General features: G+C 42.7%; 8 protein-coding genes and 1 long non-coding RNA gene across 13 annotated transcripts in view; 7 read left to right on the forward strand and 2 right to left on the reverse strand.

The window, feature by feature from the left end:
- Positions 1-17,283: 17,283 nt before the first annotated feature.
- gchfr (GTP cyclohydrolase I feedback regulator) lies at positions 17,284-19,455 on the forward strand. Its single transcript, XM_080042945.1, has 3 exons — positions 17,284-17,407; positions 17,978-18,072; positions 18,777-19,455. The coding sequence occupies exons 1-3, from the start codon at positions 17,372-17,374 to the stop codon at positions 18,904-18,906; spliced, it is 261 nt and encodes an 86-aa protein (XP_079899071.1). The 5' UTR covers positions 17,284-17,371; the 3' UTR covers positions 18,907-19,455.
- A 3,482-nt stretch (positions 19,456-22,937) lies between these two features.
- Positions 22,938-58,206, reverse strand: dnajc17 (DnaJ (Hsp40) homolog, subfamily C, member 17). The gene is made up of 11 exons (XM_080041934.1): positions 58,015-58,206; positions 51,362-51,431; positions 49,713-49,771; positions 49,522-49,609; positions 49,299-49,375; positions 48,560-48,668; positions 47,066-47,115; positions 45,090-45,167; positions 43,117-43,197; positions 42,292-42,411; positions 22,938-23,202 (listed from the first exon to the last, which is right to left on the reverse strand). The coding sequence occupies exons 1-11, from the start codon at positions 58,093-58,095 to the stop codon at positions 23,089-23,091; spliced, it is 927 nt and encodes a 308-aa protein (XP_079898060.1). The 5' UTR covers positions 58,096-58,206; the 3' UTR covers positions 22,938-23,088.
- Positions 30,858-36,446, forward strand: LOC307261395 (cdc42 effector protein 2). The gene is made up of 3 exons (XM_080041935.1): positions 30,858-31,226; positions 31,335-31,494; positions 34,062-36,446. Exon 3 carries the CDS (start codon positions 34,187-34,189, stop codon positions 34,775-34,777), a length of 591 nt encoding a protein of 196 aa, XP_079898061.1. The 5' UTR covers positions 30,858-31,226; positions 31,335-31,494; positions 34,062-34,186; the 3' UTR covers positions 34,778-36,446.
- A 9,621-nt stretch (positions 58,207-67,827) lies between the features above and the next one.
- Positions 67,828-85,302, forward strand: LOC307261368 (inverted formin-2). Of its 5 annotated transcripts, XM_080041895.1 has the most exons (23): positions 67,828-68,043; positions 72,837-73,241; positions 75,113-75,228; positions 75,996-76,155; positions 77,238-77,271; positions 77,568-77,709; positions 77,922-78,054; positions 78,270-78,839; positions 79,540-79,685; positions 79,813-79,874; positions 79,959-80,061; positions 80,193-80,278; positions 80,391-80,491; positions 80,590-80,660; positions 81,091-81,198; positions 81,301-81,371; positions 81,665-81,785; positions 81,876-82,040; positions 82,275-82,377; positions 82,484-82,636; positions 82,996-83,718; positions 83,958-84,011; positions 84,759-85,302. In XM_080041895.1, exons 2-22 carry the CDS (start codon positions 72,845-72,847, stop codon positions 84,008-84,010), a joined length of 3,618 nt encoding a protein of 1,205 aa, XP_079898021.1. In that variant the 5' UTR covers positions 67,828-68,043; positions 72,837-72,844; the 3' UTR covers position 84,011; positions 84,759-85,302. The 5 variants fall into 5 exon arrangements, with proteins under 5 accessions (XP_079898021.1, XP_079898022.1, XP_079898019.1 ...); XM_080041896.1 differs by lacking the exon at positions 83,958-84,011; XM_080041893.1 differs by lacking the exon at positions 84,759-85,302 and having other exon boundaries at positions 82,996-84,741.
- A 334-nt stretch (positions 85,303-85,636) lies between these two features.
- On the forward strand, positions 85,637-90,533 carry adss1 (adenylosuccinate synthase 1). The gene is made up of 13 exons (XM_080042894.1): positions 85,637-85,867; positions 86,816-86,918; positions 87,012-87,074; positions 87,167-87,217; positions 87,327-87,393; positions 87,527-87,634; positions 87,726-87,807; positions 87,904-88,030; positions 88,123-88,277; positions 89,427-89,551; positions 89,718-89,815; positions 89,940-90,089; positions 90,367-90,533. Exons 1-13 carry the CDS (start codon positions 85,679-85,681, stop codon positions 90,417-90,419), a joined length of 1,371 nt encoding a protein of 456 aa, XP_079899020.1. The 5' UTR covers positions 85,637-85,678; the 3' UTR covers positions 90,420-90,533.
- Positions 90,534-91,115: 582 nt separating this feature from the next.
- On the forward strand, positions 91,116-98,153 carry siva1 (SIVA1, apoptosis-inducing factor). Its single transcript, XM_080042076.1, has 4 exons — positions 91,116-91,295; positions 91,630-91,803; positions 97,116-97,269; positions 97,932-98,153. The coding sequence occupies exons 1-4, from the start codon at positions 91,175-91,177 to the stop codon at positions 97,978-97,980; spliced, it is 498 nt and encodes a 165-aa protein (XP_079898202.1). The 5' UTR covers positions 91,116-91,174; the 3' UTR covers positions 97,981-98,153.
- Positions 98,154-106,660: 8,507 nt separating this feature from the next.
- Positions 106,661-109,758, reverse strand: zbtb42 (zinc finger and BTB domain containing 42). The gene is made up of 2 exons (XM_080042118.1): positions 109,682-109,758; positions 106,661-108,370 (listed from the first exon to the last, which is right to left on the reverse strand). The coding sequence occupies exon 2, from the start codon at positions 108,354-108,356 to the stop codon at positions 106,749-106,751; it is 1,608 nt and encodes a 535-aa protein (XP_079898244.1). The 5' UTR covers positions 108,357-108,370; positions 109,682-109,758; the 3' UTR covers positions 106,661-106,748.
- Positions 109,759-115,852: 6,094 nt separating this feature from the next.
- On the forward strand, positions 115,853-121,617 carry LOC307261726. Its single transcript, XR_013845224.1, has 3 exons — positions 115,853-115,973; positions 118,013-118,117; positions 121,482-121,617. It is a non-coding gene; the product is annotated as an uncharacterized lncRNA (long non-coding RNA).
- An 8,442-nt stretch (positions 121,618-130,059) lies between these two features.
- akt1 (v-akt murine thymoma viral oncogene homolog 1) overlaps positions 130,060-137,316 on the forward strand; it is a gene marked incomplete at its 5' end in the record, with an annotated part of 15,674 nt that continues 8,417 nt past the window's right edge. The window contains one exon of the mRNA XM_080042706.1: positions 130,060-130,185. Coding sequence (XP_079898832.1) covers positions 130,060-130,185 — 126 coding nt within the window. The remainder of the gene's footprint in view (positions 130,186-137,316) is intronic.

Consider the following 137,316-nt stretch of genomic DNA (forward strand, 5'->3'; position numbering starts at 1 on the left):
GACTCTTGGGAATTTATCTCACTAGCCATCAGCTGGTTTGCAGGACAACACATCCGGTGGACCCTTGTGCGGGACTCCGAGTGTGGGGGACAAAAGGGGGCCCCTCGGGACAGAACGAGCGGTCCTGGAAGGCGACTTGAGCTGGAGCGGAGGTGCGGATCATAAAGAATAACAGAGTGGGGATGAAGGGTGCTTATGGAAATGCTGGGGCTAACACAAGGTTCCGGAGACACGGTTTACTCAGCCTGCCAGCATTAGAGGAAGTTGGCCGGTCGGCTCCTCTCCTCCTCTAGCGCAAGGACCTGATCGAGCTCGGGATCTGAGATGTCAAAGTCTTGGGTTGGCAATAGATTAGACTTGCCAAGAACAGCATGATTGATCTACATACAGGTACCTCACATACAACATGCATTTGAATGGAGAAAGCTGTTTAATAGAGTGTAAAAAAGCCATGAAATGAAATCGATGACAACAAATACGTATTACGGCATTAAATCTTTTGGTGTGTGATCTCATAGCATTATGTAATACGGCGGTGCCCGTGCCAGACACTCAGACAGAGTGCGCGGGAGACATTCAGGTGCATGCCGCTGAGCACGCAGCTCTCCTCTTTTCCTGCCATACTTGGAAATAGTTGGTTGGGTTTGCTCAACTTGATTACCCCAGTAACAATCCCAGGCCAACCCTTTCAAAGACTCTGGGTAGTGAAATGTTTTTGAAATAATTATAGCTTTCATGTTTACAATAAAACAAAATCAGGAACTTCAACAGTTTAAATCACTAAGCTCCCTGGCATCAGTACAGTAGCTCCCGGTGATTACATAATTCAGTTTAGGCAGAGAAGGAGTTAAACGCATCTGCAGTGAGCTACCTCTGTTTGAACCATGGAGGCTGTGGGACCTCTTAACATGGGGCTACAGCTCAGCTTTCAAATACAATTACATGTTTGTGCATATTGTTCCCCACTCGCCCAAATTCCTACCCGGTAAAATCCCTTCCAAATCATCTGAGCCTGACTTCCTGAGACGAAGATAAATGACTTGATTCGAAAACATAATAACATGATCGAGGTTTAATTACCATTTTCCTCAGAGCGGGAAATAGAAAAACGGAAAGAAAGGTATTTGGTGACAGCGCGAAACATTACACCCAGGCACACAGTCCAAGAAGCTGCTTGACCACGAGGGGAAATAATTGACAGGAAATTTACGATCAAATGTGTTGGCTTTTGCGTGTACGACGAACAGTGTATAGCTCTGTATCCAAGGCCCGAAAAACCTCCTGAGGAGAGTGCTCTCATCCGGTTTCATGTGCACTTTTGTTCAATAGGTGTAGCTTAAATCAGCAAAAGGGCATTTGGTGACTCAAAGGAAGGGGAGCTCTGGAATGAATGATCACCCACTGACTCAGACTGCTGCGCATGCACGCATACAAGTGGCTTTGGTTTTGTCGGCCAGGGCCTTTTACTGTCACTAGAAGACACTAGAAGCCAGAAAATCGTCCAAAACCCCTCAGCTCAGCTCACCCTACCCTACCCTCCCTCCCTCCCTCCCTCCCACACACGCCAAGAACCCATCGCAGTAGGCAGAGCTGGGGAGACAGGAGTCTGGGTGCTGGCTCCAATTCTCCAAACTGGGATCACATAGCAGAGGAGAACCCATTAAGCGCGTCCTGGACTTTGGCTGACTCCCCAGCAGCAAAGGCCCCTCATCATAACCCCCCCTCCAAACCCCCTTTTCTTTGCTTTTTACCCCCTCCCACGCACACTCCCACCCCCCGCCAGCTCAGGGTGCCAGGAACTAAGATGTATTGGCCCTCTGCAGAGAACCGCCTCCAAGGTAGCACTTCTGTCCAAAAATAAGACATTCTGCTCTTTCTCTCCCTCTCTCTCTCTCGCCTTCTCTCCATCCCGCTCCCCCCCCCCCCGCATCACGTCTCAGCAACACAAGTCCCTCCGCATCACAGTGGTCAAAGCACTGCCAGGAGCTGTGGCCAACAGCTACACTCTTCTCCGCCCACCCCCTCGGGTTCTGAGAAAAATGTACTTTGCCCAAGAAAATGTATGTAGATAGGGGCCTGCCAGCCTAAGAGGCCATGTGTGTTCTAGTTTGGTTACTATGAACACACTGGAGCATGCCACTTGTTGCGCTTATTGTTGTTAGGTTGAAAATTGGTAATTACATATAGAGTATCTGGAGTTTTCCATGTTTGAGAATAGGTATAGATCCAATCCAAGTTTTCACTTTTAAAAGAAAAAAGAAAAAAATACCAGCTTATATCTTAAGCACAGTTCAAAGACATGGGTAAAGCAAACAAAGAAACTGGCATGCAGACATGCTGTGAGGTGGAGTTGCACACACACACACACACACACACACACACACACACACACACACACACACACACACATTCAGTAGTGTGGGACATGTTATTGACTGATGCTCATGATGTAACCTCAGGCACTAATCATAACTGCAACAATGAAATGCTCTAAAGTAATCCTTACCCTCACTTTAACCCGAGCGTAATTATAACTGTGTTCCAAAACCCCTCATCCCTCAGGAGCCCCATTTTAAAAATAATGACAGGACCTTTCTAATTTTAGGAGGATTTACTGTAAGTTCTATTCTTTTGGGAGAAATGTGATCATCACACAGATTGAAAAAGAAGAAAAACAACCCATACATGTCATCATAATCCTGAGCATTTGTTGTGAGAGAAATCTGGATGTCCTGCAACCCCAATATATCATGTTTTTGCCTTTAAATGGTCTTAAAAATCAACTCCAACCTATAATTAATTCGGCATCACGCTTATAATGTCCGCAAATGTTACGGACTTTTACAGCTAGTGAGTAAGTTCCTAGTAAAATATCTAAAGACACTTATATATGGTACAACTTCCATGCAGCCAGGACAAACCGAAAAGGAAATCGCTACCAGCTCCAGCTTACTGACATGTATTTGACATCTGTCTTTGCACTTGTGGTAGGTCACCAATATCAGGGCTGACTAACTTTGAGTGTATTGAAGCGTGAATGTTCACTGACGTAATGGATACATCTATATTTTTGGTCCGGTGCAAACATGTGGACATTTGAGTGCGAAGGGACGGCTGCCTCCCGAGTGGACCAGCTGAGAAAACACTCCTCCTACACACTCCGCAACATAACTCCTAACCACTAAAAAAACAAAACAAATTCCATCGCTCAAATCCCGTGGCACCCATTTGGTTTGGCCCAGAGCTGACATCACACCTACTCCTTATTTCGTAACATATTGTAAGGGAAGAGTTTAGCATGCAGTAACTCACGGACTGATTTATGACGAGTCATAAATGATAGTGCAGATTCTGAAACGGCATGTCAGCTTTTCAGTGAGAAAAGGATGGACGTCTGGTGATATGACGGGAAAAGGCATACTTAATGCCGCAGTTCAGTCACATCCAATTCCATCATGTCATGAGCGGATGACATGGGAAAAATACACTGTGGTGTTATACAGAACAACCAAGGCAGGTTTTTGAAAACTCCAAACGTAACTGAGGCTTTTTAATGTCAAACTTGTTGCGCTGCCCTCAAGCAGCCAAAACAAATAAAATAAAGTTAATTATAGTGGTACACAGTCAAGTCACATTCAATCAAGATTATTTCCTAGAAAGTTTCATTACAATAAGAAAACAAACAAATGTTTGGTAACACTTTACAAAAAGGGTACTTTCATTAACTGTTAGTAAATGCTTAATTGAGGCTTAATAAGCATTTACTATGCATTACCTAACTGTTAATAAATGCTTAGTAAATGTTTAATAAACTTAAACTAAGTTAACTAACTGTTAATGCTGAACTAAGAATCAGTTAACGAAGCATTAACTAACCGTAAATAACTAAGCATTAACACTTACTTAATGCTTAATAGGCTTTAACTACACATTAACTAATACTTAATAACATTAACTTAGCATTAACTAACAGTTAATTAAGGTACCCTTATTGTAAAGTGTTACCAAATGTTTTTACTAATTACTTGAATCATGTTGAAGGAACACATGAACTTCACATACATTGATGCACTGTAAGCTAGCAAAAATTGTGCCTGGTTTATAGACCAACTTAGCTACAAAAAAGGGATTTTGTGCTATCATTTGCAGGCAAAGCAAATAAATTAGGCCAGAATAGACATGAGATGCACACGTGTGAGCACAATCATAACCTTAGGCTTAGTAAGTCCCAATGAAACTGAGTGTTAACATACAAGTTCAAGCAGAAGCATAGTGCTAAGTGTACACCAAGATATGTCTGTCATTTAAAACAAAGGAACCAATTGCATAGAAATGTTAAATAGGTTTGGTAATGAAAAAGGTCCAGCTCTGAAATTTGGGTCCCAAGCATAAAAAAGTGAAACTTTGGAGTATCAACTGACAAACGCTTTATGTAGCAGCTAAATGTGAAATGAAATGTTCTCAAAAACTTTCATTAAACCTCACACAATGTTCCGCACATACTATAGCTGAAGTCAAATAACTGAGATGATAAGAGTGGATTGAATTATAACAAATAAATTATTTTCACACTCATCTAACTCAAGGAAATCTACGTAGTGTCAGAAGCTCAGCTACAATCTGAACCAACATATTGCAATCATCCCGAAGAGAGCAACATGTGTTAATCACTACTAACACTGGTCCTTAGCATTCATCCCATAATGCATCTGTTTTCCTAATGGGCTGTGGTGACTTGTGGATGACCATGTCCCTACTCATAAAGCTTGTGTGGTCACACAGTGGTTGTAATAGCATGACAGGGATGTTAACCATTATCCCATTGGGCTTATTAAAAAAAAAACAGGCATGATTTGATGATTTGAGCTTTATGAAACACTCCATCATCTTCTCCAAGACACACGCATTAAGTTCAAGAAGTACAGGCTAATTAGTATCAAAGTCTAAACACTTCCTTCAACATCTCTCGACACATTGTAAATAAAAATGAACAAAATAATGACACAAGTCTTACAGTAACTACAAAAACTGGAGACAGTATAGCAATGGCAAATACTGCAGACTTAACAGCGATTAAATTCAGTTATTAAAAAAATAAGGCTTCAAATGCCCAGGGAAGTATTTTGGGATTGTTTATTTTTTCACAGTACAATATTTAGATTTGAGTCAATTCAGCCTATTTAAGAAAAGCTTAGAGGCTAAATGACAGGGATGCAGTACAGCAGAGCTGGAGAGAGAAAGAGCAACACATTTACGTGACTCACCCTAGCTGCATCCTGACCTTACAGACAGCAATCAGGGCAAGACAAGGCCAGTGCCTTTAACCTGGGAGCTCAAACAGCATAATGGGCGGCCAATAAAACAAGTTTGACAGTTACATTTTCGGTTAAAACGTTGTTAGAAAATATCAAGGTACAATTACATAATTTCCAAGCAAACCAGCAACATCTGATATCCATCATGGCTTGATCAGTCGGGTACAGATAATGCAGTGTTTTGCAGAAAAGTTCTTTCTTTCTTGAGAAGGCACCAGAAATGGAGGATTTAACAAAGAGCAGGCTAAAAAGAGAAGAATCTAAATAACTGGTCAAATGGAAAGCCAGGAGAGTGTGGAGTGTAAGTTGAGCCAGCGGTACCATCCTTCGCTCAACAAATTTCTTGGAATTGCACTCATTAATGCTGTGATTGGAAACAAGGCTGACATTTGTTTAGCACAAAGAGTGTTAATTTGTCAGAGGGCTAATTAGATGTAAGTAGGCCTTGTTGCTCAGCATGCCAACTATAACACACATGGGAAAGGGCACACTCACACTGTGGAAATGACTGAGCTGGATTGATGGAATTCCATAAAGGCCATGGGCATTTATCACTGGATGTAGAAAACAGCTGAACACTAGCCTAGCGTGATGCCAACACTAGAATCATTGCAGCCAAAACTGTTGATTGAGTAGGCTGGGCTTTGTGGAACAGGATGAGGAAGTATCTCACTTAAAAAGGGCAAGGGAAAGAAAAAAAACCTTGAGGCATATTCCATTTTGGCAGGTCCTCCTCACCTCGGTAATATAAGAATGGTGAACCAGCAGGACAAATATGCCTGGTTTTCAAGAATCTGGCAGCAAGTCTAACAAGGAGTTTGCTAGCATTTTATTTGCAATTGAACTGAAATTCAGCATCCCTTGGATTCCAACCGCTCTGCGCCGCTACATACCATCTGATGTGGTGAAATAGCTTGCGATGAAACTATTGTGCGTGATTATCTGACATTAGCTTGTGTTCTATGGGGCAATTTGAGGCATAACAAAGCAGAACCATATCGTTCGAAAATTGCTTTATCTAAGTAAGGGGGAGCAGCAACTCTTACCCAATTGCCTGGATAAGCTTGTGACATCTCTTTCAGATGAGCGTTGGGAGGAAACAGATAAAGCTTTCCATGTGGCATGCTCCTTTTCTGGCTCATTCCTTTGCCCGGCTGCCAGAGACCTCGGTTTAATGGAGTGCTACAAGTAGAGGGACGTGAGGGAGTAAATGGAGGAACTTCAGTGGGGAACGCGCAACAGGCATGAAGAAAAATAGTCCTACCACCAAAATGACCGTGATGACTGGGGGGACAGAATGTGTACTAAGCTGGGCCAGCGGCCAAGCCAAACATGCTGGAGGGGGGCAAAGGGGAAGCCATAGCCAGGAAAGCAGAGGGGAGTTCAAATAAAGTATATGGAGGGTGGACAGGACAAGGCGAGACAAATGCCATTACATCGCAGAAAAACCTGACAAGCTAGGAGGGAACCTGGGAGTTGTAGGCTCATTTCCTCTGAGGACGGGATCAGGGTCTGGTTGCAAGGCGATACGGAGCCACCTGCTTAATGGTGCTTAACATGCGCACACACAAACATGCCGCACACACGAAAAAAACATACCGTACACTGTGCAGGGCATGCAGAATTCTCTGTCACTGCCTTCCCCTGTTTTTCTCTCACGTACACACAACACGCACACACACGGTGACCTTCTGGGTGATGGGTTTTCTGCACAGCGGTATGTACAGCCAAGTCACACAGCTTGAGAAGCAGGGAGGTCCAGAAGCCCAGAGGGAGATGGTACGTGACAGAGAGCAGGATGTGTATGAACGTGTGTGTGTGTGTGTGTGTGTGTGTGTGTGTGTGTGTGTGTGTGTGTGTGTGTGTGTGTGTGTGTGTGTGTGTGTGTGTGTGTGTCTTGACGGAGGAGCCAAAGTGGATATTTAGTGAACGCTCTCGAAAAAGTCTGTGTGTGCTTCTTGAAGGTATATTATAAATAAATAATATAATATACATATATAACGAGTGGCAGTGTTTTGACAATTATGAGGTTTGTTTTTTGTGTAAGAGATACGGGAAAAGAAAGACGGCATAATAAGAGAAGAGGGCACAACATCTCATGTCCTTATGTTCATTTGGCTTAAACCATTTTAATCAAGTTTGTGGCTTTGTGGAAAGAGTAGCTGCCTGTAAAGTAAGGAATACAACAAGAGACACACAACATCAGGCCTGTCTGTGTTGGTTTGTGTGCGTGTCTGACCAGTTGCATGCACACGTGTATATAAACTGTGCCTGGCTCCAGCACAGAGACGAGACGGGCCCACAAGCTTCATGCTGCATCGATTCATCGCTCCCAAACTCTGAAAGTGATTTTCTCACCGTATCTCCGAGGAAATGATTCATTAGGCTGTGGCCCAGTTGGGAACCGCTCTGATATTGGAATAAGGAGCAGCCTCTCACCCCAGGGGCCGGTTGCATTTTGGAGAGTGTGTCGAGACGAAGGGGAAGATGGGAAGCAGCCCGAGAAGGCCATGATGACGGGAAGAGGTGGGGTTTTATTTTAACATGGCAAAGGATGGATGTTAGCATACATTGGAAAGGCAGAGCTAGCGTAGGAAGGTTGGAATGAAGGAGACATGGGAGGAGATTGAGGGACCGAAATGGGAGGAGGAGGAGTGGGGGGTGGGTGCTCTGTGGCTTCGAGTCAACCGTACAACGGCTCACAGACAAGCTCCTCTTTCCTGGAACACCACGGGAGCACTCAGCAAGAAAGAAAAATAATACCATGTACTAATCTTTCCGAGGTCATCTTGCACATATCTTTGTGTTTTAGTGTCCTGTCTCAGCACTGCAGCACTCTGGGAGAGAAATGTCAGAGAAGTATGCGGCACACAGATGAGTATACTGTGGCCTGGTTTAGGATGAAAACAAAAAAATACCAAACGATACAATGTCTGTGCAGTCAAACATTGCATTGACAGCTTTTCTTTAAAAAAAATTCCCCTCTTGTAGGATTATGTCACTGTCACAAATCAATCAGATATCAACTGGTTTTATTTTACACGGTGTAGAACATTTACACATTTAGAAAGTAAATTTAAATGACTGATTAAACGCAGGAAAAATCCATAGCGTGGCGTGTTGACTAGATGTTACTAATCATCAGAATTCCGGATTTCATGCTTCCATTTAAAGTTGGAAGTCTTAAGTTTCCTTTGAAAATTTCCGACCTCTTCCGTCTGTGATCCCCAGCGCCTGGGCGTGGAAGGAACACCCAGGCAATGTTGAACAGCTGCGCTTCTTAGCTAAGATAATGCATTATTTCGATAAATAACCAATTAAAAGCTCTAGTGCGCAACTTCTGTCGTCTCCATGAGGAATTCTGAGTAGTTATAACAACACTGTCGGCGCATCTACATGAGGTAAGCATTTGTTGATCACGCATGGATTTTTATCCTTGTGCTGTACGTCCAAGTTCTATCTTAGCAGTAGAATCAACAACTGAAACATTTCGCGATTTTTCGGAGCTCCTGCACCAGTGTCGGGGCCACACCATTTTATAAATGCTGAGAAATACAGAGACAGTTTTGTGGAGCTGATAGGCTTAATCAACTTTGTGTCAACTTGTTTAGTGATGGCTTGAATGTAACCAAAATTAATTTCTATTAAAAAGTTACGCAATATAGCTTTAATGACTATGAATAGTTTTCAGTGTTTTGCCACAGACTTCGCAAAACGATGCATTTCAGTGGCTTAAAACCACTGCTTTTCTCAAAATGCTTTGCCCTGCAAACCACTTTGTCTTTTTTGAGGTTTTTGTGTGAGAGATCAACTATTTATTGATATTACATACAATGGTACTTGTATAATGTATTTTTTTAAACACCCTACAACAAAGTTTAGTTTAGTTTAGTTACTTTATTAGTCAATGGTTACATTGAAATTTGTCTTTCCGCATCTCCCCTCTCAAGTTACCACACTCCAGAGGGGGTCAGAGCGCAGGGTCAGCCGTAGTACAGCGCCCCTGGAGCAGTTTTGGGTTAAAGGTTCAGTAAGCGGAATGGTCAGTTTAGTTAACTTCCTGTCAGTGACTGTAGTTAGCAGTCCCCTCCTTCGTCCCTGCGTCACCACATTAATGCACTGCGGTCTTCAAGCAGCGAGTTATCTAGCATCATCTCAGATCCATAAGGGTGATAAAACATGATAAAAACCATCAAAACAGACATTGGGAAGGATTTTACCTGCTCCGCCATTTTAGGCGCATACATATTAACCCATCTGTCGCTATGCACATGCACCGGCAGTGAGACGGGTGCCGGTTTGTAGCGTTCTCTCTTCTGATTGGTTATAACTTATTAGTAGTGGGATCCCCGAAAAGTTTATTTGACGATTACATGCAGAGCGAGTGACTGAGAGATTGGCTTTATGAAACGCGCACACAACTGTATATAAGTGATCATTGTATGAATAAAGAGCGATTTAACACTTATATTAACATATATAAATAGCTTACTTCACCTTTAAGTGTCTTGCTCAAGGACACAATGGTAAAGATGGTGGGCACCTTAGACGCAATACCAGCCACTACTAGTTTTACAATTAACACCCTCCTGTCCGGTGCCGGGGAACGAACCGGCGACCTCATGGTTACTAGTGGGCCACCTTTCCTCTAGTCTAGGCCATTCTACCACAGCTGGAGCAAAAGGAAAAAAACTCCAAAAACAATATGACCAAAAGCATGAAAAAAAAACACTAGATTTATACAATTGCCTGAAACCGCTTTACAGCTCTGGGAAGCCATGTCGAGGAAACTTCCCCTCGTTCAACATGTTCCAACAGTCCAGAGTCCATACAATTTACTGTTCTTGACTTGAAAGCCAAATTTAACAAACTTGGGATAGAAGTCTCCCAAAATCTCCAAGCTCGTAATTCCTAACTCCCAATCTATGGGAATAGATGAGTTCCAAGAGCAACATGGCGGAATGCAGAGCTCCATCTGGGACATCCCGACATCCTAAAGTGACCCACCGGCGTGAGTGCTGATAGGAGATAAGGAGGCTCTGACTTATTTGGAATGCAATTTGGTCTATGCTGAAAAGAGGAGTGTTGGAGATTACCCAGGCTTTTCCTAGAAGCCGTTAGAGGAAGGAGTAACAGTGAAAACAAAGACAAGAACGAGCAAAGATAAGATAGGGAGCTCTGAATTATTGTGGTGAGCCTCATTACTCAACCACCCACTCGGTTTAATATAGCGTGTGAGATAGAGTGATAGAAAGAAATCGAGTGAAAAAGCAAAGATGAACAAATATCAAAGAGCATGTGTGTGTGTGTGTGTGTGTGTGTGTGTGTGTGTGTGTGTGTGTGTGTGTGTGTGTGTGTGTGTGTGTGTGTGTGTGTGTGTGTGTGGGTGTGTGTGTGTGTGTGTCTATTATGGGGGGGAGGGGTGTAGCAGGGTGGGTGTCTGTGTCTCCCCCCGTGACCTTCTGCTTTTGCTCATTGAAAAACTTTCAATAAAGCAGCCACTTATGAATTAGATAAGTGTCAGTGATCTATCGGTCTGGGAACACAGCAACCATCCCCCGACCGCACTACATTTAAGAATGTGCCTTTCTGCCCTCAACTTCATCTATCATCTTGTAAAACCAGAACGTTTCCCCTTCCCACCGACTTACTCACGACAGTCACGCCAGCCTCAGCGTACCTCAGAACCCTCGAAAACGTGTTCAATGGTCAGATTCCGGATGCATTCCCTTCATGGATTGAGACCCAAGATGGCAATTTACTTGTTATCTGTCAGAACAAGGCAATAGAATCACAGTGCCAGATGGTGATTTAGTGTTGTCGTGTGTTGAAGTGGTGTTTTGCAGTGATTCTGATGACAGTTTGTCTCTTAATATAGCTTGTTTGCACTGACACGCCTGGGGTCTGTACTTCAATTTGTATGCATCACCTGTACTTCCAATCATTTCACAGCCAAAAACAAAACCCAGATTCTGTTATGAAAGATGCAGAGCATGGGGACAGCAAGGGAACCCCAGAAGACATATGGCCTTGATCAGAGCCAGTACTACCATGACATCATTTTCACATAATTGACTCTCATCGTTTGTCGCTCTCTTTTTCTGCCTTTGAAGTTGCTTGCACGTGATTATTCTGTTGACTGTGGGCTGCGATATTAAAGACCACTATACGTCTGGATATTCTGTTCATACTGTTCCACACAGACCGGATATTTAGCAGACAGTCCACATTTCAAGGCCCCCCTGATTTATTAATGGAAAATCATGTTGCGCTTTGAATGGGACAATGTAGCGTCTGCTTCGGTTGCCGACACACAATCGTGAAGGATTGAAGAGGCCCAATAAATCACAAGCGCCTCAGCCCCTTACATCAGGGTGGGTTAACTTAAGTGTTGGATAGCAAAGTAACCTAACAGTAAGCGGGTAAAGAAAAAATATCAATATCTACCGCTATGCTAGGCAGCTGCTTTTCGAAATGTCACATTAACATGTCAAGCAGCACAATACAGCTGTTAAGACGTTTCAGTGTGAACCAGTGGAACTTCTCAGAGCTTCCTGCACAATACAGGGCAACTGCCACGGCAGCCATTGTGCAGTCTTACTGTTGTTGTTATGCGTTAAACAAAGTCAAGCTGTCCCTTCGCTCCTGCCAAGCCCGCTGTCCTAGTTGTTTTTCTAGGAGCAGCCATTTCTCGTGTAGTGAAGTTGCGGTGATACACTGGGCAGATTACCTCTGCAAGACTTGTCCATAAACAACAACCACATGCTGCAACATATAATAAAAAACATGATAATAACTGCAGGCCTGATGGGAATGATGATGTGACTCAGTCCTCGCGGTATGCATCCATGCTGTCATTCTTCTCTCTCTGGTCCAATTACACTTCTCTTACAGACTTTTCATCCATCTCTCTGTCTGTATATATTATATGAATGTGTCTTCAGTGACATTGACAAGATGTGATAGACAATAAAGCGGCTGTTCTGTCGAGTTTAACAATGCACTCAGATTCTGCATTTTGACGTTAACACACCCTTTTGCTAAAAGTGCTTTCTACAGCATGGTAATTAATCGGGGGGAAGTGTATTAAACTACTGTAAATGTACTCAATTAAAGCTGGTAAACTTTCAAGGCAAATGTTCACCTAGTGTTCTTGTTATTTCATCTAATTCCAATCAAGCAAATGTTTGATTACAGGGGCAAATGGCAATAAACTACTTTATGATGTGGTAATGAGAGGAAGTAAATCTTAAGGAAAGAGCTGAAAGTGTTGGTCAGGCTGGGGTCTTTAAAAGGGGATAGTTCAGAATGTTAGAGTCTACCTCATTTCGCAACCTGAATTTCCTGGAGTCCTTTCAGTCAACAAAAAAACTAAAATTCTTCACTATAAGTTTCTGAAAAAGAAAAAATGAAAAAAAGTTAGGCTGAACCCTTGAGCAAAAAAGTTCACAACGTGATGTTCATTAATCCTGTTGTGAAAGTGATTTTTACATGGATGCACCTGATTTTTCATGGGTTTGCTAATTATTTCCTTTTTCCCCCTGTCTAACTGCATTTAAGTAGTTATATTTAGACTCAGTAAATGCACATTACTGTGGTCAAACTCGGTCGGATGCAAGACAGACAAGGCTGAGGAATGCAGCCTACAATAGCTATATGGCTGAAAGGTTCAAGCCCTATTCCATCTTGTCTCTGTTCCTGCATGTTTATTATGCATCATGTTGTTTCCTGTAACTAATAGCCCAATCTGTCCCATTTGCGGTAGCCCGTGGGGAACTTCTCCTCCTACAAAATCAAGCTCAGGATCGAGGCGATGAGAGAAAAGACGCAGTGTGTGAGAGCGTGTCGTTCCAAATTTCTGATGACATTATTCTTAATCACGGGGAGAAAGTCTCCCCAAACAAACCTTTCCAATATGCGAAACCACTGAAACCACATCCTGGTGTTTCTCAACAAAATGTTAACCTGTCGACAGCGGCATACGTACAGCTATGATGTGTTGCGTAATTCCTAAAGCCAGCGGTATCATCTATCAGTGAAAAAAAGTGCGGAGAGAGGTGAGGTAAGGTGAAAATAACAAAGGAGGAGGAAGGGAGAATTTAACCTTGCTAAGGCTGCTGGGTAATATCTCTGCAGCTCGGAGACACTTTATGTAAGCTGCTGGGTTTAATCTGGAAAACAGCAAGGGAAAGGAGGTCAAAGATGTCTCTGCTTCCAGAGGAGGGACTGTGAAGCTTCTCAGAGGAGAGCTACGCACAACTGCACAGGCAGATGCAGACACACACCAGTGCAAAAGCGCAAGTAGCCTACGAAAGTCTCAACAAGAAGAAAAAAAAACATGTCCCAACAATACAGCGATTCATCACAATTAAGCAGATATAAACCTATACGGAGTGTAACCCTAACACCCAATCGATCAGAGAGAGCCGCCTGCTGCCTCTGCTCTCCCACAGTTTACATCTCTCGGCTGAATATTGGAATATCACTTCAACATACATCTACAGTAAATCATCACATAAACACGCTGCCTGCTCCTGTGTAATTTATTCCAATTCAGTTCCCACTCGGTGATTTAAAGAGATTGCTTCAGCAGCGGAGCTATCCCGTGCAGCTCCTCACCCACACGTATTCACACCGAGTGTAAATCTGTCCGACACATCGATCATCTATCACACACAACGCTCCATGCTGTGTGTGGGAAGTCTGAGGCATTGGACTTCAGACATAAGGATTACGTAACGTTTATTTTACCAAGAGCGAATTGGTTTGCTGCGTTTCTGTTTTGGTATATACAGTAGCTTGTCCTCTATGGATTACTCTTAAAGAATGGACATCTTTTCATTTTTCCTATAGGTGCCACTTTTTTCATTTCTAGTTACACACATTTAAGGGAAGGCTATTTTACATTCTGACACTCAAATTCCGCTCCTGAACCTGTTGCATATGTATAATTCTTCAGTATTTGCAGGTGATATTGATTTGTTTAAAAAGGTGGAGTCAGCGATTCTCGGGAACGCTTGTTGGGAAAATCACTTTTTGTCAACATCCGTGAATATCTCCTCACAATCCGCTACCTGTCTGTATTGTGTGTGCACAGAAAAACAATCCGGTCTTCATAAACAGCAAAGACGCTCTAAACTGGTATGTAAATAAAGCTTATGTAAACAAAGGGGCCCACTTCAGCTATAGCAACATGCCCGTTATAAGAGCATATACCAGTACGGACAGGTCGCTGATCGTAAACAGACTGTCACTGATTTTGACAACAAGCGTTCTCCAGAATCGCTGTCTCCACCTTTAGAGGGCTCTGCACAGTAGAGCCATGCGAGCTAAACAGCTATAAGAAACTGTTACCGCCACAGGGCCATCACACGTTGGCTGAGAAGGTGAAGGCAAAGGCCTCGTCAAAAGATCAAGCGGTTTCCTGTGGACCCACCGGGGACGAGCTCCATTGTCACCACAGGTCAAAGGAGAGGTGACCCTGCACTCCAGTAACAAGCAGCAGATGAGCCAGCAGCAGGGGAGACACCGCGGGGAGTCCAGGAAACGACTCGGCAGGGAACGTGTTTGGAGGGAGTGTTCTTTTTTTTGGCAACTGGGTAGGGGGGGGGGGGGGGGGAGGGGGTCCTCTGGTTTATTTTAGGGGGCTTCGGTGACAACCCTGCTGATTTTCCTGTTTTTCTTTCCTGAAGTATATAGGTCTCCTGTTAAAAAGGTGGAGTCAAGGTTGATTCTCTGATTTTGTCAAAAGTTATTTTGACAACAACCATTCTCCAGAATCGCTGACTCCGTTGAATGGGGATGAAAAAAACAGGAGAAAAGACACATACACCAAGAAAACCCTTTCTGTTTTCTCGCTGCAAAGGATCCAGACGGACGCTCATTCATCTCACAAACCACGAGAGCCAAAACATTAATATGCCAAACAACAAGTTGCTCTTTTTCAAAGAGGCAAAACGCGGTGACAGTCTGTATTCATTTAAATCAGGGGTTCTCAAACTTTTGATAGCTGAGTGCCAATTTAGGAACCCAACCTTGGACCGGGGGCCGCCGAATGGCCAGTGTCTTTGCATTTTTAAAGTTTACAAGTACTGCATCCAATAATGTGTAATTAACACATTTTAATTAATAAATGAAGGGCTAGATTTCATTCTGTATTGCATTCAAATATTTATTCTACTTTATTGTTCAAAACTTTCTGCACATTGAAAACGTATCACCTTTTGGAGTGTTTTTTTGTAGGACTCACTACTCATGATGCAGCAGCAGTGTTAACTATTATGACACTATACATTGGAAATAAACCGGGTGGGCTATCAGCAGTCAACTAGGCAGATAGTTCCATGGCTATCAGCAGCTAGTTAACGTTAGCTTGTTAGCTAAACTTTAGGCAAAATAGTTAGAAACCAGATAATGTTAGCATCCATCCTCAGACACTTGACCTAATCTAATTCACCTTGAAGGTGAGAAAGTGCATCGTATTGGGCTTGACAAGCTCACTATCTAACAACTTACATTGGGACCACTACACTGCCTGCTGCACTGCGGGAGGCTGACCAGCCGTCTGCATCGAGAGGCAGAGGCCAGCCGAACTTCGCAAGTTTAAGATGGTACGGTCCACTGTAGGGGTGTTATTATTAATAATTGGGGAATGCATATAAACAATTAGGAGGGATATTTAAGTATTTCGACCCCTGTACTGTTTTTACTGTTACGGGGGACGCATCCCCTCCGTCTGTTTCAATAAAAAAAATTAAAAAAAATTAATAATTCATAATTCAATGCGGGCCGCCAGATATGTTTCCGCGGGCCGCCATTGGCCCGCGGGCCGCACTTTGAGAACCACTGTGCACAACAATTTGAGAGTGTTTGACCAATGTGGAAGATGCTGTGAGAGAAAATCAAGGAGAAAAGCAACACAAACTGCATGACAATGATGTAAGAAGCCAGTAGGTGACAATCTTCTCAACAGTTCTCACCAACCACCTGCGTCCTCCTGAATAAAAGGAGCTATGGATTAAAGGCCCTGATCTTTTCAAGGAGACGGTGATGAAACCGTCATGGCAGCATCCAGGGGCTCTCACAAGAGCTGCAGAGCTGTATCAAATGTAGCAGCAATATATGATAAAAAGGTCAACTAAGAAAAAAGAAATTTAATGGTAGACCACTGAGAATAGGCTGAACATTAATTGCGGTAATGGGCATTTATTCGAACTGATCATGACATGCATAAGCCTATAATACTGAATGTCAAAGAATCACCAGGCTCCTCTGGCATCAGTGGGACATTACATTCATATTGCTGATTGTATCAGAGTCCTCGCCCATTGTTCCTGGTGTCTTTCATTTCCCTCTCTCGGGTCACAAGACTGATCAAATTATTGTTGCTGCTCCAAGGAGGAAATTGATAAATATCTGGGGAGGAAATTAGAGTCCCAGACAGTGTTGGTTCTATGTAATACATGCATGCACACTAATATGCATAACATATTAAGTACAAATGAATCCCTGTGGACTCATGGACAGAGTGGGCTCAAATTGCAGTGCTCCAAAAATTTGTATTTCTTTTCACACAAAATAGAAAAAAAATGTGGCCTGGATTAAAAGGAAAATGCTTAATGCATTGGGAAAGCTGTTCAGTCATTATGTAGACTCATGCCTTGTGGGTCTTGCTAAACAAATGACTTAACATATGAAGGTGACATTTTCCCAGCCACAGAATGCTGTGAAATCATAGGGGACTTCTGTACTGAGGATGTATAATTGCGAAGGAGAAATACTAGAGTAGCCTATTCATGCACTTGGCCAACGTTTCTCGTGTCAACAAACTACCGATCACATCAGTTGAGCAATACTTTTTTTATGCACCGTGCAGGCGACGCTGTGGACAGATGCTGAGGGGAAGAGCTTTGATTGGTCGGCGGCGGTGGGTGTTTCCGCATTCAGCTGAAGCGCAAGTTTTCGGAGAGGGGACCGTCACGTCCGTGAAGAAGAAATCCCGCCTGAGCCATTCACTCCCAGAGGAATAGCGGTCTGTCCAGCGCCAGGGAGCAGGGATGCCTTACATGTTCATCAGCACGCAGATCCGGCTGGTGCGTATCATGATCCCGATTCCCGCATCTGTATAAATGACTTCTGTCACGCTGTTGGAGGAGACGCGATGGAGATTCAGGCATTGTATTGTAGTATTAGGCAGCGCATGCATGCTACAAATCAATCGGGATCGTCAATTGCAAATTATATTTACGCAGTGGGCTGTAGTAGGCTATTGTGCATGCTGGAAAACAACAAACAGTCAAGGCTACAAGCAGAGCAAGCAGCGTGCGTATGGTTGTGTTTTTTTTCCTCGTATTTTTTTTGCCATGTTAAAATTAAAAACACATGTTGCCCAGTTGTCGGCCTCTTTTTGCGCATGTTCATTCTGTTGACTGCACGTCTCGAAGCAGCCTAATTCTATAGCCTCTGAGTATTGGATGATCTATTTATAGGCTGCTAGAGATTATGATCCGCACCTGCCACAGACAGGGCTACAGGTGTAGCCGGTGATACAGCCAGAGATCTAAACAAACAACAGACCTTGTTTTGGCTAAGCAATCATTTGTTACTCAATCTGAAGCAAACTAGAAGCCATATAGTTAATATGATTGAATGTCTTCTTGCAGGAGACTGGACCAACAAACGTGGGAGACGAATACTCTGATCCAGCTGTCATGAATTACCTGGGAGCAAGGAAAACAACAATGCTGGGAAACAATTTGTGAGTACTGAAAATGGGGACTTGTTATTTTAGTGAGTGGATGTGTAGGCTAAAGGAAATGTGGTAGGTTAACTGATCAGACCAAGGAAAAACCTTAAACGGTTTGTAGGCATAGGGCGGTCAAGGATATCTGCCACAAAAGCACCAAGGCTGGATGAATGTCTGTCCTGATTTAATCATTTTTGCAGATCCGTCTTTATAAACATTTTGCAAACCATGAATAGAAAAACTGTCATGGCATCGCTCCAATGCAGGGCTCCACACACGCACACATGCAGGATCGCCTCCCAGGTGTACTGCAAATGTGCTCACACCGGGCAATTTTATGTATCCATATTTAGGCACTTAACACTGGTGTTTCTTTCATTTTGGCTTTTAACGTGTACATATTGACAACAGAGCTTAGATCAAGTCACGTGGAGGAGTGGGGGGGGGGGGGAGAAAAAACTCAGATGTGGACGAGCAAGGCCGCTGCTTTGCAGATTTACAATAAACCATTCAAGCTGATGGAATACAGATCAGGGAAGTGTTGTCATTGGCAATCTGATTCAAATGCTGCTGGGAAATGAACCAAGGTGTGGAAGGAAGTGAACAAGTACTTGAACAATTAACAGCATTCTACTTTCCAAGCAAAGTTTACTGAAAGAAAGCAAAATCCCACATGTGTGGAAAGTCAAAATGACTTTGTGTTTATGCTCTCTTAGCTCCGAGTACCATGTGGACGACCCGCCTCGCCTGGTGTTGGACAAGCTGGAGAAGATGGGCTTCCGCGTGCTGACAATGACCGGGGTGGGTCAGACGCTGGTGTGGTGCCTCCACAAAGAGATGGACTGATCGGTCATTGAGCCTTTGTACTGTTGACTGTATCAAAATACCAACACAAGCCTTTGAGATGACGAAGGAGTTGTGCTGAAGAATTTCGTCAACTTTTGTTTCACTTCGGGTCTTCGCTAGACACATTGACAGCTTCAAAATCAGCCCTTTGTCAAGTGAGAGTGAGATTAATCCAGACGGCAAGTTTCTGATAACCACAAATGACTTGACAGGTTAGCCAGAACAGAGGAATACCAAACTACATTCCATAGATTTGATAAGACCATTTACCCATATTGTTTGCCATTTACTACAGGGGACCAAGTGTAGGGAGCGAGAGCCAGTTTTACTGTAATAGGCCTTTGTAGCAATATAACATAATACAAAATCAGAGTCCGTTAAATCAGCCTGTGCAAAAGACCTGACCCAGTTCTCCCAATCTGCTGTCTATGCTTTTATACCTACAGCTCTGTCTGAAAAAGTTTTGTATCAGTGTATCATATGCTTATGATTACCGTAAATGATGTAATGATGGGGATTGCTTGTGTACCTAATTAATAAAAGAAAACAATTTGCATCCTAATTGGATTTACCACAGACAAAATGAAACACATGCTTATATGGCCTTCTGATAATCCATTAGAAAGACACTTAGCAATCATCACAAATGAAAAAGGATATTTGCACTCTTAATGTGAGCCTTATACGGATGCTGCACTCATCACTGCTGGCACACTGGACGCAGCAGGAGTCTGTCTGAGAGCCAAAACACGTTGGGTGGTTTTATTACAGCCCCAGGTCTGCCAGCGCATGTCTGGGGCCAGCGCGGGTCACTAACCCGCAAAACCAAGAAACCTTGCCAGCCAGCTCACAGCCAAAACTCGTACCAGTTCACACTTGACTTAGCTTCCACCTCTGCACTAAAGATTGAAAGGTCCTTGTGCTTTTCAGCTCTGTGACCAGATCACAGAGATTCCAGACTGCTGTCAGCTATGTGACAAAGTTTGACTCGGGACAATATAAAAGAAAACAGGGTGGAGGAAGATGGTATGAAGATTCCAAGGCTCTGCTGTAATTGTAAATAGGATAGAGACTAGAGCATCCCATCCTGGTTTCGCATGCAGCACAGGCCACTATGGGCTCAGGGCAGGGTTGGTGCTGAATGTGTTTCCTGTAATTGTATTTCCTCTGTTGTCGTTTGGACAGAGCTTGTGTGTTTCTGGGCTCTCTTTTTTCAGATTGCCGGGATATGAAAAAGGCTACGCATAAACAAAACCATGTGATGAGGGGATTTTGCAGGAGGAGAGGAGCAGATGTCTCCCGACACACCACACCACACCGCTCTGTTCGACAGCTGGACATTGTGTAACAGAGGCAGAGCGAGGCAAGAGAGATGGATGACTGGGTGGGTTGGATGTCGCGGCGCTGCCATGCGGCTCCTAAATGACACAATGCCATAACAACGACGGGAGAAAGCGCAGTCACAGGACACAGGCCCACACATAAAGACATACCATTACGCCACAGACCCCCCTGAGGGACAGGAACATAAGACTACTCTGATGGATAGATGTTCCACAAACAGAGGACCTTATTACAAAACAAGAGTGACCACAGCAGTTTGGCACTGTAATGTCTGACTAAATGTGGGCCACAGAGTGGTAGTGTGTCACTTTAGGGAGCATAAATAAGCAACACAGTCTTCTAGGTATCTGTTATCCTATTGTGAAACAGCTAAACATTTTCGATTAACTTGTTTTTTAAATGCTCAATTCAGGATGGAAGGTAGACTATTTTGAAGAAAGTAGCTTATTAAGTATGTTATTCAGTTTAAGCCGGTCCATGCATACAAAAAATGTAGCCTATTGTTCAATCTTTATAGTTCATCAGTTATCATATGGTGAAAGTCACTAAGGAAAAAATTCAGGAGTTCTTAGCCTACATAAAAGCCTTTCAGTCAGTGACTATAGAAATAGTTCCTCGCTTTTGCAGAAAAAGAAAAAAATGAATTGGCTTATTCGCTGAGAGTCTGATGAGAAGATCGATTCTACTGTCACGTCCATTCAATTTAAAGCTGGAGCCAGACGCGGTTGTATGGTGAGTTACGTTCCAGACAAGTTCTTGGCCGGGACCAGTGACTTCCCGGAGTCTCCGCTAGTTGCCTGGCAACCTGCAGTGACAACAAGACTCTATAAAAGTCACCTCTCCCTGCCAAGAACTAGCTCAGCACCAAAGCCCCCGACAAACTGCTGTGTCGTTTGTTAAAAATAAAAATCTGATTAAACAAACTAGATAAAACATACTAATTAGTGAGGTTTTTCTTACCCTTGGACGAAGTCTGTTTCTCTCGTTTCCTTTCTTTTGATGTTGTATTTTTCATGCTTTTATTGACATTGCAGAGACAGAGATGAAATGGGGCATAGATTGGAATGACATGCAGAGAACGACACGGGCTGGATGCGAACACGCGTCCGCCGCGACGAGGACTGAGCCTCTATGGGGGGGTTCCAACCACTACACCATGAACACCCCCCCTCCCTCTTTTAACTTACCTTTAAAGTATATGTATATTGTATGGAGATGACAAACTATTGTCCAGTCACATATGTACCTCAGAACAATAACCCAGAGGTGAATGAACAGCATTTTTAAGCCTTGAAATGTTGCAGTCCATAAAAGCCTCTTCGGTCTGGAGTAGAGCTTTAGATATACTTTAAACAAAGCCCAGGGGACAATCGTTTACACCATCAAATCTGTAATGGAGGGGCCTTCAGAGTATGTTGATTTCCATCGCGTGAGACCAAAACAATTTCCATAAAAGATTACCTAGTGTTCCTATCTCTGATTACTGGTTTAACATAGGGGGGAAATTATTTCAACGCAGTCACATCACACAGTGTATATTGCTACAACACACAACTTGTGCACAGAGTTCCTGAACAAGTATGCAGGATACAGAAAAGATTAAATTAACGTTTACATTACACTAAGGTGGATACAATAATAGGATAATGTATTTTCCTACCTTACTACACGATCATTTTTCCATTTTGATAAAGGTTGGTGTAGCAGGGCTATTCTGCTCTTTTACAACACAATGAATAAAGACAAGATACTCCCTGGATGTCTTAAATCAACATAACTTTAGTTTTAAGTACATGAGGTTGATGTATTAATTAGACGTAAACATTTTTGGGGATTGTCTAATGAGTATTTAAGAAATGAGTATTGTGTTAGGATATATTGAAATGTATTCATGTTATGAATTGCAAAACATGCGCCAAATTCTCAGAACTATTGAGACATTTGAAAATATGTATCTTTTCATCTCAGTTTATTGCAGAAAGTCAACAGACTGAATTATGTATCCATTAAAGCTATAGTGCGTAACTTTTTCATATGAATGAATGTCGGTAACATTCAAGCCATTGTAAAATTAGTTGACGCAAAGCTGATAAAGCATATCAGATCCACAAAAAATGTGTATTTCTCAGTATGGCAGCATTTACAAACTGGTGTCGCCCCCCCGACACTGGCGCAGGAACTCAAGAAGCGCCCACGAATAATTTCAGTTGTTGATTCAACTGCCACGGAAAAACCTGGACGTACAGCAGAAGGAACAAAAACCATGCACGATCACTGAAGGCTTACCTCATGTAGATGCGTGGACAGTTTTGTTGTAATTTCTCCAAATTACCAATGGGGGTGACCGAAGTTACGCACTGTAGCTTTAATAGACGGAACTGTACATGGACAATAAGTCCAACTGCAATTAAAATATGGATCACCAAGTAATTATCGGACCATCATTGGCATCCAACCACGCATTGATATAATATGTTTAAAGCTGTGAATGTGAGGTACCGATTCATCTCTTCAGCCTGAGTATTTGGATTCCTACCTCTGGGACCACACAGCTTAACAATGAATCCTGCAGGAGCCCTCGCTTCTTCTCTACTCTGTATCTGCCTCAGTCATCCTAAGTACTTAATAAAGGAAAAGACATAACATGCTGGTTAAAACCACAGCTTTGTTTTTCAGTTATTAAAAAGATTTATTTTGTCACATACTGCATTACATAATTAAAAAAAACACACAAAAAGGAAAATCTTAAGAGGCCTTATGAAACTAAAGCCTGAAACAGGTTTATTCATGTAATAGTTGCAGGCAGGTACCGAGCACGGTGCTGCTATGCTACGTCATTCATTCGTCCTCGTCGTCTCTCTGCATTTGTTCTATGAGTTTCTGTCGCTCGGCGGCCTGCCTCATCTTCATCATCACCACGCTCTCATAGTCACGCTCATTGGTCAGGGCGCCCTGTGGGAGAGAGGGACGGATCAAAAAGTTTGACAATATTATTATTATAACGTGGAACAATGTACACAGATTGCAAAAGCACATTCTGTCTTTAGTCTTAATTTTGTGTCATTTCTATCTTTAATACAGGCAAAATCAGGAAATAATAATAATAATAATAATAATAATAATAATAATAATAATAATAATAATAATAATAATAATAATAATAATAATAATAATAATAATAATAATAATAATAATAATAATAATAATAATAATACAGTATTTGATCCCAAGAAATTCTACAGTGTATCAACAAAAATATCTACAAAGCCATAATCGATTAATTCAGAGTCAGAGTTGGGTTTTGGACTTTTCGTTGGACAAAACAACTAACGAGAAGATGATTCATCTATAATGAAAAATATTTGCAACTTTACTTCACAGTATACAAAAAACATCTGTCAGCACATCAGTCTTTTCTGAAAGGTTTCCCCACTTTAAGTCCCTATTTATGGGTCAAGTTTCAAAGCCCCTGGAATCTACATTTCCTACATCGAACCCACTTCCCCGGAACCTTTTCATTAGTCAGTCTGCGTCTGGTAAACAACCCATTTCCTTCAGACTCCTTCACTCATAAATTTGAAGCCTCAGAGAGCAAGCCGGGATAACCCAGGTGACACACCATCAACTGTAGGATGTGTAGTACTCCCCACGGGTAAACTGATCTTGACATTTAAAAATCAGTGGAAGTGCCACTGATTTTAATAATAATCAATATTCTAGGAAAATGTCTGATGAGCTACTACACTGGCAGGGAGTCATCCAAAAGTCACAGTGTCTGTAATATCATGACAACATGACTCAAAGGCAGCACATGGAGCGAATGACACCACTGTCACCGTCAGCTGTCTTGTTTGCTTTCACGACCGGAGCTTGTGTGTGCTCAGCGGCGGAGAGGCGCACTCGGACAGATGAGAGCATCTGAGTTACCATCAGCGTGCCGGCAGGGTGAACACGCGTGAGACGGCAGCCCGCAGAGCAACTATGACAGGGTAATTCCGCTGCCTGAGGTCATTAAACCACCAAAATGAGGGCTTGGATTAGGCCTGGCAGCCACTCCGGCTTCTTACTGCGTGTGTGTGTGTGATTGCTTGCTTGGGCTTGAACGACGACAGCGAGAGATTCTCTTACTGTGGGGGGGGGGGGGGTCTGAGAGAGGGCAGCCACTGGCTAATGGCTAATCAAGCAGGGTGGAGCGGAGGCCAGACGTCACACACGAACACAACACAGACCACTCGCTATCTGTGCTGTCACAAATGCCACACACAGGCCAGCAGCAGCACACACAACCAGGCACAATGAAAGGGAATTGAAAAGAAGTGAGGCAATGATTTTCTTCTTCTTTTTTGAACGCACCAAGGATGATGCTCATATGTGCATACTTATATAACCCGCTCATATGCACTAACAGGGACCATCATGCCTCTTTGAAAAGGGAGAGCGGCCATGTGTCTACAGAGTAAGCCATTGTTTTGCAGGATTATATCCAGGAAGTCTGCCGGGCCAAGGAAGTGTCTCTTTAACAAGACAGTGAGCTGCAGGAGAGAGCGAGTGAGTGAGCGCGAGCATGAAGGAATGGGCGTGAGTGAGTGAGAGCGATTGGGAGAGAGGAGGAGGAGAGGTAGGTCCTTGTCAATGCGCTCGGTGAGCTGAGGCATCTGGAAAACATCACAGGGACTCCAGCACCCATGTGCTGAGAGAAAGAGGGTATGGAGGAAGACGAGCAGAGAGGGTCTGTGAGGGGAATTTATATCCCCACTCCCCCAACCACCCCACCTCAAACGGTGGATTGAGGAAAGCTGCTATTATCATTCCAGTGCTGTGAGCTCAAGCCCTTGTCTGACACGTAACTCTGAAATATCACGCGAACGCCATTAGGTAAATAAAGAACCCTCACATCTTCAAATTAAACAAAACACAAGCAAGTATACAAACAAGCTGGTGAAAACGCTCCCTCTTCTTCAGCACATATAGCTCGACTCTGCACTGCCCTCTACCGGCCACTACGATGAAGTGAATCAGAAGAAAAATATATGAAGTCCGAATTGGTCTGATCTGACCTATTCTCTACCCAGTGTGCCCATGCCAAACTGCGTTAGGTCAAAGATTTGGGGGGATTCTGAGCATTAACAGGTGCTTTATGGGCAGTGTGACGCATTTCTTCTCGGGATGAGGGATGTTTCCTCGCCTCGAGTGTTAACTTACAGTGTACATGTTTGGCCAGTGCATCACTCTGTAACCAAACACTTTTTGCATGCGTGTGTGCGTGTGTTCGCAGGAACACTGGGGGCCCAGGGTTAGTAGGAAACCACAGAACACAAACACTGGGCCCCCGTACAAAGCCGAGAGAGGAGGGCACGAGGCCACCGCAGAGGTAGGATGGTAGTAAAAAGAGACGCACGCACACACGCATATAAACAAGCTGAGGATTAGCTGTGTGACATCAGCACATGGCTAGGCTTCCAAACAGCACACCCCAGCATGACCTCAGGCCAGTAATGACATCATGAATACCACCAGTGCTGTGAGTCAGGGAGTGTTACACACACGTGCACACACACACACACACACATACACACGCTCTCTTTCTCTCTCTCTCTCTCACACACACTCCTTCCCACACACAGCAGGAGGCCTCTCGCAGCGCAGGTGGCCACTGTGTTCCACTGGCACAAGCTGTCAGATCAGCTGCACATTACACAACTTTCTTGATGTGTGTTTATGTGAGATGTGTGTGAGTATGTTAGCATGTGAGCACGAGTGAATGAGTAGGGGAATAAATATGTGTGTGTGTGTGTGTGTGTGTGTGTGTGTGTGTGTGTGTGTGTGTGTGTGTGTGTGTGTGTGTGTGTGTGTGTGTGTGTGTGTGTGTGTGTGTGTGTGTGTGTGTGTGTGTGTGTGTGTGTGTGTGTGTGTGTGTGTGTGTATGCAATAGAGACAGAAGAGTGTTGGCTAGAGCGGCTATAAGATGAGACTGCTTCTATCTACACCAAAACCTTTTTTTACTTGCAAAACGTATTCACATCATTTTAATACTCGTTTCATATTTCAGTGTCCCACCATTCCCTTTATTGGAGCATATACATTCTATTATGCATTGTCAGAGACAGCGCTGTTAATGCCCGCCATTACAATTGAAGTTAATTGAAGTGATGTAGTCCTGTTGGCCAGGAGCACAATTCTTATGCCGATTTAAATCAACACACGAAGGAACAGAGAGAGAGAGAGAGAGAGAGAGAGAGAGAGAGAGAGAGAGAGCGGGAGCGAAATGACAATAAATATTCCTTCTGCAACCTGATAAACAAGGAAGCCATCCAAGTATTTAACTGAACATTAAAAGCTTGAAGTTGTCTTGAGCACCTATCACAGAACATTTGGTTAAATAAAACCTCCTGGCTGACTACTTACTTTAGAAACTAAAACTTAATTGTAGTGACATTAAAGAAATGTAGTACCAATTTTAGTTGGTATACTAGCATTACAATGAGTATTGTCTCTTAATCTTGCAGTTTACAACTCTGAATTACCCATTAACACATCAGATATCTCTAACTAGACAGTCACTGAGCCAATAAGTGTTCTCACAGAGTTAGCTGCCAGGAGAGAAGAAATGTCTTTTACTTAACAAGCCTACTCTGTGGTCCAGGCTAACATTTCTGCCTCCAATGAACTCTGGTGAAGTTAATCAAGGAACTATTTGTCTCGAGCGTGTGTGGTGGCGTAGTCTGTGCTTCTATATGCTGTCTGGGCTATGGAGTGTGTGATTTATGAGATGCGAACACTTATTTAGAGATCATTTGTGTGTGTGCGTGTGCTTATGTGTTGGTGCCCAAGCACTCCTACTAACTCAAACAAACAGGCACAGGGCAGAGGTACTGCACATGCAACACCGGAGCCAAGGTGAAATTCCTCTGCAGACTAAACTCAAGCTTTGTAAATGGTATAGGATTAATCATCATTCATTATAATACTAGGCACACACAACCCCAAAGGTCTGGTCTATTATACTGTTTTTGTTAGTGAAGAACAAACACTACATGGAGATTAAGGCCCAAATCGACTTCCTGTATTTAACCCTTTACATGCGTGTGTCCTGCGAACATCTGGTTTTTGAATGGCTCTGAAAGACAGGCCCTCCTTTTATTTGACAGCAAAAGCCAAGTGTCTGCAAATGTAGACTTAGCGAATACATTGACAGATCTCTGATTGTGACAATTATTATAGATACGCCAGCTGCAGGATTTACCGGCATCCTCAAAACTACACAGGGAAAGAGATTGAGTGTATGTATAATACATACAATCTATTTTAAAAAATCTAATGCAATTGAAAAGAGGCACAAGATTCAGCCCTATTTTCTCTTATCAAAGTCATATCGTTTTTTACATCGGTGACAGAAAAATGCAGATCTTTCACATCACAAAATGTGCGAAGGCAGAAAAAACACTGTGTGCACGTAGCGGCCGTTGCGTGTGGACTGCAGATGTAGCCAATAATATCCAAAGGTAAAGGGAGGAGGGGGGGAGGCAGCCGTGGATGTGAGGTGCAATGTAAGTAGGTGTCAGTACGTGTAGACGAGTTCGCATGTGGTTGTACGTGGTCACGGTATTGGATAGAATAGAAGCCTGTTGGACGGAGACGGAAAGTACCTTTGGAAAGTCTTAAAGTAAAGGAAATAAACAGTGAAAAAGAGAAATGGCAGCAAAGGCCTGAACTCCGGTTGCCCTGGCATTTCTCTTTATGATGGATGAGCTCAGGGATCCTAGAATAGGGAGATGTGGGGGGGTTGGCCTCTTTAATATCCAACAATACACCGTTGTAAAAGCAAAATTATGTCTTTTACATCCGTGCCTTCCGAGAAAAGCCCTCTGATTGCAACCGATTTCCAATTCAAACAAAAGGGGCCACAGGACTGGGTAAGAATGTAGCCTGGACCTTGGAGATGTCAAAAAGAGCTCTGCCATTATGAGGGGAGAAAAAAAAGAGGTTCCAAACAAAAACATTTTAAATGCGTGTGCACTCTGTGTATGTAGGCCTATATTACCAAATATATTTAATATGCAGAACAAACAGCTAGTGGAATGTATCCTGCTATATGTTGTTTATATCAAATTTCCAGTTTTCAAAGTAATCTAAATATCCCAACCATGATTCTATAATTAATAATGAGTCAGTGCCAGGAGATCCAGCAGTACATTCCCAGCCTTGCCTACCCTGACCGCACACAATCACTGTGGAAAAAAAGTGTGTCTGAGTTATACATACTGTATGTACATAACTTTTTTTTTTTTAATACATGAGTTTTCTGTGGGTGCAACAAAGAGATCAAAACAAGTTCAATATTACTCTGCGTAATAGCACAAAATTACCTTTAAATAATGTATATTTTCTTGAGGGGGAAAGTTTGCCCTTTTCTGGAGGAGGACAGGATATTAGAGTTCAATAGTTTGCATGTTACACTCACAGCCTGCTAGAATTCCCATGAAATCTCCCTAAACTCATGTGTAAATGGTTAACAGTGTAGGTGGTGCTGGAAGGCAAAAATAGGCATCAAAAGATATTTTTGTTCAAAACCTAACGTAAATAATAAAGCTCTTAGCTTTATTGTTCTGCATCAATGAACATTGTATCGTGAGAAACTTCTGTTGCAACCCTACCATAATTATCCAGCCTATTCACCTCCTCACTGTGTTGGACCTGACGTCACCTTAGGTTACTGAAAGCTTTGTCATGCTTTAATGAGCCTGCACATGGTATGCGGTGCGGTAACATAACACCTGGACTTTGACTGGTGTCAGATCTGTGTCATGTGGCAGTCATTCAAGTGAGTGTCTGCCGAGTCATAACTTTGAAGACAAAGCGTGACGACAATGGTTAGGATGATGATGACAAATACAAGCTTGGTGTTGTGATGTTCTCACCAGGAATGATTGAAGGAAGTTTTAAAGAATAACTACTACAAAACTGTTGTAGAAAAGAGAAAAACCGATGAAGTGCCCTACCCAATTATAAGCGAGGAATTGACTGTCTGATCTATTGCTTCTCATACTGATGGTTCAGCTTGTAGCTCATCCATGAATAACCCAAAGTTAAGTTTTTCGCCATTGCAAATGTTTTTCATATAAAAGAATGAGACAGTTTCTTGCAGTAAATCTAGTCTAAATGCTGCTGTCTAAGGGCCCAGATACAGCGGAAGCTGTAGAACACACAACAAAGGGCCAGAAGAATATCCACCAAAGCCTCAGTTTGGGCTTCTAGCGCCAGTCAAAGCAATATCTGGAAACACTTTTTATCCTGCAACAACAAAAACACGCAGCATCCCAGATTTCAGGCCCAGCATAGCAGCATCAAACCACACTGTCCGTTATGGTCAGGCCTTAGAAAAAAGGCTTAGACAAAAATCCAGCTAGGGCTAAAAGCATTGGCCCAGAGGCTACATAGCATGTCAACACAACTTACAGAGTGAGCCCAACCTTGGTCAGAAGGCAGGTCTTTTGAGGTCATTCCCAAATGCCGCAGATAACCCTGATTGTCTTCTAGCATGAAAGCAGTTCTGTGGTTGTAGGTGGGAGGAGGAGGGGGCTTCTCAGAAGAGAAATTTTCAAAAAAATTCTGAGTAAATGTTATGATAATTTAATTTGCGTGAGCATTGTGTCTGGTCTTGCAGACTGTTCTGGCGCTGGATGCAGAGCGGGAGAACAAGAGAGGATCAGGCGGCACGCCTATTGTTTATTGGATCAATTTGAAAGGACTGAACTAGACTCTGGACAAAGGGATCCACAGGCGTGTCCTCCTCTCTGCTGGAACATAACGTTCATTATATCAGATCATGGTGGTGATTTTCTTTTAAATATATTCTCTTTACACAGGTTCTAGTAGATTAAATAGCTAAAAAACAATCAAAAGGGCATGAACAACTTGAATAACAGTCACTGCCTGTGTGAGCACAATAAAATGCTTGAGCATTGCCAAATTTAACACAAACAAAGTCCATAGAGCAGAACAAAAGCTTGCTGTTCCGACACAATTTTCATTATGGTATTGCCATAGCATTACAAAGGCAAAGTCAACACTCGGGAGGCGTGAGAACTGGAAACGCAACAAGTTATCTTTCTTGTGCAATCCGGTGTCCCTGTTCATACATGTCTGTGTGCGATAGTGTGCTTTGATTACATAGAGACGCTATAGGCCTCCAATCAGGCAGAAGGGCCTGTGGAGTGGGCTGCTCTCTGGGGCTTTAGGCAAGCCAACAGTAAGCAGGAAATCAGGAAATAAGCAGTGCAGAGGGACAATGACACGGAGATTAGAGATTGGTTAACCCCCCTCCTCCCGAGTGACTGACCTGTTTGCTCACTGACTATGACTTCCTTTTAAACACAAGCACACAATGTACACAACACACACACACACTGTCAAACACAACCTGTTGTCCACTCCCAAACCTATACAAATTCAACCTCACTAAAGCTTCCCCTCTTTCAAACACTTTTTCACCATTCAGCTCTTGAAAGCAGTTGTGCGCCGTAGCTTAGCCCGCATGTTGGTATTTCTCAATATCGCAGGCATCAAATCAGTCTCAGCTCACTCTCTCTCATCATAGGTAATGGGTGCAGCCTGCCGAACAGCAAGACCTACTTTAATACTTGTGTCTAAAAGGCCAATTTACAGCACAACCAGGATGATATCATCTGATGTCTGGCAACCATTTTAAAAAGGTGGGAAGACAGCAAATATAAACTAAGAAAAGACTAAAGTGATGACAAAAAGAGACCAACTGGATGCCTTAACACTCTTCTACGCTGACCTCACCTGGCCTCTCTCTCTTTTATGCAAAGAGGACTTTCACCGGCAACACACCTGGAGAGCCCTGCAATACAAGAGGGAGTTTACACTGGGAAAGGTGAACAAAAAAAAAGGAAAAAAAGGGATCAAATGTCCAAGGACTGACAACACCCACCTAAGCAGCAGCGTAGACAAAGGTAGGAGACACTCTCTGCGGTTAAATGCTACAGCTAAATGTAAAAGTTGACTTGGTTGTGTCAATGGAGAAAGACTATTTTATCTCACTCTGTTTTTTCTGTCTCAAGGCGGTACAACCAGGTCTTCTCTGGAACGGTTGAACAAGCCCCATCATGTCAGGGAAAGAGTTTGTCAGGGTGTGCAGGTAGACGCTGCCTACTCTCCTGACATGTGAGACGTGTGTACAAGTGTGGGATTCAAATAGCCTGTATTTGCTCAGCAAGACAGGTAAGAGCTGAAATAATCAATCTTTGTCTATTCTACTGTGATTTGACTTATTAGACAAACAACTGCATGAAAGAAACAATCTTGAAATCAATTCCTTTGAGCATTGTGGTTAAAGTATTCATCACACATCTGTCTCAAAGATCAATCGTTACTGCAGCATTGAGGGAAGATACTTGAAGAAAGTTTCTTGGCCAATCTGTTTTATTGGGCTTCTTTAATTTTTTACTTGGTCGCGAAGTGTTTCCTGAATACGATCCTCATGGCAGAAATCCTAAGACTCCTCCTTGGCCAAACTGACATGTTTGGAAAGGAATGCTGTTGTGTCCATGCTCTCCAATCTCCCGCTGCTACTAAAGTGCCGGTAAAACCTTTACAGGCCAACAAAACCTGTTTGCTGTAGTGGCTTACAAATTTACAGAGTGAGTGTTCCAAGTCACGAACACAGATCTAATGTGGGCAAAGCTGTTTGGGAGACCGTAAAATCACAGACACTGAGCAGATGATCTAATCGACTTGCCGGTGTTGGTTAACCGAGTTCTGTTTCACTGAGTTCCTGTTGTAATCACTTAAAGATGATTACAGGTCACAGAACGCCAAAAAAATAAAATATTAATTTCATTTTGCCCAAGGTGTTTCCTTTTAAGTTTTGTTGGTGGAAGTGAAACATTAAAGATTATTCAAAATCCCCAAACTAAATTACATAACGGATGACTTACTGTTAAATGTAATTCCTTCAGTACAGTGTGATGTTATTTATGAAAATAACCATATTTAATTTCATTAGATTGCACATCCAGGGACACCATATAGGGGAAGGTGGGGTGATTTGTGCATTTTGGAAGTTGCAAAACCCCTTGTTTCTAGAAAACCGTGGAAGAAATTGGAAATGTGACCACATATTTAAGAAGAGCCATCCATTTGACTCATCCTGTAAAGAAGGGAGACACAAGGAATAAGATATAAGCACATTTAAGCTCAAAAAACTGTGTTTTGCCTTTCAAAGGTAAATTTCCATGATCAAGGTTTTTTGATTATTGTGTCTGAACAATTATAGACACGTTTGAAAACATTTGACACATGTTTTAGTGCTTTGGTATGCTACACTTTGAGTCTATATAGTTAGCACAATGTCAACCCTAAATTGCTGCATCATGCCTATTATCCAAAATTCTGGGGATGGGGTGATTTGTGCGCAAGGGCCTGGGTGAGTTATAAGTAAGTAAGTAAGTAAAATGTGTTTATAAAAGCACATTTATGACAGTTTGCACTGTCCAAAGTGCTGTACATAGTGCATTCAGTAGGTAAACAATGAAGGTAAAATAACAATAACCAAAATAAAAGACGTAAAGCCCATACATCCACATAAACACAGATAGTAGTGCAGAGGTAAGTAAGTAGTGCAGAGGTTAATGGGGAGGAAACACCAGGGTGTACATATGGGTTTTGAGCCTTGATTTAAAGGCAGTAATGTAGGGGGAATCACATTTGTCAGGTGGCAGTTGGTTCCACAAGCACGGAGCAACTAGTGCAAAGTACATTTCTGAGAGTTGTGCCAGTGGCATGGCTGTATACGCTGGTCACCAAAAGAAAGTGATTGTCTACAGTAGCTCAGAAGAGAGTGACATCTCAATTCCACTTAACGACACCACTGATGAGAGTTCAGATGGCCAGAAAGATGATGATGGTGACTTTGTCATTGTGACACAATGACGCACAAATCACCCCACGTAGTGGGGTGATTTGTGCGACAAGACAACTTTTTTTCCGAAAGCTATATTTCTTAAACAGTTTATTCCAGATCCAAAGTTTTTATTGCCAGGGATGCACAACATCCTGAAATATATGTACATATTTGAGTTGGAGACTTAACTGTCAAGGCCTCACTTTAAAATCACTTTGAGTAAAAAGTTGCACAAATCACCCCACCTTCCCCTAACTCTCATTCTGCAGCAACATAACCTAACTGCTTCCCAGCAATTTGTATTTATCACAAAATTATAAACATGTGTTCAAAAGGGAAGTTATCACCGTGACTCCTGTCAGAAGTTACGGTAAAACCTTGCATTCTCCCAAAACAAAATGTGAGGAGATACGACTCGCTTTGATACGGTAATTACCATTTTTGCATTTGTGTTGCTTTTGTTACTGGAAGTCTTAAGTAAGCTAATGGACTTCCTTCAGAGGACTGACAGCAGACCACACCTGAATTTATGGGAAAATCAGGGATTTAAAAAGTAAATATTTAGTAATGAAAGCTTCAAAGCATTGTTGGAACATCCCTCTGTTGCCAAATAATGCTGAATTTCATTAGACCAAGTGGAGCAGGTGCGATCTCTAAACAATCGCTGTCGACAATGAAACAGTCCAATAATCACATCTGGCGCTCAATTACATGACAAGCACAAGCAAAAGCCTGCTCCATATTCTCGCAAGATGAAAGGGGAACCTGAATGATCAAAAATGGATTTAGCATGCAGTGTTGATGCAAATTGCCTTCACAAGAAACTTGGTATCAGACTAACATTTGATAAATTCTAATTTTCATTTTATTTTTTGTTTCGTTTCAGATGGCATTATGCTTTTAGGCTTCATCACTTCCTAAAGATTCGAAGCAAAAGAGGAAATACAAAAGGATAAAGAGACTTTTGAGGACATATAAAACACTAAAGTGTATATCAACAGATCTGCCAAGATGCCGCTGAGAACGTCACTGTACCGAAAGCCATCCTCTGGTCGGTGGGCCAGCAGGAAGCGGCTGTCCGTCAACATGATCAGCCTTCCCCTGGCTGACTTCCGCCACATCTCGCATATTGGCAACAACGCCCACACGGACAGCTTTGGAGACCTGTCCTTCCTTAAAATGGGCCACAATCTGCTTCTGCAAAGCTCCCAGAGCGAACAGAATCTCCTTCTGGCCTGCTCCCCGCCACCCAAGCCCCCGCGTCTGAACCTGGATGAGGCAGAGTGTCCAGAGAGCCCCGACTGGCGCGTAGGCCGTCGGGAGAAAGCATCTCAGAACCGAAAGAAATGCAACTCTATGCCCATTCTGGACAGTGACGAAGGAGACGGAGAGATGGAAAAGGAGGATGTGTACCAAACTGGGAATAATGTTGATTCCGGTCAGACTCGCTGCCCTGGACTTGGGGGCGGAGATTCCACAGACTTCAGGAACACTACAGACGGACAGCAAAACGACGAGGACAGTGGCTTTTCCTTTAGCCTCGACCTGGGCCCTTCAATCCTGGATGATGTTCTCCAGGTGATGGAAAAACTCCACAAATAGACAAGATAGAAGGTCAAAAAAAGGCTATATAATACGTTTGGAATATGGATAAGAGATTCAACTCAAACTGTTCTCTGAGACACACTTCTGAATTTGCAGACAAACCAATCTTCAAGTGATGGTTCATAGTCGCATTGACTGGGGATATCCGATTTTAAAATCCCCGGTTACTAGAACTTTCCGCACCAAATATTTAATGGAGGTGAAGTACTTCACTGAAAAAACTGATACACAAGATGGAAAAGTCTGTCTTATTTCATTATTTCAGTAAAACATGTTGTTTGAATTGTTTGAATCAGACATCACAGCAAATTTCTAAGATAATGAGTTTACTCTTAAGTAGAGCACCAGATATTCTAGTCTCTATAGCACACTGTGGTCCACAGCATTTGTTAAAAATTAAACATAATCTTGTTTGAAAGGTTCGAGGGGGAAAAAAAGACAAATACACAAAGTTAATGTTCTCCTCAGGTTCACCCCTTGCAGAGCTGGATACAAAATTTAAGTTAATAATTGAACTCTGTCTTATTTTTAAAAATTTCAAGCTGGACGTTTTCACTCTTTTCTGCTTCCCTCCTTTGCTATTGTAATCCCCCAAACCACACAGCACAGCACTGAAAGACGGCTGTTAAGACTTAAGAGTTTTGTGTTTAAGAAAAGAAAATCTGCGGCTGGAATCCAAGGTCCTCGAGCTGTGATGTCTTGGCTCTTGGCGTGCTTGCCAATCTATTGTGTGCAGAGGGCAATTTTTCCTCCGCACGCATCCCAGAGGCCCCTCTCTAAGGTAGACCAAGGTACCCCCCATCTCTCATTCCCAACAATGCAGTGAAAACAAACACTTAGCTCTGCTTCCAATAAAAAGCCAGCCAGTAGTGGCAGGTTGGGCTGCAGACCAAGCCTAGGCCACAGGTCCAGGACCTCAGAGAGAAAAAAAAAAAAGCAAGAGCAGGCTGTTTTCTTAGCTGGAAATCAGAGTCTGATGCTTCAGTGAGTGGCGCACGAGAGGGAAAGTGGTAAAGGGTAACGTGATACTTCCACACATGCAGGGGGTGTCGAGGGAGGAGGACCAGAGACATCCATTACTGCCGCAAAAAAGTCCTGATGAGGGTTTAAACACTACCTTCTGACCAAACAGACCCCCGACAAGTGAAAAATACATGTATGTATCTCACATACACTGGCACACAAGTAAAGGGAAACACACACATGCACTTAAATGTTAGCACGTACGGTCATTCGGTCAAGCTGAAATTTTTGTACAGACAATCTTAGGTTCATTTTCCTCAGGTCTGGAGATGAGAGAGTCAGGGACAGGACAGTCTGGGTCTTAGCAGGGGGTTGCCAGGTAAACAAAAAAAACAGAACCAGTCGAATTCCGATGTTCCCCACGGGTCATGGTGCAAAATATACGAACCACAAGCGTCCCGCTTCCAGCAATAGATTCAGGATTCTATGTACGTCCAAACAGAAACAGCCATGTCTGTGGGTACGTCTGCGCTGTATATCTGTTTTGGCATCTCCCATTTTAAAATGTACATCAATGCCACTCTTTCTTGAATATGTCATGACAATAACACATTGTGAAACATTTCTTGTGTTTGAAAGTGTACTGTTTTGTATTTTACAGAAGTAAAGAAATATGTCTATCAAATTCCAAGATTGGTGGTTTTGTGGATATAAATGCTCTTGTCAACGTTTTAAGAGAGCACATATGAGAATGTTTACGCACCCTGATGGAAAGACATTTATTTGGCTTTTTAAGCAGTCAGCAGCCACTGTGGAGGAAATAAGCCGTGTCTGTCACAGTTTCAAGAGAAATCATAGCCTTGGATCATCCAAGGCTACAAGTAGCACAATATTATTTCAAGGTGGTGAGACACACAGGCCGAAATTAGAGAGGTATGTGGAGTCAAGAGTACTGTATTACAGTAAACTGGACTTTGACACAACTGCTGAGTGGTTAACCATTCCCTGCTTCGTTGCACACACCTGTGTCACAAAGAGCTGACCTTTAATGGCTAACCAGGGTGCGTCCGCAGATTCTTATATTCAGACTTCTACATCCAGATAAGCAGGAGAAAGAGCTATTCAGTCACACAGACTTTAGGTTGGACATCGATCCCGTCTGCTACAATGACACCTCAAAGCCTAATTTATTCACAAGAGAAAGAGGAATTGTCGGACACTGGAAGAAAATAACTGCGCTGCTAAGTAAAGGTAAAAAACTTAAAGCTATAATACAAACATTAAAAAAAAAATTAAAAAAACACATATTGGTATTTCATGTAATTCAGCTGAATTCAGCTGAAAACCCATCCTTTTTCATTGTAATATTTAAAAAAATTAACGTCTGCTTCACAGAAGATTTCTTGGATGTTATATGGCTATGTCCTCTTCACATGAGCTCTCAGTGTGAAGAATCAAATAAACTTAAGCTCAACAAGTGTTCAGCAACATGACTGATGTGAGAAGAAAGAGTCTGTAATTGAAGACAAATTATCTTGTCTGCGCTGTGCAAACTGGCCGAGCTGTGAGGTATCCCAATCACATCTGGTACCACTTCTCTCCCTCCAAAAACCTAAACTTGCTGTCATAAGGAATACCAAAAAAAACCTGTCATCTCACTGATGAGTAACTCTTTAGAGTAATTTATTTTGTCAAACTAACTTAAAAAACTTAAAAAATATTTTTCTGGCAATTAAGAGATGTGTCCTCCTACTGTTATTGAATCTCCCAGCATAACTTGATGCTGCTGAAATATGCCGCGTGATTTAACATGGCTTCACACAAAAGAGGGGGATTTGTGAAACTGATATTGTTTATGCCATCTGTATCATGCCAGAACTTATTATCAAGCTATATCCGGCTAAGGCCGAGCCAATCCACAACAGCTATCCCCTCTCATGACACGCATGATGAACCGGGCGTGTTTGGGAGTAACACTAGTATCATTTTGAAATTCTGACCGCACCAGGAAATTGGTTCCGTGTCTAATGAGAATATGCAAAGACACATCTAAATATTTCAAGCTTTCCTAAATCAGTGTATCTTTTCTATAAACTATGCAGTGTTTTGTTCCACGAGGGTCCAGTTTTACATGGGCCATATTCACCAACTTCAACCTCATATATTATGGAGGTATACTACTACCTGTCTCTCTCTACCATATCCATTCAACATTAAAGGTGCACTATGTAACTTATGGCTGCATCAGAGAAGTGAACATATTCTAAGGTATATTCTCATAACTGAATAAACAAACTTTACTCACGGGAAATTTGGATCCCTGAAACACTGTTTTAAGTTACCTGAAAAGTTACTGGTTCACTGCTATTGTTTACAGCAGCAGGGCCCACAGTTTTGTTTACAAACATATACTAATCCTAGGTTTGGTTCCAGGTGCCTCAGAATAATTTTGTTTTGATCTGTGATGATAGAATAATTCAATACTAAGATTTTCAAGTAGAGTAAAAATGTTTTGTAAACTAACTGCAGGCTCTGCAAATGGAAACAAACCGGTCTCTTCTGAAACGGCACCTTTAATATCAGGTACTAACCAATAAGAGTAAGAATATATCCTGTTTTGGGTCTGATAAAAGCAAAACACACATGCTAGCTTGTCTTCCTCCAATTGGTCCGCTATCTCCATTCAGAGAAGGGTCAGGCCGGGGTTGATTATGCCAACAGCGTGGCCACAGACAGTGCATCTCATTCCAGACTCGGGGGGCTATTTTAGGTGAGAGTGCACTTTTCAAGCACTAGCAAACCGGCGGGCTGGAAAAACAATCCAGGAATAGCTGATCTGCTGCATCTGGTTTGTGTCGTGACAAGCCTGCGATGGCTCCCCGGCACTAGATGGAAGAAGCAGGCAGAGAGGGCTCAAATTCAAATCCTTCACAATAGACTACTTTGAATAATATGGTAAGCTAAACTATGCAATAAACCAAGAATCACGACACGGTGATTAATGCCGGCATTACATCAACGGAGACACAAACATTGCGTCCAGGGAAAGACAAAGCAGATGGTTAGACACTGATTCCATATCCCAGACGGTCTGGGAGGTGAGATATGAATCTTTGGTTGGACTCTGTGGAAACCATAAAGTTATGAGTTACATGTGAAAGTATATTTTGATGCAGCAACTATTTACAGCTGCCGTTAAACACTGCACTTAGATGTTTAATGTCTGAGCCCGGCGCGGTTTCTCGTACCACACAGGCCACAATTAATATAAAACAACTGTTTATTATTTATTTATTTTTTCGGGCATCATGGCTCATTCACGAGATTTGCAACTGTGCGCAATACAAGGCTAGGAGAAATCCACTAATGAGAATGACTTCAGCAGCTTCCTTCATGAACCAGCCCATTTCCCAATGTCTCACTATGACAGTTTATTATGTCAAAGGGTAGAGAAACAACTAAGAACAGTCAGGAGATTAAACTAGATCCTTTGCCAAAAGAGGGGTCTGAATCAAGTCAAGGGCATGGGGGGAGCAATTTTACACAGTGTGGAAGATGTGGCCCTTTCCTATTTTGATATGTTTAATATCCATGCTGAGGAAAAACCTGGTGAATGCACTGGGACCCCCGTTAGAAATCAAGCCATGTCGTCTTTCTGGACAAGCAGAACAAAAACAGAGCCAACAGTTCAACAGGCCACTTCTGTGTCTCTCTGCGAGAGCAGTGAAAATCCAACACACCGTGTTATGGTTAGCAATGTTCAAGGTCTCTGAACCCCTGAGGGGGGTCTTCAATGGGAATGTGTTGCCCCCACTCCATTAGGCCCTTCACAAAGGCAAAAAAACAGCAACGACCACTGAATTTGCTGGGTTGGCGCCCAGCAAATTGAATTTCTGAACCAACCAGAAGAAGATCTGGGTCCAGACAAGACGTGCGGGTCACAACCTCAGGAGTGATGAATATGTTTGTGTTCATTTATTGCTTTTCGTGTTTTGTGATATTTGACAGCGCCTGACGAAGAAATCTAATAGATTGTTCCTTTAAAATTAAAGTGTCTGTCTTTCAGTACAGGCTACGCAACAGATCCTTTGCAGAGGTATTTGGATGTGCGTACCCTTCAAATTGGCCCCAAATCAATTTATTTAGCCGAGCAGAGTCTGAAGTCATACGTCTGTGTCTCTGAGCTCCCTGTAGTGAGACTCTGACTCTCTGAGCACTATGTTTGTCTTGATGAGGTTAAAGAAGCAACTCATCACCGAAGCTGTTCCTATGTGATCGCAGCTGGCTGGTGAAGGAGAGCAATGGAGAAGTAGACAACAGCAGAGCTATCTGATTTTTCAATTACAGACCTCCAAGGCTCTGGCTCCTTATAACCTCTATCTCTCGTTCTCCAATGTCCACTGACACCAGGCCAGATGTGGAACAACATTACTAATATCTACACTGGTTAACCAATGATGTCATGTGGGCCGCTTTAGCAAAGAGTATTCTTGTTATAGTAATGTTTTCATTCTCGCATGGACAAAAAAAAATCATAATCAGTTTTGGATATCTGTAAGGCAAACCGGGTTACCATAATAACATTTAAAGAGATTACTGTGACAAGTCCCAGTGTGCAAGCTGAGCCTCACATGCTAGCCTTGACAAGGGGGTCTCAGAGTGTCAGTCGCAGCACTGGGTTGAGAGGTGAACCCCAGTTCAGCAGCAGCTCTGGAGACACAGATAAGTAGACAGTGAGAGTCTACTGATCTGCAATCCCCCCCAGACGAAATAAAATCACAACGCAGGAGGAGTAAAATGGACACTGCAGGGAAAGAAAACATTACTTCATACTAATCTAATGAAAAGAAAGAAAAACTTTGTAGATCCTCAGAGGATATAGGTGAAATGAGATTATCCTTGGACAGGAAGAGAGTTAATGTGCCTTTTGTGTCTGTATGTGTGCTGGCAGCGAAAGAAAATATAAGGCGTGCAAAATCGATTAAAAAAGTCAAGGTTGCAATGTTATAGACTACTGTGATTTTCAAAAGACAATACATCAGAGGGAAAATGTTATACGGTGTTTTTTTCCAAAAGAAGCATTCTTCTACTTCTATTATTTTTATATTATATATATACTAGGGCTGTCAAACGATTAAAATTTTTAATCAGATTAATCACAGGATTCTGTGGATTAATCACGATTAATTTTACCATTCGAAATATGCCCGAAAAATTCGAATTTTCTCTGTATATTGTTGTATGAACGGAAAGATAAATGACAGAAGGTGTATATGTACATTTAAAATTAGTAGGCTATGTTTATTAATTGAAAATACTGAAAATAAATTTAAATCAAACCATAATTCAATTGGTCTATCTCTTTACTATGTCTTTGGGCAAATATAGGATAGGCTATAGAATGGCATTTATTTGGTGAACCTATAGGTTGTGCATTCTTAAATACAACTTGATTACAGTCCGCGGTGTGTGTGTGTGTGTGTGTGTGTGTCTGTGCGTGCGTGCGTGCGTTTGTAGACGCGACCACGTCCTAGGGGACTGTTCATGTGTACCAGATCACACACACCTCTGAAAACTGCAGACGTTTGTGTCTGAACAGAGTGGACAATGTTTCACCTCCTGTTGCTCCCGACATCAACTGCCGGCCGCGGCAGTTGATTTTATATACTATCTATGCCCCCGACACAGACGTGACCGTTAGCAGTTTAAAACTTTAAAACACGACACGGGCTAACGTGCTGCTATGTTTGGCTGCGCGCAGCAACTGATCCTGCGTCAGCCACAACGTTAGATGACTGTAGTACAGAGCCGGTGGGATGTACGGGGCGGATCATTCTGCGCATGCGTTAAATGCGTTAAAAACATTAACGCCGTTAATTCCAGAAATTAATCACCCTGCGTTAACGCGTTAATTTTGACAGCCCTAATATATACACATCTATATATACCTATATATACACCTACATACATACACACACACCAAAAACTCCTTGGATCTACACGAATTACACATGTCACCAAAATGAATGTAAAGAAAAGAGAGAGAAGCCAAAAAGCGAATAATTGCATGCATTGCATTTAAATCATCAAAATATAGAGATTCTCACCTGGCACCAATGTGCATTTAGTCAGTCTAACGTGCCAGGCTACCATTATTACACACTGCTTCTTCTGCGTTGCTATGTGAAGCGCAGCATTCCTGGGGTCTCCCAGGTCCGGCCTGTTAATGAGCGGCCGACCAGGGGCTGTGGGCCGGCTGCCGGGCCAGCGCCTCACCACTCCAAAGCAAATAAACTGAGGTCCATTTAACCAAACACAATGTTCTAGGCCAGGCGAACAGAGTGCAAGCACTGGGGCAATATTTGCAGCACTGAGACGAAAATCAAACCTCAGGAGGTTTACATACCTCTCTTTCTGGGACAGTGTTTAAGCAAAAGTATTATTGTTGGAAGCTGTGAACATGGGAAGATTTTGTAACATAGGGCCAGCACGTTTTCCCTCTTCAAAGAGGGAATTAAAACAATGCATTTTTCAAGTCATACTGGTACCTGCAACGACGCAAAGTGGCCAGGTTGAGGTGCTGGAGCAATAACCTCGGGCTGTCCTTCAAGCCACGAAATCTTCAAGTGATTTTCACTCAGGCCGCTTTCATTCTTGGCCGCCAACTCCTAAAAAAAAATCATAGCAGAAAATCTGTGAGTGAGTGCATCTTCAGATGGTTCCTCTCGCAGTATTTGATAGGGAATTTAAAAAAAAACATTTTCCTTGTCCTGAAATCTGTCTTTTATCTATTTTACACCTGGGTATTTGTGCAGGGACTATTGCGTATAATTTACATTCGAAAAACACATGTCGGCAAGGACAAAGGTGGATTGTAACTAGGCCAACTCCTAGAGCTTGGACCAGGAGATGAGCTGCAGGAAGAGACCTGAACAGAACCTGTGCCCAGATCCCTGTGGACTGGCAGAAATGCACTCTGGACGGAAACCACACAGCCTGGTGAGGGAAACCACAATAAAATACTACGCCATGGCGACAAAGAGCCCGAGGATCCAGACAGAGTGGAACAATGAGGCTGCTCAAATGGTTCCATCCAGTGGTTCCCATCAGCACAGAGATTCACGATGCGGAATGACTTAAAGCACTGGTTTGGGTTTGCACAAACCGTCCTGAGGCTGGGAAGTCTGTGACAGGTGTCACTCTTAGCAATAATCAAACTCAGCAGGTGACCTGAGACTTCAAGGCAAGAGTGTGGTAAGCAAATGTGGTTCTATGCAAATAGAACCACATTTGGAAAATCTTTTTTTTATTTTTTTATGAACAGACAGAATGAGGACACTGATTCAGGGTAGAGTATAGTATAAGGTACTTACAGCTGCCTTCACAGTGGCAAATTCGACCACAGCGCTTCCTCTCTTCTTAGTCGATAAAATCACATTCAAAACATCCCCGTACTGGAGGTAAGAAAAAGGAGAAAAGAAGAGAAGTCAGACGGAGGGAAGAGGAGAGATGCAGAACATTCAAATTAGTATTTCCTTTCACAGCACAACCCGTAACCATGAAAACGCAAAGCATATGCAGACTGAAGAACTCAAAACAGGGGGAGAATATTAACAGACTTAGGATACAAGATGCGTTTGGTTATTAAACCTTATCTGTAATGATAGGCTTCGTATGTTTGGGGCCGGGCCAGTTACACAGCAAAGAACATTCAAGTAACACCGTGTACCAAAGTGTGACCTTTGACTTCTTTAGGGAGACAAGAGGAGGCAATATATCACACATTTACTGTCGCTACTCCTTGTGCAGTGACACAGTTGATAAACAACAAAATATATGGCGCGAAAGTTGAAATGGGAGGTGGCCCTCGATTTCACTTATTGCCACAAACCAGAACAGAGAGAAAAGGCTGGCCTAAAAGAGGAAGTGGGGAGAAGAGCATCTCAGTTATTCCCTGACCTCTGTCCGAGAGAGATGGAGAGACGATGAGGGCGGATAGAAACACATGTCTTTACAGTAATAAGCAGAGAAAAGGGGTTTCTAAATTCCTTTGAGAATCTCATTCTGTGAAAATGCAGCTTTCTGGGAATGGGAAAGTCCAGGAATACTAATGCTTACTAAGGACATCACCGAGCAAGCCAACAGTGACAAAGGAGACTCTCAAAAGGCCTCAGTTTCATAAAATATAAATATTGTAACGTTGTTTTTCCCCACCATTAAACGAATATGTATCATTCTGAGCAGCCAAAGTAAACGCACAAGTATGAAGAAGTATCCACATGCTATACTTGCTTTCCCACACAGCGTTGGCTATTTCTACAAGCCCAAACCAATAACTGTCACTCAATGGAGCTTGCCATCTCAAATAACTATATTTTTTTTTTCCTTAACTGTATTCCCTATGCTTAAGAATTTAAAAAGGAACAACACTTCTTTTCCACAGTCGTTATTATGACACAGCCCTTCTGCCCGGCACCACGTTGATTGGAGTTTGTGCAGAGGAGAAATTTAGACGCCTCTTTCCGGACAGTTTGACGTCAGTGACACTTGCCCTATATCCTCCATTTCAGGCCGGCCTATGCTCCACCGAAATCCCTCGCGATGGATCGTAGCATAAGATGGTTGTGGTTTGCATGAGAAGAGCCCATTTCCAAAAGCCTCCCTTGGCACTACTTAATCACCTGGTAAGAGGGGCCACAAACAATGGCGTGCATGGCTTTAAAAGGGCACTACAACATTGCCCTCAGCACTTTCACTGCAACAAAACTTAATAGGCCTTATTTAAGGGGAAGAATAAAACAATCTGCAGCGCTGATGTCATGCAGACCTCAAATATGGCCGGACTCTGCGGGCAGGTTTGTTACCATGGAGAGCAGGAGTGCTTTGGGACAGCGAGGATAAAGTGTTACATTCAATCACTTATTTGTTTTATTACAAATTATATTATTATGGGGAATATGTCACTTCAAATAGAAATAGCAGATAGCAATATATATCCTCATATAGTGCATTTCCTGAAAATGTTATTGAGAAACAATCCAGATCACATCTGTTATTGGTTAATCCAGTCAATTAAAGACCTTGTATATTAAAGTACTTCATCACATCGATACAAAATCCCTGCAAAGCGGTCCTGCTCATTAATTTACAACATTGCATGCAATGTCCTAATACAGCCTGACATGTATTTAAAAGGGAAAGCTACCGCTGTAGTCTCAAGGTATTATTATATTACCCAACCTTAGTGCAATTCTGTAGTTAAAAAAACAAAAGTCCTGAAGGCAAGCCATTTTAGGCTTATTACACTGTGACACACACTACTCATTTGATTTTTCAGGATGTGTACCTTTTGTAGAAGTCGTAAAAGAATGTCTTGAGAGTAGCCTCCATTCGTCTCGTCATCTTTTTTACACTTCCACTTTAGCTGAAATGAGAAAGAAGACCCAAAGGTCAGGCTTGTATTAGGCATGCAGACTTTCAAGAAACAAAGAAGTGCATAGTCATGTCTGATCATTGAAGTACAATGAATATGAACTCAACCGTCGAGGAGACAAAGCATACCGGGCAGGCTTGGCTCTAAAATTAGCACACAAAGCCGTGGAGCAGAGAATACACTCACCTGGCTCACCTGCCCAACTATAGGTCCACACACAACAACAGACACAATAATGACTAAATAAACCAAAGCAGGTTTATGCTGAAGGAGAGGAGAGACAGTCCTCCACTGGCATGTGTTGAGTCTTTGTTTTTAGGACTGTGGTTAACGTTTCCGCTTGTGTAACAATGTTTCTCTGTCCGTACTTATGTCTTGATACTTGCCATATTGCACTGTGTAAATGCTGTTCTAGAAATTACCGTACAACTACTTTCCGTATAATAAACAGCTTCCATAAAAGATAGCGAGAAAAAATATTTTTACTGCATTGGAGTCCTGTCACTGAACGCTAATGTGAGTTCCCGTACTCCCAAAAGGAGATGTTGTGCAACTTCTTGCATCCATGTTTAAAGAACAGCAGAGTCTAGCCAATATCACACTAATTGCTTGAAGTACTATTATAAATGGCAAGCGCTAAGTGTTGATTCAGATCCAGCATTCTGCTCACTGTCAGACAAACAAGGACTTCAGGGAATTTCCATGTCTACATGGCCTCTTTTACCAACAATTACGGTTAAGAATGTACATTCTCCTTCCCAGAGCCGTCTTCCATTACATGCTGATAACCTTCCTACCCATTAATCTTCCAATAAGATATTTTTGGCGTGATGTGATGTCTACAGTTTTAGCCCAAAACGCAGACACGATGCTGTGTTCTCCTGTTCCTCGTAAATAAATACACAAGTAGGGAAGATATTAGTGGGACTTAACCAAGGGGCTCTTTCTGCTGTTGATGTGCACTTAAACACTGAAAACGAGATACCATAGAATTTAAGTCTAGAGTGAAAATACAATGGCAAACATCACTGATATTTGGCTTAAGGAGGGGTTGGCGTCGGGTTCAATGCAATAGTCTCTAATCCATCATCAGCACAGTTGATCATTTTAAGGAACACCACTTATTTCAGAGTAGCAGAGATTTGTTTAATTAAAAAACTGGGTCAAATCTAGAATACCATAATTTTGATGCAGGTTAAAGATAAAATATAACTTTACCTTGACAGAATTTTAAAATGTTTTAATGAATGTTCTCTGATTCTAGAGACAACACAAAAGAGAAAAATGAATGATAAGAAAGATGGTTTAATAAACTTAACAGTCCCTGAGAAAGGCCTTTTGCGGTGATGTTCCCATGTCCTTCAACATGACCCTGATGGTATGAGTCTCGCGGCCAGTTTGTTTTTCCAACTGAATACACAAATGCCGGGGAACACACTGCTCCACTAGATGGCTATCAAATTGTAAAACCAGATTTAATGTCTAAACACATTAGCTAATATCCCCAGTGTCCGTTTAATATTGTGCAGGATTGGCCGTCTCCTCGAAGGAAATATAATAAGCCCCTCTCTTGGCATAGTTACAGGTCTCCTGACGACGCAGGGCCCACTCTGGAGGAATGGGCGTTAGAACACCATGTGCGCTTGCTTGGTGTATGGTCTCCAAATAATGAATTACGAATGTCTAAGGTTCTATCAAAATCCCTGCAGAGGTTGAGCCTGTACTTTCGCTCAGATGGAGCAGTTCCTCATGACTATGCTGGGACACCAACCATCCTCCTTCTCCTCTTTTTCCATCATGCTGCCTTATTGTCCAAGAACAGCAAAGCTCATCCCCTCTTCCCCAGTCTCATGCACTGACTTTAACAGGCTCAAAGCTAAACGCCTTACCTTCAATTTGGGGGTCACATTACTCTTGGAACATCTCTCCACTCCTGGGTCTGAGAAAACAAAAGATGGGACAGTTCAGTGAAAAGACAAAGAAATCAGGGTTGGGTGGTTTCCAATTTATGACACCTTTAAGCCTTCCCCAAATTCTACCCCGGCACACGGTATTACCGTCGGTTGATACCTATTTCTACTTCAACTGTAGCCTATTTGTTTTAGCTTTGCGCCTAACACTACATTCGACAAGTTAACATTGAACTAATCACAATTAAGTTACCTTCACTGAATACTCTTTATTGAATATATACTTTTTATTAAACAGCGTTTGAACACATCACAATCTAGGTCAATAAAACCTACGTTCCAAACGAAGGAAACAAACAAATTCACTGCATGTATCTTACTTGGTAAGTTTTTTAAGCTGCATTCTTTACTGTCGTATTCTCTTTTTTTTCACACAAATGATCCCTTCTGAGAAGAGGCTGTCACGTGACGCACGTGTACGAGCCTCAATACATGCAGTCTGCGCTATCAGTGCATTTAAATAGCAAGCCCTATTTTGACAGGTTCTTTATTTGACAAGTTAGGCCTACATCATTTACAGGAGTTGTGGCATCACTTTTATAGCATCCTCAAACACAGGCCTTGGTGCTGCTGGACACAGACACACACTCTTAAGGCTTTTATTATAAACATGCTCACATTACACAACAGCTTTTTCATTACGGCAATTAAAGGAATACCGTTGTTTTTGTTTAATGATGCCCCAGGACACTGTATTACCTAGCAACCCTGAAATAAACAATCGTTTTGTGGAGGCAAAAAATATCAGACTCAAGATGGGCGAGGAGGAACTCACGCAGATGTACGGCAATATTAAATTGGCTGTCTGGTTGTAAATGTATGCCTCATGCTCTAGTCTGATGATCCACTGAGTGCCTCTCGAGATGGAACAGACTGATCCAGAGGAGGCCTGACTGCGTGCAAATGGAAGAGTCTCAAAAGATGTGCTGACTATGCATGAGTAATTGTGCAGCCACAAAATGGGGGTATAGTCTGGGGCCAAGAATCAGTTCTTCCCTTGAATATCAACACTTCTATAGTCTTATTTTACAAGACTCTAATTTTTCTCATGTCTCCGGAGCAGAGACACAGAGGCTTTGATGCAAAAAATATCATCTCGGAGGTTAAAAGTTTGATGGATGCGTGTGCGTTACCTTGCCAAGTTGTGGAACTGCCAAAGCAACTAAAATAGACCTCTTCAAAGTTCATTTTAAATTAACATTCAGTTATAGTTTTTTTTAATGCGAGTAATACTTGGTGAACCACAGTGAGCCTGGTCAATGCTGTGGTTGGACCAATGGCATGATGAGTTAGAAAAAAAAAATACTTGGATTCAAACTTGCATTTAACCAGGCAGAACTGGAATGAACTGGCTTGGTTAACCTGGACAGGAGAGAAACTGGACGAGGTTACATTTTGGGAAGGGGGACATACTTCTGTGAGTGCATCTTCCCATCTCTTCTCTTTCTCGCTGGATCTGCTCTCTGACGAGCCTCTGTTCCTCCTCAAGCTGCCTGGATCCCTCCTCTCTCAAACGGGCAATCTGGTTGAAAATGGACACGTACAATACAGAAATGTTCACAGATGGAGTGACAGCAAATTATACATATTCACTCTCCATTGTGCCCTAATGTAATCCATCACCTGTATCCCTCTCCAATTCTAGTACAGCCTTCCAGCTATTACGTGTTCCCAGTTTGCTGACCACCTTATTTCTCTAGCTAAGGCAATAACACCTTGACATGAGAGGCAGAAAATGGAACAGTGCCACCTATTGGTTACTTTCTCCCCACTCAAGGCACATGGCCACATACAGTATGTACATGCATTAAACACATGCTATGACTCACCGTGGAAGCACGCACACCATTTTTTTATTTTTTTTTCATCGTTGGTTTTCTCGACAAAGTGCATAAAGTCATGCAATATCACCTAATGGTTTTACTGATAATTATGATATGGCAGTGAAAGAAAAAAGCCTCTCTGATAGAGCCTTTGTTCCTGACCCAAGTCTTTGGTAGATTTCATCCCAATCAGAAGGATGTAGTTGACGGAAAACAGAATAAGAGCACCTGCGTCTGCGTGTGCTTCAGTTTTCCTGGATTCACTGGAATACATGTCTGAGGGCTGCAGAATGGACGGTGATTTCTACATTCTCTATCAATTCTTTTACCTCTTCTTCAAGCGTTCTGGTGTTTTGCACCTCGTCCTGGCTCTGAGTTTCAGCGTTTCGCTCCCTGGCCTCCAAATCTGTCATAGCAACACACACACACATTATTACATGACAACAGAAACAGATTTAAAATACATAAAGCCAATGCAATAAAAAATAATAATAATAATAATAATAATATTCAAGGGCCTTGAACTCCTTTGAGAATTCCAAAGTGTCTCACCTAGCTTAATTTTCTTCCTCTTGTCATCTAGTTTCCTGGTTCTTTCTTCTGCTTGTTTCTTGGCAGCGATAATCTGATCATAGGCCGCCTGAAAACAGTGTTACACCGCGGGATGAATTGCGTCCGTCTGTTTGTGTATTTGTGTCAGCACCTTCATGAAAAGGTTAGATTAGAAAGTTTAGTGCTTTTACCTTGGCAGCGGCATCAGTTAGCACCTCAAGAGCCTGGGACAACTGGTGGAAGAGCTCCGCTAGAAGAAGAAAGAGGGCAAGACAAGCAAAAAAAAACATTAGGTTTCTATATCCTTGCTTCGGTTTACAATGTTTTACATGTGGAATATAAGCCTTGAAAAAGGCAAAATAATATGGCTACTATTTCAATATATAACACAGATCTTTGCAAATTTGACATAAACATGATATGTTTATGATATAAACACTAGACAGGAGATAGATGATTGGGTGACGTTAATGTGAAGAGCGTGAAGAGAACGTGCCTTCTACAGAGGGCTTATCCCAAGACAGACATTATGTGCTCAGCATGAAATCTTATAGCTGAAGCTGGGGCACGGGGTGAGACAAACTGAGACATTGTACGCTTTAAAAAGGTGCTGTGAGTCTCACGAAAACCTGTTTCTTCCAATGACACAGCTGTACATTCCCACACAAACCCCTCTGCCGCTCCATCTATCTTCCATTAGAGCGCCTCGAGGGGCCACTGCTGCAATCACCGCTACCACGCGAGACTCCCAAACACACACACACACACACACACACACACACAGGGAGAGACCACAATCTACACTCCCCATCATACAAACGCCACACTACTGCACTATGCTAGCCAGGCTTAATCATTCACTTATGGGAGGCCTAACTGGCCGATACTGTTACTCCCCGTGGGGACTGGCAATGCACGTTAACAGGAGGCTCTGGAGATCACGCTGCCAGAAAGGGGCGGTCAGGTTACCTATACGCATATAATGGGCTGGAAGGAAATCCAACTAGGGGGAGACCTGCCATGCCCACCAGCCAGCTCAGAGTGTCACAACATTGGGGGGTTGAGGAGAGGGAGCAAAATAGTGGGGGTATCTTCAGTCAGTGAGGAATCATGACCCCCAAGCCACCTCTTACATACATTACAACTTTCCCCTGAGGGCCAGCAAGACATGCTTGGCTCTCGTGCGATAGAGACAGAGTCTGTCCATGTGCGGGTTCAAGTGTTGAGGCCCTCCAAACCACTTCTTTTCCATTTCTGGGAAACCGACCCCCCTGGTTTTGTATTATCCCTCTCAACCTCCCAACTCTACCAATTTGCCTTTTTTTACTGACATAATCAGACATTGTCTTAACCATCCAGCAACCACATAAACCTCACTTGAAAACATGCCTCACGACCGGTCTTTTGTCCACAACATGCCCTCTTTTTTCCCTCCATCTCCCGACAAAAAAACTACACTGAGATTTTCTAGTCCAATTATTGACATGCTGGTTGGTGACAGGCCGCAGAAGGACTCGTAAAGCCATGGAGTGTGGAAACACTGGTGGTGTTGGTGGTGTATGGCCGGTGCTGCCTGGCTAGAAAGTGGACGGGAGAGACAGCCAATGGTTGTGTGGCTGTGTTTGGCAGGGTATAACCAACAGCTACACCAAAGCATTCATTTTTGGTTGTGAAACTTGACGGCCGCTCGGTCAGATGATTATTTCTTCAGCAAACTATTCAGAGATCACGTAAACCAATTTAAAAAAGTCGTGTTTCATGCTCTACTGTGTGGCTGACAAAAGGTCTGCGGATCAGAATGGAGAGAATAGGGGAAGAGTAAACAAACACATTTACTCACCTGCTTTGGGGTTGTCTGGGTTCTTGTCTGGATGGCATGTCAAGGCTTTCTGTCGATAAGCTTTCTTGATCTAGGGAGAAGAACAGAAGAACCCCTAGAGTTATGTCGAGTGGAAAAACGTTGATTAGGACACAAAAGAGAGCAAATCATCCACTTAAGCACTGATTTTGACCATGTGAACGTTAAAGTTCTTACTCTCAGTACCAATTATCTTTATCCGGTCGTCCTTGGCCCAGAAAACCAAAGTCATGAACGTATTGATGGTACCGACATGAAAGCACTGGGGGTGAAAACGTGGCACGCATTTAAATAAATATCGGGGATTTGTATTGGTTGGATAAAATCAACACCTGAGCCGATCCCTCTGCTTCATGTCCTTTCGACATGTTGTTAATGGAATCTAAGCACCGCGGCACATACTGCACAGTGAATTACCCGCACAAGAATTCCAAACCGTTCTCAGGCCCGTCGCCAGTTTGCAAGATAAATGTGGCCTGAATCGCTGCCCAGTATTAGTCCATCTTTATTCAAACCTTAAAAAAACAAGCTACAATAACATACACAAACAGAGTGCCATTGTCTTTAACAAATCTGAGAAAGCCACCATTAATATCTTAGGCTGGTAGCCAAAACATTTCGGGGGGTTCAGAGAACCAAAGTGGAAAAAGCAAACAATACTTTGGAGCATTGTAATGTCATATGAGGTTTTAGTTATAGCTGATTTTTTTAACTCTGGGTCACTGCTGCTTGGAATGTTAACCATTCATTGGTCCTTCTAGGGACCAGTTAATGACAAGGTGGTTTTCATTAGATCTCTGCTCCTCTGGAGAGAGAAGGGGAGCAGGAAAAACTCTCAGTGGGGGCTGTATGTAGAGTGCAGCGCTGGAGCCTTTCCGCACACACGCTCATATATGTGCATTGCATGCTAAGGATTTGGCACGTACATTCCCTAACAAACATCCATGCACGCACACACCCACCCACACACACACAGCCATACCCTTTCTCACCAGTCTTAATCAGCCATGCCAGTGTTCTGCGTGTTTTCACATACACCCCCTTAGCGCAAATCAATCCATTGCCAGTGCGCTACGGGCCACAGAATTTGGGAGCTCCTTTCTTCATGTCTGGGAAACGTTTGCGTTGGACGCCTTGTCCTCTGGCACATGCAGTGTTTCCCCGTGTGTTCTGTGCACAGTTTTATCTCTACAATGCATGCCAAAACATACAGAGCTGACTTTACTGTGAGGAGAACAAAAGTGAACTCTGAGGGGAACCGAGCAGAACGGTGAAATCAATCAGTGTCCAAGCCTTTTTAACAGAAATGCCAATGGGTCTCCATGGCAACTTTAGACCCATTAGGCAAGAAGCCCATTGTCCGAGGTAATAGCCGCTAAGCCTTGACACGATTATATGAAAGAAACAAGCTTCCGGTGTGAGCCCTCTGGACATTTTCGTGGCTCAAACAGCTTCCAAATGTCACAAGTCCTTTCTTGCAACTCTTACTCAGCAATCAGATTCTTTCTCATTATAGTTCCAGTAGTAAATGAGAACTTAGTTCATTGAAAGGGCTTTGGAGAGACTAGACTTCATTAAGAGATATTTAGTCTGGCTGCTTGGCACACAGAGCTTTCCAACATATCGAGACTGACACACAGTGCAGTGGACTGGCGCCAAACACATATGCTTACTGTTGGCCTGAGCCTACTTCCCCTTTTTACTCTGTATTCTCCTTTTCTTTTCTCTGTGCTGGCTATCATAAGTTAGTCGAATTGTCTCGGAAGGATTTAAGTAAGGTAAACAGGCATGCATGGAAATAAAGACTCAAGTTCAAGTTTAAATGTATGATAATTTATCTATTCAGGTGCACAGTTGAACAAAATTCAGAAAATCTCTTATGAAAGCTGCTGCATTCTAAGCAACAGGTAGGCAGGGATTTGAGTTGGAGAACTCCCTGCATGAGACATTGATCCTTTACCAACCGATAGAGAAAGATAGTCTACTATAAAAGACTATATAAGTGATTGCCAGTGGTATGTCTTTCACTCAAATGTTGTGTATATTTTTGCTGAACATTTTCCAAATGCATTGTTTTAGATTTGTTTTATGAAATATGAAAATGATGATGAAATTGTTGTATAATGGTTCATCAGAGTGACCAAGTGTGCATTTTTGTCAGTGTTACATAATTTGTGTGAAAAGTTTAAGTGTAGGTTGTTTTGTTTTTTTAAAAGGAAAAAAAAAGTGCCTTGATGCTAGCTGTAATGTACGTATACACAAGCAAGCACGTTTCTAAAGGGTGTGTGAACAGTGAAATGTTTTTAACACCATACAAAATAATATACTTCAAACAACAGATGCCTAGATATGTATAAAATATATTTTTTTTAAAGACAAAGTAACAGATTTTGCAAATGTAAGGTAAAGTAGGTGTGATTTGATATGAAGGGGCTTGGAGCGCTTCAATGTCCTTTGTTCACTCTCACTCCACTTCTCATGTTCTTCCTCACCTGCAGCCAGCTGACAAGGTAAACACGTCTTCACATCTGGCATAAACAGAGCAGATGTTTGACAGTGTCTGGCCAGCTGAGCTCTTCGACAAGTACAATCTGTCATCATAGATGCCGTTCTGGTGGCGAGCGGCCATGTTTGTCTCGCTGAGTTCAATTAGGGATCTAGGGCTGCAACTAACGAATATTTTGATAATCGATTACTCTGTCGATTATTTTCTCGATTATTAAATCGATAAGCGGTTTGGTCCGTAAAATGTAAAAAAAAATTTAAAAATATTGATCAGTTTTCCAAAGCCCATGTTGACGTTCTCAAATGTATTGTTATGTCCAAAACACAACAATATTTCAGTTTACTGTCATAATAGGATTAAAGACACCAGAAAATATTCACATTTGAGAAGCTGAAAACAGAATTTGGACATTTTTTATCAAAAGATGTCTCGAAACGATTACTCAATTAGCAAAATATTTGGAGATTACTTTAATAATGGATAAATAATAGATTATTGGATTATTCGTTGCAGCTCTAGATCTAGTTAACAAACATTATTCTCTATAGTCCAGTTAATTATCATACCTCCCATCCTCTTGTGTTTCTCTCTCCATCCCCAAATCCTTTCTTTTTCTTTTTACTCCCTCTAGCATCCTTCACGATATCTTGTCTTCACCGCGCCTCCAGTGCAGTTTATGTAAAATAATACATAATTACTCCCATCGATGCCATAACACACAGCCCTTAATTGATGCTGGAAGCCCCTTGAAGCCCCTTGGTCCTAACAAACTAGAAGCCAACATTTGAAGAGGTTAGCACATGTATGGAAAAAAAAACGCTGATCGAGTGGCATCTTCTTACAGGACTAATCCAGGCAATTACTGTCGCAATAATTCTTGGTGCAGCAGTTCACCGTGACCATTCTAAGGACTGGCTCTTGGATCAAATATGAGTAAGACTTTGTGAAGAGAAAACCATAAGAACTCCTGGGCTAAAACCAACTGCTATCCCTTGTGCTTATACGGATGAGCAAAAATGCAATTCGAATTATATTGTCACATGCCAATTTTCCTCGTCTCATTCACCGAAAAACAGACTGAATTCTCAACTATTTCCCACACTTCAGTTTGTGGAAGGAAGGAGACACCAATAAATCAAGAAAGAGAATCTTGCAGCAGCAGGCCAACAGTAGCCTAATGGTTAGTGCCTGGTGAAAAATACAGACTGTGTGCATCCCTGATCCCTGTCTGCCACAGTTTTATAACTGCATGCCCACATCTTGTCCTCGTTACACCAGTCTTTGGTGCCAATTACAGTTGACAAACTGGTCCTGGTGCAGCCCCAGCACGGCCTGGGTAGGGCCCCTAGCCTGTGTGGCTGATTAGCTGCCTGATCTGCCATGGGCCCATCCTCCTTAATTACAACCCTCTGCTATTTACGGGACATTATCAGCTGCAGGAAAATAATAACAGGCACAACAGGGACAATGAAGGAAAGGGGCAAAGTGGACATGAACGCACAGAGGAAGGTAGAGCCTCAAGTAAAAAGAAAACTTGGATGTAACGGAGAGGAGTTTTTTTTACTTTGTACAACATTTTAAATTTAACTCAAAAACTAACACATTTGTAATTTTCTTTGAATACATCATGTATGATGAGGTTTAAAGCCATAGTGTGTAACATTTTCATATAAATGAACGTTGGTTACATTCAAGCCAAAGCCAAACAAGTCGAAACATAGTTGATTAAAACAACCAAAAAACACTATGTATTTCTCAGTATGGCAGTGTTTACATACTGGTGTCACGGTGACACTGTCACCCCCTGACTCTGGCGCAGGAGCTCATAAAAATCCCTAGAAGCGCCCAAGAAATGTTTCACTGTTGATTATACTGCTAATAAAAGACCTGGACATACAGCAGAAGGAATAAAATCCTTGCACAATCACCAAAGGCTTACCTCATGCAGATGCGCCGACAGTGATGTTTGTGATTAATCAGAATTCCTCATGGGGCAACAGAATGTACGCACTATGGCTTTAATGTGATGTAAAATAATGTAACTGTGGAACACAGATCAAAGCATTGAATATAAATTGCCCCAGCGCTGCTGTATCATGTCGAAAGACCTGAAACACCCGACCACGGGCAGCATCACTGCAAATGTGCCCTAGTGCATCATGGGAAGCAGAAACAGCTGCCCTGATCAAGCAGACACAAAGAGGTAACTCGTCATTGAGAGCAATTTGTTTACAATGCACAATTACAGTATAATGCAATCAACTGTGCTTGGACTTACTGTCTGGAAGTAAATCATCCAGGCATGTAGTTACTGCATCCATTTGCAACCCATCAGGTACACTCCAATTGAAGTAATTGAATAAACCACAAGACTTTTTGTGTGGTCTTGGTTGTTGACGTTGTTTCACCAAGCAATCTGTGGTGAAACACACACTTAGGCAATTATTACCAAAGCCCTGCTGATATGCATAACTCTTTATATGGTGGACTCGCAGCACAACAGCCTCCCTCAGCCCTATAAGGATAAAGCAAATCCCAGTCATTTCATAGTCAATAAATCATAGACACTGACATGCCGGTTTCCACATCGTGTTTCAACCACCAGTCAAGCTCAAAAGAAGGTCAACGGCAAGAGATAACAGAAAGAGATGCTAAATAGAACCAGGAGGAAATTGCAGAATGCAAATCCCTTACGTCAAGGCAATGTTTTACAAGCTGTGGCTAAACCCACATAAACAGGCTCTGGGATGAGCTTCTTCCTCTCTCTCTCTCTCTGTGATAAACAACATGCCTGATAGTGGTGGTGGCACAGCAGGCCAAACAACAGGGATAAGTAGCCCATTTGATGACATGTGTCTTCACACTTGATTGATTTTTGAGCCCCTCCATAATCAATTCACCGCACATACACACACACAGACACACACACACCTCGGTATCTCTCGACCATCAACAGACCTAAAAGAACAAGCCCTCTTCATTCTGGAGTCTCAATTCTACCAAAGTCATGACCACTAACTACTTCCTCCTCCAATATATTCCTCTAGGTGGGGACAAGTCTTTGAAATCCAATTAAGAAAATGTAATTTCCTTTCAGGTCTGTGGATTCCTATATGCTGGAAACGTTCAAGAGAAATGGTCGTACTCGGGAAGGGCTGGCTTCAAGAGGAAACCAATCGCTCTAGGCTGAGAAATGAAGAGAAGAACTGTAAACCTTCGCAGAGTTGATTCATAAATCTATGCATGCCGGCACCCAATGCAATTCAGGCAAAATGATTCTGTTGTTAAAAAGAAAGAAAGAAAATTAAGAAATGCTGTCTATCAAAATTTCTGTTAATATTTTAAATTTAAAATAGATCTAATTGTGGTCATAAAAGCACAAAAAGTGTATGTCAGCAATGTTGTTTTTTTTGGTATTTTTAGAAGTCGAGTAAGTGAAATAAAAAACATATACATTTATTTCACATTCAGATTTTGAACTATAAAAAATATGAAAAAATAGGCTAATTGGCCACCTGTGTGAGAATAAATTTTTAAATTTCATATTGAAGAACAGTGCATAACTTCTCCACAGTGATCATTTGCTGCTTTCCTCTGAATCATTGTTAATGTATATTGCATATTGAATATCTTTGAATTATAGGCCTAATATAATACTAACACAAGCTATGACAGGGCGTGAAACCTGCGTGAAACCGAAGACTTTGCTGATGCAATGTCGCCGCAAAGTGGTAATTTCGATGTATCACACCTTTGCAGTTCAGTCATTAGCTGTCTTTTGCTACTTGGGGTATAATGTTCAGTGCTCGCTTAGCCTACCTCGCGTTTCTTTTAACACAAAAAAGGCTCCTGGTGTAACGTTAACTTTTTATTAAACTATACAACACACACAGCTCCATGGTGACAAGGTACAAGACTCCTGTAGTGCTAGCAGACAGAAATGTCTTCACACACTTATAGAGCCTCTCTTTGTACAAACACTCTGGCTTTAAACATTCAGCCAAAATTCGTATTCTGCTAAAAAACAACTTTAACCTGCCTGTAATGCTTTACCAACAGGGGCGGCTGCCTTAGTAGTAACAGCTTTATTATCTAACTAGCTCAACAGCTAGCTTGCTAACATGCTCACCTCTTTCGATGTAGCAGTGCTTTCAATACCGAGTAAACCATACAGGTCCAACTTTAGGATATCCTTGGCCTTTCCGGACATGTCTGCCAACACAGAACTACAGTACCGACACAGAAAAAACAATAAATGTAAACGCAATGTCAACGTTTGGCTTATACAACGGTTTCTTGTTATTGTACCCGGTGCAGGCAGCATGAGTTTGACGTCTTCGACCTTTCAACTAGGATGTGCACTGCAACCTGGGAAATGTATTTTTTGTTCCGCTTTTCTCTGTAGGCCTAGTTGTAACTTCTTTTAAAACCTTAAACTCATTCCAAGTTAACCTCTTTTTTTGTGTGTATTTGTGGGCTTCTCAAGTGATAAATCAGGCATGTAATGTCTCTGCACACTAATAGGCCTACACAGACACATTGGCCTACAAATTCCTTTTCAAATTTATTTAGGCCTAGGTGTTTAAATGTTTCACATTAGGCCCAGGCTCGCAAAGCCAGACCAAACTACAGCAAGTAGTGTGGCCCAGGCCTATATTCCTTCTAATATTAAAGCCAATCAGCTTTCTCCTTACCTTCTAAATTTGAGCTTTATTTCTAGCCTTAAAGCTGGGATGGAGGATTTGGGGAGAAAATGGCAGTTGGGATAGAGATTCGAATCCAAATACCTCAACCGCTCCACTTGTTCTCTTTGGTCCCTCCCCTATGGTCCCGCCCTGACAAGCTCTACACCAACAAAGTCGTGCCAAAGTGAATGGACAGTCCCAACAGGCAATAAGAACAGAGAATCGGAGACTCGCTCTGATTGGTCAAAGTGTACAGCTCATGTTAATTTTGACCAATCAGAAATCACATACCCCAGCTTTAATTAAATAGGTTGATTTGTAGGTGGAATAATCTGCATTGTGTTTATCAACCATTTATCTATTCCTTCATTGTTGATGTCAACAAATGTGTCAAGTATGTTTCTGTTGATTCTTTATTACAGAATTATTTGTAGGCCTTATTGAGAGAGGACTGTACTTTCAGTTGGGAACATAATGGACTTAATTATTCCTCCAAATAAACACATGCACATTTATCAGAATCAGGATTAGAATCAGAAAAAGTTTATTCCCAGATAGCCTACTGTACGTTCACACATACAATACATTTATTTAGCTGTGGACTGATGGTGCATAACAATGAACATACAGTAAGCATAGAGCAAATCAAATTATATAAAAGATAAAAACATTAAATATGAACAGTGTAAAATATAAAAAGAGATATGTGCCGTTTTTAGTCCTTCAAATCTTTACATTAAACTTATAGAGTTGTGACCTTTTATATTTGAATAATAAAAGTTCCTGCTCAGTTGTAATGCATCAGATTGTAAAGTGTGCCCTCTGTTGGAGAAATTTTGTAACAGCGAAAACACGTGTCTAGAATTGACATCGAGCTGTCAAGGACAATTGAAATATCAGTTTACTTTGTTCATATGTGAGTTATGAAATACCACTGTTTCAATTTTCAGTAGATCTTTATTGATTGGAGGCAAGAGCAAACATCAGCATTTCACAGACACGACCACAGAAAAACACTTATAGTAGGATTAACACTGCAGACAACACAGTGTGTAGATGTTATCACTTACAGCATAGTTCAACTTTGCTCTAGTCTACACAGTCTTGGCCTTCATTACCACATAGCATCTCAACCATTGCAGTTGTAGAAAACCTTGTTCTTTTGTAACCAACTTACCCGGCCTCATCTATAATACCTCAACTGTCTAGCATCTGTTTTGATACAGAGCAGGTCAACCCGGAACTCAAGGTAAACATATTTGACCATGAGTCACTTGTATATAATCTCCCAACTACATAACATATGACAATATTACAAATATATTTGATCACAGGGCTGATTGTTGTTTTTATTTAGGGAAGTCGGGCTCAACCTTTGTTTACATTTGAATCATTGTGTATCCTGCTTTAGTCTCTGGCTTTACTTAATTAAACCTGGCAACACCTTCTATCAGTTGTGAAAAAACATCTTTCGTCAAAAGAAAGGTTCAGTGCTACAATTTACACAATTTATTTTCCATTTCTTATTTGTAACTAGCTTGGGGTCACCAGTAGAATAAATAACACTTTTGATAAAATACTTAAATTAAATAATCACAAAAAGCAAATAACAGAAACAGCTGCTCAGAGCAGAGCCTATAGGGACAACTCAGCCATTACTTTAACAAGATTATCAATTCTTGCAGCACTTCCTGTGGGGGTGGAGTCCATAGTGATGTAGAATCTGGATCATGTCCTGGCTTGTCCTAGAGCAGCTCTTGTTTTCTGTAATCGAATAAGAAAATCAAAGGTTATGAAAAAATTGCAAAAGTGGAATGTAACATAGTGCTTTAACTCAAGTACTGTACTCTACGAGAGAGTCTCTTTCTGCTCCACTTCATCTCAGAATGAAATACTTTTAACTGTACCACTATTATCCGACAGCTTTAGGGTGCCTTCACAAATTAAGATTTTTGTATTAAATCACACATGAAGAGTTTATCAAATATGACGCCTGATTTACTGTTTCATCATACATTAAATTCTGTGTCGACTCAGTCATCCCAACCAGGAACTCTGTCCATTACCCAAATAACAAACCATGGGTTACTAAAGAACTTAACCTTCCTCCTGTGTTAACTCTCTGCTACCATCCATGGTGTTAGCGGGTCGGTTTGGACCCGTGTCTGAAATCAGCTGTAAAAAACACTAAAAACAATTATCTATCATCCTTTTTGTTTCTCATCTCTTGGTTACATTGTTAGGCTTCCTTATCCATGAAAATATTGTTTTTAATATTTTTGGTGTAGGCGACTGGGCCTTTTTTTTGTCAGTATGCGCCTCAATTTCAGTTTAAAAAATGGTAAAATGAACTTTAAGAGAATCATATATATAAATATTTGGTTGTTGTGTTACCTGATTATTACTGAGGGGTATGAGAACACATTTCTTAACACAATTTGTTTTATTTATTTTTTCATATTAATATTATTGACCTTTTTAACATCTATGGTGTTACTGGTCGATTACAACCCATAAATATTTATTTCAGAAAAGAGCAAAAAAACTTTTATTTCAGCATTATACAAACACACAATGAAAACCAGAACAAGTCACAACACAAAATATAGATTTGTAAGGTCAAATAAACAACAACCAATCAACAAATCAAACCAATCGAAATCAATTATAGCTCCAAAACTAGTCAAAAGAAACAGAGTAAAAGTCTCTGTGTGCATGTGTATGTGTGTGTGTGTACAGATGTGTGACAAAAAGCAACACTTTTAGTGTTCTTTGCAGAGATATTTCTTGCAGGTAAAGCACAATCCGTTTATCTTTCTGTCCTTAGTGCTTCGGCAGACCTGACACCTCTTATTTTTAGAATCAGGTGGCCATTTTCACCAAAAACATGATCCAGAACTTGGCTCACTGTATATTTCCTCATTTTTTAATACTGCAAATAGGAGATGTGCACTCTGCAAGTCACTAACTCTATACTGAATTGACCTCACATGTCTGGATATGCCCTTCTGTTTGTTTCGCTTTTATGCAGGTATAAGGGCAAAAAAAGTCAAAATGAGAACCCCCCCAGAGCTCACATGATTGGGAGAGGAGCTGACTGTCACTGTGTTGGCTGACAGTGCACTTATGATTTCAGTTTTGGCTCTAGTTATTGTTTTTTACATCTTATTCTATAACCGGGTCGAAAACGACCCTAACACCACCAGTGTTATAATTTCCACCAGAGCATTTTATAATTAAGTGAAACATTTTTTATTTTTTTTATTTTGTTGAAATAGAGGTTCCTGACAAAGTCAAGAAATTTTGAAGCAATAAACAAAATGTAAGTGGTTCTTTTATGCATTTGAAAACCAAAACGGGTCGGTGGCGACCCTAACACGAGAGGAAGGTTAAATCCGTGATAAATAAGAAAAAGAGGACATTTTACACTGGGGACCTATGGGAGAAAAAAGCTGTCTCCAAGCAAGTGAAAAAGGAGATTAGGAAGGCCAAAATGAAATATAGAGAGAAGGTTGAAAAACTGTATAGTGGGGGCGATCTCAGAGCTGCTTGGAAGGGAATTAAGTCAATGGCATCCATAAATCAGAATTCTTGTGAATCCAGGCAGCTGATAACTGTTAAAGGTGTTGATGTCTGATTTGCCAAATGTTTTTAATGTGTTTTACTCACGTTTTGAATCATCTGATTTCTCTGAGAATATTTCTATGTTGAGGGAATCTCTTGTCCCTCACAATGTCATCGTGATAGCCCGGGAACTAGTAACAACTCTGTTAAGGAAAGTGAATATTAGCAAAGCTGCTGGCCCTGATGCTGTTTGTGGACGCACGCTGCATTACTGTGCTGACCAGCTTAGTGTGGTATTCACTTTACTTTTTAATATGTGTGCTAAGATAGGCCAGATACCTCAGATATGGAAAAGGTCCACTATCATTCCAGTAGCAAAATCAAAAAATCCGAAAGAGCTAAAAGATTTCAGACCTGTAGCACTAACATCCTTGATAATGAACATTTTTGAGAAAATTATTAAGAATGAAATCATGTCTCTGGTTAGTGGAAAACTTGACCCATTACAGTTTGCTTATCAAACTGGAAAAAGTGTAGATGATGCAAAGCTCTTTATTTTAGATACAATGTATAAACATTTAGAAAAGCCTGGATCTCATGTTAAACTGTTATTTGCAGACTTTTCTTCTGCTTTTAATAAGATGCAGCCGCATATTTTAATTGAGAGACTAGCTGCAGAGTTTGAGTTACCCCATCAGATTCTGCTGTTGCTTTTACATTTCTTAACAGACAGGACTCAGAGGGTCTCTGTAAATGGGCACTGTCCCAGGCCATTATTTCCAATACTGGTTCACCCCAAGGGTGTGTACTGTCACCCCTGTTGTTCATTATGTACACAGATAGCTGTAGGTCCTCTCAACCGGGAAGTTATCTAGCTAAATTCTCAGATGACACTGCGTTGCTGTCTCTTTTCCAAGGTCCACACTGCAACCATGGCCTTGCTTTGACATCATTTGTTAAATGGTGTGATGACAACTTCCTAGATCTGAATGTAGAAAAAACAAAGGAATTAGTCATAGATTTTAGGAAAGTGAAGGGAGAGCCTGAACCGAGTGTTATCCATGGGGAGGAAGTCCAACTTGTAGACACCTACAAATATCTAGGCACAGTATTTGATAACCAGCTTAAATTGCATGCAAATACTGAGGTCATTGTGAAAAAGGGACAACAAAGAGTTCACTTGTTGAGAATGCTCAACTCTTTCAGTGTCTCCAAAGTTATTTTGAGAACTTTTTATCAGTCTTTCATTGAGATTCTTTTAACTTTTTCATTTACATGCTGGTTTAACAGTCTGTCAGTAAAGGACCAGAACAGCTTAAATAACATTGTAAAGATCTGTTCAAAGATCACTGGAATCCAGCTGAAGAGCATACGTTCATTGTGGAACAAACATGCCGTCCAGAAAGCCAAATGCATTATGAGTCAGCCTGACCATGTCCTCAGTGAGGAATTCACACTATTGCCCTCCGGGCGGCGCTATCTTTCAATCAGGGCAAGAACAGTGAGGTACTCGCACTCTTTTATTCCTGCAGCCATCAGGTTACTGAATGATCACAAGAGGCAGGAGTAGGTGGAGAGCACCAGTGTAGCTGGGTGGTTGTTCTGACAGGTTGAGTTGAAATGAATGTGAGTTGAATTTGTGTGTTGGACTGCTGTTTGTCTATTTATGTTATTTTCTACCTCGTACTGCTTTTTATAGTATTTATTCAAATGATGTTTTACTGCGAACTGGAACTGTAAACTAAATTGCCCTTCGTGGGATAAATAAAGCTTTTTCTGATTCTGATTCTAAAACTTAAACTACCCAGCAGTTTATACAGTTATAGCTAAAACCAATTTAAAAAATAACTTGTTTAGTGACAGTCTGTCAGAAAATGTCTGGGAAACTATTTTGATAATCATTTAGGTCATGAAAAAAATAAATCATGATTCCAGTTTCACTATTTTGAGGTTTTCACTGAAATAATTTAAATATTTTAAGATTTATAATTTTAGGGTTTTGGACTATTGCTTGGACAAAACATGCACTGTGGAGGCGTCGCTTTGGGATCTGGCTGATTGTTAAAGGCATTTCTCACTAAGAATTTGTAATATCCAAACAATCAATTGATCCATAAAGAAATACATTCGTAGTTGCGGTCTGAAAATAGTTTCAAAATTGCTCCACCTAACTTCAACAATGAAATTAATAATTAATGCATGAGTCATAATAATTTAATGAATCAAAGGTATGACAGTGACAAGGGACATATTTTTAGCAGTATTTTAAGTTTTATTTTAAGTATAGGCCCACATGTTCTTGAGTAGCCTACTCTTACATACTTGTACTTAAGTAACATTTGCAATGCTTCCTCTAATACTGGTTATTTGCAAAGTGTGCAAGAAGAAAACTAAAGATAAGCAAAAACAAGAAGACTAAAGTATTATATTTCTAATTGAAGGTTGTTGTAAACAGCCACCAATGTCTATGTGTACTCATTATCCTTGCTTACATTCCGATAGTTCAGATCCACCAACTAGAAGTTATATTTATGCCATGTACAATTCTCATTTACATTTGTACATAGCCTTTTTATGGGTATGTTTAAAATTGTTTAAACGAGGGGTAACCCTTAGCTCAGTTGGGTAGGGCGTCCCCCCCATGGGCCTCGGCCAGCAGCGGACCTGTGTTCGATTCCAGCCTGCGGTCGTTCTCTGCATGTCACTCCCCTCTCTGCCCCATTTCAACTCTGTCTCTACACTATCAATAAAAAGCATAAAAATGCCAAAAAATAAAAAAATTGTTTAAACGTTTAAAAATTCAGAGTTTTTATTTATTGGTTATCAGGTAAGCCTAATTGAGCTAATCCCATGGATGTATTTTTTTTAATTATTCAGGAGCATCTATCTTTAGGAGCATTACACAAGAATGTTGGTGGAGCAGGACCACACCCGCAAACTACCCTCTCTGCTCGTGGTGAGTTCAAATGAGCTTCAAATGATAGCCTTCTGCATTGGGAACATGAGTAACATTACATTACAAATTATAGATAAAAAAAGACCTTTATAAAATGAGGAAATCTTGTACTTTTCTGGGGAAATATTGTGTTAATATTTTCTTTATACAGTGCTCCTTTTGTTTTGAAGTTCTCATTTGCTCATTGTACCAGACTTTGCACAATATTATTAGTCATTTATGATAAATGTATGTTCTTCACCATTTGGTTGTCTTGGTGTGTCATATCATTTTGACGCATGAAAACAGTTAAGAATCAGCCCTTTTTATTGAGGAAAAACTTTAACCATACCAAGCAAAAGGCTCAGAGAAGGACCATTTATTTGGTCAGGGATTAATAGACGGAAATTGTATTTGTTAGTCTATTTGAATTTAGTGTTGATGCTTAGCAAATACACCCCACGTTAGTCTTTGTATTTTAACATGACAATCCACACATCGGTCGAGTTCGGAGCAACCGTGGCTCAGGTGGTTAAGCGGGTTGGCCAATGATCCAAGGGTTGGTGGTTCGATCCCCGCTCTGCCACCAGTGTCATGGTTGTTGTGTCCTTGGGCAAGACACTTCACCCACCTTGCCTCGTGTGAATGTGTATGACTGCTGTATGTTTGAGGTGGTGGTCGGAGGGGCCGTAGGCGCTGAATGGCAGCCACGCTTCCGTCAGTCTGCCCCAGGGCAGCTGTGGCTACTATGGTAGTTTACCACCACCAGTATGACTGTGTGTGAATGAATGGAACCTGGAACCATGTAAAGCGTCTTTGAGTGCCTTGAAAAGCGCTATATAAATCCAATCCATTATTATTATTATTATTCCATGTGAAGTGGCATCATGTTACAATGGAAGGACCCCCGAAACCAAATCCTGCTTAGGGTCCCCCTAGAAGCCCAGGGCTGGTCCTGCTTTTCCTGTTCCACAAGCTCATTCATAGAGTTGTATACTGCTCACGATGAGTTAATATTTGCTCAGTAGCTTTTGCAGCACAGTTGAAACAAAGCAGTCTCACCCACCATGACTTCCACAGGGACAGGCTTGCTGCTATCCTGCATATTCTTTTTTGTGTTGTAACTTGAGTACCAATGCTGCTGATATCTCAATGGTGCCCTTGTTAGAAGCCCCAGTGTCCTCTTGATAACACATTTTAGCTCAGGGTACCAAATGTAGTGTGACAATACAATTACCCCGTTACTTTCGCTGAGGCAGTTGACACTCTAGCCATCTGAACAGCCTTGAGTCACAGGGGAAATGATAACAGCAGCGCTCCAACAACACACTGCTACAAATCTTCAACAAAGTATCCGGATCCAAACAAAAGTCCCTCCTGTCACCCTGACTGTAAAGACTCGGAATTACTAAATTAAAATGAGTATTGAAGATGTATTTGCATTTTGCAGAACTGTATGCCTAAGCTAAATAAATTTAAAACCATGCTATAGGCTACACATTCTCTGTCTCTTCATTGCAAAGTGCATATCTTCTCTCTCTGCGACACTACAGGATAATATGAATTTGAACTTTTAGTTTTCTTTAGTCACAGGTACATTTTGCATTTCGGTGCTTTTTTAGTCCGAACTGAAGTTTAAAATACCTAGAAATTACTGAGTATTTTCTCAATGCTCTGTTGTAGCACGTAGAATAGGCTACAAATTGGCGTACTATCCCTTATCCATATGGCTATAGTAAATATATGTGGACTCTGATCTAGGCTAAATCTTTTTTTTTTATTTGGATTTTGTTCAAATTAAAATGTGAGCTATTAGGCTATGCTGAGATAAAGGATGAGTAGCCTACATCGTTGAGAGCTAAACCTCTAGCATAATGATACAAATAAAAAAAATATTGGAGGAGCACTTTCCAACTGTTGGCTGTCAGACCTATAGGCGTAATGCACACTGCCTGAAGGCTATAATTCACTGATCAGATAAAACGACATCAACACCCATTTATCTCAATCATTTTGTTGCTGCGAATGGTAATCGTCAGTAGGCTAATTAATGACTGGATCATTAGGGAACCAGAGGTACTTTTCCTCCAGTATCAACAGTCCGAGATGGGCTCCAGCTGATGGGATGGAGTGTGGGAGGAGGTCCCAACCTCTGGCTGCAAACAGCATCACAACAAAGCTTGCAAGCTACAAAACGACAGGCACGTTACAACCGGAATCCAGATGATTGAGCCTTCAAAAGAAAACACCAATAATCACAGAAACCAAGTTTGACCGAGTGTGTTGCTAGTGGTTACCCACGTTGTTATGCATAGGTTGCATTTTTACTAATATGGATGCAATTTGGATACTTTTGTTACTCTCCAAATGGTTTATCCGGAGCCTATTCTGTAGGTACTCCTTTCATAATACGGTAGCTGTTGTGAAAGTGTATGTCATTTCTAGATGTTAAATTCGTGTTTCTGTGAAGATAGCCATGCCAACTGTAGGAGGCTAGCCTAATGTGTTGCTAGGTCAGGAAATGTATTTTCTGTAGGCTATACCACAACTTTGTTCAAACTACTACATTTTAAGAGTGTAGGCCTAAGTAGCCTACTTACAATCTTGAAATGTAGCACCACAAAAGTTTTAAGTTGGACTGGTCATAGGCCTACATGTGTCTACCTATTTTATTCTGGAAGAAAACACCGGATGTGGCAGTGCAGTGGTGTTGCTGTAGCCTACTGAAGCTGCCAGTCTCATAAGTGAGTGAATTGATCAGGAGCCGTGGCGATTTGAATGCGGTGCCATCCGCATACCACATAGGGTTTGCCTTGGACTGCCAGTCAGTGCCGTTTTTTAGGGGTCTGTGTTTCTTTATTATTATTTTTTTGTCAGTTTAAAAGGTTTTTCTGGATGACTCCGAAGCGCTCCCCCACCTGAAACGCACCAGAGGTTGCGATTCTTCAAGTGCATATTTATGGAGTAAAATCAGGTAAGGTAGGCTAATCATATAGTCCGCCTGTAGGCGACCTATAGGCTACAGATGCAACAGTGATATGTGACATGTGCAGTAGGGAAAGAACCTAATTAGAGCCATCATTTTGTTTTTCTGCAGTCTTTTACTCGGTACAGTGAGCTGACCAGTCCCGTTACGTCCGCAGGTAGCCTGGTAGGTGAGGAGAAAAAAAAACCCGCAGCGCAAAGTAAAGATGTTGCTAATCCATGTCCTGTTTTTATTGTTATAATGTGCCTATTATTCAAAATGGGACAGTGCATAACGCAAATTGAAACAGTGTCGATTATTTTCGGGCGTAACATTGATTCTTATCGAGCCTCTCTGGAGATGGTGATCAAGCCTTCTGTTATCTGACCATCCGTAACCCGTCTTGCCTTGGACGGAATGAAAATATAGAAGGCTGTGGTTAAAGAAAAGAAAAAGAAATAAGAACGGATTCCAGTTTTACCGGCTGTGTTTTGGCCACATGGCCCGTCCCTCCTCTCTCGTCAAGTGCAGATGGTAAAATCGATCTGACAATTGCTGAATAGTCTCGGATCAAACAAAGGCAACTTAAAAAGCCTACAGCTGAGCCATGCAGCATTCCAACTCCTTAATGTGCTTGTGGAATTTGAGGGAATGTCGGTGCCTCCCTTTAAAAACAGCAGAGAGGGGAGGAGAGGAGGTTAGGGAAAACCACTCAAGCTGGAATCGGACAACATAAGATATGTTGTTCATGTGTCCGATGGCATCATGTCACTGGTCGAAATACCATCCTTAATTATCTCTTAACTATATCTGACATTTTGTACTCATTTATTATTGCTGACATACACATTTATAGGGATGGGGGGGGGGGGGGAATCATGCACAGGCTTTGCATAATATCTCCAGAGCAAATGAATCAGCTGAGATGTCTCTGTGTGTTGATGCTTGCTGTGCAGAAGCAGTGGGTTGCTGCGTGGGCACACGAGTAGGCTTGTCCTGTGTGCTGTGAATCAGCCTGCAGTTAGTGTTAACATGCGGGAGGGATCTTTGGCAGACAAGGAAAGCCAGTGAGTGTTGCTTGTTATTAGATTGGCGTTCAAGAAAAATAATAATAATAAGCAAATATTTTCCCATGGTCTTTTAAGTCGTCCGGTATGTGACCCGTCATATGTTTGGATATGTGCAGAGAATATCCCTCTGCTGGGGATCAAATCAACATCCTTTTGGAGTGAAACTGAAATTGTGAAAGAGGAACACGCGCTGTCACCCAAGCGGGGTTTATCTTCTTGACGCCAAGTTTCCTGTATCCGGAAAACATGTCCTTTCCTTCCTTTCTGAAAGGTCCCTGAGCCATGCTGGGGGAGAACGCGCGCCCCACACACACACACACACACACACACACACACACACACACACACACACACACACTTTCCTTTGAGTTGTCTTGTAAGTAGGCCTAAGGCTTTTGCAGGAAGTGAATTCATGTAACAACTCATCACCATCACAAATGTTAATTAGTTTGAGAATTCTTCCAATTTCGAGTATCAACTTGCAACTTTTGTTTCTCGCACAGAACAAGAAAAGACAATGTCCCCCTGAATCAGAAGGTGTGGCAAAACAAGGCTTGGCGTAACTCCCATTAGCCTCTCAAAAAACAGAAAGTGGGGGATGGAGGGTTCAATGCATTTCTGTGGCAAACAAACAGAGCCCTTTCAAGACTACTGAGGAGGTCTATTGTTGCACACCATTGTCTGCCTGGTCGCTGCCACGGTAACACTCTCACACTGGCAGCAGCAGGGCTGAAATGCTGCAGTCAGAGCTGTCGCGCGCCTCGCCACAGAGTGTTGGAAAAAGAAAAAAACCTCGATGCACCTCCAGTCCACTGAGTGAATAGAAATCCAATTTGTCGGATCTTTCACGAGTCATTGCTTCTGTGTTTGGAAAAGAAAGAAATCCGAGCCGTTAACAGGCTGCTCGTTTAATTTACTAATCTCCCGACTTGTCGAACCAAACTGAGGGTTCCTGAGAGGGGCCCTAATGTTGTCTAGATTGTGAAATAGAAGACTTGTAAAGGCCAACTGACCTTTTTGCAGAGCATTGTGTTCGGTTGGTGCTCATCACTCAGTGACTCATAAGTATATCTTACCTTTGCCAAGTGTGCAACCAACAACAGCAGGCGGAAGAACCACTAACGGACGGTGTATTTTAAATGCTGGGCAACCTATAATATCAAAAACTCCAGCACAGACAGAATGTATTTTTAGACTTTGAAGGGAAAGTTTTCCCCTTTTTTGGCCTTGATCCCTTATCCTGTTGTTTTTAATTTAGAGTGTGGGAAACGTGCCTAGACTAGTTACATGCATGGCAGCAGATAGGTTTTTTTAAAATAAAGATTGGTGGTTAAGCGGGTTGGGTAAAAGAAGGGCCTGTGCTCTGTGCTCATGCCAGAAAAAAGGGCACTTGTGGCCATCAATGTGTGCATTCACGTCATCAATGTCAGAAACGTTGGCATGATGTTTGTTTATGTGTATTAGCTTTTCATAAGTGTTCCTGGTGCATGTTTTCCAATGTTTATATCCCAGTAATCAGCTTGAAAGTACATTTATTTATATTGTAAACTGTTACACACACTCTACCCCAGACAACCGTACAAGCCTGGCTTTGTGAAATGTATTTGCGAGCTGAAACGCGAGTACTCTTCTCTTTCAAGCAGGATTAGGCAGGAATGTTTGGCTGGTCCGGTGATGATGACTGGACTGCTGACATATCTTTTATTCATCCGCAAAAAATGCAATGCTATCGTTTCCTATTCTGCTTTCCTGTTTTCTGATAAGGCTTTGTTTTGACCTGCTTCCTCTGCTCTGGATAGCAACTGCGTCACCAGCCGCGCACTGTGGGCCAAACCCTTGGATAGCGGTTCAAAACATAAGGCACCATCTTCAGGCCAAGAAAAGCTGAATGTAGTTCTGAAGAATAACTGAAAGCACGTCTCTCGTCCTGTCCACACATTAAAAAGGTGGAGAACGATTGTTGTCAGAATCACTTTTGGTAAAAAATCTGTGAATATCTCCTTACCATCCGCTACCTGTCCGTACCGCGCCGAAAAACATATCTGGTGTTAATACACTGCCTAGGCTGTGTAAAGTGGTAAATTAACAAAAAGGGGATTGTAAACAAAGGGGGCCTGGACACTGCCATTATTTTTTTTTCCACGCACACAGTACAAACAGGTAGCAGATCGTGAGGTGATATTCATGGCTTTTGACAAAGTGAATTTGACAACAAGCCTTCTCCAAAATCACTGACTACACCTTTAAAAAGGGGCACAATTATATGGGTGTGTCGAAGAAATGAAAAATCTCTAATACCTAGGGGGCAAAACCACTTTTAAAAAAAAAAAAAAAAACAGACATGGAGCGTTGTAAAAGGTTGTTCACCAGAAATTATATCCAGGACCTTCCAGGATCCCAACCTGGGTGGACAACCTGGTCAACTAGCTGCTGGAAAGCTACAGCGGGCCGATAGAGCAAATCAGAACCACTGTTTAAGCGAATGGGGGTGGGCTAATAGGGAATTTTTTAAACTTATAGATATCATTATGAAACTTTGTAAGTTGATTACTGACATTAAAACAACAACTTTTTGTATTACAGTATTTTCCAAAAAGTTTGAATAAATATGAAAAATCATCAATATCTTACTAATGTGTAAATTTCTATCTATGGTAAATTTGCATATCTGCAAAGCCCCAAAATCTAGATGTTGGACAAAAGCAGAGTCAATTTGTTTTTAAATTTTGAAAACAAAACAAGTGTCCAACTGCCTGAAGCTTTTCCTAATCACAGTTCAAATTTGATCAATAACCCATAGAAAATGAATTTTTTACACAGTTTTTTTCCAAGGGAATGTCTAGCCGTTTCCTAAAATAGCAGCTGGAGACTCCAAAAGGACACTTTTGGTCCATGGCACATGAAATGTAACTGTGTAAAAAATTCATTTTCTATGGGTTATTGATCAAATTTGAACTGTGATTAGGAAAGGCTTCAGGCAGTTGGACACTTGTTTTGTTTTCAAAATTTAGAAACAAATTGACTTTGTTTTCTTCCAACATCTAGATTTTGGGGCTTTGTAGATATGCAAATTTACGCATCATTAGTAAGATATCGATGATTTTTCATATTTATTTAAACATTTTGGAAAATACTGTAATACAAAAAGTTTTAGTTTTAATGTCAGTAATCAACTGGCAAAGTTTCATAATGATATCTATAAGTTCAAAAAATTCCCCATTAGCCCATCCCCATTCACCCCCATTCACTTAAACAGTGGTTCGGATTTGCTATGTCGGCCCACTGTAGCTTTCCAGCAGCTTGTTGACAAGGTTGTCCACCCAGGTTGTGATCGTGGAAGGTCCTAGATGTCATTTTTGGTGAACAACCTTTTACAACGCTCCATGTCCATAAAATCACTTTGCCCCCTGGGTATATTCTCGTAACTGAATAAACAAACTTTCCTCAAAAGAATGTTGGATCCCTGGAACACTGTTTGAAGTTAGAGCGCTTCCTGAAAAGTTACTGTTTCACTGTTGTTGATGACAGCAGCAGGGCCCACAGTTTGGTTTACAAACATATTCTTGTCTTACATTTGGTTCCAGGTTCCTCAAAATAATTTTCTTTTGAATTAATGTTTTGTAAACCAACTGCAGGCTCTGCAAATGCTATCAAATCCCCTTCCTGTGAAACTGCACAGTGCGCCTTTAACATTGGGAAAAAAAACTCACCATCTCCTTTTCTCCTCCACAGCCGTCAAAATGTCGGGGAAATCGGATTGGAAGAAGAAGTGGGCGTCGGTCAGGGGTCGCCTGGGCTCCTCGCAGGACTCGGACGGCCAGCAGGAGGCCAACCTGGAGAGTGCCGATCCAGAGCTGTGCATCAGGATGCTGCAGGTGCCCAGCGTGGTCAACTACTCCGGGCTGAAGCGTCGTCTGGAGGCCAGCGACCAAACATGGATGGTTCAGTTCCTGGAGCTCAGCGGGTTGGACCTCCTCCTGGAAGCCCTGGACCGGCTCTCGGGACGGGGGTGCTCCAGAATCGCAGACGCCCTGCTGCAGCTCACCTGCGTCAGCTGCGTGCGGGCGGTCATGAACTCCTCTGCGGGGATCCACTTCATCATAGACAACGACGGATACATCCGGAAGCTCTCGCAAGGTTGGTCATACCCTTCATTTTATGTGAGATAGTTGTCACATATACTGCAGTGCTTTATCCATATAAGTGTTCATATGATGATGCTTTCAGATCCAATGAAGAGTAGCTTCACACATAATGAGAGAAAATATTTGGGGTGTATACTTAAAGGGTAACTGCACCCCCTGTTTGAGCTACTGCACGATTTTGAAAAATGCTTTCAGACCATGGATTCTGAATTCCGTTTGAGAACCATTGTTTTAAAACATTCCGACATCAGCCGGCCGACTTTCAGGAGGGAGGGGGCGCGCGGTGTCTGTGAAGGAGGGGGCTAGCTGCTAGTAGCTGTCACTCAGGAAGATCTGAATGACATGACTTCATTGAAATATTGAGTGACACAAAGTCTAACGGCACTATCGCTACACAGTGAGCTCATATGCCACACAGATGGGTCGTCTGAGGTGGAGGACTTTCTTATTCTAAATTGTTGGCGGGTGTTTCTATCGTAGTGTTAGGAGACCGAGTAGCGCAAGTGAACGAGCGGCAGTCTGTGTGTGTCTGTGTGTGAGCGAGGAGAGCGAGCGAGCGAGCGGTAGCGTGTGTCAATCAAGTGAAGTAGCCTAATGAACAAGTCCGGGTCCGTGTGTGTGTGTTATACAGTGTGAGATAATGCAGACACACTGCCGATAGAAGTGAAGTGTGTTAACCCCCAAAATAACATCCTTGGAGGGACAGTATAACAGTAGTAGCTCATGGATCAGCCATGGACCTGTAAAGAGCGTGACCGGCTTTGCGGCGACGTGATGACGTACTACTGTACCAAAAGTACAGTAGTACGTCATTTTTCGAACCCGATGGAAAAAAGTTTTTTTCAAATCTTAGTAAAGTTCTAAAATGATTTACAATACAAAACATTTCTTAAATTGCCGATATTTAACATATTGCAATTTTTTTCAATGTTAACACCAGCACATATGTGTTCCTTAACAACATAGTGATTTAATTCAGCTTCTATCTAAAAAAACAAGTAAAAGGGTGCAGTTACACTTTAACAATTTGGTCAAAATAACCAAATCAACCTGTTCATTCAAAAGAAAGCCATCCCACTTTTAAAAGGTGTAGTCAGCGTTTCTGGAGAAAGTTTGTTGACAAAATCAATGAATATCTCCTCACCATCCGCGCTACCTGTCCTTACGGTATCTGTGCTGAAAATAATCCGATGTTAGTTCACAGCCTAAGCTCTATCAACTGGTATGTAAACAAGGGGTTTGTAAACAAAGGGGGGGGGGGGCACTGTAGCACCTAACATGGCTGTTTACAGAGCATAGGCTGTGTATTAACACTAGTTTTTTTTTCTAGTGTTTTTTTCTAGTGTTTTTTTTCAGTGCACACAGTACGTACAGATAATGGATCATGAGGAGATATGAACTGATTTTGACAACAAATATTCTCCAGAATCGCTGACCTTTAAGCTACATTTTATGTAAAATCTGTAATATTTCGGTCCTAATTGCTGTAAATAACTGATTTTCTGTGACTCACTCTGCTGAGCTGAATCATGTACGCAGCAATACACAGAGATGAATCATTAAGGGTCGCCTACGGACATCCCGGAAAAAAATATGTAGTGTCACACACTGTGTGTTGTGACTATTGGATTTTTCTTACCCCTTTCTGACACACAAACACATGCTTAGTTATCTACAGTACAACACCACCTCTTTAGAGGGCAAAGTTCACGCTGAGTTACCCTGAAAGGCGGTGAAACAAAGCATCATATTCGGGTCTAGACTCAATGCAGAAAGAGTGGATGTATCGTCTTGCTTTAAGAGAAACGGCAAACGGCAAAATATGGAACCTGTATTGATGTGTGTGGTGGTGACGTTCCACAGCTTTGGACACTTCCAACACCATGGTGAAGAAGCAAGTGTTTGAGCTTCTCGCTGCCCTCAGCATGTTCTCCAAAGAAGGCCATCGGCTGTCACTGGACGCCCTGGACCACTACAAGGCAAGTAGAAGAACATGTAGACCAGTCATACATACTCCCCACATTGTTTGTTGTTTTTGTTCAAAATGAAGTAATTGTTTGATATTTGCCTATACCATGATTCTATATCACCACTTTGAGTAATATACATCTCAAGAATGACCTCTAGTGGTGGGTTGCATGTACAAGCATTATAATTCTGTAGATTTAAAAGGCTTCCTTTTGGAACCGCAGTTCATAACTTGTTGATGCCTCGCATAGGCGTAGACAATAGAAGAGTTAAATTTGTCCCCCTCAAAAAAATATGGAAGACAACCCCCTTCTCCCCAAAAAGAGGTAAAAAATAACAGTTTAGGGGTGGAAAAATCCTTAACTATATATTTCCCTACGATTTCAGACACCCCTTGTGGACCGTACTGTCAGAACCAGGCCTACCTTCTGACTAGACACACAACTGTGATATGTTTTGAATGTGCCGAAACTTTTGAACAACACAGGAGAATAAATATTTTAAAGCAACACAGAATGCCTGGGAGGCTTACTTCATTATATTTGGGTCACCTGGAACCTAAATGTTGTCTTTTCCTTTACAGAAGTAAAGACACACCACCGTAGATTTTATGCAGAAAAGGCACAAATTGGTGCAGAAAAATATACAAGAATTCAGTAAATTAAGTGTTTGACGCTCAGAAATGTTCAAGGTCCCTCGCTGATAAGGCCCCCACATCCCCAGTGTTGAAACAAAACCTACGCCCATGGATGACTGACTTTGATTTCCCCCAAAACAGGGCGTGAAGACGCGGCAGTATCGCTTCAGCGTGATGATCAACGAGCTGCAGGCCACAGATAATGTGCCGTACATGGTCACGCTCCTCAGCGTCATCAACTCCCTCATCTTCGGGACGTACGACCTCAGGGAGAGAGATAAGATGAGAAAGGAGTTCATCGGTATGTTTCTCTATTCGGCTGCTATGCTTAACAATTAATCAGGGCCCGGGAATCGCATCATGAGCAAGGTTGCTAAGTGTCTTCCCCCCACCACCACTTCCATGCTATGAAGTGAATGCAGAGGGGAAAGCAGGCCATCAGCAGGAGCTGTAGTACAAATATGTCACTGGATCCGTCTAAAAATAGGTCCGACGGCCTCATTTTCTCACTGTGATAAAAAATGCCTGAGAACTAAACAAACTCCAAGTTGATAAAGTATGGTGTATTCCTGCTTTTATATACACTACACATACTATCCACTATCAGTTTAACAATGATTACATCACACTTACCTAAAAGGTATTTTGATGACATCTTTGTGACAAAGTCTAGCCCACTGGATAAACTCAATATCTAATCCATTCTTTGTAGTGGATTATCAAGGCCCCTGTAGTCTGTCCCAGCATTCATTTTCATTTTTCATTTTCCTTTATTTATTCTCGAAAGATCAATTGAGGGTTACCCTCTTTTACAATGACGTCGAGAATTACACACAATATACAATGAGAATACACAACAAGCTTACAAAGAGACAACAATTAAAACATTCAGATCAATTGAATAAAACAGAACAATAGCCTAATTAAAACAGTTACAATTGGAGTGGGGCTGATTAAAAATAATAACTTTAAATTGGTTAACAGTTATGAGTGTATTTATTTTAATTTGATGTTGTAGGCTGTTCCAGGAGTCAGGGGCACTGTGGCTAAAAGCATGTACCAAAGACAGGGTTAACCTTTTTTTTCTTCCTATGAGGCATCAGTGTTTAGCAGAAAATCGCCACGGTTGAGAAAGTGTGACAGATACATCACAGTTGCAGCCAATAAACCCTCCTAAATTCATTCAAATGCCACCCACCATCTTGGAGCAATCAGCCATTTGTTTGGCCCCTCCTCTTTTGTGATTTCCCACCTGTGACTACCTGACAATACCCAAAAAAACTAACATATGCCCCCATGGAAAGAAGTGTCATACCTTTTGCAAGACAAACTTTCCAAAAAGAAAACTTCTGATAGAGTGTTGTGGTACTTGCTGTCTTTCAGGGCTCCAGTTGCTTGATATCCTGCCAAAGTTAAGGTGAGTCTCTTTTCTAATTTTCACATTTAATGTACTCTGTTTTTCTTAACTCCTCCCCCCCAAAAAAAGCATATTTTATGCAACAAAATTCCATTTTAAAGGTTATTTTTCCTTAAGTCCATAATCATTGCAATCAAAATGGTGCTTTTACGCAAAAGGCAATTTGCAATTTGCATCCATTAATGACCCTTAGTGAAGCAAATGCTCTTTTCACAGCTTTTTAAGTACATGAAAATGGCAATTTAGATGTGAATTAGTGTCCACATTAGATAACTGTCTGTGTGTGTGGTGTGCAGGGAGCAGGAAGATGAAGACTTGATTATTCAGTGTGAAGCGTTTGAGGAGGCAATGGCAGAGGATGAAGATGAGCTGTTTCTAGTCTACGGGGGCACTGACATGAGTAATCACCTGGAGGTTTTCACTGCACTCTTTAACAAGGTAAGAGCTTCCTGTCTTGATTGGATTGGATCTCCCACTAAGAACCAAGATAGACAGAAGCAATGAATCAACCTGTTGTTACAGATGGCTGACAGTAAATTGAATGCCTCGCATTGTCTTTTAACCAGTTGAATTCATGTTGTTTTTGCAACGTAGGTGGGTGCATAATCATGAGCACCCCTCTTAATTTTTGGATGTGTTCATGTGTGCAGGTTAGCAGCACCCCGGCCTCTCTCCAGCTGCTGTCCATCCTGCAGACGCTGTTGGTGCTTGATCCGGGCCGCTCCGATATCTGGCTAGCTCTGGACGCTATTGCTAACAGAGCCCTACTGCTGGCCCAGGACTGTGAGTCATCATTGAAGCAACAATATTTCACTCTGAAGAGGCTAACAGTGCGAAGTATCAGTGTGTTAACACTATGAGGCCTCCTTTGTTAGTTGGTTACATTAGTACATTTACAAATAGAATATTTTTAGGGGCAGTAAGTAAGTAAGGGCATGTCCTCCCTATGCATATACACTCATCAACGTGGTGTGTTTGTTTTGGATTTTATGCTCCAGCTCAGATGGAGTCCTGCGAGAAGTTCACGCAGCGGCTGATGTTCTCCAAAGGCAAGAGCTGCGTGCCCGTCCACCAGGTGGACGGGCACGCAGCTCTTGCAGCTCTCACTGTGGACAAGGCCGTGCAGACAGATCCGGACGTCCGGGGCAATGGCACGTCGGATGTATGCATCACATCCTCTCAGATGCCGATGTGTGCTGCACCTCCACCACCCCCACCTCCTCCTCCTCCTCCTCCTCCTCTGCCCCCTAGCATGGCTGGACCCATGCCACCACCTCCCCCTCCTCCTCCACCTCTCCCTGGATGTTTTGGTGGACCTCCGATGCCTCCTCCATTGCCTGGAATGCCGCCGCCACCACCGCCACCACTACCAGGGATGGGTGGCTTTGGCGGACCACCACCCCCACCTCCCTTGCCTGGCATGCCTCCTCCACCTCCTCCTCCCCCAGGCATGATGATAGTGGCTCAGAGTAGCCAGGCCCTGGGCTATGCAGCACCCGCCAAGGCCCAGCCATGCCCCACCCTGAGGATGAAGAAGCTCAACTGGCAGAAACTGCGCACTGTCACGGGTGAGTGGATAAAATGAGTTTAACAACGATCTTTCATTTATGTTTGTGGAATTTGATGCATGCTTCGACTGAAAATCAAGATTGTTTCCTTATTTCCTGTCGGTTTGGAAAGGTGGAGTCAGCGATTCTGGAGAATGCTTGTGGTCAAAATCACTTTTTGTCAAAATCAGCGTGTGAATGTCTGCTCACGATCCTCTGCCTGTAGTGTGTACTGAAAACAAATTATGTGTTAATACACAGCATAGGCTCTGTCAACTTGCATGTTGCAAGTTATGGTGGGCCCCTTTGTTTACACAGCTTAGGGCCTAGGCTGTGTATTTACACTGGATTTATTTTCAGCGCACACACAGTACATACAGGTAGCGGACACTTAGGAGATATTCACTGCTTTTGACAAACTGATTTTGACAACATGCATTCTCCAGAATTACTGACTCCACCTTTTTTAATCCGTTTGAAATAGTACAGTATTATTGGTAAATCTGAGTGAAGGGGATGTAATATTGATTGGAACAGCACTCTCTCTGAACACTAAACAGACCATTATTATTCCAAAAATTCGGGTGTTATTTAATGAGGGTGTCCCAAGAGCGGGGGAAAAAAACGCATCCAAATGAGTTTTCGGCAACGGTGTGATGTTGATACAAAATGTTGCCACACGAGCTCATGACAGGTTTTCTCTCTCTTCCTGTACTCACAGATGGTCACTCCATGTGGTCCTCGGCTCAGAAAGAGCCTGCTCCTCGCGAGCCGGACTACAGCAGTATCGAGCAGCTGTTCTGTCTCCCGGTGGCCGAGCACAAAGACAAGGGGGCAGCTGCTCCTGTCAAGAAGGAGCCTAAAGAGGTGCGCTCGGTCAACACTCGACACGGGGCTGCTCCCCTCGGAGCCGTAGTAGCATCCACAACAAATGCACCTGATTATCAAAGCTGAATAATCAATATGCCGCCTCCTTTACCTTTTTTCTCAACAGATTACGTTCATCGATCCAAAGAAAAACATGAATTTGAACATATTCCTAAAGCAGTTCAGATGGTGAGCTACTCTTCTACATGGCTGTGATGTATCCTTTTTTTTCGACCAGCTCAATATATTATTTTTTTCATTTTCTCTGTCCAGCAAAAATGAGGAATTCTTAGCCATGATTCAAAATGGGGACCGTACTAGGTTTGATGTAGAGGTGCTCAAACAGCTTCTAAAGCTCCTACCAGAGAAACATGAGGTTTGTATCGTTACTTCTCCAACCTTACCTTGATACTTTTTCTTTTTCAACTTTTTCCACACATATTTGCCATTTAGAGCCCTCTTTAAAATGTCACTGGTATGAGTCACTTTCTTTTGCTTTTAACGTAGATTGAAAATTTGAAGTCCTTCCAAGGAGAAATGGAGAAGTTGGCCAATGTCGACCGTTTCTACGTCTCTCTCCTGGCTGTGCCATGGTAAGTTTTCCTTTTTAGCTGATACTTATATGCCCGCTTGATGTTTTGATCCAATGTTTTCTGTCATACTTGGCTCCTTATTTACTCTGCTTTCTGGCTTGTTCCCCTCCAGTTATCAGTTGAGGATCGAGTGCATGTTGTTGTGTGAGGAGACTTCGTCAGTGCTGGATATGCTCCGACCCAAAGTCACGCTGGTGGAGGAGGCCTGCCAGGGTAAGTAAACCCTAGGCCTCCAGCTATGGTCATTCTTTTCGCACTACGTAGCTTAAGATATTGGCTTTATTAAATAATCAAATGTTTTTGTTTCTCAGCCCTCATTGAGAGCACGCTCATGCCCAGTTTCTGCAGGCTCATCCTTGACGTTGGAAATTTTCTTAACTATGTAAGAAGAACATTTAACCTCTCATGTTTATTTGAACTTAAAGATGGAGTTAGCGATTCTGGAGAATGCTTGTTGTCGAAATCACTTTTTGCCAAAATCAGTGAATATCTCCTCATGTTCTGCTACCTGTCAATACTGTGTGTGAGCTGGAAAAAAAATCCTGTGTTAATACACAGCCATAGGCACTGTAAACTGGCAAGTTGCTAGCTACGATGGGCCCCCTTTGTTTAAATGCCAGTTAACAGTCAAGGTTGTGTATTTACACTGGATTTGTTTTTCAGCGCACACACACACACACAGTACGGACAGGTAGCAGATCATGAGGAGATATTCACTGATTTGTCAACAAGCGTTCTCCAGAATCGCAGACTCCTTTTTAAGATGACACTTAGAGGGAGCTTGCATTTTTAATCGGTCGGCCTATTTCCAGGGAAGTCACACAGGGAACGCAGAGGGCTTCAAGATCAGCTCTCTGCTCAAGCTCACTGAGACCAAGGCCAACAAGAGCCGCATAACACTGCTTCATCACATCCTGGAGGTACACAACCTGGCTCACAGCTGACATAACCCCCTCTCCCCCCTAACCCCCTCTGTTATGAATTTGCTTAATTACACGCTGTGTGGTTGTTGTTTTGCAAAGGAGGCCGAGGCCAACCACCCAGAGCTGCTGGCACTGCCGGACGACATGGAGATCTGCGAAAAGGCAGCAGGGTATGGAAATCTTTCACGTCATCTACTCTAGCTCAAGCAAACAGTGATTCTGGAGAATGCTTGGTGTCAAAATCACTTTTTTTTTTTTCCCAAAAATGTTTTTAACAAAATCTGGTGTTAAAGTAATACACAGCCTATCGGCTCTGTAGGCTGGATTATCTCCTCACTGATTTTACCAAAAAGTAATTTTGACAACAAGCATTCTCCAAAATCTCTTGACTCCACCTTTTTTAATTGGTTTTCAGTGGATCTCTAACAGACACATAACTAAATGTTTTACACTTTGTCCTCAGAGTTAATCTGGACTCTATTCAGTCTGAAGCCAGTGCCTTACTGAAGCGACTGACTAACACGGCCATGAAGGTCTCCAACTCTAACGAGGAGGTGAAGGGGCAATATGAAAAAGTTCTTGAGGTAAGACGACGGCCTCTGCTTTTTTGTCTTACAGACGGAGCCAAAATCTAATAACATAATCTGGACATTCCTCCATTTTGTCCGCTGCAGGAAAGTCTGCTGGCATGTCAAGCTTTAAATGAGAGGTTCACCGCGTTCGAGAAGAAGAAAATCCAGCTAGCCGTCTACTTGTGTGAAGATGCCAATAAGCTGTCGCTTGAGGAACTCTTTGGAAATATCAAGTCCTTCAGAGGACTTTTCATCAGAGCTCTGAAGGTCAGGGAGGTCGCTGTGTTGTTGTTGTTAGGACTACAACTCCTAATACAGTCGCACGCTAAGCTTTTTAAAACACTGCATGTATATTTTTTTGGAACATGGGCATAAATATTCAGTAGAATGTCTGGAACGTGGTAAAATAAATTCCCCAGCCCAAATGATACAATAAGACAATATTTGCTATGTACATTTTGTGCTCGGCAGTGAGTGATACCCCCTTACTTTCTCTAACAGGAAAACAAAACCAGAAGAGAGCTAGCGGCCAAGGCTGAGAAGAGAAAGAAGCAGCTGGCAGAGGAAGACTCCAAGAGACAGAAAGGAGAGAACGGAAAAATAAGTAAGTCGTGACCCCAAACTCCTCTCGTTCAGTTTGCTAGAAAAATTCCTAACAAAGGTGCAGCAGTTTGGATAGCATGTGTATTAAATTCCTCCTATTTCGCCAGTCAAGAAACGCATCATACCTCAGGACGATGGCTGCATCATCGACCACCTCCTGGCAGATATCAGGAAAGGTTTTGCCCTGAGAAAGACCAGGCCAAGGTGCGATTCGGAAAGCCTCCCTTCTAGTGAAATGCATAGGGATACCTGCCCATCTGGTAAGGATCAAGAGACTGTGGCCCCCATCCGCAGTTCCTAGCTCCGCTCCTGAGCCAATAAAAAACTGCAAGCCACAACACAGCCTTGCTGCATTTTATCCAAGCTACATTATATTTGTGCTTTTGACGCAACTGCCATTTTGCTGAGCTAGCTCCATGGCTAAGTTGCTTCGCCAAGCTACATTAGATCAGCTACATTTGCTTATGTTCAGACTGAGTGTTTTTTTTATTTTCATGCATCTTTTTTTATTTTTTTTAAGCTTGCTGTGTAAATATCACCCTGTTCCAATGATGATAATGGTCTTAATGCATATGCCTTTATCATCAATGCTACTTGCGCCTCCCCCTCCCCCCCACAGGATCAAGTGTGACGCCTGTAAACGAAGAAGCCGTCGGAGTGGCCGCCATCTGCGCTCCTTCCAAACCTCAGACAGAGGGTCTCCCAGCCAGCGCCGGCGAACCGAACGGCTTCGCCAGCCAATCAGAAGAGACTCCCCGACCGTCGCAGGAGAGTGCAGCTCCAGACGGGCCAGCTGCACCTCCCAGCACACTCCCAGTAGAACCAGCACCCCTGGAACGACCGGCGGCGGCACTGAAGGAGGGGCCACCCCCAAAGGAATCTTCAGTTTCAACACCGCATACGACACAGCCCCAGCCTCGGGTTAATGGGGAACATGAAAAACCCACAAATGGCTTTTCGCTGGATTCCAACGAGAGCAGCGTCTTCCTCAGCCCGTCTTCCCTCTCCGATTCAGACTTGCTAGAGGCCATGTTGTTAGACGCCACCACCACCAGCCTGGAACCTGTGAAGCCAGAGAAGCCAAAGACTGAAAAGCAAGAGAAGGGCCAAAAAGAAGAGCGGGAACGCATCATTTTAGGCCAAGACGAGGTTGAATGCTGCAAACACCCGGACCCTGAAGGCAACGTGACTCCACTCAGTCAGGGCATGGAGGGCTGCGACGTCCCAGATGGACTGGTGTCTGAGGATCTGCCATCTGTGTCTGAAACGGAGCCTCCATCCTTTAAACGCGAACCAAAGAATAAGAGTCTCTTTAAACGACACAAAAAGAAGAGTCGTCAAGGTAACCTAATGTGTCCTAAAGGGGAAACCCTTCTTTGTTTAGTTTTTATCGTATTAAACTTTTCATATCTTATGTATGCGCTATTTTAGTGTACGTTTTTTGTAAGTATTTTGCATGAAAACAGGCATTTTTTTTATTTTAGCATACGGGTGCAGTCACTTGATTTGCAGATTTAATACTGAATGGATTGAAATATGGTCAGTTGTTTGAATGCTCTGTTCTCCGTTCTGACACAAAAGGTAACAGTGGGAAAGGACACACTAAACATAAAAAAGGCTGTGTGTTGCAGTGAGGTAGGTCAAGTCGATGGGAATGCCAAAACTGTCAGCGGGGGAACAATCATCCTAATTCAAATCAATCACCGTCGAATCTTTGTCCCAAATAACACGTCATTTGTTGTCGGTCTAACTGAAATCTGGAAATCCATTTGTCTCTGTTGTCCAGCTTTTAACATTGACCCTCTCGCTCTCTCCTGTTTTTTAACTTTAACCTTTCTAATTCCATGGTGATCGGTCCAAACCCTGTTTAACCAGATGTGTGTTGAGGAGATTTTAATCTAATCTAAACTAATCATAAAAGCATTATACAGTGTACTGTGGGTAAGGAATCCTAACATCAGTCTTCTCCTCTCTGTAACAGCCACTCCAGGCAGTTTGTCAAGTCACCGTTGGCTCAGTTGTCCCATGAAAGCTGTCACCTTTGTCTCTTCTTCCATATTTTCTTGTCCATTCCCTAAATCTGCAACTGGGACTGATTGTGATTTTATTTATTTTTTAACATACACTAATGCAGATTTGTGTGCTTCTTATAAAACTGTCTTGTTAATCTGAATTTCATAATTAAATTCAATGAATTCATAATAAAATTCAAAGCTGTATGTGATGTCAACCATTAAAAATGTTTTATCATGGAAAGAATTACATTTTTTTAAAAGCCAATGTAGTCAAGTTTGTAAGCCAAACAGCTGTATTCCGAGGTATTAAAGAATTATATTTAGATATCTTGATTCCATTTATTCATTTCAGTCTTTGTTTCCCTAGGTGAGTCCAGAAAAGGGAAATCAAGAGGAAAAAGAAAATGTTAACTTCACACAGATGCTCTGAACTGGAAGGATTGCAGTGCATTTTGTTAACAAAGCCTACATGAACATTGACTCCGTCAAGAGGATGCAGAAGTCTTGCTTTTGTAATGAATGGTTTTGAAAGACTCAAGAAGAGCAAACCCATCTGAAGCTGGGATCTTCACAGCATGGATGTTAACGTGCCACTTTATGTAAATTAGGTTGTATGTATTTTCTTGTGTGAATGAGTGGTTTGGATTCAAAACTATTCAAAAGAAATTGTAAAAATTATGCTTTATATGTTTTGTACAATTGTCATATATATATATATATAGCCTATGCAGTGGATGTGTTTTTGCAATAAGCTTTATTTACCTTTCAGCGCCTTCTATCGAGAGAAAATTGCAGTGTTTAATTTTACAGGGAAAACAAAACAGCTTGAAAGTCATGTCTTAATTTCTTTATATATACATGTATACAAATATCCAGATGACCTCTAGTGGAAAATATATGGAAGAATTCAATGGAGTGTAACTTTTAATGTTAAATACATTTTAATAAAGGTGAATTTACTGTTCGAATGTTTGTTTTAATCGACTTATTAAATGAAGTAAGGAGAATCCTTTAGAAAAGCCCAATCATGTTTGATGCAAACACAATATGTTCTGATAGGCTTACATAGCCTACAATAGGTGAATCTGCCTTCATATATCCCCCGTGACCGTTGCTTAAAGGCCATTCGTCGTTGCTCTAACAGCCTTGGAGACAGCTTGCCTGAGCACAGCTGCGCACTTGTGCGCGTCTGGCTCTGACATCATCGGCTATGGAGTTACAGATATGGCAATGCCCCCATCGCAGACCGTCCACTCTTCTTGAAACGGACGGACCAAAGCCACCGTCATGTCCCTCACCTGGTCGGCGAAAGACCACAAAAACATGTCTCAACCCGCCGCGGGCGGCCAGAAGCGATCGCGCAACGATGCGGGCAACAAAGTGACGGTGGTGCTCGGCGCGCAATGGGGAGATGAGGGTAAAGGGAAAGTCGTCGATTTGTTGGCGACAGAAGCCGACTACGTCTGCAGATGTCAGGTAAATTACTAGTGTGTCCGTGTGTTATTTGCTGAATTCATTTAATAACCTTTAATGGGAGCTGCCAGTTACTGGCCGCCTGGGGGAGCGCAACAGGTGCTCTGAAAACTCTAGTAGACTACGTGCGAGATTTCTGGTATGAGTTACTTCAAGTTGTCAGAATATCGCGTTTGCTAGCTGGGAAACCTTTTCGACTCATTGAGCCATTTGAGAAGATTTCTAACGGTGCACTCAATGCAAATGTCACAGTGATAGACCATTGCACTCAAATTTGCGAAACATTTGACAGGCAGAAGGCCAGATGTCCTTATTTATGATTTTAGCATTTGCATATGCACCTTTATAAGCCTGATTCCTCTATAGTTATTTTTCCTAAACCTATTGTATAGAGCTGCTGTCACTGACCCTCATTCAGCTGATCTCAAAGAGGTTACATAAGGGAAGGATTAGATTTGAGATAAATTAATTCAAACAAAAAAACTACTGCAAACGGGTCAGATTCTTTCCATAAGACATGGTCAGAATTCAGATGTCACTCGAGCACCAGAGCACACAGTGAAAGCTGCCAACAGTTGCTGTGTTGCACTTGTTGCACTTGATCCACTGACAAAACTAGCACCCTGTGTTCTGGAGGCTTGAAAGCCCCACCCACCGGGCCGGAGAGAGGTCACATTCTCAGGGAGGCTTGATATGTGAGAAGGCCAGGTCTTAGCCAGAGGGGAACGAAGTGGAGGCTCCACCGGGCACCAGCCAAGTCTGTTAAAATAGGTGCTGGAAAAGCTCTGTGAAATTGGGAAGAGGGCAGTCTGTTGCTGCCTCGTGAAAATAACATGAGACGTGCGTGTATGTGGCCGACTCTCATGTGCTGGCTCCAGGGTGTGAACATCAAACTGTTTTTGATCATGTGGTGTAAACCTTCTGTAATGTGTACCCTGCTTATGTCTCAAGGGGGGCAACAATGCAGGACACACAGTGGTCGTGGATGGCAAAGAGTATGACTTCCACCTCCTCCCCAGTGGAATCATCAACACCAAAAGCATATCACTCATCGGTAATGGCTTTCATTTGCATTTTCCAGAGGGAGCTTCATTGATAATATTAGTGCAGTTGAGTCTACATATTCCTTTTTCCTTTGTCCTTGCAGGTAACGGAGTCGTCATACATCTACCTGGCTTGTTTGAGGAAGGAGATAAAAACGATAAGAAAGGTATTTTCAAGGAACAATACACTTGAGACTTAATGCACTAGTGAAGATGAAAATCGGCGCTCACATGGACATGATTTCTGTTCTCTGACCAGGTCTGAAAGGCTGGGAGAAAAGACTGATTGTCTCAGACAGAGCTCACATTGGTATGTACACTATGTGTTACTATGTGTTACTGTTTAGAGATGTTGGCTTTTATAAGTGTGTGAAGCTGGACTTCGCTTGATTTTGTTTTTCCGTCTCCCCGCCCCGCAGTGTTTGATTTCCACCAGGTGGTCGATGGCCTACAGGAAACCGAGAGACAGGCACAAGAGGGAAAGAAGTAAGTGGTAGGAAAGGCAGGAGATGGTTCAGTGAAAGCCAGACCAGGCCCGCCAACGTTTACAGCACACTGCAATCAGTACAAATCTACATTCATTCCACTCATTATCACCTCTTGTGTTTCCCAATGTAAGCATTGGAACAACCAAAAAGGGCATTGGACCAGCATACTCCAGCAAAGCGTCTCGCACAGGCCTGCGCGTATGTGACCTCCTGGGCGACTTTAAGGAGTTCTCCACGAGGTAAAGGGTCGTGCATCATGGGAATGTGCCCAAGACCGGCACTGTAAACACACAGTTGTGACACAGTTCATGATTACCCTTCCATTTTCAGATTCAAGAACCTTGTCCGCCAGTATCAATCCATGTATCCCGCCTTGACGGTTGACGTCGAGGATCAACTGAAGAAACTCAAGGTAGAAACGGGCTGACGACGAGTGACTGATTAATGATTGCCATTTGCTTCCAACAAAAAAGAAAAAACACATTTCTGTCTTCGGGTTTACGTGCAGGACTACGGAGAGAGATTGCGGCCGATGGTCAGAGACGGGGTCTATTACATGTACGAGGCTCTCCATGGACCTCCGAAGAAAATTCTGGTTGAGGGGGCCAACGCCGCCCTCCTCGACATTGACTTTGGTGGGGTAAAATGAAAATACATATGTGATTTTCTCGGCTCTTTCGGAAAGGAGTCGGCGCTAAAACAAACTTAACGAAAATATTCTCCACAGGCACGTATCCTTTTGTGACATCATCAAACTGCACCGTGGGCGGGGCGTGCACCGGTCTTGGCATCCCTCCCCTGAATATTGGCGATGTGTTTGGTGTATCAAAGGCCTACACCACCCGGGTTGGAATCGGAGCCTTCCCCACAGAGCAACTCAATGTAAGAGTTCGGTATATTACCCCCAAGTAAATCAGCAAGATCTCTGGGACATGAAAACTAGAAGTTGTTTTTCTTTTTCTTTTCTGGCCCCTTAACACATGGCGTGAACATGTAACCCGCTGATATTGAGCTTGACATGTACCGTTTTGTTTGCGGGACCATGTGGCTGACCCACAGGCGCGGGGAAAGGGCAGGGGAGAGGCGGGGTCCCTCTTCGGCTGAGTGCAGCTGTCAGATTTAGTGGGAGATGGACACAAACACACTTTACCTCTCATGCAGATCACATGTGTTTCACAGGGATAAATTTAGGGCCAGAGTCCGGGTTCAGGATATATTTACTGTGTGTGAGCTGGGGTTATGTTTCTTGTCACGGGAGCTGACTTTAGGGATATACAGTAGGTCAGGATGTTAAAAACGTTATCCCCCACAGCCCATGTGATGTGTTATTGTACTCAGCTGTGATTCTAACCAGCAAAGTCACTGCGTATTTGGTTTCTGTGGGTTTATAAAATGCATGATCATTTAAAGCCAAATCCACACAATCCATCTACCTATGTGATTTGGGAATTAGTGGCAATAGTAAGCATCGGAGAAGAGTTAGGCCTGTTTGTCAATCCAAATTAAAGATGGATATTGCCATTTAAGTATGATAAGGTCTCCTTACATTTGGTTTAGATGAAGGGGGTTGTGCTTTGATTTTATGTTATCTTATTGGTTTTCACACAGTCATTCAAATACAAAATATTACATAATTACATGTTGGACAGGTCAGAAACCTGTGGGGGGCTAATAAGGAAACCTCACCAGGTGCTCTGGTTCTTTATGACACATTAAGTATTTTGAACCAATCATGGCAGTTCTCTGCCCGAACATTCTAAAAAACTGAGATGGGAACTGAAAATGACTGAGTGACGGTTGCCATGGAGACTGTTTGATACATGAGCCTGGGAGCCACGCCCACACAGTCCTTTCAAACAAGCTGGCTTAATGTCTAGCTATTAATTAATCAGATTTTTGTAAAAGCTTATTGAGACATCATATATTGCTTTTTGCTATTTTAGATCAGGTTTCCAGAGGCTTCTTGTTTATGTAGCCTAGGCCTGTTATAAATTTACAGATGTTTTTTCTTCTTCCCTCTGTTTACTCCAGGCAGTAGGGGAGCTGCTGCAGACGAGGGGTCATGAGGTGGGTGTAACCACGGGAAGGAAGCGGCGTTGTGGCTGGTTGGATCTTGTCATCGTCAGATACGCTCATATGATTAATGGCTTCACCGCGTGAGTAGCTAGAGGCAGTTTAAGCAAAGCATCACTTGGTGTTGCGGTTGTTTGAATACTGAAGACTATTTACCTTCCAGGCTTTCTTTTTTTCCCCCCCTGTACGTTCATAAATGACATGATAATTATGAACAGTTCTCAAATAAAAATGTCACCTGCCCAACAGCATTGCTTTGACAAAACTTGACATTCTGGATGTGGTGGATGAAATCAAAGTTGGAGTCGCCTACAAAATCAATGGAAAAAGAATTCCCCATTTCCCAGGTAATTTAACAGAAAAAAAAACGCATTTACGCAGATCAGGACTGCCTCACCCGTCTTCTGTGTTTGACGACATATAACACAGAGTTAAAGATTGTTAAAAATGTGTTTCTTTTTTCAATCATAGCAAACATGGACGTTTTGCAAAAGGTGGAGGTTGAGTATGAGTCCTTCCCCGGCTGGAAGTCGGACACCTCTGCAGCCAGGAAGTGGAATGACCTCCCAGCCAAGGCACAAAACTACATCCGCTTCATTGAGAACCACATTGGAGTTCCCAGTACGTTTGACTCAAAACATCCAGCTTTGCACATCTTAAATCTACTTTGCAGAACACACAAATTAATATGGAAGAATGCAGAAAGCTAGGGTCAACAATACATCCCCTGAAGGTCTCCAAATCAAAATAAATAGTGTTGCAGGAATGCATTATTTCCATTGGATGGCACTATTTGTACTGCAGAGCAGACAATTTTTCAAACATGTGATTGTTAGGACTTCTATGGGTTTTTCAACATGTCTAACCTTTTTTCCCATTTCTTTCTCTCTCTGTATAGTCAAGTGGGTTGGTGTTGGAAAGTCCAGAGAGTGCATGATCCAGATGTTCTAAATGGAACACCATTATCTCCGCTTGATGGAAGCACTGACGATGTGGCATCTTTTAACTACTTAAATTGATCTTCTCCTCATTATCTAATAAACAAAACACCTGTGTAACCCTGGAGCGGTGATGACTATGTTCATTTTGTTGCAGTCAAATATATTTGCTCTATTATTAGCCTATACAATTATTAAGCGACTTTGAGTTTCTAAAAAAGCGCTATACAAATACAATGTATTATAATTATTAGATTTGACCATAAGTGTCCATATATGACTGTATCACGAATCTAAACAGAACCAATGTTTTTATATATTCAGTGTGGGCCCTATGTAGCCTAGGTCATTCAGTATACTCTTTGGTTTTCTGGAGCCCAGCTTGACTGCATGTAAAGTAAACATGATCAGTTGATGCAATAATCCATAAACCACTTTTATAGTTGTGAAGGTAGGTAGGCCTATATAGGGCTATTATGGTAGGCATTCATTAGTTCATGAATATGATGATATGATATGACAAAACACGCATTATTTGTACAAAATGTACAAAACGACAGCACATGAAGGTAGCACAGCTGCAGATATATAGCAAACAATCACGTGACAGCAGAGCTGTTATCGGATTGGCTCCTAGCTTTCACGTGACAATAAAGGATGCGTGTGATTGGTTCCCTGTCAATTTACTCTTATTTTTCCCGCAAGAAAACAAGCGTGGGAGTCCATGGGATTGTAGCAGGACTTTTTGTTTTGTTTTTTGAAGCCAAAATGCCGAAACGAGCTTGTCCTTTTCCGCAAACCTTCTCGTCCCAATATAAAATACATATCGGACAACAGGAGCTGAATAATTTCGGGGTGTTTGGGAACAAATACAAGCAGGACATCTACGGTAAGTACGCTAGCGCGGATACATCGCTGCATGCTACTAATGTTAGCTTCGTCTGTGCGTTTGTTTGGTATGTAACAGTAACGCGTTGGTTACATTTGCCCATTTTCCTCAAACGACTAGTCATGTAGAACTCAATAGTTAGGCCTTTTGACAGTTAGCACTTTCGTAAAATGACTGTCGGACAAGGTAATCATTGTCAATACGCTGTCACTGGCCTCTGAATTACCTCACAGCCGACGGAGTGACTTTACTGTGTCGGAAATGTCTCTCGGGTTTGGTCAGCTGAGTTGATCAGATGTAATGTCGCTCATGAGTGGCTCTTTGTTTTTCACAGATAAAACGAAGAATTTGCTCTTCAATGGTGCCAAGGCTGTGGTGGGCAAAATATGGACCGGAGAGCAGCAGCCCACTGGACTAGCTGAGACACCTGCGTGCAGCCAGGCACTGCTGAGAGGACAGACGCTGATTGGACATGACTGGAGACTGACGAAAACAAACGCTGCTCAGGGTGAGCCTGGGCGGACAATAAGGAGGAAAGGAAGGCTATAGTGTTGACCAATGATCTGTCAAACAAAACAAATTTGATCATATTTCTAAAACCACCTGTTGCCATGCGTACAACCTCTTCCACGGTCGACCGAAGACGGTATCCTTTCAACCATTCAAACATCTGTTTCATAGAACTACTTTTTTTTTTTGCAATTGGGGGAAACCCCCAGATTACATTTCGGCTTTGGGCGAGGTCCACAGTCAAAACGGAAAAACCTCAACGCTATTGAAGCTTAAAAGTAAACAACGTCCAAATATGTGAGAACAGGGACATCTACTGATGACAGCAGAGCAGTGAAGAGGCTGATTTTGGGACTGTGTCCTCCCTAAGACATGCTGACGTTATTAGTTAAAGGTCTTCATTCTTTGGACTGCCAGAAAAGCTTGCTAAACTTGCTCTTTACCCACGTTTTAAAAAAATAAGGCTGCATCCAGTGCTCCTCATGAAGGCAGCGTAAAAAATAGTAGATTCAAGTACAGCAACTTTAGTACAGAATTCCTACTTTGTGTTCCTTCCCTCCATTGTCTAGGGAAGCACAAATGGGTATTTTTTAATTTTTTGAAGTAACACTCAAATCACACAGTTCAGCTGTTTAGTCATGCGCGTATTTTTTTTTATGTTGACGTGTCCACCTATACTTTAAAGGTGCACTATCATTCGGTGTGTCAGAGAAGTGAACATTTTCTAAAGTATATTCTCATAACTGAATAGAAAAACTTTCCTCACAGGAATATTGGATCCCTGTAAAACTTAGAAGATAGAAAGCTTCCTTTTAAAAGTAACTATTTCACTGTCGTTGTTTACAGCAGCAGGTCCCACAGTTTTCCTTACAAACCTATTCTAGTCTTGCGATTAGTTTGAGGTGTTTCAGAATAATTTTGTATAGATTTATTCAATTGTAAGAACATACACACATAGACAAAATATGTTTTGTAAACTTACTGCAGGCTCTGCATATGGGGAAAGGAGACCGCTTCCCCTGAAACTGGCATAGTGCAATTATTATTTTTATTTTTTTAATGACAACTTCACTCCCGATGCTGAAAGCAAATTGTTAGTTCAGTTCCTGCTCTTCGCCAGCAGGTGTCAGGGTCGTCACAGATTGAATTGCTCGCTGTGGTTACTTTTTGCCTTGCAGTGCTTTTGCTTGATAGGCCAGGCAAAGTAAGGCATTTTGGGGCCAAAAATAGAATAAATTGTAAAATAATTTTTTTCAGCTCAGATAATTTCTATGAGGTGTCCAGAACAACATACTAAAAGTCCTAAGAAATCCTAGTTGAGGAAATATGTTTAATTCTCATCAATCCGAGATGTGTGCCAATAAGGCTAGACACCAATAAATCCCAATAGGGCTATTTTTTTCCTTTAGTCCTTTCAAAATGAAACTTTACACAATGAAAGTATCCATGAAAATTTAAATGTTTTGTATTACAAGTTTCTTTGAAAATGAATTTTAATATGCAAATGAGCTATACACTAATCGTACATGCCCAAAATAAACCCAAATAGGCTTAATTTTTTCCTTTACTCCTACCACAATAAAACTTTACATAGTAAAAGTATACTTAAAAAGTAAAACATTTTGTATTACAAGTTTCTTTTTAAATGAATTTGAATATGCACATGAGCTCCACACTTATTTAATATCCAATCATCGTACTGCCAATGGGTGATGGCGATGCTGCTTTTAGACTGGCCTCTAACCTGAAAAACTGCCTGGCTTACCTGCCAGGGGTATAACGGGTGCCTCTCATGAATTAGATTTGTCTCTTCAAATACCACTGCATGCAATTTGATAGCACTACATCCAATCAGAGCAATGAACAAGGTGACGTATTAAGCCCCGTTCATTTAACAAACAGCGGGATTAACTGCTAAATTGAACTTTTGCCGTGGTCGGTCAGCAAAACAGAACATTCCTCTTACTTGCTAATGAAAGATTTGAGTGCCGTCTTCCAAATTGTAAAGGGTCGAGGCCCCAGAGCACCATACATAGGGCTCTGGCCCGCCCATATCAGATAGAACCAATTAAAACGCAGCTCAGGATTTCTTGACATATTTAATGAGCTTCAATGGAGAGTGCCCAGACCAACAGGCGCAGCACATTTAATTTGCCAGCGCCTAGTGGCAGGTCTGGAGTTCCAGGCCAGTGCCATGCCCTTTCCTATGCCAAATAGACGAGATGTAGAATCGCAGCCTGAAATGGCATGGAGAAAGAGGAGATTGTCACACACCTTGGGACCAAGTAACTCCTTTGTCTACTTTATGCACCATATCCGTCTTGTTTTTGTTGCTTTCTTTGGTTCTGGTGCCAGAAACAGCTCGTGTGCATTCAGATCAGCATGATGCAACAAGAGTAGGGGTGAGAATCTCTTAGCACCTCACGATTCAATTCCGAGGTCAACGATTCGATTCAAAATCGATTCTCGATGCAATTTTTTTTTTACGTACATACCTATGTGTGATTTTCAAAAATATATTTATATACACATCTGAGTTTGCTAATCACTTCCTACTTTTGTAATGATAATTAAAAACAATCAACAGATGAATTACCTTCTCTAATATTGTATTAGAGAAAAAGCTTTTCTTGTCACAAATATGACTTTCTATGACCAGTGCAATAATCAATGCAGCTTGCATTTCAACACAATATGGAAGTATGTAAAAACTAAACCGGTTCAGTTTAATTTTCTTTATACTCTTGTGAATCATGTTTCTATAGGATTTCTATTCTATTATTTTCTGTCATTTCAACACATTGTGCAAAAAGTATGGCTTGGAATTCAGCTCTCATACAAAAACGTAAACAGACACAAAGCCAGTGCAGGTCACATGGGTTTGCTGCTCTCTGCCCTTTTGTCGCCACTTTTAACAACTCACACTTGTGTGGTGTGCATGCGCAGTGGCGTAGGAAATACTAATATTAAATACTAGTAAAAAAAATAATAATAATATATATATAATTTTTTTTCTTTTTTAATAAATCGATTATTAACTTTTATGAATCGATTCGGAATCGTTCGCGAGAGAATCGCGATTAATCGGAAAATCGATTATTTTTCCCACCCCTAAACAAGAGTACTATCATGTCTGTCATCACCTACTGAGACTGTGTCTTTTGTTCTGGCAGAGGCAATGGCAGTTTGGACAATGAGCACATCTGCATCGTGCTTTGCATGGTTTGTTATACACCATTTTTATCTTACAAGTTTCTTTGAAAATGAATTTTAATATGCAAATTAGCTATACTCTAATCAAATATAGGCTACCCAAAATATATCCGCATAGGCTTCATTTTTTCCTTTAAAGATCCAAGTGACTGCTGCAGATATTGCTGCGGTTGGTTGCATACACATTCAGTACTTTATGAGTCCTCCTATACGTGAACCTATTGTGTATCAGCCACTGGCTCTGTTGCCAGCAGATAACAAAACATCACAGCTGGATGTTTTGTGGAAGACATCCCTACTCCTTCACTCTCAAAGGCCATCATGGTCTGGTATGATGCAGATCTTGCATCTTCTAGATGAACACCCTGAGAGAGTTTCAGTAACATTCCTTCCAATGATTGATCTTGATCCCAGTGATGAATCCTACATATACTCAACATTGAGGTGTGTGGCAACTCAAGCTCTGCAGTATGATGTGACCCCTGTTCTGACGTTCAACCAACCCCTTCTGGAAAGCCTTGACCATTATAAGTTAACTTCTAATACAAATGTTTTACTTTTCATGTAGACTTTCACTTTGTAAAGTTTTAATGTGGTAGGAGTAAAGGTAAAAATTAAGCCTATGCAGATATATTTTGGGTAGCCTATATTTGATTAGTGCATAGCTCATTTGCATATTAAAATTCATTCTCAAAGAAACTTGTAAGTCAGACAAACAATGGTGTATCACAAACCATGCAAAGCACATGTGCTCATTGTCCAAACTGCCATTGCCTCTGCCAGAACAAAAGACACAGTCTCAGTAGGTGATGACACAGACTTGTTAGTACTCTTGTTGCATCATACTGATCTGAATGCACACAAGCTGTTTATGGCACAAGAACCAAATAAATTAATGTATAGCTGTCCCCAGACAAATGTGCAACATCACATCTCTCTTCCTGAGATCCTCTGAGATTGTCTTTCCCTTTTGGCATGTCTGACCTGTATGGGTTCACTTTGGTGAGCCTAAACTGACCGGGTTTTATCTGTGTTTTATCTGGTGCCGCCCAATTACTTCCCTAAAGATCTCTCATTACATTGGTCCATTTCATCACTCAATTTGGCCCACCTGATTGTGTTTACCTGCTCAATTTAAGCAATGCAGCTCAGGGTTCACAAACTTTTGCACATACAAAAGTTGTCAAATAATTTATTTATCAGTTTTAACAATTGATTTCCGGTAAAGAATTGATAAACAAAAATCTGTTATTTCATATAAAAAATACTGGTATTGATAAAAATTTATTAATGATAGTCAAAATAAATAAAATTCCAAAAGGCGAGTTAATTGGTCCCAAGGTGTCTGACAATCTCCTCTTTCTCCATGCCATTTCAGGCTGTGATTCTACGTCTCGTCTATTTGGCATTGGAAAGGGAATGGCACTGAAAAAAGTAAAAAATTACACTAGCTGGGGGGGGGGGGGGGGGTCTAATTCATGAGAGGCACCTGTTATAAGTAAGCCAGGCAGTTTTTCAGGTTAGAGGCCAGTCTAAAAGCAGCATCGCCATCACCCATTGGCAGTACGATGATAGGATATTCAATAAGTGTGGAGCTCATGTGCATATTCAAATTCATTTAAAAAGAAACTTGTAATACAAAATGTTTTACTTTTCAAGTATACTTTTACTATGTAACGTTTTATTGTGGTAGGAGTAAAGGAAAAAATTAAGCCTATTTGGGTTTATTTTGGGCATGTACGATTAGTGTATAGCTCATTTGCATATTAAATTTTTTTTTCAAAGAAACTTGTAATACAAAACATTTACATTTTCATGGATACTTTCATTGTGTAAAGTTTCATTTTGATAGGACTAAAGGAAAAAAATAGCCCTATTGGGATTTATTGGTGTCTAGCCTTATTGGCACACATCTCGGGTTGATGAGAATTAAACATATTTCCTCAACTAGGATTTCTTAGGACTTTTAGTATGTTGTTCTGGACACCTCATAGAAATGATCTGAGCTGAAAAAAAATCTTTTACAATTTATTCTATGAAAAACGCTATTTTGCCTGGACTATAATGCTCATTGGTTGTGTGTGTGCTTGTGTCCAGGTGTGGCAGTGGCCCCTACCGGCTGCTGTGTGTGTCAGAAGAGCCAGGGTTCCATGTCGCAATGCTCCCAATGTGAGCGTCTAGCCTGCTCCTCCTGTACCCGACAGTGCTGCGACTGCTCCAGCCTCTGCTGCTCCGTCTGCTCCATCATAGAGTAAGTTTCCCCAAAAGGTTTAAACGTCCTAATGCACAGATATATTGACAAGCTAATGCTATCGATGTCAGCTATTGTTGGAGGTAAGCGGCTGTATCTACATCAGTAATATTTGTAATTCTGATGTATTGTTTACTTGCAACAATTGCATTTTCGTCACTTTGAATTGATTCAATCGTCATTGTTTCGAAAATTCTGATTTTAATAAATTGCCATGTTTGTAAAGCTTCACCTCTTTGCAAATGCAGTAGGTGCCCCACCCCCGCCCGCCGCTTCAAAGTATAATTTTGGTCTATTTTTAAATGGAGAGGCCATGCATGCTAAGGTTAATTAGGTTAGGTTAAACTTGGCAAATCATGGCTTTAGCGTTCAAATGTGTTTTTTAATATGAGATAGAAGGGTGTACAAGCTGGCAAGGCATTCCTTTTGTGCGTCTGCTATGTACTATTACTGGTTGTGTTTGGTTCTAATCCATTTGGATTGAGAGAAAATGAGTTAAAAGAATGTGTCAGCCTGGTTAACTAAAGGGAGGTGAAGTAAAGCTATAAGTTGGTTTTCCACTGAACCTGCTCCCAATGAGTGTGACGAATAGGGAGAGCAATATTCTTCTTTCTTTTTTCAAGAATAAAATGCGAAATTAATATATTTAGTCTCTTCCACAGTTACAGCGGACGATACGATCAAGTAATGTGCTGCAGTTGCTCGACGTAAAAGGACCAAAGGACGGATCAGGAGTTTATCTTTGAAATATATATATAGTTTCCACTCATGAAATATTACTAAGAATGAATTTTATGCCTGAGATTTTTTTTTAATGTTGCCTATGTTTTCTTATATGTATTGCAATATAAAAGTAACTGAAATAAACTTGAACTTTTTTGTACACAGTTAAAGGTTATGATGTCGTATCTCTTCGGTGCATCTGTCACAGTGTGTATTTTGACTGGAGGGGCGAGGTAAGGGAATTGTTTAACACAGGCATCGGAAATCTGCCAATGGCCCTAAAATGTTCCCTAGCTATGGTCCTCCTATGTTGCAGAAGACATCAGCAGATGGCAGCACACCTCAAGGACTCCGTTGAGGGATGAGTTCCTTTTAGACTGGGCCATATTCGGAGGGTATGGCACAAGTCGTCTCTCCTCAACTGGACACATGCATTTATCTCACTATGCTAAGCGAGCACATCCTCAACCTTCTTTAAGTGGAGGTGTGACAGTTGTGTCTGGGCTCGCCTTGTGAATGTGGAAATCCAGATCCAGCCTGGCTGGACTGACCTTGAGAATCTGCGTTTAAAAGTGTTTATTAAAACAAAGACGACCCAGAGGTTGAGCACAACCAGACAGTTTGGCTACTTTCACCCCTGCTAGACGCGACCTTGAGATGCAGTCATCATCTCTTCTTCATTGTGCGCTGTGAGTAATTGTCCTCAGCGGCAGAAGTCCTTTTATAGGAAGCAATCACGTGACGTGGGTCTTATAGACATTAGCTTGGATGAGTGCACTTCCTGGAGCTTACTGCAAAAGCACACTTGGGCTGTTGCTGTTGTTGAGCGCCACATCCCCCTGCTCAGCGGGCCAGTTGTGGCTCCGCTCTTTGGGGAGCTCTGCAGTTGGTGTCCGAGGGGCACCGCTTGATTTCTGGCCCAGTGAACAGACAGCTGCTGGCAAGCAAGGCGTCAAGTTGTCTGCACAATTCTTGCTAAGGCTTTTAAGGAACTCGGAGGTGGATATAAAACACTTGACAGGAAGGCATTCACTTGTGCAGCTGCATCTTTTTTTTTTATTGTCTAATTAAATTCAGCTCTGATATCCCATTATTCTCAGGCTGGTGGCTGGGTGTTACACACCCTAACCCTGCTCCTTTTTATTTCAACAAAATTGTCTTTTTCCTCTTAAGAATATGTCAAATCAACAAGTAGCTTATAACTTTTCTAACAAAGTATTTTTATTTTTGTTGGACATGATCGGGGAACGTTTCTTAATGGTCCATCGTCTCTGTTGTATATACTCAGCGGTGCAGCCCAATAGCTTAGGCTAGTTGATAAGATGTGCAAAAGTGTCCATAAGTACATACATGTAGTGTTTTGCTGAAGGAACATAGTAAGACTACACATGCAGAAATGTATGGTTACAACAGACAAAAGTGGGGGGAAAAACTTGTTCACCTCTGTTCTATTCTATCCTCCAATGCAAATCCAATGAAAGAGGGAGCATCCCTCTTGTCCTTTTCTGTCCTGGGAGAATGGCTTTGTCTTTATCACATGAGTAACACATTTAGGAATTATGAGTCAAGGTGACCCACAAATATTTTAAAGCCCTGTGTTGAACATTGAAAAAGTCACCTCATTACCCAGTTGTTCCAGACAATTCCCTGTGATCCATCATTGCGTCAGACCTCCCTTTGGTGTCCTTGTATTTAGAAAAAAAAGGGATTGTTATAATGAGTGACAGTGGAGGAAGCAGTGTCTGTCCTTCCAGGTTCATCCACCATTCACTTCTGTTTGATCTCAGCTGCTCACCCAATACTCTTAGCAAATAGTTTTGCTGCTATAGCAGGATTCTCTCTGTCAAACTCTATGATGATGTGATGTGGTTTTTGTGCCCTTCAAAATAAGAGGTTGCAGCTGTCAATGTTTTCAGCACATCCCCATCCGTGACACCCAAAGAGGGAAGGGTGAGGTCACGGTGTGTTCCCACCACCAATGCTCCTCATCTTCTCCCCCCCCCCCCCTTTTTACATTTGTGTGTGTGTGTGTGTGTGTGTGGCATGGGTTGTCTGCCTAAAGGAGAAAGGGGGCCACATAATCACCCACAGTTCTCCCAGACAGGACCAACTGCAGTGGGCCAGCCAGCGGGAGCACGTGGCTTTGTCTTTCCCCCCATTCTTTCGGGGACCAGCTGTGGTCTGAGTGCGGGCGAGCGTCAAGCCCAGTGATGCTGCTGCTATAAATATGCGTCAACGAGTGTGAGTAAGTGACAGCTGTACAGTGGACCAAGGACACACTGTCTTGGCACTAGTCAGGGCGAGCCACTCCAAAAAAGGCCAACCCAGTGTGAGAGCACTAGTTGATATGTATTTATGCACTTGTGGCAATTTATATGGAGGTAAATGCAGTCCAGGCTGAGGCTTTAGACTTGGTTTTAGAACTTTAGTGCTGCTTCAAAACGTGGATTTAGCCTCACGCCTCACAAGTTGGCAATAATGTTTACCTTTTGAGATTTTTCTATTACACCATGCTATAATATGTTTAAGTGGGAACTAAAAAACCTTTGTTTATTTGTGGGTGCAATGTGATACAGGATTTCCTGAAAGTCAAAAGAATGGCTCCTCTAAAATTAAGTGGATGATAACCATATGCATGTGTTGATACGGAGAGGGAGAAAGCAATCTACCCGTGTGTGTGTACACAAGCTTGTGTGTGTGCGACTGTTTGTGTGCCCTTTTCAAGTGTGACCACCTGTCTTTTGTTAAGAAATAAATAAATAAACACAGGCCACACCAGCTGTCCCTGGCAGGCCGTCCCTTCAGAGGTCAAGGGCTCCCACCGCTGGCCTTGTTGAGGCGGTGGACACTTACAACTTTCCTCTCAACTTCTCACAAGTACCTCTAACACACACGCAAACACACACACACGCACACACACACACACACACACACACACAAAATACTCCCAGCCAAAATGAGGCCGGCTTTGAGCCACTGGTGAGGAATGTTTTATTACACCACCGAGTTACACACTGCACATATCCCAGCTCGTCGCCCTGCGGCTAAGCCTTATCACATGGGCCCTACTTTCCATGTGAAGGTTTTTGCTCTGTAAGAATGGCACACACACACACACACACACACACACACACACACACACACACACACACAAGGCAGTCTGAGCCCTGGATCCACATCAGGCAGATGTGAGGTGTTGGTGCCAGTGAGCGCTCTGAGGCCTGCTTGCTGCTGTTGCGGATGTGGACAGAGTGAGGCGGCCTTCTGCACTGGCTTGCAGAAGGCCCTTATTTACTGGGAGCTGTTCAGGGTGTTTATGAATGATCTTGGGAGGAGGACATTGTTTTCTTTATGTTTGGAGCTGCCTGGGCCAGCGCCGCTGTGTCGTCTGTTTGTGCATAAAGTACGTGCCGGGGAGCTGGGCCAGACAATGGCCTGGCTGAGCTACTACCCACGCACACAATAGAGTGGTGGGATGAGGCCGAGGTTTGGGGCCGTGGTTTTGGGGGCTGTGTGTGTGTGTGTGTGTGTGTGTGTGTGTGTGTGTGTGTGTGTGTGTTGGAGAGGTAGGATAGATGGGGGGCAGGGGCAGTTGGATGCAACCCCTTGTCTGTATGGCTTTCCCAGAGTGGGTGAGCTGTGACTGGGGCTGGGGGAGGGCGGTGGGAACCCGAGCACATCCCCATTGGGATCACGTAGCAGAGCAGCTGGATTTCTTTCATGGTGCAGCCGTGAAATAATTAAAAGTTCTCGCCATTGAAATTGTCCAGTGAATTGGCATGAAGCCCCTCAAGTAGGCTAGACAGACATCTATGTGGGTTTTTTTTTCCACTTACAGATAGATGTGTGTGCATATGCGAGTGTGTCGTTTAGGTTGTTGTAGCAGATGTAATCAAGGAGAGCTTCAGTAAGAACTCCATAACAAAGTGACTTGGCTTTGTTATCCCATGGTTTATCTCCCTTTTTTAAAAGTATTGGCAACAGGTCAGGAACAATGGGAGCCCATCTTGAAAGGGCTCCGTCCTTGAGCCGAGTTTATGGTGTCAGAGTGATCGAGCCTGTAAGACCAGCAGCATTATCACATTCTGTTGTCTCTGTACACATTGCAGTGCTTCCTCCACACACACGGAGAGAGAGACAGAGACACACACACACACACACAGTCTGGCTGATTGTTGCTGCTGTGTGTCAGGCGAGTGTATTGTCCTTCAGTAGTAAGAGTACCAGAGCCTACTTCCACTTTTTTTTATATACTTGTTTATTAATCTCATCGTATGCTGATGACTCAACCTGTTCCATCTGAAATTGATATGTTTGAAAGGTGTGAACTTGAATCAAATACACGGACAGTAGTCAATGAATAAAGACACACAAAGAAGGAAAGTTGTTCCATTTTATTCTATGCATAATCTTAAGAAATACCTAAATCAAGATTGTCACATTTCCACAGCACACACACGCACGCACACACACACACACAAACACACACAAACACACAATCACACTCCAAAAAGCGCAAACAAAGAAAATCCACATACAGTTATAGATCAAAGTATATTGCCTCAGTATCTAAGTAATGTCAATTCTTCATAAGGATTGTCCTCTAATCTCTACCCCACTAACACTGAAGCGATTGATTACTATAAAATATACATTTTCTTATTAAAAAATTATATTAAATTCTAATGGCACTTCTACAAATTCTATTAAAAAGATTTTTTTTATTGTTTGACATGTTCGAAGCCTTTTTTTTTGTTTTGTTTTTTTAACCAAATGAAAACTGAGACAAATGTTTTGCACAAGAAGCAAATGCAATAATAAATATTTCTCATGATTATACACAATTTTCACAGTTGTAACCTGCAGAGGACCAAAAAAAAATATATAAAAAAAAAAAAAATTCCAGTATCAGTAAAAGTCGTCATACAGCATGAGTTAGGCGAACATAGCCCTCGATCAAGAGCAGCGCCATTTCCACAGAAGAAACAATCAAAATCTCAGTGTTTTCACATTCAACAGTGACATTAACTAAAGGACTGGACTGTTAGTTCCCAGGAGTATTGGCTCACTTTCAAGCCAAATCACAATAATGCTTGTCTTCAGTTGAACATGTCCAAAATACAGATTTATTCAGATAAACAAAAGAAATTGTCAAAAAAAAAAAAAAAACTTCAATGTAATCTCTCGCAAAAAGCAGCAACAAATAGATGGACTCCAAACTTTGAGCTTGTTTGATTGGACATTTTGATAAAATTAAGGAAGTGAATCCCTTCAGTGGGCCACTGTTGCTGTGAACTTTACCAGCGCGGTCAACGGGCAAAATGTACAATATAGAAGAAAAAAAGGGGGGGGGCTCCAGATGCAGCACCTATTTGTGTGTCTACAAGGCACAAGTGGTGATCATCCTGGAGGTATAAATAAAGACTGCAAACAATAAAAGACAAAATATTAATTTCACATATTAGTTAGTTTTTCTACCTATACACATGTACATTAGGGAGTCAAGCGATTTGCACCAGGTAAGAAATGTTCCTTTGAAGAAGAAAGGAAAAAATTAAACAGTGACATATACATTCCTGTGTGTGTTCTGATTGAAGTATATCTTTTTTTCATGAGGCTATTATTATTATCAAACCACTATACGCAAAAGCTGAAATCTATCTATTGTTCTGAAGACCATAACCAAAAAGGGGATTAGAACTCTCAGGGCGATGCAAACATGTTTGTGCAAGTAAACACTGTAGCCAAATCCCATTTCTTGTCAAAATGACACACAAAGCCTGGTTCACTCCGAGCCCCATCGCTGGCTGCAGGTCAGGGCGGGGAGTGGAAAAATACAGACTTGCGGGTGATTCTGAGAGAAACGGTTGGATTCCTTCTAGACTTGGGCTCTCCTTCCATTTAGAAAAAAAACAAAAAAAAACACATTGCAAGCTGAGATATTATATGTCAATTCACTTCTGTGTTCTGAAGAAGTCTGGTTGATTAACAACAAAAAAAGCACCTTAGGGTGTGTCTATGTTGAAATGGACAGGTGGTCAGCACAGCACCAACATGTGACCTCTGGCGTCATAGTTGCTAGACATACAATTTGTCGAACTCAAAAATGTTTTTCTAATCCAGCACAATACTCCGATAACTGATATGCCTTTGATAGCTGTGCATTCAAATCACCTTGGTATCTCCTCCATGTAGAGGAACAATGGAGTATTTATCTACTGCATGCTGGGAGGAGAGGGGGAGGGGGGGGGGGGGTCCTGTTCTTTGAGGCCTTCAAACAATACACCTGTTAACAGTGTCCTTGGTCTCCCTTTGCTAGATACATTTCTCACATTCCAATGGATCCATTCAATACAGAAAAGTGCAAAGAGAGACCTGCGCTGCCTTTTTTTCTCCCCAGCACGGCTCGGAGGGGAGACACACAATGATCCCTTGAGAACTACCTGGGACTTGGTGGTGGTGGTGGTGGGGAGGGAACAATGCCTGTATTGTCTCATTTCTATAGGTAGCCAGCGCCATATCGGTGTGGCTGTGTTTGTGAACAACTGTTTCCTGTAGGAGGAAAAATAGCAGTTGGAGCGGTATTAACTGTTCCTGAGTCCAATCGAGTCTTGAATGTGGGAAAAATAAGGAACCAGACTCCCTAGGGTGTGGGAAGGTGGGGTGTGTGGGGGGGGGTTGGGACGTGACGCTTTTAAGAGACTGCAGCCTTAATAAGACACCTGACTCTCTCCACCTTCACATGTGTTGTAACACGGAAAAAGAAACAAAACAGTTTGATAAATAGAATATATATTTACATTAAATATACATATAGTAAGAAATAGCAGCCTAGATAATAGTGTTGAAAACTATATGCATGCTATAAACAAGTGCTTCTCTAGGTTCCATGTGACAAATCTTGACATACGCCGCACAGATTTCTCTACATGGTATATTAAAATACAGTTACAGTAACTCGATTTGCACAGAGGAAAAAAGAACAGACAGCCCCTCCCCAATACCAGTTATAAGTAGTACCAAGCTATAGGCAAGACACCGTGTCTTCCCAGCTTTTTAGAAATAAGAACTACTACGCCTACAGTAAACCCTGAACCAAGTCAAACTAATAAATAACTTCTGATCAAGTCTTCTCAGGACAGATTAGACAAATATCATGAACTGTTTTAGTGCTACGCCCACCTGTTAGGAATCCATAAATAGCATCTCTGTGAAATCCATTTTCGAGGACAACTTTGTGAAAAGGCTCCCCCAACTTCATCAGTAGTAACTCACGCCACGCGTATACAGTAAGGAGAAGATATAATAATGTGAAAAAAGGCTGGTTTCTGAGAAAGAAAAAGTCAGCAGATTGGGCTGAATGGCACGTGGAGCACGGCTTTGATGAACCAACACACACACACACGCACAAAAAAGTACTGAATATCCAGGGATCCCTCTGTCCCCTCCCTGCCTGCTGAGGGCTTGCCCTTCGACACCGTGTCACCGTACCCTTTGTGTCATACCAGGAAATAACAAGGTAATTTACTGGCAGGTATTTGCTTTTCAACCCAAACGAGTCGGCAAACATTTAAAGGACTTGATTAACGTGCTTTTATTACATTCTGGTAAATGATTAAATTAAGGACACTCGTGGATCAACGTGCATTCCAGTGCAGACAATTACCTTTGTTACCACCTGGTACCTGGAGTGTTATCCAGATTTTTTTGTTTTTATTGTTCTTAAAAAGGCCTGAATTTCGTCAAGAAGGCATGGCAAAATCTCTCATTCTTGTTTAAGTAAGTCCACTAAGTGAAGAATTTCAGCAGGCACCAGTGTTAACAGGCATTAGCTTTTAAAGTACTCTCCACCCCTCGTCTGATTACACAACTTCTTTTCTAAGTAGCAATTACAAGGCCATTCCATCAATATGTGATGGCTCACATTAGCAACCAGAGAGCTGGTAGCTCTCCCAAAAGGCAAGAGCGATAGGGTGATATAATGGTCTGCTCGTCTCTCGTTATAAACGACATAAAACGGTGACCGACTTCATTTCAATCAAACAAAGAAAAATCTTCTTCCATCAAAAAAATAATTACACTTCCAGTAGTCAAACTTCATTAGTTTTGCTGCCTTGTGATAGTTTACTTGTTAAGGACTAAACAAATCCCCAAAAATAAATAATAATAATTATAACAATAATGTAGGAGTTAAAAAAAAATCATATATTGCTACTCACGGACGGTTCTGATCTCCCATGTGCACAAATAAAAGTCTCACTCACTCTGACGATTGTATTAACATATGTTAGCATTATCCTTCAACCATAGGGGTACGAATATAGGATGATGCTTTCTCTTTTCAGCAAATGTACTCCGCAACTCAACAGACCGACCACAAGCAAACAAGACGCAAACAAACAGGTGCATCACTTGATTTGTTCACCTCCGTCCATACAGATCCAGCAAACACGAGCTTCACAGTGCCCGTGTTCCTCCTAACAGCCTGTGCACCTTCAACTGCCTGCCTCTGAACCATGGGGTATGTCTACGACACAGTGCTGTACACAAAAACAGCTCCAGATTTAAAAACAGTTGCTACATCTTTAACTGGAGTGATGCCACGTGGGGTAGAATCCAAAAAGTCATGTCTCCAACAAACTGCCAACATGTGTGTACTAATGGGGGAAACTGTTCAGTAGTAATGTTGTGTTCAGTGTATATGAAAAAAAGACATTCTGTCTTATGCTCATGCCACTGGTGAGAGGCGTGTTTTTTTATCCAATGCTGAGAGTCTTGACAAGGCCACAGTGAAACTTCCTGATGTGGCGGTAGAGGTCCCCAGACTGGGTGAAGCGCCGCTCGCACCACTTGCAAGCGTGGGGCTTCTCGCGTGTGTGAACCACGGCGTGCCGGCTCAAGTTATGGGAGTACTGGAAGCTCTTGCCGCACTGGCCACAGGTGTAAGGCTTCTCGCCGGAGTGCGTGCGCTCGTGGCGCTTCAGGGTGTACATGCAGGAGAAGGTCTTGTTGCACTGCATGCAGGTGGGCACCGAGCCGTCCGGGGACAGCTTGGAGCGGGCGCCGTCCTTCTCGCGGAAGTGCGAGCTCAGGTGCATCTGCAGCACGTGGGGGCTGGGGAAGACTTTGCTGCACAGGGGGCACACACACACCTGTTGGCCCGGAGGCAGGAGCACCCCGCTGGAGGTGGAGATGTCTGAAGAGGCCAGGTCGTCCTCCTCCTCCTCACTGTCTCCCAGCAACCGTCCCCTCCTCTCCTCCAGGCCCGGCTCCCCCCCCTCCTCCTCCATCAGTTCCTCCTCCTGGGAGAGCAGCGCGGCCGCCGTGGAGCCGGTGTTGCCCGGGAAGAGGGCAGCGAACCCTGTCACCACCGAGCTCCTGGCACTATTCCCAAAGCGCTGGCTCTCGGGGCTCGTCGGCTCACTGTCCTCCTGCTCTGACAGCAAGTCGTGTTCGTCTTTAACAAGTGGCTCAGTGCCCTGCTGCTGGCTGTCGAGGGCCAGCTGTCCCGAGACGTAGGAGGAGGGCTGTAAGGGATCTCTGGCCGACAGAGGCTTGAAAGACAAATCCAGCGCACAGTCCATGTCATCCGAAGCCCGGGACCTCTGGGACAGCAATACGGTGGAACTACTGACATCAGCTTTTGTTTTTCCAGCTGTTTGGACACAGGGCTCGGCCTCCGCTGACACATAATTGACACCTACAAGGTCCGGGGACCTGCCGGAGTGACCGTTTGCCTTCTGCCTGCTCTGCGTGGACCTATCACAATCTGTTGTGACAGCCAGCCTGACTAGGCTCTTGTCCGTGTCAAACTCCTGCGCAGGGGGGGCAGGGGGGACAGGGGGGGCCCTGTGAAGCCCCTGAGACTGTGTGTGGGGCTGTCGCCGGATGAGCTGCTGCTGCTGCTGCTGCTTACTGTGCAGCTCAATGTCTGAGGATTTTTCCCTGTCCAGGCAGCTGAGTCCCGGGCCCTCGCTCATCTTTTCATCCAGAGGGGAGAGTTCCTTATCTTTCAGCTTGCCTTTGCACACTTTCACTATATCGTACATGTGGAGGTAGCTGGCTGCTGCCAGGACATCCTCCACCGGGAGAGTGTTGAATTCCAACTTCCCCTCATACATAAATTCAAGGAGCAGACTGAAAGCCGGGGCTGTCACAATGTCACTGTTGAGATGCACAACGTCCCTTTTGTCCAGCTGGTCCCTGTAGAAGAGATGGAAGTACATGCTGCAGGAGGCCAGCACGGCTCTGTGCGCTTTGAATCGAGCCTCACCGACGAGAACAGTGCAGTCACAGAGGAAACCTTGGTGACGCTGCTGACTCAGACACTGCAGCAACTGGCGGCTATGGTCTGGGAACTCCATTCTTCCTTCATAACCTGATGAAAAACAGGAAAAACAGGATACTGGATAAACGGAATGAAGCCGTTTAGAGGGCACAACGCGGGGCTGCCGCCGCGTATCAGACAGAGAGGCGAACACACACGGAGCAACCCAAAAACACGAAAAAATGTGAGGAATAACTTCAGCCAAATAATCAAAGTGAGAGCCAGGGTGAACGTTTAACCTGCTGTGTTTAAGGATGCAACTTCATAAAAGTATTCCCAATTTGAAAAGTTTTTTCAGAAGGATTTTTACACGAAAAAAGATCTAGCCTACATCAATAAGGCTACTTTATCCAACTTTATAAAATAAACCCCACATTATTTCCAGTGGTGCAGGCAGGATACGCTAGGTTGCGCTTATACCCACCCATGTATCGCGGTGTAAACGGATCCGCTCTCCAAATTCCACCAAAGTATTCCCGTTCGTGGTAGTCAGCCTATACTTCTTGCGCTTCCCAAATTTTCTATAAAGTGACGCACCGGGCGCCTTTCCCTCTAAACGCACACGAAACAGCGGTGTTCACAGCACAGGCATGGGGACCGGGACTGATAGCAGTCGTCCATCGGGAGGGGAAGGAGGCGAACGTGAAAAAAATAAGACCAGTGCGGAGTGAGTAAACTGGTGCTCTGTTTGCTAATTACACTGCAAGCTGTGGAGTCAGCTGCTCTGACATCACCGCAATGGAAACGCTACCTCCAGCTGTGCTCCCCTTTATGCCATATGTTAACTCCGGGCCACGCAGTCCATAAGAGACACAACTTGTACCCAAACAAGAAAAGAAAACGAGATGTACAAGTGTGTCACAAGAGCGCACGACATTTCTAACTTTTTTCTGTTTAATCGGGCAATTTATTAGCAAAGAAAACAGCAGCCGACAACCGCGGAGGAGAATAAAACGCTTTGTGGTCCTTTTACGCACTCGCGAGACACGCGCACACACGTGAAATATTAATTTAAAGGAACCATTTCACAACCGAAAAAGGCTAAAAGAAAAAAAAAGAAAGTGATTAGGATGTTAAAGTTGGATGCTGCCGAGAACTGTGTGCGTAAAGAATAATTCTACGCGCATTTGGTGATATTTTATTAAAAGGAAAAAAAATAAAAAGTGTAATTCGGAGAGAGGAGAGCCAAGGGCGCAGTAAACCGAGCTTCATGTCCGTGTTGGGATTCGCATTGCTAGGAGCCTTTTAAACAGCACAGGAACTCACAGCAAAGCCAACTGCGCTGAACGAAGCGGCGAGCGAGGACACACTCTTTTAACTTTCGCTTTCAACGTTTCAAAACAACCAAAACGCTCTACTCACATTTATTTCCGCCCGGTCCGTCGTGTTCTCTCCTACAAGCCCCGGAGTCCTTTCATGATGTGCAGCCAGATGTTGGCTTCTCCTTGTCGTTTCTTGGAGCTTCAGTCCGACCCTGGCAAGGCAGGCTGCACTCAGCGCTGCTGTGTGTCAAGCAGGTTGATAATGGCACAAGTCTCGCGATATCGCGCGGCCACAATAACTTCTGTACTACTCCGTGAATTCACACAGCGGCAGCAAGTAGCAGAGTACACTGGGAACATCAAATGGGCTGTCCTATTAAAACACCTGTCCCGTGAAGGGAGGGGTGTGGGGGGGGGGGGGGCAGATAGAGCAACTGTTGATGTCTGACAATACAGAGTTCCATAAAGACAAATATATTTAAATTACATTTTTTGTTTTGTTAAATAAGGCTTCAAATTTAATCATTAAAGTTGCATGAATGTGTTGTCTCTTTTTACTCAGACCTGTTTGTAGATGGACTTAATAAAAAAGTTCATATACATTGAATTGAATTTGCAATCCTCCTATGATATTTTCTATTTTTGTTTGTTTGTTTTGTTTTTATTTTGTTGTTTTTGTACCTTTGCTGTGGATAAGATAAAAACATCTGTGTGCATCTGTGAAAGTATCCAGACTGATACAAAGCACTATCAATCTTCCTTTGTAATGTGGAGGATCAGTGCACTATATTGGGAACTTTTAAGGACTTTTTCACTCTAATCCTGCTTTGGGTTGTGTGGAATTCCCTGGCACCACATGTACCCAGTGCCTTTGTTTCCAACCCTTAACCCCCAGACCACACCAGGTCCAGGCTGTGTTTTTATTAAGCATACATTTTTTCAAGCTCAAGACAGGAATGATGCCTTCATTTACGTGGACTAAATAGTTTGAAAAAAGTCACACATTTTGTTCAGGTCTCCGGAGCCTGTTCTGTAATTGTTAGAGCTATAGAGAGATGGTGGCACGGTGGTGGTGTATAGGAACAGTGGCTCGAGGCTGCAGCTGCTCATCTCGTGTGCCCCCCCACCCCCCACACACACACATACACACACACACACTCACTCCCCCCACCCCTTGTCCCCCTCCCTGTGCCCCCCCAACTGCTCCGGTCACCTTTGCCCCGTGTTCCAGCTGCCGTGTGTTTTGAAAGGGCCATTTGCAGCTCCTCACAGCCTTCTGACACACGGGGGGAATGAGCAATGTGACGGGAGGCGGCAGCCACTGGTCGGAAGGGGGCCACCAGCGGCTAGATTCTTATCCACTTACTGCTTTATTCCATTTTTAGTACGGCTGTTAGTACAGTTACAAGTAGGGTGTATAGATATCTGTACTCTGGTCATGTCCAGATGATCCTAATAATATGCAAGACAGTGTCATCATGGTCCCTAAAATAACATAAAAACTCTCTTTCATTTGGTCTAATTAATCAAAGAAACAATGATGAATGAGTTCCTCCTTTCGACAAAAACACCAGTAAACTAAATGTTTGGACAGAAGCATCAGATGTGTGTGCCACATGAGAAACAATTTACCATTCAGCACTGACACACACACACACACACCATCCATGCAAGAGGAGCAGCGATGTGGATAAGAATAGGAGCAGTGGCCCTGTGTTTCCCTGGCCCTGGCAAATGTAGGCGCCCAAGTAGAGGAGGGGGGTGTGTGTTCACAGGGCAAGACAAAGCAGTGGTTGTGCCTGGGGACCGTGGCCTCAGAGAGAGAGGCTCGGCACGGTGAAGGTTCTCACACACAGAAAAAAAAAGATAGAGACAGAGAGGGAGAGAGAATGGGAGTGGGAGAGTGGGGGAGCGGGGGAGAGAGAGAGAGAGAGAGAGAGAGAGAGAGAACACTTCCTGGAGGTTCTTTCTTCCTCTCTGGGATCATCAATGGCATTCTCCCCCTGACCCACTCCTCTCTCAGACAAACAAAAGACCCCGCATTCCAGATAGCCTGACCGGCCAACCAGCCAGCCAGCCAGCTATCCAGCCACAGTTGAGCCACATCACTTGACCAAAGTCTCACCATAGGGGTGGGCTCGAGTTGTGTTGTAGCAATCTGCCTGTCGATGCTTTGGACCTATATCCTTGTGCATGAATATGTCTTAAAATCACTTAAAATGCCGCTTTCTCAGAATGTTACTGTTATAACTTTCTGGCTGCGTTTCGCGGCAGCTCATGCTATTATTTCTTTTAGAAAAGTCAATCAATTTTACGTTGTGAACCTCATAGTAAACTCTGTTCCGCAAAATGCAGCCTATAGGGAAAGGGACTTGGAATCCGGAAGTTGAGGTTGAGACATATTAAGTTATCAAGCAGATTTCATTAAGTTAGTAACAACTAACTAGTAACAACAGTAACAACTTGTATTTTGTTTTAAATGAATAAATACATTTAATTTGAGTTTCACTTACATACAATATTATGTTGATGTAATTACCAACATTATTATTTCAACCCAACTCATTCAAAGGTATTTGCAACTTAAAAAGTTTATCTTAATGAATAAATATGAATTTTTATTGATTTTATCAATTTTGAATTTATTGACAGACAGTCAGTGTACGTTGTCCTTGATTTGTGGTGGAAATTTGTCTTGCACACAAATATACAGTATTGCAGTGGCATGCACAGACTCTCCAAGGGGCAGGCACCTCCTCCATGTGAACAAACCAACTGCAACCAACATGGGGCCCAACTGGGGTCGGGAGGCTAGTGCATGCATGGCTCTCTGATGTGACCTCAGGGGCAACACACAGTGGGGAAGTGTCCCACCAGTGCGCCCCCTCGGATGACAAAAAAAAGATGTCCTACAAGGGTGCTTCTATGGTAGAAAAAAAGCTTAATTTTAGCCCTAATGTCACACCACAGGGTCACTGAAGCAGTCCAATTGCCCTTGTATGACCTCAGTATAAGTGTTAAAGTCCCATTAGCCAACAGGTTTTATTCACTGTTTTGAATAATGTCTTAAAAAGGAAACTTAGATACTCAGAACAAAAAGGCTCCCTCTGCCTCCTCTTTGTGCACGCCACTGCTGTACTGTTGTGTTTTCACCCCATTTAAGCCACAGATTTGACCCGTTGAATTTTTTTTTTAAAACACTATTTATTTATTTTTACTCCCACTAATGTTGTTTGTGTTGTTTTTACTTGTGTGAACTGAAGGTCTAAGATGACAGAAGGGTTAGACCTGTACAGATCATGAAGAATTGGGGCTACATTAATATAACTGACTGATTGTGCCACAATCTTTCCGTCCATTAGAATCTTCACTGGTTGGTTGCTGTGTGGGAAAACCTGGCTTAACAGGTGGATAATACATCCTGGGAAATGATGTGACACTTGCAGCAACATGACACTGCAGTTGCCGGGAGATGCTGCTGTGTTGTTTGGACCCCCCCCCCCCCCCCCCCACTCACTCCCCCCTCCCCCTATTTATGGACCCTCCTGCCATTCTGTGTCTAATTGTTGCCACTGCGTGTTATCTATTCTCCTTCAACAGGCCATTTAGTCCTTCTCTGCTCTGAACAGACAGCGTGGGCAGACAAGAGAGGAGATCTGTTGAGTCTTTGACGGGGAAGGCATTATTAACTCGCCCCGACCCTTTGATCCTGTTACTTTTGCTTTGAACCTGCGAAAACAACAGGGCAGCCCTAAGTGAATAACCAGAAAATATGGGATACCCTCACTGTGCTCTGTCTGTATGACAGGAACAGCTTGGCAAGGCTGACACATAGTAGCAGTGAGGAACACATTACAGTGGAAGTGACAAAGAGGGGAAATGGCAACAGAGGAGGCTGAGAGACAGAGGGCAGAGAGGCCAATAAGTGTTTCATCACACAGGGAACATTGGCAGCTGCCCCTGCTATCCTGTTCTCCAAACGTTTTTTTTTGTGTTATTGTGCAACCTCTCAAAACCATTGTTTTGTTTTTGTTTTTTTATATAATATATAGTTCACTGCAGTTGAACCACAGCTGATAAAGAAGATTATGTTACCGTTACAGATAAAAAAATATGTTTAATGTGAACCGTAAAAAGATCCCAGATATAACTGTATATAGAGCAAGGTGTTATAGGAATGTTATAAAACCTTTAAATGTTTTTATTACATTGACCAAGAAGATCAAGTCATCTGAAGGCTTCATCTGATAGTCTCATAAGCCTGGCTGAGCTGGCCTGTCTGTACCTGTCCTAAACTGGTTTAACTCCTTCCTCTCCAAGGAGCTCTTTTTATGAGGCCGGGGTTGACTGTTTTCTCTCAAATAATATGGTTTAACGAGCAGGATTATAATTAGATATAACCTCACAGATGAACCTTAATTCTTGCACCATTTCCATTTTGCAGTTTCATCAGTGCACGTGCCATGTTCTCACATATCCCTCCTGGTGTGTTATGTTACGTTATGTTGCTGCATCTTCTGGTGATGCAACTGGTGCCATTTTGGGATATTAGGCACGAGAGTTCATTCTTGACCCTTGTAATAATACTTAAGACAAAACAAGGCCAATCCATGGTCCACATACTAGCTGTTCCTGGAGCCTTCAGCATTTTCACAACGACTTCATCAGTGTATAAAGCTTGTTCATTTATCATAGAGATGGATCTGTTGATTTGCAAGCTCATGTGCTCATGTATAGGCCACCCCATTGATGAAGATCTTGTGATGTGGTGGAAAGCCCAAACAAAAGAAAATATGGTTTACATCTAAACCAGGGTTGAACTTAAGTGCTGAAGTGCCCAAAGAAGAGATAATGGTTGTAAAAGTGCATCTGTTGAGATTTACCTCTGCCCCCAAAAGAAAGAAATCTAAAGGTTACATTTGATTCTTAACTTCTCTCCATGGCCTATGTGCCTTTCAATGGAAATGTCAGCGGCACTCTCCGCCTCACAGCAACTCAGAGAGAAAGAATGTCTCTTTTAGCATCAGCAGACTTGCCAACTGTAATGTTCTCCAATCAGGTGCCTCCAGAAATGAGCCACAAATCAAGCGCCAGACGCTTGCAGTATGCTGACAGGCAACAGAAGGACAGCAGAATCGCACCCATGCCTGCAATACGTACAGTGACTGTACTTCACCAATGTACAGTCGCTGTATACACTTTGATGATATTTTTTTACCTTTTGGAAATCCCACTTTAAAGAGTTTTTTGAGGATTTGCTAGTATATTGATTATGTTATTTTTGTATTTTAAAAGGTACTCTTAATGTTTTAGCACAGTTTTGAGCTTTTTGGTTTGTATTTTGACATTGCTGTATTTTCACAATTAATTAATTAAAACATTTTACACAACATTCATTTTGGTAGCATTTTGTTGCATAATTTTAAGAGAGTATAAAAACTTTCTGTAGCATTAAGCAGTAATGATAAGCCACATAGGCTAATTGATGAGTTTATAGACTCACTGGAAAATTATTGTGATAACAAATTAAAACCAAAACGACCAAAAATGTAGCCGACTGGTTTCACTTAATCAGACTTGAATGTGGTTTTCTTTGGACTCTATACAGTGGCCGCCATACCTTTTTGACAGTAAACTCAATATTTAGGGCATTGGGGGTTTCTGGGTAACAACAAAATTACCAATAATATAATAGCTGTTGTCAACTAACCTTTTCCAATATTTGACCATGTTCTGCCATTTTAAGATTAATCAAGAAAGTAGGCCTAATTAGCAGATGAATTGATAATGATATGCCTATTAGTTGCCAATAAATCGCTCAATATGTATAGCATGTTGCAAATAAATAAAATAAAATATATTAATTTAAAAAAGGTATCACTAATAAACAGCTGTTACGGAAAAGTCATCAGGAAAAAATGTATAATAGCCTACATTAGGCTATTTCATGAGCTTGTTCCAGGAAGTGAAAAAACAGATATAGTGCTCACTGTTAGCCTAATCCCTGGAAACCTTACAGAGGCCTCTGTAGGTTCCAGGACCTTATTTTGGCAACCACCGGCACAGTTATAACAACGCCGGGTTCAACAAGGCCACACAGCCCCTCAGAAGCCCCCATAGAAACACTGCAGGATTTTTTCAATGGGACGGCTGACAGCCTACTACTGCTGCTATGAGTCTGCCTCATAAAATGGTCGGCTTTAGGACCCGGGAGAGCCGTCTGCCACAGAGGCATTGCAGACAGCGCGTTTGGGAGGTGTAGTGGAAGAAAGGCAAAGAAACGGAGTAAATGAGAGCACTTTTGGCCAGATTGTTAAAGGACTTATCAACTCATTATACCGCCGAAACAGCTCACAATAATGAGACGGACACACTGTTGAATTCCTGTCCAGGTAAATGTCCGCTTTTCCTTCGCATGGTTAACTACAAGAGGTCGACAGCTAGACAGGGTAGGTCCCCATTGTACTTACATTGGATGCGGTTATTCTCACCCAAGCTGCCCTGCTAGGCCCCATATCCTTTCTATCGCTAAATGCAAGCCTACAAATTAGGTACTTTCCTGACTCCACTGCGCTGTACAAGTTTTTGAGGAGCAACGTCAAGAGCTTATAGCGCAGTGAATTATAACGCGTCGTTGTTTTTTCTTCTTCCACGAACAACAGTGAGCCTCTGTTCATACGTTAACCATTACTTTTTTGACAATATCCACTTTTGAGACATCCCTCAGGCCAAAATATCAGCACTCATGTTACTCTCAACGGTTTATCTATACGAGAACGCTGCTTTGGCTCGCACTGTGTGGCCCAGCAGGCAAATGAAAACAAATGAGCTCAACGAGAGAGCAGCTCATTCATTGTTATGAACTACCAGTGCGTTTGTTTACTTGTTTGAGTGAGACGTGTATTGCCAGACAATCATTTTTACGACAAGTCGTTAGCCTTGCTAGTTTGTTGCTGCTATGTTGTTGTAAGCCCTGTTGCATCTACATTCGATCACAGAGTAGCACATCTTTGTTGTGACTTGAAGCCACATCTGTAGTGGTTCTCAAAATGGGTACAATGGACCTTTTTTAAGGTTCAAAATGTGTACACCACCAGGGAGGTCATAGAAAAAATATATTAGAGTTATATTCTTAATTTTCCTTCCTTGTAGTTAGTGCAATGGCAAAATGCAAGTGTTTTGATGACAGGATAGATTGTTCTCACTGTAATCATCCCGTCTACAATGATGGCAGTTCTGCATTTCTACTAAATGGTTGTTCACCTTTTTTTTTGTCAAGGTTTATTTTTGAAGCGTCTGTGTGATGTGAAGCATTCTGACATGGTGGGAGTGAAAGTGAAAAGGTTTGTCAGAGAGTTGCACATCTATGCAGCATAGCTTCAGGATGCATAGCTTAAATGTCTAACACTTGAGATAAACCTCGCTTTACTGATGTTACTGGGTTTGTCTCTGTCCCCCGGGAAGGCTTCCTTCTTACGTGTGCATGTACAGTCTGGAAAGAGAACAACATTGTCCCTGGGCATGCTGCACCCGGAACGCCTTTGGAGGCCAAAATGTTTTTATCGGTCATGGGACCACGTCTGTCCCAGTGTGTGTGTGTGTGTGCGTGTGTGTGTGTCTGTCTGTGTGTGTAGTGTACGCAGAAGAGACTTGGCATGTGACCCGGGGCAGACGCAACAAGCTGGCGTAATGATGCTGCCCGGTGACTGCTTGGCTCTCCCTCCCCAGTTCTATTTAGAAAAATACCAGTCACCTCCCACCCAATCCCTTCACAGCCCCCGATGACGCAAAATGTGCCACCAGTTGCATGCAGAATCTGAGGAATGTTGTTTGAAATTGTTGTCCCTGTACACAGGCAGACTTATTGTGCCCGTCTCCCTCCCCCCACCCCCCCCCCCCCCCCCCCCTAGCCTTAGGCCACACGAGTCTAGATTTGTTATCACTGAGAGAGAGAAGGATACGCTTCTAATGATAGTAGCCCGCCGTCAGCATCACATGGCGGGGCACTGTTCTCGGTGTGTGACAACAAACGCTACAGTCTTAAATAAATGTTTGTGTCATTCATCTTGTTGACTAGCAACGGCCCAATCATTCGATTTGCTACAAACAACAAACCAAAGAGACCAGAACTTTGAGGTCTTATTTTGAGTGTTATCCACATCCCTTTTCCTAAAGGGCAGAATGAGTATGTCACGATCAGTGTACATTTGAATGAAGTCCAGTTTTGTGATCTATCTTTAATGGCTTGTCTGAACAGCCTGCAAAATGAATACATTAACACGAGTCATAAGGGGGGGTTGCTGATCATTTAATCACAGGATTAAAATGCAGATAGTCTCTGCTCGGCTTTCACGGTTACAGTATCTGTGGTTTTTGCTGTTCAGCGACAACTATCCACGGTGTTTTCTTATCATTAGTGATGTGTTTTCAGGGAACTTGAAAGAGGAACTTGGCAGATCACACTACTAGCGCTGGTTCTATTGTGTCATTTGGAGACAAAGCGAGTGTCGCTTCAGGGACTGTTTTCCAGCAACAGGTGAGCATATCTGATGATCTCGTTTCGTTCAGTCATTTGAAACATTTGAGTGTAATCTTCCATCTCCTGTAAACCAGATGCAGACACCCTTATTTACCCGAGAGGCAGCAAAAAAAAGGGCAAAAGCAGACTTGTATCATATAGATCTGAGATGATTTAAGTAATAAGGCTGGGTATCGAAGTTTTGATTATTTTTTTTTTTTCGACACCGACCAAAATGCCTCCTCCATACCATCGAGTTTTGAAAGATTTCTTATCGTTCAATACCAAATTTCAATACCAAAGGGGGCAGATCTTATCAATGTCAGTGAGCCAATAAGCATGCAGCTCCCATGAGGAATTCAGAGTAAGTACAACAACACTGTAGGCGCATCATCTACATGACGTAAGTCTTTGGTGATCGCTCAATGGATTTAATACCTTCTGCTGTACCAGTTTGTAAACATTGCCATACTGAGAAATACAGAGAGATTTTTGTGGAGCCGATAGACTTAATCAACTTTGTCACCTTGTTTGGCAATGGCTTTCATAAAAAAATATTTAGCTGAAAAATAAAACATACCTTTTTTTTTTTTTTTTACCATAATGTGAAATTTCATCTCGTTAAAACGGATTTTAAAAATTGCTATAGAAGAAAGTATCGTTCAGGAACAAGTATTAACGATACACCCAGCCAGCCCTTGGATTTAGGAAGTAGTATGATGATGTCGGCCGATCTTTAGCTTCCTGCCAGTAGATAGCCTACATGGGACTGTCCTCTCGTGGCCCAGTGACAGACAGGCTCAGTGTGTGGCATCTCTGCTGCATGACACTGATTTGCATTGAATGGGTGGTGAGCCCCCATCGGAGCTGTAGCCAGAAAGATGAATGATTGAAAGCTGCACTGACAGCAGGGCGGCCAGGCGGGCAGTACGGCCCAGAGGCCTCTGTGAGGACCATGTGACCCGCTGTCAGGGTACTGGGTTCATTCAGTGGCTGCTGGGCTGCAGCGCTGGCAGAGGCCCAGCTTTTTCCACACAGGCCGCAGTAGCAACAGGTCTCTCCCATTTAAAAACAGCAGCGCTCTGTTGTGGCTCCAGAGCCGCTCTTGTGTGCATGTGTTGCTTTTTTGGCTGTGGTGTGTGTGTGTGTGCGCGCGCGCGCTGGAGTTTGTTTGTGTGATGTATCCCAATGTGTATATAACACACACACACACACACACACACACACACACACACACACACACACACACACACCAAGATGCTGACGGGATCCAACGGTTTGTGTGTGTGACCCCCCCCCCCCCCAGTTTGAATAGCACTCAGTGTGCTTTTTTTCAAATCCCTCTCCTAAGATCCCTTCCAACGTGGACTGTGCGACACAAGAAGCACCGCAGCAGCCCCAGTGCAATAAACAAAAACACCAAGTGAAAATAAACCGTGCCTCTCATAAACTTCCCTTTTGCTCATTGATGGAACGGGTCAGAATGGCAGCAAAAGAGGCGTGTTGATCACACATTCACAGTGACTGATGTGAGTCGAAGCCCGCGGCTGTACTGATATGACTCGTGGTCTGTCAATAGTCACATCCACTTCCTGTTGTTGTCCCTCACCAGTAAGCTGGATGAGGCCACTCATACAGGGCTCCCTTTTGATGGCCCAGGCAAATTGATTTCAGTCGTCCGTCCGAGAACGCCTGGTTTCATGTTTCAATTGATATCTTCATAAAAACAATTATCGAATGCTCTTTGGTTATGATAGCCGGCAGCTCTTTAATATGTGCCGTTGATGAATAACCGATATAATATGTTGGTTTATCAGATGACTGTGTGGATGCACTTTTATCCACATACGTTTTGGTTTGAATTTTTTCAACAGGTATCTGCTGTAGCCTGATCTATTACCCATGTTACCTATTCTGCTCTTTACCCAGCTTTACTATGTTAATGTGACATTTTTTTTTCATAATGTGAAATGGTGGTAAAGTTGTTGGTCTGGACCACATAACATTTCCGTGACGCTTCCACCACAGGCCAGGTGTAAATAAAAACTCCCACGTTACAGTGTGTGCCCAAAGTTTATCTTTGCTTTGAAACCCTTCAATCTGTCGGTCCTCACTGTAAACGATGTGCCATCAGCTCACAACGTTTTGATTCAGTTATCTCAACCCCGAGGCCCATTGTCTAGCTGCTATGGAGCTTTCGATCATATCACATGCTCCTTATCAGCGGGTGGAGTTTGTTGTTTGTCTCTTCCAGTTGCCGGTTTTCATTAGGTGATGTAAAGTCAACATGATGATTTCACAGGTAAAAAACAACAACCTTGGCTCATCGGTGATCCTATCACATGATCTTCATCATATGATATTTTAATCTCAGCTGTATTTATATAATGTATCTCTTTAATCAAACAAATCTGGTTGGATAATACCATACACAAAGCAATGGATTTGGCATTTATTCATTTCTTGTGCGTAATTCAATTCAAGATTACTAGACGGATCAAAATATTACAAAACAAGAAAACATACTGTATGTGAAAACATCTTTAAAAATGATGACTCTCTGCATTGTTTAATGGCTGTGATTGATAACCAGAATGTGTCTGGTTGTTGCTAGGTTCTATTATTTTTTTCTTTGATAAAGGTTCAAATTTTTTAATAATATAGTGAAATTAATGGTAAATGTATAATATTTGTATGTTAGACTTCACTGTGGTGAACAATGAAGCACCTGAAATGCTCTCTGCAGAAGAGTTTTTATTTTTTTAAATCTGTCATCCTAGAGTTATCCTAGTCTTAAGAGAGAAATTAGTTGAACAAAATACTCACTCATCAAACCATTTAGTGAAACTACTAGCATTTTAAAGTCTGTTGCTACCTGCTTACAGGATAAAAATCAAGCAAAATGCATTAAGTCATGAAACCTTCATGGGCACATATGATCATTACACATAGGATCTAAATGGGATCCAAAACATAGCATTAGCTGCACCATGCAAATACAAAATAAATTTTTTTAAAACCTTAATTTAGAGGATGCCTGTGTGAGAATTGTTATATTGCACCATTTTCTAATCTGAAATGATTTTGTCCTGTGTGAACAGCATGGAGTTTTCCAATACGTGGTGGATACTTCATTTTGGATGCCAAAAAACCACAGGCCTTATACAGCTATTTGAAACTTGCAGTTTCCACACGTGAAAGGGAATAAACTGTGTGGTTTGGGCATATCCTCCTCCATTAACTGGGCCATAAAGCACGAGGATCTTCTCAGTTCCACTGCCACTGACTCTTCTATGTTGACCTGAGGGTTAATATTCAGACAAGTGGAAAAATTCTTCCGCCTCGATATGGGGCTAATTTTTACTTTTTTGTCAACCAATAGGTAACCACCATTGAGAAGGCGGCTGTAAACCCCAGGACCTCGTCTCCAGGCTCCTGCACAGGGCCGAGTGAAGGATACTCGGGAAACGAAGCTGTGTCTCTCCCTGTGGGAAACCTGGATCCTCCACCCTGCCCACCAACATGACCAATGTGGTGATTGTCAAGGAGGGATGGCTGCATAAAAGAGGCAAGTGCACAAATGAAGAGTTTGCACGCCATAGTCCTGAAGTAGTTTAATTTGATGCTTTCAAATTCAAGTGCACTTGAAACTTTGCTGTGCTTGAAACAATAGTAAAATAATTACTCGATGCACCCCATTACTCATGTGTTATGGTTTGTTTTGTGTGTTTTTTTAGCTGTAGTAAAGTTATCATCAAGTTATCATGTACCAGAGACACCACCTGTGCAAACTTGCGATTAAAGGAACACAAAATATGCAAAGACGCTCCAATTATTATTATTTTTTTTAAATAATTCACTATCCTTTGTGAAGGGGAAGTGCATTCAAAACTACAAAACAAGTACTGTTCCATGGTACACACACTCATGGCAGTGTACATGTATTTTTTGTGTTGTTATGAGTTATAAAAGGAGTACAATCTAAAAATTTAAATTTTCACTGTAATGGTTAAAGGTTCAGTAAGCGGAATGGTCAGTTTAGCTAACTTCCTGTCAGTGACTGCAGTTAACAGTCCCCTCCCTCGTCCCCATGTCACCACATTAATGCACTGCGGTCTTCAAGCAGCGAGTTATCTAGCATAATCTCAGATCCTTAAGTGTGATAAAACATGATAAAAACCATCAAAACAGACATTGGGAAGGATTTTTGCCTGCTCCAACCATTGTAGGCGCATACACATTCACCCATCTGTCGCTCTGCATGTGCACCGGCAGTGAGACAGGTGCCGGTTTGTAGCGTCCTCTCTCCTGATTGGTTATAAGTAGTGGGATCCCCGAAAAGTTTATTTGCCGATTACGTGCAGAGCGAGTGACTGAGAGATCGGCTTTATGAAACGGGCACACTATATAAGTGATCACTGTAGGAATAAAGAGCGATTTAACACTTATATTAACATAAATAGATCGCTTGCTTCACCTTTTTAAGGGTAGCCTATTTCACAAATTCTCATTAACTTCATTCCTGAGGTACTTGGATTAGCTGGAGTTTTACTGTAAAATACTTTGAGGGATTTGTTTCCTAAATTCTGCAGAAATGCCTAAACCTCCTGACATACAGTATGTGCAAGTTAATTTATCACCGGGTTATCCTGTATTTAAACAGGCTGTGCGCCAGATCTAATGTAAAGAGCCATCCGGCTGCAGAAGAGTCCCCATTGGGCCCCATTGAGCTGCTCTAACAGCGCTGTGTGGCGTGGTCTCTCTGTCGGGCGTGAGTCCTGTTGTTTGGACGAAGAGGCATTCCTCACATACCTGCTGGCTTTGAGCAGCTTTATGCATACTAACTCTGCCTTCAGACTGTGGCTGCCACGCAGAGTCCATATCCACCACCAGGGGCAAAGTAGGATAAGGAACTTCTCCAAAAACCCAATGAAGGATCCTCAGGCCCAGTGCCAAAGAACCAAGGCATTTACTGGAAGAGGGGAAGCCATGACTCTGACTCAGGGGATAAGGTGATGGGAGCAGGTCACTAACTAGGAGAGTTGCTGGGACTCTATGGGGGAACAGTGTGTTAGCTGTGGTGTGTGTGTGTTAGCCCGTGCTCCCCCTCCTCAAGGCTTGGGCTAAAAGCATAACAAGCTGCTGTTTTAGGAAAGGGTCAGCCTGGTTCGCCTCAGTTGGTCTCAGGCAGACACGCCCTGGTCCTTCCAGCGAGTGAAAGGATAAAACGTTGGGTGCTATTAGTGTTCCATTTGCACATGTTCTGAGTATTAGACCAATTCTGCAAAGCCAGGAAGTAGTATCAATATATGTGCAGGTTGTCAGTTTCAGAAAACAGTATTATTCGGGCTTTAGCCCACCCCAAGTTCAGCCCTGTCAGGTTCTCATCCAGACAGTGGAGACATTGGAGCTCCTGTTTGTATACAGGTAGAGGTTGCTGACCTTTTTAATGGATATTAATTCATAGCTATGTATTGTATTGTTTGTTATTTTATTGTACTATGGAACTTCCATTGTGTCCAGAACAAAGTTATTATTTTTATTTATATGATTCCTTATTATAGTCGCCAGTCTAATCCACCAGCATTTCTGGTGTCCCTTATTCTGCACCTCAAACAGAGCTGATAAGAATGGAAGACTCTGATGAAGAGCCAGTGTAAAACATAACTTCAAGAGTAGTCAAATAGTGACTGGTAAAAATCAGGTTGTGTTGTAGTAGGTTACACACACAGACACACACACACATGCAAAAAGCATGCACGCACACACACACACACACACACACACACACACACACACACACACAAAGAGAATTCTAGCAGTCACGCCCTTCTAGTTGTAGTTGTGACACACACTCAAACACACACACTAGACAAACAACCCTTCAGGAATAGTGAGTTGGCATGCTGTCGCAGTCCAGCAGCTGTGCCCCATGAAATGTCACCCAGAGCCTCTGTGTTTTGATTGGAGGACGTCCACCTGCCTCCTTGACAGGGAGGCTTTTAGTGTCGCGTCACTGTCATGCAGTCTTTGCCCCCAGAGCCACCGCACAGAAGGTGAACCTGCAGTGGCCCTGTCTCGCTGTCCATCACCTCAGCCAGGTATCCCCCTATGTAATCACTTACACCTGAGAAAGACCAAAATATGTCGGTTGAAACATTGTCCCTTTGCACAATAGAAGTGTGTTCGGAGCTGCAAGCCGTTGTTTGGATGTTTCTTTCTTTTTACACTTTTGTCCTGCACCAGCCACATATAGAGGTGCATAACATGGTCTTTTTGAACTAATCCCCCACTCACTCGAGCAGCATCCTCCCCATGTTGCACCTTTGTGCAGTGGCGCCACCCAAGTGACTCACATCTCCATGTGGGCGTAATAATAAATGGCTTATACCGCTTTCCAAGTGTGTTCGGCAGCATGCTCATTACTCCCATCTGTGCACTCAAAACACCAATTTAATGTTTTTACAAAACAAGATAGCCCTCCATTTTTCCATCAACATGTTATGTGTGTTCCATGGACACGGTTTAACACCAAACTACGTTCATATGGGACGTAACAAAAGCAGGAACACAGGCCTTGTGGCCTTGTGGCCTTATCCTAGCAGTAATGTTCATTTAATGGTGGTACATGATGAATGGATTTCACGGTGGGCCAGTCACAGCTTACAGCAGCTAAGGCCCGTCAGCCGAACACAGCCGTGCCGCTCACTCTCGCTCTTTGATTCCTGTCTGATTAGTCATGTTCAGCATGCGCGTGTTAACGCTGTGGAGGCTCCTGAGACAAAGTAGAGGCAGCAATGTGCCTTAGTACCCCGCAAACACACTGCCCCGCCACCCAGTGGAGATAATCATTGCATTTTTCCTGTCATTAGAGCTGCAGATTCTCAGCCTTGGAGTGCTGTGTACTTTTGTTCCAGACAGGCGGCGCTCAGCGAAGATGATCTCATTCTGAAGGACACACCTTCATACTTTCTCTTTTTAAGCCTAGCGCTGCTGTAATGTGTCTGGAATTGTGGACACTGCCCGGGATGTGTTGTTGTGACTGTGAATGCAGGACAGAGCAGCCGAGTAGGAATGGGGATAGTTTGTGCGTTTGTCTGGACATGCATATGCAAATGTAATGATTGTATGGACAGTGTGAAGCATATGTATTCAGAAGTTATATGGCCAGCAGGACATGACCCGGTGCCCTTAATGCACAAACCGCATCTTACAAGTACAGGCTTGCAAGAAAACACTGTAACTTTGTTGTTACTATCATAACCAGTTGTTATGTGTCCCCAAATGATACTTCCCTTTTATACCCTTGACAGAGAGAGCACGCACACATGTGCCTACGGCCTCTAGTGGCCACAGAGACCGAGCAGTGTGTTATTTCTTTTCGCGAGTGTGTTTTTCCCAAAGTTTCCATCAAAGCATCATCAGACATCAAAGAGGCAGATTGTGGGTTCCCCTAGTTTCCAGAGAAGTGCTGCGGCCAAGAACCCAGTGAAGCTCGACAGAACAGCGCTCGCTTGTCCTCTCCTCTTCCCTGGCCCTTGTTTGTTTGACTCATTTGCTCCCTGACAAGAATAAAGAGCCGGACCCATCGTTAGGCTAACGAAGGCCGCAACAACTGTTGGATTTGGGTAGCACGCTCAGCTGGCTCCCATTCATGAGAGGAGAGGAGGGGAGGGGAGGGGTTGGGTGAGGAAAAAGCAGAGAGCTCACCAGTGGAGATAGTGAGGAAAAGATGAAGGGATAGGCATAGAGAGAGAGAGAGAGAGAGAGACAGAAGTTGAGCAGCGTCTTTGTGATGTTCCCAGAACATTGCTCAGTGACCCGCTCGGCCTCAGGAGAGCGGGTGGATTTTGTGCGACATGCCACAGAGACCCTCTCGTGGTTTGGTTTGGAGCTCATCAGCTGATTGGCTCCGTTTGCTAGTCATGCGGCTGAAGGACACCCATGAGCTGCTCCTCCAAGCGAGACCTTGTTGGTGGTCCAGGAAAAGTGCATGACACACACAGAGTGGGAACGAAGGGGAGGAGGGAGGGAGGACATGCATGGGTTTTGTGAAACCCTGGACACAGTAGTCAATGTGTACATGAAATTTTTTTTTCATCTATTGAATACCGGTGTCTGTGCCCAGTGCATCTGGTGAACAGGCCTCCGACATTTCAGCCGGCCTTTTCCTCATTTGTATTAGTTTTTGCTCCGGGAGGGGAACGTGCTCTTCAAAGGAGCAGGCCCACCTGAGGGAGAATGTCTCATGATGCTGCAATGCCGACCGTCTCAGGCTTTTTGGGGATTTTGACTGGCTGCCAGCTCTGCTGCTGGGCTCGCCCAGGCTCCTACACATCCCCTCATTATGGCTGTCATTGGCCACACACTGCTACAGCGCGCACACAAAAACTCACACGTTACTTAATGCAGAACTGGAGTGATGGCTCATCAGAATTGCTAATCTGTCCACCTACATTGTGAGGCTTAAACACATCGCAAATAAGTCTACTGTTAGCATACGACTGCTAAATCCTGTTAAGTGGATACCAAACATCATTATAAAGTTACTTTAATCAGAAACAAATTTTATTATTAAATAATGTATCTATTTGCATAATTGTACCTATTATCTCTTTCTTTGTTGTAAAGATTTTTTAACATGGGTTTAGATGGCCCTCACTGTTAAATAACTGATGTCCAACTCCTCAGCTAATATAAAATTACTAAAAAGTTACGGTAGAGGCACTTATTTTAAATATTTCCTAAAAAATACGAGTGGAAATGTGAGCATGAGTTTCCTTATGACTGGTGCACAATGATGAAAGGGCAATGTTTGTCTAGATCCTAGAAGCTCAGTGAGAAAGGGACTTTTGCAGAGGGGAGACTGTGAGTAAACCAGTAGATATCATTTTGTGATGGCCGGGTATTTAAGTAGTTTGAAACTTAAAGATGTAGCATGAACCTTTTTTTTTTAAACATTTAGCGAAAAAAAGTTAACAACAGACAACTCCAACTTTGTTGATTAAATACCCTCACACTACTACCCAGTGGATCACCAGCAGTGGCAGTGTGAAGTGCCAGCCTGATCTGGGAGAGGAGCCCTGTAGGCAGGGTCCAGCAGCAGAGGGTGTCACACCGGGAAGCCTGGGCTCTGGCCGGGTGTCTGGCCCACAGCGTGGACCCCCTGCCCTGGGTAATGGAAAGCAGTCTTCCTGCTAAATGTGCTGGAGAGAAGTAAATGACTGTGGTGCAGCTGTCGGCATGGCACACTGGCTGGCATGGTGGGGAGGGGACCAGGAGGCTGAGGGAGGTGGCACCTCCACCACTCGCCCTGCGCCCAAGGCAAGCCCGCTGTGTGCTTACTTTCCTGTGCAGAGTCCTCCTGTTCGCCACATCTGTGGTGCTCATGCAGCAGCACTCTCTGCCTCTGTCCCCGTTGTTTCCTTGCTGTCCCCCATTACTGTCCTTCCTCTTGTTCTATTCCATTCCCACATTCTCTCTGAAGAAATAAAAATCTGGTGTTAATACACAGCCTAGGCTTGGTAAACTGGCATGTTGCCAGCAACGGTGGGTCCCCTTTGTTTACATGCCCTTCTTTTATTTATTTATTTAATTTTTTTTTACTACATACCAGTTTACAGAGCCTAGGCTTTGAGTCAACACTGGATTTTCTCTTTCAGCGCACACACAGAACGGACAGGTTGCGGTTTGTGATGAGAAATTAACTTATTTTGACAAAGTGATTTTGACAACAGCCATTGTATCACTGACTCCACCTTTAACTCCCTTGTTTCCTCTCTGCCTCTGCCTGCCTACCAGCCCCCCCCTCTCTCTTGGTCCCCCTCCCCACACACACACACTTCCAGCGCACACTCCTCGCCCACAGCCCCACCACCTTGTTGCTAGGATAACGACCCTGCTGACAACACGGACCCATGGCGGAAGCGTCTATGGGCCAGCAAGAAAAAAAGCTCCCTGTCTCCGACATCAATCACATCACTGGCACCTCTCTCCAGCTCACGGAGGGTTAGGGGAAACGGAGAGGCGGAGGGGCTGCATATCTGTCGGCAGACTAAAAGAGTGGACAGTATGCTCCGATATGTGTTACATACCTCCTCCTCCTCCACATCAGCTTCTCATGTTATTCAGAGGCCGTGCAGGAAGTTTTCTCCAGAAAGAAATGGCTCCTCTAGTCTGGAGTTCACTCCTTGCTAATTTTAGGGTGTCAGATCTTACACTGGCCATTGAGAGTTCATTGGCACTAATTTGCTCTAAATAACGTTTGTTTTTATTTGTTTACCATGCAGTAACCCGGTTAACTAATCCATGGACTGCTTGTTTACGCAGGGAGAGGGGGCAAATCTCAGCCCCCAGTGTGGCAGGGCGGTGGGGGGGGGGGCTTCCCACAGTGTCTCTATGGTAATCAGCAGGTGTCACTCACCACGGAGAAGAAGTGAGGGCTTTCTTACAAGCGTGAGAAAGAGGGGCAGCCTCCATTGCGACCCCCCCCCCCCCCCCCGCCCTCCCCCATACTTTTTTTTCCTGTTGGGGTAGCAGTGGCAACCGCAGTGACAGAGAGAAAGAGAGAGGGATAAGGGGAAGAGACGGACAGAGCGAGGGCTACATTGGAGGCCAGGGTGGCCCTTCCCCACAACCTGTTGATGCTGCTGCCAAAGCCCTGGCAGTGGCAGAGTCTCCCATCCAGCTGCATGGGAGAGAGAGGGGCCAGAAGGGGGGGTGTCAGGAAGACATAAAGAGAAGGGGAATAAAATGAAGGGGCCGAAATTCCTGGACAGTTCAGGATGGCATGTGAGCCTGCCCGGTGCTGCCTTATATGGTCACAGCGAGAGGGGTAAATGGGTAGTGGATGGGTGTCCAGGATGCTCGAGAAGCCCCAGCTCTGGGCTATGCATCAGGCCCCCTGGATTAGCGTCAGAATCCTATGCAACCAAGGGTTTAGGGGCCAAGCTTGGTATTGCAAGTAATGCTTGCGTTCCCTTGTCCCAGAAGTTGATCCCGCAATTCACTCCAATGCAAACAGGGAAGAGGATTCTGTCCCCCGAAATACATTTCTGTATATCAATCAAAGGATCATAATTATCTTAAAATCATCCACAAATTGTATTTGTAAACGCCATCAAATGTGTTGTGTTCATTTTGTTCATTTGCACAAGAAGAAGACGGTGCGTAGCGAAAACAGCCGTAGGGAAACAAATTTCTGTCAGTTTAGGTTCTGCCTCAGTATTGGCCCAGTGCACGGCTCCGTCAATGGAAAAGGCCTTACTTTAATAGATGCTCTGAGGTTTTTCAAAACATGCACGTAAGTAGCCTCGCGTTCATAACGTTCCGTGTGAAAGAACACACTGGGCATGCCCTACTGGTCCCATAACAAGGAAGTGTCCGCTTCAGATTGCACCATACGCCACTGAGCAACTTTCCATTGAAATGAATGGGGGGTAGAGGGGGTCACATTTATTTATGCCATCCTTCTTAAAATACATACATGCTCTGCATCCCACAAGTAGAGGATGGTGAGGGGCAGAGCTTGGGGTTCAGTGCGAACGCCTGCATCAGGGAGCCCCCTCTCCTCTGGAGCCCTGGGCTCATTTAGATGCAGGGCACAGGGTGGCAGGCCGCAGCTGCAGCCTACAGGCAGGACCCGGCAGAAAAGAGCCAAAGGGATGGCGGGGGCGGCTGAGGAAAAACCAACAAAAGACGTAGCCCGCTCCCCTCCCTCCCTCCTCCCTCGCTTTGGAGTTCTAATTCCCTAATCCTCAACCTCCGCCTACCACCCCCCCTTCTCATCCGATTCTCACCACTCAAACACACACACACACACACACACACACACACACACACACACACACACACACACACACACACACACACACACACACACACACACACACACACACACACACACACACACACACAGTTCCTGCAGTTACCACTGGCTCTCTTCCTCTCATCCCCAAGTCATGAATGGCCAGACGGGGGACAAAACCCAACAGCAGCCCTCTCAGGAAGTCCAACCACTGGGTGTGGGCACTGAGAGGCGCATTTTGTCTGACCCCTCTCCTGGGTTCCTCTCATCGTGTGAGCATGTGTGCAAAGATTATTTAGTGCCAGACGACTATAAGTTGGGCCTCTCTGTCTAAGTGATTGTTCTTGAAATGTTGTATTAAAATCCTTCCAAGTACAAAGACACAGGAAAGAACAAGGCGAGAGAGAGAGGAGAGAGGGAGAGAGAGGAGAGAGGGGGATGACGTGCAACAGAGCTGTTAGTTTGGACACATCGTTAAGGCACTGTGGCCTCTCCTTTTGGGGGCCTGTACGATGAATGCTGCTTGATGTGTCTTATTAAAAGCCAACTAGCCACAGCAGCTGGGACCTCAACATTCCTGTTGTTGTCACGTAGAGACGGACGGAACAGGACGCTCCTTGGAAACAGCCACTAACCTCTGTCACTCTTTCTCTCTCTCTCTCTCTCCCTTCTGTCTAAAGCCTTCCACATTTTTTCCTTTAGTTATTGACCCCCTCAATGAGCCTGCCTGGCCAGCCCACATAGCTTTAGTTTTTTTTTGAAAGAGAACATTATTATATATTTTAATCCCTGTGGGTCTTACTTGCAAGCCCCTTAATGAATCAGGGGAAACTTTTACATTTTCAAAGTTGTTCACACTTGGTCTTTTGAGAATTTGGAATAATTGGTTCCACTTTGATTCACTTTTAAAATATGTTTAAGAGATGTCCTTGATAAAGGTGTTGCTTTGTTACCGAGGCAAAGTCAGTCCGGGTAAGTTTTCAGATCACAAACCAATAGCCTATAGTTCGACACACACGGTCCTAAGCAAACAAGATGATGCGCCACCATGTACAGCTGTGGGCAAACCTGTTCTCTCCTCCTGTACCGTGTGTGTGCGTGTGCGTGTGCGTGTGTGTGTGCGTGTGCGTGTGTGTGTGTGTGTGTCTTGGGTTATAGAAGGCGTGGCAACGGCAGGCTGGAGCTGTCCACACACAGGGCCATGCAGCAGTTGGCAAATAAAGATGAATTCTGTTGTGTTTGGCAGCGGTTCTCCGTTCATTATTTTCCACTTTGCCCAGCGCGCATCCCAGGCCTCAGCAGCTGCTTGTCATGTAAAGACACTCTATCAGGCCCTGACAGCTCCTCCCATGCACACACACAGTACGCATGGCTCATGCACACTCCACTTCCACTCACGGCCCTACATATGTGGGGAACATATGTAGTGATCTGTCTCACTACCACTCCGCTCAGCACTCAACTCTTTTGCACACTTGTGTTGCATTTCTCATCCCCATCTAGTTCTCTCATCTCTCATCTGGTGTCAACTCCATCTCCTTGGTCTTCTGTCCCTCCCCTATTTTGGTTGAGTTCAGCCACATGTCTGCTTTTTAACACTTGACTTTTGTTAGAAATTAGATCGCTTAGACGATTTCCTCACAGAAAAAAGTGCGATCGCGGAAGTTCCAGTCAGACCTGACACTCAAAGTAAGGTTGTTATCTTATCTAGATTGTGGTCAGTCTGTCTGTTGGGCCGGTTTCCTGTTTTGGAAAGCATGTTGACATTAAAAGGGTTTCGTTTACAACAGTGTTGATGAACTGACTGAAAAGCAGAAGGCTCTCTTGTTTTGTTATGAGGCCCATTGTCGTTTGTCAGCACTCTGCACTGTATTTCTCACTGTACACAGGATGTATTCGGGGTCTGCTCTGCAAATCATTGATGTCAAGTCTTATAACAGATTGAACACAGGGATCACGTTCAGTAAAAGAATAGATCTGGTCCGGGTTGATTTAGCTGGTCTCCATTACAGCCACTGAATCATAATGATAATAATACAATATATTGCTGTTTACACATTTACCCTCCTGTGTTCGAACAACAACAACAAAAGCACAGCTGCCAGTTTCTCTTTCTCGTCATGTCAGCGCTAGAGAAAGGACACCATGTGGAAAGTAGAACTGAAAAAAAGCAGAAGAAGGGTTGAAATAGGAAGCTGACAAGGGTCATCTTTGTTGTTGTGTGTGTGTGTGTGTGTGTGTGTGTGTGTGTGTGTGTGTGTGTGTGTGTGTGTGTGTGTGTGTGTGTGTGTGTGTGTGTGTGTGTGTGTGTGTGTGTGTGTGTGTGTGTGTGTGTGTGTGTGTGTGTGTGTGTGTGTGTGTGTGTGTGTGTGTGTGTGTGTGTGTGTGTGTGTGTGTGTGTGTGTGTGTGTGTGTGTGTGTGTGTGTGTGTGTGTGTGTGTGTGAGAGAGACTGCAGAGGTGGTGTAGACATTGACAGACAAACCGGAAATAGCTGCTTCCACTGATGTCATGTGACTGTGTTTGTGGCCGCAGACGAGGAAGTTGCAGTGTTCTCCTGTCTAGAAAGAGCATGAACCAGTTAAGGATGTGCATTGCAGTGACTTCATTCCTTTGTGCCGCAGCACTGGGACAGTCTTCATCAACTCTGTGTCACTGTAGAGAAAATATGACACAAGCCTCCCACAAAGAATTTTGCTACTCTACATTCACCTATGGAAAGTGTGAATTATCTCCTTTAGCAGTCACTGTATCTGTTTTAATCTTGGGAATGGTTTCGACCTTGCGTGTCACATTCCTTTAGCGAGCTTGTTTACCTCTTTCTTTTGTTTGGCCTCGCCCCAGTGACCATGCAGGCTTTATTCTCAATGTCCGTTATATGTCACGGTTACATAGTTCAAGTGAGTGACAGTTGTATTTAGGAGTCTGGTGAATGGGAATGTTGAGCTGGCGTTGTCATCTTCCTGACATCCATGTGACTGAGGACAATGTCTAGATGATAACACACCACGTCACGTCATATGCCATGCCATGCGCTGCTGCGTCACGTTTTGACCACCCATTGTGACTTCTGGTGGGTGCTGCTGTGCGTCAGTGGAGCTGGCAGGGGAAAGGTCAGAACCTTCCAAACTGGATGTTGTTGTAATCTGGTACACACAACTAACCCACCCAAGGCAGCGATACACACACAAAAACACACACAAAAATGTATTTACACACAAGCACATGCACCCGTTCATATAAACACCTGTCTCTGCCTGAGCTCTTGTCTGGTGTAACGGTGTCAGGTAGGGAGCTCATTATCCTGCCTCTGCATTGTGCACATACTGTCCTCACTGCGGGCTGGCATGGACCACTATAGCTAGGGGGATATGGGTCAGCCAAAAACCAGACCACAGAGCGAGGCACCAGCTGGGACCCAGCTGAGGAAAAACAGGGCTACGGTGTACGGAGGCCTCAGGAGACTTTCTGGCCGCAGTGTGAAAGATTTTAGGCAACTTTTTATGTTTGTGTTGAACAGGCTATTGGTCCAACTCCCAGCTGATACTTGTATAGCCTCTCTTAAATAGCTCCGCTCCTGTGCTTTGGTTATTTACATTTTATGCTGAAGTAAGGACGTCTGGTTCTCTTTTGTAGGGCCCGTGATAAATAGCAGTATGCGTGTGTGGATTCTCCGGGGAGTGGCGCGCACGTGTTTGGGTGACTGATGTGAAAAGTTGATTGGTGAGGCTTGTAGTTTAAAACAGACAAACGACTCATCACGGTAATTGTCAAGGCAATCCGCCCAAAAGGATTCCTGCCGGTGTGTGTTTCAATTAGGACGGCACTGTACCTGACGGCGGACGAGAGGCGAGCTAATTTTCTAAATCAGCTATGTTTGTTATGAAAACGCGTGCTCTGCAGAAAAAAAAAACTAGATGAAAAATCTCCTCCTGTGCCACGTTGACAAATGTGAGAAGATGTTGGACATCTGCTGTGGATTGAACACTAAAGTATATTGTGCTTTCGGTTTGGGGCAGATGTTTTACTCCAGTGTGGTGATTGGTGCCACCACCTTGCTAAGTCGCAGTAAATCAGTGTTTTTTTTTTTACACCCTTCGCTTTGGGTTTAATGGCTTGAAGCTCTGCCGGAAAGTGATATAGACTCCTCCTGGTGTATGTGGTCAACTAGAATGACTGTGCTTCTCTAAAGTGTCATTTTCCTTTCCTGCTCACCTTTTAAAATGTGACAGGAAAATGCCATGTGGAAAATGTCCTATTAGTGTTTGCCGCTCCTGTCATCTCTCTCTCTCTTTTTTTTAAGAATGTAGAAAAGAAGCTGGAAGAGGAAGTTCATATTTTTAAAGGGTCCAGAGTGACACATCTTGAAAAGTGACTTTCAGCCAACTCTTGTCCTCTCCTTAAATATGTTATAAGGAAGTACAGTGAACAGAGGGGACATTACATAGTGGCCTGGACTGTCTCAGTCAGAAGTGTGTGTTTGAAGGAGGGTAACAGAAGCTCATATTGACAGATCTCCCACCTCTCCTCCTACAGACACACACACACACACACACACACACACACACACACACACACACACACACACACACACACACACACACACACACACACACACACACACACACACACACACACACACACACACACACACACACACACACACACACACACACACACACACACACACACACACACACACACACACACACCCCATTTCTCTCTCACACACGCCACACTTCTGTGTTTGAGGAAATGGGGCAATTAAGGACAGCTTGCCACCGCTCTGCATGGGGTTAATATGCGCCTCCGTAATTAAAAATAAATTACACTTTTCCTGTATAAATATTCAAGTCGCACTCCACTGTGTGCCACTGCCTTGTTATGGTATGTAAGCCATTTTTTTCCCCCCGTCTGCACAACATCTGGCACAACATTTCCCGAAGCATCACGGGAATAAATTGAGTTTTGTTTTGCTTTCTTTTTGTGTGATGCTAGTTTGTCTGAGTGAATGGGATGGACATACATGGCTTGAGGTCATGGCTGTTGTTGTCTAGAAAATGGGAATTTGTGGAAAGTTTTGTTTTTGAAACTCAAATTTAGGTTTTGGGCAAACATGCATTGATAGGAAAAGACACACCCGAAATATCTGACCAAAGTGTCGATGGTCAGTTGCATTGTGGGTGATTGTAAGTGCACGGTTTTCACAAGGAAGAAGAATCAGTTCAATGAAAAAGATGATTGAACTGAATACATTTTGATAGTTTTTGTTTCAATCTTAACACCAACAGTGTTAGGATCAGTCTGCTCAATAGGTGCAGGACCTTTTTTTAAGTATTACAGATAAACTGCTAATTAGTTTTTTGTGTGCAAAGTAAATGCATATTGCATTCTAGGTGCTTTTTTCCATTCATAAACGTATATCCTACATTTTTACAGGCCAGTTCAAGGGGTGTGTGTGTGTGTGGGGGGGGTATTCAGAGTTTTTGGACAGTTGGAATTTTCCCTGAGAATTTATATTGCAAGTGTCTGCTGGAAAGAGGACAGAAGGGCGGGGGAGGTCCTGACTTCTACTAAAACCACCATTTGTCCTGCAGCTGACCTACACTAAAGGAAAGATGGTGACAAGTTGGTCATTTTAGGGAGCTCTAGTGAACAGCATAGTAATTGCATTGCTAGAAATGTGTTGCACCTCTGGGAATTAAAAAAACAGAAAGAGAAAGGACTACATGGTTTTGTAATTAATCATGAAAGCACAATGTAAACAAAGTGCTTGTTGTGGATTGGTCAGCGGTTTAAGCATGTGAAAGCGTGTGAAGTTTCTCAATTAAGGTATGTCCGTGAGCAGAACCTGTGAGAAAAAATTGTTGAAATTTTTAATTTTTTTTTCTATCTCGTCTCCCATTACTCATCTGTCGTTTTCAATGTCTCTCTCATATCAGGAGAATACATCAAGACCTGGAGGCCAAGGTATTTTCTCCTGAAGAGTGATGGTACATTCATTGGATACAAAGAGCGACCGCAAGATGTTGACCAGCTGGAAACCCCCTTAAATAACTTCTCTGTCGCACGTGAGTTTTTTTTTTCTTCCTCGGTGAAACCACTGCATTTTTTCCCCTCTGCTTCTTGGCAGCTTCTTTAACCCCGTTTATTTTTTTATTTTTTTGGCTGCTGCTTTCTTGTTTGTACTTGCATTGTTTTCACAAAATATGTTCACAAACTTGTTTTGAAATTACATGCTACTCTATTCGCCCTTAGAAGAAAATTGGCAAATTGTTAACAGAAAGCAATTGTTTATAAGAGCATGCCCGAGTGCCCATGAGGTAAAAGTATGAAAGTAAGTCATCTCTAATATTATGACCAAGGATCCTTTTTATTGTTGTATGTCACTTTAAATAATTATAAATAGCAACATTAATAAATTAGCTTTAGCATCATCTTCACAGAATCGCTGCACGGTTCGTACAATAAGGGCTCTAAAGCAAAGAAACCTCCGCCGCTGAATTTGCATCCAAGACGTCTGGCTACTGACATTAATACATCGAATGTCGTTGCTCTTCTCAGTGTGCGTCTTCCCCAAACTCTCTGTTACAATACTGTGACAGAAAAGAACAGCAATGATAAAAAAAACAATGCCCGGAGCAGCCCCTCTTCACATCGGAGGAAAGTTGCTGTGATAAGCCGCGCAGATGACTGAACACAGCAATTAGACAGCATACTGTTTGTTTAACTAAATGTTTCCTCTCCGACACTCTTGAGTTATCGTGGCTATTAGCCGCCTGATTTCCACTATTTATCCGGGGCTCCGCTCTAAGGGCTCTGTCTCCATCAGCGGTGGCTCGGGGTTTTTTGTCACCACGGCGACCCCAGCGCAGAGGACACATGGTGCGTTCGCTTGCTGCAGCTGGATTACATATTCATTCTGGTGGAGCCATGTTGGATCTCAGTGGTGGTCCAACTCCCCCTGTCCTCCATCTATCAGAGAGAGGCCATTTTTGTGTCAAATTTCTGACATGTTTGCTGACATGTTTCATTTGGGAACAGATGTTAATGTGAGGGGAGGTTGCAGATGGAAATCTCTGCTTCCTAAATTCAGTTTTTCAGACGGTTGTGAGTAATTGTTTTGCAAACTGCTAACAAGACAAATATTTCACACAAAAGTGTAAGAATTCAAAGAAGTGGAGGGAAAGGATGTGATGATTTTTCTTTTGAATAAATCCTCCCTAGAGTAAGCAAAAGAAACGCGTCCGTGCCAATATGACAGGCCAAACATTTTCTGGTTCTTTTGCTGTTTTATATTACTGTAAATTTAATATCTTAAGGTTGTTGAGTGTTGGTCTGTGAATGAAGTTACCTTGGGCTCTGGGAAATCAGGGCATTGTTGTGACATTTTGGAGACAAAACAAGCAATT

This window comes from Ammodytes marinus (assembly GCF_949987685.1).
Source record: "Ammodytes marinus genome assembly, chromosome: 15".
NCBI classification, from domain to species: Eukaryota; Metazoa; Chordata; class Actinopteri; order Uranoscopiformes; family Ammodytidae; genus Ammodytes; species Ammodytes marinus.

Excerpts from the sequence above, each read along its gene's own strand:
- siva1 (XM_080042076.1), top strand. The coding sequence starts at position 91,175 with ATGCCGAAACGAGCTTGTCCTTTTCCGCAAACCTTCTCGTCCCAATAT. Across the intron at positions 91,296-91,629 it reads ATACAAGCAGGACATCTACG|ATAAAACGAAGAATTTGCTC; the intron begins GTAAGTACGCTA and ends TGTTTTTCACAG. Across the intron at positions 97,270-97,931 it reads TCCGTCTGCTCCATCATAGA|TTACAGCGGACGATACGATC; the intron begins GTAAGTTTCCCC and ends TCTCTTCCACAG.
- zbtb42 (XM_080042118.1), bottom strand. The coding sequence starts at position 108,356 with ATGGAGTTCCCAGACCATAGCCGCCAGTTGCTGCAGTGTCTGAGTCAG.
- adss1 (XM_080042894.1), top strand. The coding sequence starts at position 85,679 with ATGTCCCTCACCTGGTCGGCGAAAGACCACAAAAACATGTCTCAACCC. Across the intron at positions 88,031-88,122 it reads CCTCCTCGACATTGACTTTG|GCACGTATCCTTTTGTGACA; the intron begins GTGGGGTAAAAT and ends TATTCTCCACAG. Across the intron at positions 89,816-89,939 it reads AAGAATTCCCCATTTCCCAG|CAAACATGGACGTTTTGCAA; the intron begins GTAATTTAACAG and ends TTTCAATCATAG.
- dnajc17 (XM_080041934.1), bottom strand. The coding sequence starts at position 58,095 with ATGTCCGGAAAGGCCAAGGATATCCTAAAGTTGGACCTGTATGGTTTA. Across the intron at positions 51,432-58,014 it reads GCACTGCTACATCGAAAGAG|ATCAAGAAAGCTTATCGACA; the intron begins GTGAGCATGTTA and ends TCTTCTCCCTAG. Across the intron at positions 49,772-51,361 it reads CCCAGACAACCCCAAAGCAG|CGGAGCTCTTCCACCAGTTG; the intron begins GTGAGTAAATGT and ends TTCTTCTTCTAG.
- LOC307261368 (XM_080041893.1), top strand. The coding sequence starts at position 72,845 with ATGTCGGGGAAATCGGATTGGAAGAAGAAGTGGGCGTCGGTCAGGGGT. Across the intron at positions 77,710-77,921 it reads TCACTGCACTCTTTAACAAG|GTTAGCAGCACCCCGGCCTC; the intron begins GTAAGAGCTTCC and ends TCATGTGTGCAG. Across the intron at positions 78,055-78,269 it reads CCTACTGCTGGCCCAGGACT|CTCAGATGGAGTCCTGCGAG; the intron begins GTGAGTCATCAT and ends TTTATGCTCCAG.
- LOC307261395 (XM_080041935.1), top strand. The coding sequence starts at position 34,187 with ATGCCGCTGAGAACGTCACTGTACCGAAAGCCATCCTCTGGTCGGTGG.
- gchfr (XM_080042945.1), top strand. The coding sequence starts at position 17,372 with ATGCCTTACATGTTCATCAGCACGCAGATCCGGCTG. Across the intron at positions 17,408-17,977 it reads TCAGCACGCAGATCCGGCTG|GAGACTGGACCAACAAACGT; the intron begins GTGCGTATCATG and ends GTCTTCTTGCAG. Across the intron at positions 18,073-18,776 it reads ACAATGCTGGGAAACAATTT|CTCCGAGTACCATGTGGACG; the intron begins GTGAGTACTGAA and ends ATGCTCTCTTAG.